We start from the raw sequence: 144179 nt of genomic DNA on the forward strand, positions 1-144179 counted from the left end.
CCAATCAATTCTGAATGTTGCATAGGCCCAATTTTGCATAAGGCCACTGCTAGCTGGCATCACCGTTGGGAGCTCATGTTGACCTTGGCTTAGTTATGTTTGGAAGATGGCATTTCATAGCCCTTCTTTCTATCTTTTGGAGCTAACATACCTTCTACCTCATCTTCCCAAAATATTCCCTTGGCCTAAAGAGTGCCTTTTTCAGTGCTGTTCCCTTAATCACACTTTTATTTTCTCATTTTATTTATTGTATAAGTTTTTTTTTTCATATGATATATTCTGATTATGGTTTCCCCTTCCCCAAGTCCTTGAAGATACTCCCCAGTTTTCCTTTCATCTAAATCCACACCCTTTCTCTGTCTTTCCTTTGAAAACTAAGGTCATCTAAAGAATAAAAATAAAATAAGATAAAACCAAAACAATCAAGTTGGAATAGGATAAAACAAACAAATAGAAGAAAAAGAGACAAAGAAAACCATAAAAATCATATAGACTCAGAGACACACATGTTAGCAACACAAGAATGTCTGAAAAACAAGCAAAAAGAAGCCATAATATAGACACAAAGGACCTGTATGGTTACTAAAAACATAATAAAAGATTATGACAAAATAAGAGAGAAACAACCTTCACTGACACCATTTAGTTCATTTTCTGTTGGCCATTTAGTACTAGGCATGGGGCCAGTAAGTCTCCATCGGAGAAAAATGGTGTTTTGTTTGCAAGTGGGTATCAGCTGAAGGTAGATTCTAGGTTAGAAATGGAGGCATATGTATACTTCATTCAGTACTGGGACCTCATCTGGGGCTGACCTATGAATACATGCTACCTCAGTCCCTGTGAGTTCATATGCATGTTGGTCTTGCTGTATTTAGAAGGCCTTGTTTCCATGGTGTCCTCCATCCCTGCCTGCTCTTACATTTTTTTTTATGTTTCCTTTTCTTCTGTGTTATATAAGCTATGAGGACAGGAATTGGTTAAAGAGATCTTATTTAGGATTGAGTGTTCCTAGTTCTCTCATTTTCTGCACACTGTTTACTTGTAATTTTCTGTATTTGTTCCTATATGCTGCAGGAGGAAGCATCTTTGATGATGGCTGAGACATGCATTGATGCATGACTATAGTTGTATATCAATAAGAATAATTTTATTCTTATGGTCTTTTAGCAGAACAGTGGTATTTGGCTTTGTCCTAGTGCCCTGGGCTATCCAGTCTCAGGTCCTTTGTCATCCAGGCAGTGTTTGGATTGGGTTTCCTCTCATAGAGTGGACATCAAATCCAATCAGATACTGGTTAGTGACTCCCACAAGCTTTGTGCCACTACTGCACTATCACTTCTTACAGGCATGACATTATTGTAGATCAAGGATTTGTAGCTGGCTTGGTGTTTACTTTTTTTCCTTTGGTACTATGTAGAGTACCTTCCAGTACCATAAACACTAGTCCATAGCATTGAAGGGTCAAGAAGGGTACCAGCTCAACTTCTCTGTGTTCAGTGAGCTGTTTAGGTACTATATTAGCAAAAGAGTCCTATCAATTGGTGATAAGCAATCAAAGGCCTTGACAACAGCATGGCTTCTTTCGTGGGTTCCGTATGGCAAACAACTTGTTTGAATATAACCTATTCCTTGAACTGGGATCTTCATTTGGTGATATGAAATTTTCAGCTGAAGTTCTACCTCCCCCATTATTTCGTGATTCCACTCAGATCATCTTCATATGTATGTATTTTAGGAAGCATCTACTATATTAGGTTTCCATATGAACCCTCAGTTTTAGGTGCCCATCTCTGTATTCTCTCTCTTTACCTATTCTTCCTTCTCCCTCCCTATTTGATCCTCCCATTCCAGTCCCTACATTCCCCCATAACAATCTGTTCTATTTACCTTTCCAAGGGAGATGCATCCCTAGCTCCTTATCCCTTAATCTATCCCTAACCTCTGTAATTATAATGACTGTAGGATGCTTATTGAAGACTTAACATCTAACATCTACATATGAGAAAATATATACCATATTTTTCTTTCTGGGTTTGGATTGCCTCACTAATAATGATTTTTTTCCTTGCTCTATCTACTTACCTGCACTTTTCATGATTTTTAACAACTAAATAATACTCCATTGTCTAAAAATATGTAAGATTTAAAATTTCATGAAGTCTTATATATTAATCACTGTTCATAGTGCCTGTGATATTAGTATTCTATTCCTTTGGCGTGGAGTCCAAAATTATTCTCTATTTTCTTTTCTACCAGATTCAATATATTTGGATTTATGCTGTGGTCATCGATGCATTTGGAGTTGAGTTTTGTGAGTGGAGGTAATATGAGTCTATACACATTCTCCTACATACAGGCATCCAGTTTGACAACCACCATTTATTAAAGATGTCTTTTTAAAAGTAAATATCTCTGGCTTCTTTATATAAAAACATCAAGAGTCCATAGGTATATAGACTTATGTTTAGGTCGTCAATTTTGTTCCATTGATCAACATGTCAGTTTTTGTGACAATACTCTGCTGTTTTTTGTACTATAGTTCTGTAGTACTATTTGAGATTGATGATGGTGATTACCTATAGCCATTGATTTATTTTTTTAGTCTTCTTTTAGGTATCCTGGGTTTCGGCTCAGCCTTCAAAGACTAAGTTCACAACAACAACAACAAAAGACAGAAGGTCTGACATCTGAACTGTACTAATCTTTCTAAACCTATCTTAAACCAATATTATTTATTGAATAATCAACATTCTATCCTGCTCCTTACTTTTTGTATATAACAATGTAATTGCATTTTCTTCTCTTCTGTGTCTTCACAGTAGCATTTTATTTTTTATTTTTATTTTTTGGTTTTTCGAGACAGGGTTTCTCTGTGTAGCTTTGCGCCTTTCCTGGAACTCACTCTGTTGCACAGGCTGGCCTTGAACTCACAGAGATCCTCCTGGCTCTGCCTCCTGAGTGCTGGGATTAAAGGCATGTGCCAACACTGCCTGGCGTCACAGTAGCATATTTTTATATTTTTTGTATATAAATGACATTAAGATAGGGTTTCAATGTTTTGCATGTTTTATTTCACTTAACTAAAGTTTACCTCTTTGAGTGGCAGGAAAGAACTTATCACCAGAATTGTTCTCTTTGCTACCATCTTTATTCTTGTCATGATGGCTTTATGAGGGTTTTTCCCATGTTTCACAAATATTTGTATATATTTTCAAAAGTTCAAAATCATATATTTATCTTTTATTATTAAATTAATTGCTCATATAAAATTAATTAATTAATTTTAGTGTAGGTTAAAAGAATTATTTCATATATTCTTTGTGTGAATTTTATTATTTGAATTAGTAAATATAAAGAAAATAGAATACATTGAAGGTAGAGAATTAGTGTACTTTTTTCACTAAAGCCAAGTAAATTCATTTCAAATGTTAAAAAATTATATATATCCATTTTACAAGTAATTCTGTGACCCATTTTTAATTTACTTATAATGAGATAGTGACAACAGAAAAGACAAAATAATAATCTATCATAGAATCCATTGGATCATAGGTTGGAAAAAAGCCTTAATAGATAAGTGTGTTTGCTGCTCTTATAAAAGACCCGAATTTAGTTCCAGAACACACATCAAGCACCTCAGACCTCATAATTACCTGTATCATTAGCTCTAGGAGCTCTAACCATCCTCTTCAGACCTCTAAAGGACTGAATGTACACACATGCACACACACACACACACACACACACACAGAGAGAGAGAGAGAGAGAGAGAGAGAGAGAGAGAGAGAGAGAGATGTACTTTTTAATTATTATTATTATTATTATTATTTACGAAAGGTGTAGTTATGTTAGGCAAAGCTTCTTCTTGTCGAAACACTAGAAAAAAGATGACTATTTATTAGTCAGTATGCTGTCAGGTATTCTACGTTAGTCTGTTGGTCATCCATCCAATGACATTTTTAACTCTATTTTTCATCCCCATACAAATCTTCAATCCATGTCAAATAACTGAATTCTTCCTCTAAACTAGTCATGAAACATGATAAAAAAGGAACCAGGGGGTGGTGGCGCACACCTTTAATCCCAGCACTCAGGAGGCAGAGGCAGGCGGATCTCTATGAGTTTGAGGCCAGCCTGGGCTACATACAGAGCGAGATCCAGGAAAGGCACAAAGCTACACAGAGAAACCCTGTCTCGAAAAACCAAAAAACAAAACAAAAAATAATAAAAAAAGAAGTCTTAAATAATAATAAAATGTAATCTATGATATATTCCTGAAGTTTTACTTAACCCTTCAACATCACTACATTCTGTATGTCATATACAATGGAGAACCAGAATTTATGCCTTTCTCTTTTCTGTTCAATATTGTCAAAATGGTGAAATTACCTTTGGTTTGTTTAATGTTCAGCACTGATACATCTTAGTCATACTACAATTGTATTCTGCCTTCTAGGTTTAAATTCTGCACTATGCTGATTTGTGGTCTGATTTGTATGTATTGGCGATAACTGAGCTTTTGATATAGCATTAGCTGGTAATCTTCACATTAACCTATTTTTCAACTGCTTCTAAAGAATTCCAATCTCCCAACCTTGAAGCCAGGCTGGCAATATTTAATAAGTCAACATGTAAAGAAATTTAATCTAAGTAAACAAGGAAAGTAATGCATACAGAAGCCCAAGAGTTGCATTTCAGAAATTACCTTTGCAATTACAAATTATAGTTTTACATAGCTGTGAATCTTCTTCAAAGCACAAACACGTGATTAGAAAACTAGCATTATTTTTAAGATTATAAAGGTTAATACATCTATAATTAATTAAATTTGATGAGCAATTTACTCTTAGAGATTCTTAATTTTATTCTTTATGAAATAGTGTTTTACAGTTTAACATACTTAATTTTAAGTGATTAAAAATAAAGAAATTCTGATTTACAGTTTTTTCCTGCCCTGGGATTTATTTTGAATCAAGATCAATTGTCTTATATCACAAGCAGATTTCAATGACAGTGCTTATTGAGAAACATTTTTTAACTCTAAGATGGAAAATATTTTCCAAGTTAGTGTGAAAAAATCTATTTTGCAAAGTAAACTTTTGATACAGACTGATTTATGCTGATGTAGGCTATAAATATCCAAAGAGCATATGAACAATGCTTTTATCATGACAACAATTCATAGTTGCTTGTACTACATTATGTGACTTCAGGATTGGTTTAAATTAAGACTTGATAATATATTAAATAAACCTGAAAAGAGAATATTATTCCTTTGGATTAATACAGACTTCATTCTTAGATACATTTTCTATTTGATGTCAATATTACTTAGTATCTCAAAACTCATCTTGTGACATTTCTATTTAGTCAATTTTAAGAAACATTACTCATTTCTAACATAGTAATAATTTAAGAACTATATTTGTTATGATAAATGTGATCACTGATGATTGTTACATCTATATTTACACAACTTGGTGCGAATTTTTGTTTTGCTGTTGCTTGACTAGCTATAGTGTATTTTACAGAAATATTTTCTTTCTAAAAAGAGACACTACAGCCATCAGCTAGAAGTTGTTCCTTATATTTTAATTATTTTCTATGCAGAATAATTGAGACCATCCTCAAAAATAAATATTTTATTATTTGGTAAAAAAAAAAAACAATAAAGAAATTCCAGCTTGAGTCTCTTTTCCTAGCTGTATCTGACACATCTTCTTTAAGGGCTTACCTAGGTAAGTTCACATGACCCTCCCCTCCTTACACACTCCCCAAATCAAAGATCTACCTACAAACTCCAGGCTTGCATCAGCACTCACATCCTGAATGGTAGACCAGTGTCCATGTCCAACTGATCTTATTTTAGCTAAGCCAAATCTAACCTGTAGGCTATACTCCACCCACTCAACCTGTGGTCTGTTTCAACCTCCTCTGACCATATCCAACAAGGAACTAACAAATGGAATCCACATGGCAAGATCTCATTGCAGGTGAAATTTTGGTGCATTCATTTTTTTATATTCACTTATAATATTCACCTTATTTTATTGAAACAGGTTACTCCCTCATATCTGGCAAGGAAGTAAACATATTTATGTGTTCTATGTAACATTAGATAGAGATAAATTTTGGTCTCTTAAAAATTATTTGAATTGTGTTTACCACCTGGCCATATGGAACAGTTATTAATTTTCTAGTTATGCTGAGAATTTCTTGTAATTTCCCCTCACTAGAGCTTTTTATTTTCCATCATTTTGCTATACACCTGTCTTACTAGATAATTGTTAAACTTTAGAAATTATTCTTTTAATACAACATACTAAAAATATAAGTGATATATCATTATTTATGAGACTTTTAAAGAATAGTAATAAAATGAGGTTTAAGCATATGTCATCCTATTATGAAGAAAAAGTTTTATTAGTTTAAATGACTGTATTCTACAGATTTTGGATTAGTTAAGGCACCTTGTACAAGCACTATCTCCAAGTTTTTTAACATCATCCTTTACATTATATATATATATGTATATATATATATATACAAGTGTGTGTTGTGTGTGTGTGTGTGTGTGTGTGTGTGTGTGTGTGTCTGTGTGTGTGTCTGTGTGATGCATGTTCATGCCTTGCTAGGGTGATTGAATGTGTGTGCACTTGTATGTGGAGGCCAGAAGTCAATCTGATGTGTCATGCCTCAGGTCCCCTCACCTTGTATTTTCTTGAGAGAGAATCATTCAGTGGGTTTGGGTAATCAAATAGACCCAATAGATGTTTCTTTAACTCTTACCTCTTTAAAGCTAATTTACATTTATTTATTTCCCTTGAGTGCAAAGGAATGTCTCATCTCTGAATTATCAACAATCCTCTCCCACATTACTCAGAATTGTATCCTTTTGCACAATAGTAATAGTAAGTCACACCAAAGAAGTTGAACAGTTTTACCAGTTAGCTTAGCCAACTTTTCTTCAAGCAGTTAGTAGAATAGCTCAGACAGAGATGCAGTTCCCTTTGCAATGTAACCAGGAAAGCAAAAAATGCCTACTTCCTCTTGAACACCGCTTTTAATTTTGTTACAGTAAAAAGGTTTTGTGCAGTAATATATTTAAGCTTTCTGTCTGCTTCTATATAATCTAATTTTCATATACTATGCACAAATTTTAGTCACTTCATCAATGTCTTATTATGTTTTCTTTTACCAATGCAGTGACAGTGATTAATTTCCAAAGACTGGTAAATGCAAACCTTACCTTGGAGGAGATTAAAATGGTGCAGGGGACTGTGGAGGGCTGACAAATTTACACACATCTTAAGGTGGCACCACCCATAAACATTTAGAGAGCACTGTACAGAAAGAATAGAAAGTTTGCTCACATATTTCACTCCAATTTAATGAATAGTATCTGAGAGCCTACTGCATTTCAGCTATTAAAGCTGATGCTGTTAGCTGAAACATACAAGAACGTATTTTAGTGCATTTTCAAATAATGACTCAATATGAAAAGAAACACAAATATTTTACTCATTGAATTTTTAAATAAAATACATAGTTGTACTTAATTTTAATTCATGATTACCTGGTATGTATATATGATAAAAATTTTACCTCTCCATTAGAGGGAAATAATGTCATGGATGTAAGAAATTGCTGTTCATATTTTTAAGGATATATTTGTTCTTATGTTAGTGTGGCAACATTATTGTGTGCACGTTTTAATTGTTGTGTATATGTGTGTTTGTATGTGTATGTATGAAGTATGTTTGACTGTATGGCATAATCTGCATTCAGAGACCAGAGTACTTTGTGTAGATATGCAAGTAAACTTTGGTTGTGTGGCAAATGGCTATTGCCATTAAGCCATATCACCAGTAACAAAATATCATAATTTTAAAAATATCTGTTAAACAAATATCTAAAATAAAACCGTGTTCCTTATCTGGTGATTTCAAATTGAATACCTAGATCATCTATTATTAGATAATCTAACTGGAGTATACTGAGCTGGAGGATGTTTCATGGCACAACAAAGGAGCACCTTGCTGTCTGTTATGGTGGCGCATGCCTTTAATCTCAATACTTGGGAGGGAAAGGCAGACAGATTTCTTTGAGTTGTGATATTTTGTCATTCTTCCCTCCAGGATTTTTTTCTTGTTCCTCACTCTTCTGTCTTTTGAGGTCATTTCCTCATTCCTCATTTCTATGTTCATGTCACAAAGAAACACATGAGATAAACACACATTATTTAAGTCCAACTTATTTAGTTTAACATTATAATATTCAATTCTATAGCCTTTCAAATTACTTAATTCCATTCCTCTTTATGGATGAATAAAGCTCCAGTATATATTCATAAATTTTCCCAGGTCTCACATGGCCCCTTGGTCCCTCAGCCACTTATAAAATAATCATTTGGAGGTTTAATATTAATTATGAACTGTATGGTCTATGACAGGCCACTTGCTAGCTAGCTCTTATAGTTTAGCTCAATCCATAACTATTAATTTATGTATTGCCATGTGTTCCATGGCTTTACCTGCATTCCATTACATGTTGCTCTTAGAATGGCAGTCTGGCATCTTGCTATAGGCCATAGCAGCTTATTATTAACCAGTGGGAACAAAATATATTGACAGTGTACAGAAAGACATCCCCCAGCACCAGTATACAAATATATCACATTGTCCTTATTTATTCATCTCTTGTTGTCAGTCAGGCCTACTTTCATAGACGGTTTATTTTCAATAATGTAGCAATACCATTGAAAGCACAAATATTTTTGTGGTAATCTGACCTCAAATACTTAGGGAAATACACCCAGAACCAGCTGGATCAGGTATATTGCCAATTTTTTAAAGAATTGACATACTGACTTCATGAGTAAGCTAAAATGAAATTGAGAAAAAAGGATAAAAGTTGTGAAGAGAGACATAGGAAAATACAAAAATAATCTAAAATTTTCTTATTAATAAAATATACTTAAAATTACATGAGTGTATCACTGGGTAATAAATGACTTAGAGGTGAAAGTGACTGCTGTCAAGGACAACTATAGTTCATTTTTCCAGAACTATATTGTAGAAAGATAAAATCAACTCCAGCTCCTCCCAGTTGACCTATAAAGTCAATGTGCACATTGGAATGCATACACACACACACACACACACACACACACACACACACAAGCATGCGTGAATTAATATACTCATAATGAATAAAATGTAATATTAAATAAATTAAAGAAACAAAAAGTAAAAATTAATGCATCAATCACTTAGTTTAAAATTAAATTAAGATTAAAATACTATACAAAGAATGAGAAAAAGAAAAGGGAAATGTTAATAAATGAACAAAAATGAAGAATCTATGGAGCAACTTTCTCTATACATTGTGTGCAAGTGGAGGGATCAAGGATGTCTGAACTTGGAGGCTTGAGTTTTATGTTTCTGTTCAGCCTTTACAAGGCAAATGCTACATGCTTGTCAGCGTGGTCTTAACTTTACTGTCTCCTTTGCATACCAGAAGCCTGTGCTGGACATACTTGACCATGCAATCCATGAAATAGGTATGTTCTCATAACCTCCCAATATTTCCCAATTTTTAACAATTTAATATTTACACTCCTCCACTGTTGGTGGGAGTGCAAACTGGTACAGCTACTTTGGAAATCAGTATGGCTGTTTCTCAGAAAATTGGGAATCAATCTACCTCTAGACCCTTCTATACCACTCTTGGGCATATACCCAAAGATTGCTCAATCATACCAAAGAACACATGTTCAACTCTGTTCATAGCACCATTATTTGTAATAGCCAGAACCTAGAAACAACCTAGATGTCCCTCAACTGAAGAATAGATTAAGGAAATATGGTGCATATACACAATGGAGTACTACTCAGCAGAGAAAAGCAATAACATCATGAATTTTGCAGGCAAATGGATAGAATTGGAAAATATCATCCTAAGTGAGGTAACACAGACTCATAAAGACAAACATGGTATGCACTCACTCATAAGTGGATACTTGATGTAAAGCAAAGGATAATCAGACAACTCATAACTCCTGAGAAGCTAACTAGCAAGGAAGAGCCAAAGAGGGATGCATGGATCACCCTGGGAAGGAGAAATAGATGAGATCTCAATGAGTAAACTGGAGATGAGGGGTGGGCAATGGAAGGTAGGGGATAAGGGATGAGAACTTAAGGGAATGGGATGGTTGAGCTGGAACAGGGATGGAGTGGGGAAGCAATGAAAGAGATACCATTATAGAGGGAGATGTCATGGGGATAGAGAGAAACCGGTGCGAGGGAAGTTGTCAGGAATCCCCAAGGATGACCCCAGCTTGGACTACTGGAGGGGTGCCTGAACTGAACTGGCTTACCCCAGTGATCAGACCGGTGAACAACCTAACTGTCATCACAGAGCTTCTCTCCAGTGACTGATGGAGGCAGATGCAGAGATCCACAGCTAAACACCAGGCAGAGCTCCAGAGTTCAGTCAAAGAGAAGAGGGATTCTATGAGCAAGTGCATCAGAATCATGATGGGGAAACCTGCAGAAACAACCAAACCCAACTAGTGGGAACTCATGAAAGTTGGATCAATGGCTGTGGAGCCTACATGGGACTGGACTAGGCCCTCTGCATGGTGCATGAGCAGGCTTTTTGGAATCCAACACCTATGATGGGACTCCTTGTGCAGCCTTGAGGCAGGGGTAAGGGCTTGGACTTGTCTCTACTGGATGTGCCTCCCCATGGGAGGCCTTACCTTCTTGTGGGGAGGTGGGGGTGGGTCTGGAGGGGGAAGCTGAGGGGTAGGAGGAGGGAAGAGGGGGGTCTTTGATTGGTGTGTAAAATGAATGAAACAATTTTCTTAATAAAAAAATAAAATAAAATAATAACCAAATTGTGTCATGGTTATATTGTGACTGAGGGAAGCAATTACTGCACTAAGACTGTACAAGGAGGCCAGTTTCAAGAGTTTCAGTTCCTGCTTCCCATCAAGAACTTTACTGCATGGACATGGCTGGATATGTCAAATAGTCCACTGGAGCTCTCTGTCTGTGTGGCAGTGAGCCAAAAAGGAGACAACATTTGTAGAGATGGATCTGCCTGCTGCCGCGAAGCTCATGCTATCAGACCCCACAGCTAACTTCAGCTTTCAGGCACTGAGGGTAGGACGTCCAGCAACCACACATTTCTCTACCTGAGCTGAGTATCCTGTTAGCTGAATCTCTATGTGCCCTTTCTGTTCTCTTTGTTTTTCTTAAATGTGTGCGCGCGCGCGCGCGCGCGCGCGCAGCACACACACACACACACACACACACACACACACACATACAAGCTAACCTGTGGAATTAAGTTGCTTTTGGATTTTTTTTCCCATTTGCAGTGAAATTCTGATTAAACTAATATACAAATGAAGATGAGGTATTTTTATATTGCTCACTCTAGGTGTGGCCAAACTTAAGTAATCCTTTATTTTGTATTTATCCACTAAAATTTCAGGTTATATTGGATGGGTGTGCATATTAAATAATATAACTATGAAAACATTCAACAACTTTTGGACTGATAACAGTGAAGCTATGCATCCAGTGCCTAGTATATAATTTGCGTTAGGTACTGTTTTGTATACCTTAATCTGTATTACTCAAGATAAGAGTAGCCAGCCTGTATCTATCTTTCTAAGGTCATCTCTGTCAAACTGCTGATAATTACATAATCACAAAAGTGTTTATTCTGGTTGTCATTCAGGGGAGCAAATAAAGTTTAGAAAATTAGTCATCAAAATACTATAGAGCAAGATCAAAAGTACAAAGCCCAGCAATTAAAAAATAAGTCATATGATGGAGATAGTGTCTGTTTTTTTATAGTCATCACATTGCATTATTTAAAATGCCTATTTCACATCAAAATAACATGAAATGGAGAGTAGAAAATACTATCCATAAAGGAAAATTCAATTTATAGAAATTGCTGAGAAATGCCAGAGATTGGACATAATAAATAAAGGCTATACATCCACTTAAAAGATATAAGACTAACTAAAATAAATACATGTAAAGAACTCAAAACATGAATCGTGAATCTCATTCCACAGTAATATTTACAAAATATTATTTTCAAGTACTAAAACAAGGAAAATAAATGGATGTTCTCAAATTAAAAAAATAGTTTATTTTAATTTTTACGTGCACTGGTGTCTTGTCTGCCTGTATGTCTGTGTGAGGGTGCCAGATTCCCTAGAATTGGAGTTACAGAGAGTTGTGAGCTGCCACGTGTGCACTGGGAATTGAACCCAGGTCTTTTGGAAGAGCAGCCAGTGCTCTTAACTACTGAGCCCAATACCTATGGTGGGACACCTTGCACAATTTTGATGTGTGGGGAGGGGCTTGGACCTGCCTCAATTGAATGTACCAGACTCTGCTGACTCCCTAGGGAAGGCCTTACCTTGTTGAAGAAGGGAGTGAGGAGTTGGGCGGGAGACTAGAGGGTGGGATGACAAAAGAGAGAGGATCTGTGGTTGGCATGTAAAATGAATTTAACCTGTTAGTTGTGCCATAAACCCCATCCAAGGAATGTCTGAGGAATCTGGATGCAGACATCCACGGCTGGGCCCCTGGTGGAGCACTGGGAGTCTAATTAGTGAGAAAGAAGAGGGTTTATATGAGCGAGAATTGTTGAAGCCAAGGTTGGATAAAGCACAGGGACAAATAACCAAAGGAATGGAAGCACAGGATCTATGAACCAAAGGCTGAGGGGACCCCAACTGGATCAGGCCCTCTGAACGGGTGAGACAGTCATTTGGCTTGATCTGTTTGGGAGGCAGCTGTGTGTTGGTGCCGGGTCCTGGGCTAGTTGCATGAGTTGGCTGTTTGAATCCTGGGACCTATGCAGGGATGCTTGGCTCGGTCTGGTAGTGGGGGACTGGACCTGGCTGGACTGAGTCTACCAGGTCGATCCCGGTCCTCGGGGGAGACCTTGATCTGGAGGAGGTGGGAATGGGGGTGGGTGGGGGAGGGGAGGGGGCGAGAGTGGGAGAACAGGAGAATCTGTGGCTATTATGTTGAACTAAATGATGTTGTAAAATAAATTTACTAAAAAAAAAAAAAAATAAAAAAAAATCTTAATAAAAATAGTTAATTTTTTTAAGAAATCTCCGTAGGGGCCATAGAAGATTTGAGCAGACTAAAAACATATATCATCAAAGTAAATGATAGAGAAAATTAGATCATTCAACACAAGAAACAAACAAAACTACCATAAATGAACAAAGTCAGGTATGAATAGTACAGTATGAAAGTGAAAGTTGAAAGATGATAAAGGAACAATAACAACAACAACAACAACAAAATAAATAACACTCAATAAGGGCTCCAATAACCTGAATGTCAGGAAGGACACATGTGTCAAAAATTCTCATTGAACTGTAGTCAAACTAGCCTAGTTCTTCTTTCCATTCACTTTCTACCTCCTGAGTGTGCATGAACATCCATATGAAACTAGGCAGCCTCCTGCTCCAGGTCCCATGCATTCCTGAATGCTGACATGTCTTCTATGTCAAGATAGACTATGCTTCTCTAGAACTGTCAGTTAGAAGAAACATTTTTTTTTCACTTAAGTGGTTTTTTGCTGGGGTATTTTATCACAGCAAGAAAGTAATTTGGTCACACTCCCAGTAGCTCTTGGATGTGGCAGCATTGGCAGCAGTCAGCTTGTTATATTATGATGTCAGAAAAAAAAAATACTGGGTCATGCTCTTGGCCAAGTCATCCTTATAAGCACTGTCTTTACTATTCTCTGTGGCAGGTAGGTTACATATCTACCTATTTCCACAACCTTCCAAAACTGATAACAACTGGAGAATAGTTCATAATATATACCAAACAAGTATGTGTATACGGGAAATCAAACATCTTCTCAATAAGGAAGACACGAATCTACTTGTAGAAATGAAAAAAAAAAAAACTCTGTAAACATATTAGTATATGAAAAGAACAATATGAATGTGGGTTTGTTTTTAACTTTCCTCAGTTATAATATTAAGAGAAAGCATTACATAAACAAAGAAGTAAAAATAAGTAAAGATGAAATTTCTGTGCCAATATATTAAAGCACGAAGGGTAGAAAATTTTGATTATCAGCCACATGAAGTAGAGATTAATAAAACTGAAATTTTAATAAAATATTTATTTTAATCCCTATGGAGCTGAGAGTAAGGTGAGAGAAAAATTAAAGTATTATGAAAGATACTGATAATAGATATTTTTAAAGTGTTAAAAGAAGATAATCATAAATGAGTATGGAACATGAAAGATAAATTCACAAAGAAAATGAGCACAACACTTTCAGATGCAAGCTTTATATAATAATAAATTAATTGGAAGTTAATTTCTCATTCCTATTAAAAGAGAGGAACTAACAGAATGGAAAAATATTAAAATGCATGATCCAATTTGAGGCAGAATAAAAAATACCTATTTTCACTTTTACAACATATTAGATTAAATGTGAAAGGTTTATAATGAAAAAGAGATAAACTATGTAAAAAAAAAAAAAAAAAAAACAAAAACAGCATGCTTTCCTGGAGAACTCTCAGGCCACTGCTGCCAGTGAAGCAGGTGACCTAACTGAAGATTTTCACCTTTCCCTCCTCTCCTCCAAATCCAATCCCCCATTCTTAACTTCATCTCTGTATCAGACCAATTGCTGCACCCTTTTCCACCCCATTTCCACTGGATAACACAGCTCTTCTCTCTAATCTTCCTCCCAGATCATCCTTTTATCCCAGCCTCCAATGCCTGTAGAAAATCTTCAAAAACCCACGAGCCAAGCCTGCCAGAGAAGAAAGTAGGCCATTAAAGCAGGAAGACAAGTTTCATATCTTCATTCCCCCTCCTCTCCTTCATAGGCAATCTCCAAGTTTAATTCCCACATGTTGTGGCTTTTCCTCATCCTCTGTCCCTATTCTCAGGGGACTAATCAGATCCTGGTGAAACGCCCTGTTTTTCTCCCTCCTACAGACCTCATGAAGGTCACCTTTCCTCATTCCTAAGTGTCACCACCCAATACCTAGAAACTTATTTTACCTGGATGCCCTAGTGGCCACATATAGTAGGATCCCAAAAATCCCTACCAGGAAACACACAGGTACCATATAGTCCTAAGAAACAGAGATGGCAACAGAAACCAAGGGAAAAAAAAACTAAGTCAAAAAAAAATTACCAGATATCAGAACACAGAATTATAGTCATCATAAAACCAGATTTCTAGACTCCAGCATAAAAACAAAATCAGTAACAACTATAACTATGTCTCCACTATAACTCAGCAACCTACCATAATAGGTCCCATGAAATGCAACATAACTGAAACAAGACCATAGTGAGTATGACAACAAGGCCTTTATGAGGATGACAGAGGTCCTTACAAGGGAAATGAATCAATCCCTTTAGGGAATCTGTGAAAACACAAATAAATAAACAGTGGAAGGAAATGAATTAAAAAAAAGAGCAATATTTGACAGAGGAAATAAAATCAATAAAGAAAACCCAAACAGTGGAAAATATAGAAATGAAAAATTTGGAAACTCAAACAGGAAATTGAGAGACAAGTTTCATAAACAGAATACAAGAGGTGGAAGAAAGAATTTCAGGCATTGAAGACATAAAAACACTATGAGAGGATCAAATTTAATAATAATTGGACTAAAAGAATAAAAAGATACCCAGGTCAATTGCCCAGACTATGTATTTAACAAAATTATGGAGTAAAACATAATTAACCTAAAGAAGGGGGGTACCTATTAAGGTACAAGAAGCATATAACACAAAATAGAATGTACCAGAAAATAAATTACCCGCAACATATAAGAATCAAATTACTAAACAAACAGAATAAAGAAAGAGTATTAAAGGTTGAAAGGGAGAGAAAAATCAGGTAAAAAATAAATACAGACCTATTAGAATAACACCTGATTTCTTAAGAGGAATTCTAAAAGCCAGAATGGCTTGAACAGATGTTCTATGAATGCTAAGAGACTACAGATACCAACCAAGATTACTATTCCTGGTACAACTTACTTACAATCCCAATAAATAGAGAAAATAATATACTACACAATAAAACCAAATTTAAATAATATCTACCTGTGGAAAGACAGTGGATAGTAGAAAAAGCTACAGGGTTAAATCAGCCTATATACTTTAAGGATGTGCTGACCTCAGAATGGAAACCAGGATATGTGTTACACTGAGGATGATGTTTTGCTTTTGTTTCTACAGGAGAAGAAAAGTTATGGATACCATCAAAATTGATAAAGGTTCGATTTGAACAAGAGAGACCTCTTAACTAGAAGAGGTGACAGTTCAACAACCAGTATGACCATCCAATTTAAACTAACTTATACCACTAATAAATGCTTTTCATTTAATCAGATATAACTTGCCAAATGGGAACCTCCGCAAAATTAAGCTTGGGGAAAGGCTTTTGTTTTTGTTTTTTAGGAGAATGAAGGCTAAGGAATCTGAAGAACACTGGACAAATGAGACATTTGAAGAAAAATGACAAATCATCTAGAAAAAATGTCCCAAGGAAAAGAATAAATTGGCATATTGGTATATCACATATAACATTTCATAAGTCTTCCTAAATGTTTGTTTCTGCTCTTCTCTACATACATTTAACACAAATGTTCTTTTTATAGTCCCAGTTCAATTAAAATTAAAGCTGGCTTTGGGGTTGGAGAATGACTCTCTCCTTCTCTAATCCCAAACATGTTTGTTAAAAGGAAAATGCAAAATCTCTGTATCACATCAGAAGAAAGAGCCATCTGATACGGGACAGAAGAAAATCCAAATTAAGGGACTATTCCATTGCTACTAATCTCAATTCTTTGGTTCTATTTTGATTCTTTAAACTTTTCTTAAGGTATGAATTTTATATCAAAATTTATAAGATTAATATATGTATTTTAAACTTTTGTTATGATATTAATGGTCATATATAGTAATAATTCTAGAATAAAAGCTTCTTTTAGCTGCCTATAGTTGTTTTTGTGTTTGATTCTCTATCAGTTTTCTGCAAGGAATCAATACCAGACCTAACAGTGAATTTAAAGTCTCCAGAAAGATGATGGGGCCCCACAAGGACAATTCCACATGGCCAAAAATAATACCACTAAGCTGACATATATTGCTCAAAGATCAGCTTTGGGCTACAAACTGCTCAGGACAATTACAAGATGGCTAGCTGAGATGATCACAGACTACTTGAACAAAGACTTTCACATTATGCAGAGACTAGACAACAAATGATATAGTTATCTCTCCCAGATCTTGAGAATTATTTTCTTTTCAGGATCCCCTAAAGATGCCTTCACACACAAGCAGGAGGAAGTAATTTTAATAACACTATGTCTACATTCCAAAGAGGCAGAGTGGGTGGTTTATTGTCTTTCAGTGGGTTTTGGGTTTGGGATAGTTGTCATTGTTTAGCATGGTTGGTTACAAGTTGTTATTGTTAATGGTCAGGAAAGAGGCTAAACAAAGGAAATTAGATTTAAGGTTCTTGTTTGAAAAAAAGAAAAGAAAAGAAAAAAATGATATAGATAAGAGGTAGATTATTGAATCTACTCTGAAAAAAAGAGATAGAAATGATAGAATAAAGGGTAGATTATTGAATCTTCTCTGAAAAGAAAAAAAGAGAGGATATAGACATGATATAGATAAAAAGGCAGATTATTGAATCTACTTTTAAAAGGCAACTACCAGTTTTAAATATTTTACATTAGATTGGATTTTTGTATATTGTATACAAATTATATATATTGATACAAATTTGAGATTTTGTGAAAATACTGTATGTATATTTCTAATCTTATTCAAGGTATTGTACCTATACAGTTGATTTAACAATGTAGTGCAATTTACTAATCCTTGAATGTTATCATTACCAACTATTAGGATATAAAGAAATGAATGTTAGTATTTACACATTACAATAGAACTTGCAGTCATACTAGATATGTTCTCAAGGTCAAGCAGAGATATATTTTAGATAGGTCACCTTCAAACCCTTCAGAGATCTACAGAATATGGCATTTAAAATGTTTTATTAGCACAGATTTTTCTTTCTTTTTTTTTTTTTTAATGACTGTGAGACATGTCTGCTTCTGGCAGCACCAATCTACTTCAGAAAAGATGTGGGCATTGAAGAAACTGCATATGGAGTTAACTTTCACTTTGGCAAAAAGTTAGCTACTAGGCCAGAAAGTGCCCTCACATCGACTGCTGACAGTATGCTGTCCAAAATGGACAAACAGGACACAAAACAAAGGACTACCAATCCTTGCCAAGACAAATGTGGTTGCAGCTTTGGCAACAGGCATCCTCTGAGGCCAGGACAATATGGCACCAGCCCTGAAGTGGCTTTGCAATCTGGAAAAGGTACAGTGCCCCTTTCTTCGAAGGCAGCTGAACAGGGAGTGGGTCAGTGGGTCCTGGCGTGCAGTGGAACTCTTGGAGGAGTCGCTAGGCTGAGAGAGTCTAACGTCTCAATGGTAGACTGGCATTTCCTTTCTATCTACATATCCAATCGTACTGAAGATGCTAGAAGAAAAACTCCAACCTAAAGAAGGAAACCACACCCAAGAAACAGAATGAATAAAAATGTAATACCAGCAAATAAAAGTATGTGGACAATCTACATACATCACAGAAACAAAATAACAATAAACAATAAATACTGTTTGTTCATATATCACAACATAAATGGTCTCAATATCCCAATAAAAAGACACAGAATAGATGTGAAAATAATAACCATTATTTTGTTATAGCTAAGAAACATATCTTAGGACCAATAATGGACAACACCTTAGGGCAAAAGGATATAAAAAGATATTCCAAGAAAAAATGACTTATAAAGTTATCTGGTGTATCAATTTCCATGTCTTTCAAGATAAACCAAACCAAAACTAATCAGAAGAGATAGGGGAGGACAGTACATACTTATAAAAGGAAGAATACACCAACAGGACATTGAAATTCTTAACATCTATGCGGCAAACAAAAGGCCTCCAAGTTTATAATAGAAACACTACTACAACATAAATCATATATTAGTCCTCAAACATCAGCTGTGGGGGACTTCTATATCACATGTGTACCAATAGACAGAGCATACTGAAGTCAGTTCTAACAGGCAAGTTCATATAACACTAAGTGCCTACAAAAAATTGAACATATCTCATACTAGTAACTTAATAACAAAGAGGAAAGCTCTAGAATAAAAAGAAGAAATAACACTCTAAAGAAATAGAAAAAAAAGAAATAATAAAACTCAGGGCAGAAATCTATAAAACAGAAACAACTGCAACAAAACAATACACAGAATCAATTAAACTATGAATTTGTTCTTTGAGGAAATCAATTAGATTAACACTAATTTTCCTAATTAACTAAAAACTAAAGAAAGAATATACAAATTAACAAAATTTGAAACTGAGGGAGGGCATCACTGCAGACAATGAGGAAATCTAGGATATCATAAGGGCACACTTTAAAAACCTTGGAAAATCTACAAGAAGCAGATGTTTTCTTCATATGCACCACTTACCAAAGTCAAATCAAGATCAGAGAAACAATTTTAACATATCTATTATCTCTGGCAAACTATAAGCAGTAATGAAAAGTTTCCCAACCAAAATACACACAGAGAGAGAGGCGGGGGAGACATTAAGTTAGTAAGGAAGTTAGGAAGGAAGAAAGGAAGGAAGGGAGGGAGGGAGGGAGGGATGAAGGGAGGAAGGAAGGAAGGAAGGAAGGAAGGAAGGAAGGAAGGAAGGAAGGAAGGAAGGAAGGAAGGAAGGAAGGAAGAGAAAATGAAAGCAAGCAAACCAGGTCCAGATCTTTTTAGCACAGAAATATTCCAAGATTTTTAAAAATACTGAACACAAATCTTAGAAGGTCTAATTAAATAAAAACCCGGAGCCAGATAGAGGGTTGAAAATCTGAATAGAAAAATCCACAAGCAAACTTCACCTTACCAACACCTCAGTATCCAAAGAGACCTATTTCTTGTATACCCACACCTATATGCCTTTCTGTTCTGCTCTCATTTGCTCTCCTGTCTGGCTTCATCCCTTCCTCTTTCTACCCAGCTCTGTCACTTCCTGTCTGTCTATCTAGATTTCCAGGCCTCCATGGTCAACTAGTGTTAGAATTTAAGGTGTGTGCCACTAGGCCTGGATCTGTTCCCAGTGTGACCTTGAACTCACAGTGATCCAGACAGATCCCTGCCTCCCAAGCAATAGGATTAAAGGTATATGCTACCACTGCCTAACTTCTATATCTAATATAGTGACTGAATTTTTCCTCTGATCCTCAGATAAATTTTATTGGGGGACAAAGATAAAATAACACCACAAATTACCATATTAGAAATGATACTTTTCCCCTGTGTTTTCTCTCAGTAAGTTTTCCATTTTTATATGGACAGGCTCCTGATGTTTGTGTTAATTTTACATTATGCTAATTTGCTAAATATGTTTATCAATTGTACTGTAGGAAGCTACTGGAAGATTTTAGGTTCTTTATGTATAAAATCATATATAAAATCATATCTGTAAATGAAGATATTTAGTTTTTCCTTTCCAATGTTGTCCTTTTATTTCTTTACTTTGCCTCATTGCTCAAGTTAATTCTTCAAGAACTATTTTATATAGGAGAGGGGCGGGAACCTCTTGTCTTCTTTCTTATTTTAGTGGAAATATTTATTTTTTCTTCATTGTACAAGATGTTGTCTGTGGGCTTGTTGTATACTGTCATTATTATGTTCAACTGAGTTCCTTGAATTTGTAGAATATCTAGGGCATTCATGGAAAGGGAACACATATTCACTTCTTGCTATTGCAAGTGCAAAATGGTAGAAAATAGTGTGGATATACCTCAAAAAACTGAAATACAGCTACACTATGATCTAGCTGACTCATTCTTGGGCAAATAACCAAAGAGCTCTAATTTTGACTACAGACATACCTGTACATATAGATTTTTTTTTTGCTTTAGTCACAACAGCCAAAAAAAAAAAATAGAAACAGCATTGATGTCTAACTAATGATAAATGGATAATAAAAATGTGGAATATTGGCATACACCTTTAATCTCAACACGTGGAATGCAGAGGTAGATGGATCTCTGAGTCTAAGACAGCCTAGTCCTCAGAGTGAGTTCCAAGATAGCCAGAGCTACACAAAGAAATCCTGACTGGAAAAATCAACAACAGCAACAAAAATGTAGAATATTTACACTGTGAAATATAATTCAGCAATTCAGAAACAGAATTAGGAAAGTTATAAGAAAAGTGGAGAAGTGAAAATAATCAATTTAGTGAGGTAATCCACACACAGCAAAACAAATATCCAATATTTTGCTTCATTTTTGGATGTAAGCTTTGAATTTTAAGACATATCTATTGTATTTGAAATATACTTTAGATACTACTTCATTGAGAGTTGCTGTACAGGGAGGGCTCACAGGTCCCCAAACATGGGCTAATAGCCAATACTCTTGTTTACCATAATTGAGAGTAAGAACATATTGCTAATACATTTTGAGTCATAGAACAAGGAGAAGTCAACTATGTACTCACCTATAAGCTTCACCTCTATTGATGTGTTTTCAATTTGGCAAGGAAAGTAATCAGCAATCTTAGCCAATAATAAATTTTGTAATCTATATTTAAAATCAGCATAGCAAGACATACTCACTGTTGCTAAGTAGAACAGGTGTAATTGGAATAACCAGTCAAATTGTGGCTGGATTTAAGACCTGGTCTACTAGTTGAAAGCCATATCTGGCTATTTTATCAGAGCCAAACACCTGTTCTTAGACATGTCATAGGCCCTAGGAAAGAACTCACTCCAGCTGCTCTGCTAAATTGATATTATATAAAATTGATTCTTAATGATTTACTGGAGAAACTTCTTTTTGCAGTAGATGATGATTGACACAGAGACACACAACTGGTAAAGATGTAGAGAATAAGACTCTACAGAAAGTTTAGCCCCAAACCGGACATTATTTTTTTCTGTTTCCTCTCCCCAAACCCGAGGGGCCACATCAGAATAGCAGGTAGAAATATTGCAAGAGCCAAAGGAAGTGTATGACTACAAAGAAAAAGTGTTTTTCTGAAACAAAGCAGTTATGTATATGGACCCCAAGACATTGCAAAAGAGTGCAAAATCTGTGCACATTGTAGGCAGAAGAAGCTCTGGATAGAGAGTTGGTCATGAAGTCTTACTACTAGGTAAAGATAGATTAAAAACTTAAAACTTTTTGAAGACTGACAGTCAGTGTTCTTCAAGGACATGGCCCTGGTAGGTCAGTTAAGCTTCACTGGATATCTCTCTATCTAAGAGCATGTAAGCAACACAAACCGACAATTATGCATTTTTTAAAAATAAAAAGAAGTCAGGTGGTGGCGGCACATGCCTTTAATCCCAGCACTCAGGAGGAAGAGCCAGGCAGATCTCTATGAGTTCAAGCCCAGCCTGGTCTACAGAGTGAGATCCAGGACAGGCACCAAACAACACAAAGAAACCCTGTGTTGAGAAAAAAAAAAAAAAAAAAGAAGAAAGAAAAGAAAAAAAAAGAAGTCACAAAGTTGATTGTGTAAGGAAGGGAGGTGAATCTGGGAGGTAATGGGGAAGCCATGATCAAAATTCATTGTATGATATTTTCAACTAACACCAAATGAGCAAAAAAAAAAAGTCCCAACCATGTGAAATAAAGGGTATGTTCTTTTAGTAACAATTGAATCTTTAGGAATGTTTTTGAGGTGGCATATAAGTTCTTCAGAAAAAACAAAGTATATAGATGGAATTGACGGATACAATAATTAATTTGAAAAATCTCATGTTCCAAATTTTATAGAGTATCTATTAAAATAAACATGAATCTGAAGGCCAACAGATATCCTGGGGCAGTTGCTAATTAGGTGTAGGAGTAAGTAAGAAGCTTTGTCCTGACTCAAATACAACCAGACGGGAATAATTCCCTCTTATTCATGTGTGAGCCATGTTTTCTTTACTTGGATCTTTTTAGAAATGTATCTTATTATTAACTATATGTGTGTTTGTGCAATTCTGTGTGAGTATTCTCATGCGAGTATATGGTGATTGGGGATGCTTTACCTCTTCCTAGAACCAGAGCTACACATGGTTGTGAGCTGCCAGATGACCCCCGCGTCCTCTCCAAGAGCACTATGTACTCTTGATCACCCTCCAGCCTTGAGAATCAGGCTTCTGTTTACACTGTCTTTAAATGATTGGATGAAGTCTACCTACATTAAACAAGGCAATCTCATCCTTCAAATATAGTTTGGTAAATATTTTTTTAAATTTGCCTTTTTAATGTATTATTTAAAATGTTTATTCATGTATATAATACACATTGACTATATCCACTCCTTACTCCTGTGTCTAAATCTGTCCAGGACTCCCATCATATCCCAACTAAATTTTATGCTCTGCTTTCTTCTTTTTAGTGAATTAATTAATTTTAACTTGCTGCTATCAGTTAGCGTGTTCTTATGAGAAAAGATGTCTGGGTATTGACTGTTGTGTGGGGAACTTATGAGAAGCCACACTTGTAAAGAAAAATGACGTTCTTTTCCCCTAAAGCCTTCAATGACCAAAATTTCTTCTTCTAGGTCTGTGGCCTTGTGAACTCCTTCACTGTGGATTTTAAGCTGGCATGGACCAGTTTGTAGACATTGGTAGGTATTTCTAGGTATTTGTAGGTATTTAAAGTGAGATGAATTCAAGAATTCAAGTGAGGACAGGATTTTACAGCGCTCCTCATCTTATTCAAAGATTTATATTTTTTCAATTTTCTTTTCCTTCTACCCTGAGCATTACAAGAGAGAAATAAATATTAAATGATTCTAAATATCTTCAAAAATATTTACTATCATAATTGACCAAATATCTTATTATATTATGATCTAATCAATTTGACATAAAACTACCATTACTGATAACAATAGAAAATTTCAGTTAGTGTAGAACGCCCCTGTCAAAATACATAACCAAGAATACTTACAAGAGAAAGCTGGGTTGGCAGTGCCTTGGGACAGGCAATTCTACACCCAGAGTGACATAAAATATCATAAAGAGAACTTGTACTGGTATCACCAGTGGTTTAGTAGCTGTGGTTTTATGTTTATTGTTTTTTTGTCTTTTTTAAATTCTTTCACTAAAGCTGAAACAGGAGAAAGTGATAATGTTTGGAGCAGAGATCAGGGTGATAATATATCTGCAGTTTCTGATTCCCAGAAATAGAGAGCTCAGGTACCCAAAGGCACCATGGTGAATAAATTTATTCTTTTGGAAATTATTGAGCCATTCCAAAGTAAATAGAGATGAGAAATACACTTTCCTGGATATGAAATGTCCATATAGAATGTGGTTGTATATGTGAGTGAAAATCTCAATGTGAAATGTTAACAAGACCTAAGGAAACACTTGTAAAATTAGTCATAGAAGAATGAGATTTTGGCCAGGCGGTGGTGGCGCATGCCTTTAATCCCAGCACTGGGGAGGCAGAGGCAGGCGGATCTCTGTGAGTTTGAGGCCAGCTTGGTCTCCAAAGCAGTTCCAGGAATCACACAAAACTACACAGAGAAACCTGTCTCAAAAAAAAAAAAATGAATGAGATTTTGAATAATTATAATATATATGTTAAAGTGCATGAAAAAAATTAGATGAAAAACGGATGGTAGTATCTACCTCAAGTCTTCACACTTACTTTCTAGCATCTTTGGTACAGGAAAACACTCTGCACAAGAACAAAAAAAACCATGGTGTTAGGAGTCTCATAAAAAGACCACATTACACAATCCTAACAGTGAGAGCAGAGGCTGTTTCTGGCTCTTTGGCCTGCGTTTGGGACCTATTACTTCCACAGGATTGCCTCATCCAGCTTTAATAGAAGAATAGGTGCCAAGTCTCATTACAACTTCATATACTGTGGTTGGCTGATATCCATGGGAGGTCCACCCATATCTGAAGAGAAACAAATAATAAGGAGTTTATTATGGGATGGGTTAAAAAAAAAAAAAAGAATATGGAGGCCAAAACAGTGTCTTCCAGAGACAATTACACTGATGCACCTATGAAGTCACAGGGAATCTGGCAGCACACACAAGACACACACAGGTTCAAACCAGGTGAGGTCCCAGTACTGAGAAGGAGAAATGGATCCAAACTTTTATGTATAACCAAGGAATTATCTCTAATTGATATCAATTGGTAAAGGAAAAATCAGTTTTCTCCAATGGAATACTTCTGAGTATATTAATCACACTTCAGGGTAAGCCCAACACCCGGGAGTAGTTGACCAACCTAAAAAGAACTCTATGGTATTTTTGGAGACATTTGTCTCTTTGTTTTTTGTGGGGAGGGGGGATTTTTGTCTTATTGGTTTTTTGCTTGCTTGTTTTGATTTTATTTGTTGTAGGTTTTTTAATGTGTGTTTCTTTTTGTTTGTTTTATGAACAGAGAGAGAGAGAAGTGGGGAGGATCTGGGAGCAATTGGGGGCGGATATGGTCAAAATATATTGAATGGAAAAAATTAATAACAAAAAAAGAATATAGAGGCAAAAAAGATAGTCACTTTTAGTCCCAGAATTACTTATAACTTTCTGCATTTGTGTGCATGCATATGTTATTTTGTATCACTCTTTTTCCAGAGTCCTTCCAGTGTAGTCCTGGCCTATAGCTCTGTGGATCTTTAGCTGACACAAATGGTACTAAATTCTACTCCTAGGCCCTTTTGATTTTTTTCACAAAGTCTATGTATCTTCAAAACTACTATATTTTATTCTTAACCTCAGATGCACAAACTGAATACTATAAATGCCACAATTTTGCATAGTCATATCTAAAATAAAAGAATTACAACTCTGTTTAACTTTTGTTAAAATTAATCATTAAAAGCTGAGGAGGTAAATTAGTACATAAAACAAAAACAGGTATCTCATTTTGATAAAGGAGAGAACAAATGTAAGAGTTATTAGGATGTAGAAAATTTGAATAAAAATGATAACTAAACATATATTATAAGAAATCAAGCAGGGAACACCCAAGCACTGTATAATAAACATTTAATCATTCTTCTAAAGTGTATGACAAATATTCTGTAGGTAAGAATCTGATCCAATGAAATTTTGATGAATTAAAATTATTGAAAGTGTGTTACACAATAAAAATAAGATAAAATTAAAATTTGGTAACAAAGAGGATATGGAAAATCAGGCTATTTCTTCTGATTTAAGGGAACATTCTTGTGCTTTGTTAGCTTTCTATATTTATTTTTTCTTTTGTTTGAAACAATATATTGTCGTCTGGAAACTAATGACAGGACAATTCTTATACACTCTTGACATGAGCACAAACTAATATAGCTATTTTGGAAATAAGTGTATAGTTTTTGTGAAAACTAAAAATAGAACTTACCTATGTCCCATGTATATTTGTGGACATATATCCAATGGACTTTATATCCTACTACAGAGACATTATACAACCATGCTCATAGCTCCTTGATTACAATAGCTAGGAAATGGAAGAAATTCACATGGTAAACAACTTGGGAATCGGTAAGAAAAATAGGGTACATACACACGATGGAATATTAGCTCTAAAGAAAAATAAATTAAATCATGGAATTCTCAAGAAAACTGATGGAACTAAAAATATATATGTAAGGAAGTAGGTAACTCAAGCCCCAAAGACAAACCCATATGCTCTTTCTCAGGTGTCAAATCTACTTAAATTCCTTTGTTTTGTGCAATTAACTTATAAAATAGGTGGAAGCTCAAAAACTGGAAAGGAGGTATGGCAGGGGGAATGTAAAGAGAGTGAGGAATAGATTTTAAGTGAAACAAAATTAGTGTAATAAAATCCTATTATTTTTATTATTGTTGAGGAACAAGGCTATTATCAACTGGCTGCTTTTCTAGAAGACCGATGTACAACTCCCAGCATGCACAGGGAAACTTCCAACCCGCTGTAACTTTAGTTGCAGGGGAGGGGTTTGATTCTTCTGCCCACTATGGGCACCTGATACACATGTGGTGCACAGATATACATGTAGACACAGCACGTATACATATATAATAAAATACATATTTTTTAAAGTGGAAGGGTAGAAGAACAAAAGAGAAAAGAAAAAAGAGTGAGGATTAATGAGGCTTAGTTTGCACTTCAGCGGTGCTCAACCTTCCTAATGCTTCAGTTCCTCATGTTGTGGTGACCCCAACCATAAAATTATTTTGTTACTACTTCAGAACTGTAATTATATACTATTAGGAATTGTGATGTTAATATCTGACATGTAGGATAACTGATGTGTGACCCTCAAAGGGGTTACAACTCACAGTTTGAGAAATGCTGGCTTAAGGGGAAAGTTAAAGGAGTAAGGGGAATGGGGATTGGGGAATGGGGAAGAGGAAGTTGTGTTAGAAGATTGTTTAACCAAATCAGTGATTTCTAAAAAAAGGGGGGGGATGCTATGGAAATCCATTAGTTAGCAAGTTAATTTTGAAATACAAATATAAAGAAAAGAGTTCAAATAAAATACTCTGCATGGGTGGATAATGTGACAAAACAGAACATATGAGTTATTAAAGGAAAATTGTAATACAAGGCATAGGATTTCTCCCACTATGAGTTATTGGTTAGGGAGGCCCAAGAATAGCACAGGATGTTATAAATACCCCTTGTAACCCATTATAACAACATCGTAAGATCCTATTCCTGGAACACCACACACTTTTGCTGATGATCATAGAGCCATAAATCTCCAATTGACCAGGAAATTTCCTCCATGCCTGATAGCTTTCATAATGCCAAAAGGAGCTCTACCAACCACTAGATGAGAAAAAAACCAATAACATCAACAATGGTTTTATTCATCACTGGGCCCTGAACATTGCAAAAGAATCTGCCAGGCAGGATGTGCCCAATGGTACCATTGTGGCACACCTGTTTTGGTGTACATAACCACAGCTGATTAGATTTAAGGCCTGGCCCATAGTGGGTAATTTCATGTATGCTGCTTTTAATGCTGGTCAAAAGTCCATAAATAGTCCCTAGGGTGAAACTTACAGCTGTTATTTTCATATTTGTCAAATTGTCTTCTAAGTATTTAATTTTATACATGTGACCTGAACTTCACTAAATCTGGGTCAAAAAAGCTTCTTTTGCAGAGAACAGTACCCAATGGAGAAATACATGTCACTTTTATAGAAGTGTAAATTTAGGATAGAGAATTTAATAATGTTATTGCTTGTTAACTATTTTCATTAATATATTATAGAAGAATCAAAAAATTATACTGGGATGGGCACTTTTGCTTAATTCTGTCCTGATGTAGGTGTAATGCATGAGAGGAATGATTGATTCAATGGCCAGTGCAGGAAAAAAAAAAGCATGATTTACTTTTGTCTGGTGATATGATACCACAAATGAATCAGCTGAATGTAAAACAAAAGACAAAGAAAATCTCTCATTGATTTAATTAGGCCGATAAGAAAAATGCAGAGGAAATGAAAACATTTTGTGATATAGATAGCTACTTTATACATTCTATGGCAGTTTGAATGTACTTGACCCCCATAATCTCATAAGGAGTGGCACTATTAGGAGATGAGGCTCTGTTGGTGTAGGTATGGCCTTGTTAGAGCAAGTGTGTCACTGTTGGGAGTGGGCTTTGAGGTTTCCTATGCTCAAGGTACCACCCACTGTCTTAATCAAATTTCTATTAACTGCAAAATGTAAGACCCTCATCTATTACTCCATCACCATGTCTGCCTGCATGCTACAATGCTCCTCGCCATGGTGATAATGGATGGAACCTCTGAAGCATTAAGCTAGCCACTCCAAATAAATGTTTTCTTATGGGAGTGGCCTTGGTCATGGTGTCTCTTCACAGCAATAGAACCCTAACTAAGACACATTCTAAAAACTTTATCAATATTGTAATTCATCAGTGGTATATATGATAATCAGTGGCAAGTTTGTAATTAATCAATGGTATTTATGCTGACTGCAAAACCCAAGGAAAGTTTGAAAAGCAATTTGAGATTGATTCTATTAACATTGTTTTTTAATATATTGAACACAGTTTGAATTTGGGTTGGCAATAATGAATTAATGTAGGTGATATTAGGTGTTCTTACTTATGTCAAGTAGCAATGTGATCTTTATTTCTACTATAGAACAAACAATGTAATAAATTATAATATAGATTCAGTTTAAGAGTATTAAATGAAAATAGGAATGAAGATGTGTCTTATGTATAAACTGCCCCTCACATTTTAAAAATTCAATACTATAGAAAATTATTTTACTCATAAATTTATTTCAAATCCATGTGGAAACAGTACTTACATACATTGTTATACATACAATATATTGATAATGCTTCATGCCATTTTTCTTTCCTTTTCAATTTTACCAACTAGAAAGTTCAATATACAAATATATTCTGTAACATGCATCTATTGGGCAGCAGCCATATATAACATGAAGTTTCTTTAGAGGTATTTACACATTATGATGCATATTGTATTCTATGTTCTTGGAATGTATCTACTGCTGTCAGTTGTCCCAGGTATTTACATTGTTACTTTGTTAAATTCATTACTGTATTTGTTAAATACATTACTGGCCACCTAGATCTAAGGATGGATATTATTAAGAATTATTGAAATGTATTACCATTTCTTTCAGAAAATTTAAGCTTCAGTTACCTCACAGTAATGCTTAAATCTATCACTTTAATTATCCTTAGTTGTTCTATCTGATAAATAGTATTTATTGAAAATGAAAGCTGGCAATTTATAGATATTATATGTGTTATAAAATGGCATAAACTGTAATTACATTTTCTGTGAGAACATTAAGTGCAGTTGCTATGACTGTTGTAAGTTTGGTCTACACATCTCCATTTTCAGCTCCTTGATGTCCTTCTCGGACACTGGTACACTTTTAATTGGCTTTCCATCACTTATAATGGCTTTTGGGGGGATCTGCTTTTTTATTTTACTTATGTAGGTTATTAATATCCACTTCACAAAACAGTGTAGCCATTTCAAAGCAATCAAATATATGCAAAAGTTTATTTTAGCTTTGAAGTGTAACCTCAGGTCAGCCAGTAGGAAGTTGCCTTTAAGCAACAATAGGAGCTGTTGGCTAATGACCTACCAGTGTTCTTGTACTCAGGTAATATAAAATTATGTACATTTTATATATTTAGGTCCTATTTTTCCAAAAATCATTTGCTTACCCCAGTCCACCACCATTCCCTTGGAACTCTCCTCTTGGTAAGACCTATGGTTCCCCTGGGTCTTCCTAAACTCCCTTTTCAACTTTTCCTTCTGGCCATTCTCTATTCCTTTGTGACTGCCCACTAATTCAGAGAACAACTGCTGTAACAAGGACTCACAGCCTCAACTTGGCTGTGACTCAAATTGCTCAACCCATATCTGTAGATGTAACCAACCGTCTTATTAAATAAGAAACACAGAACCAATGTAAAAGAGAAAGCTGAGAGGTCAGAGCTCAGAGTTAAAATCTTACCCTTCCTCCTGCGGTGCTCCTAGCTCCCCGAAAGAGACCTACTTCCTGTGTGTATGTCTTTAAATAGTCTTTCTGTTTTGCCTTCTCATTGGTTGTAAACCCAAACACATGACTGCCTCATCACTGCCTGTAAGTACAGCCCTCCAGGTCTTAAAGGCATATGTCTCCAATGTTGACTGTATCCCTGAACACACAGAGATCTACCTAGCTCTGTCTACCAAGCACTGGGATTAAAGGCTTGTGCCACACTGTTGCTATGGCTCTAATAGCTCTGACCCCCAGGCAACTTTATTTATTAACATACAATCAAAATCACATTTCATGACAATTAGAATACCACCACACATATCACAGAAGATTCTTCTTGCAGGAGATAGTAGTTAATACAGAGACTCATAACTGGAGAAGGTGCAGAAATCAAGGACTACAAGCACTCAACCCTAAATGTAATGTCTTCACCAGTGATGTCAGGCACAATGCTGTGCTATCAAGCCTGGATACATACAGCAGAGTGATAAAACAGTTAAACAAACAACTAAGTGGGATTTCTGCATCTTTTCAAAGCAAATATCTAAAAATTTTAAATGTGAAATTGACCCATAAAACCGAAAGCAGACAATTTGAGGAATTGCATCTAAAATAGTCCTATTCTCTGAAGAAAGACTATTTAATGACACTAACTGAAAATACAGCATGTAGAAAAGTAGAGACTTAAGTTCATTACTTCACCGATATTTTCAGTTTTGTATCACACAAATATTAATAGTCAGAATACATAGTGATGGTCAAAGAAGCATTAGAATATTGTAGAAGAAAAATATACTGAGATTCATTAAATTGGGTTTAACAAAAGAGAAACAATATCCTGTAAATGTTAAAACTTCTCAAGTTCTTTAAGCCATGAAATGAAAATTAATTGTACAAAGATCAATACATTACATCCTATAGATATATGTATGGGAAACAGAAATTCTTGCTAAGTCATTGAATTTTGAGTTACATTTTTATTAATTTACTATAGTATAAAGCAAACAACAATTAAGAAAATGGTTACCTAAAATATGATGAATTCAGTTCTCATTTTATAAAAAAATGGAGCTGGGAATCATAATTTAGTATTAATGCCTTGGATATGATATTGTATATCTCTTTTTTTTTGAGAAAGGGTTTCTCTGTGTACTTTTATAGCCTATTCTGGAACTTGCTCTGTAGACCAGGCTGGCCTCAAACTCATAGAGATCTGCCTGGCTCTGCCTCCTGGGTGCTAGGATTAACGGTGTGTGCCACCACCGCCCGGCTGATATTACATGTCTTAGTTAAGATTTCTATTGCTGTGATGAAACACCACGACTAAGAGCAAGTTAGGAAGGAAATGGTTTATTTAGCTTACACTTCTCTTTTTTTTCCTTTTATTTTATTTTACAATACCATTCAGTTCTACATAAAAGCCACGGGATCCCCTGTTCTCCCCCATCCCACCCCCTACTTCCCCCCCAGCCCACCCCCCATTCTCACCTCCTCCAGGGCAAAACCTCCCCTGAGGACTGCGATCAACCTGGTAGACTCAGTCCAGGCAGGTCCAGTCCCCTCCTCCCAGATTGAGCCAAGTGTCCCTGCATAAGCTCCATGTTTCAAACTTGGCTTACACTTCTACATGATAGGCCACCAATGAAGGAATTTGGGCAGAAACTCAAAACAGCCCATGATCCTGAAGGCAAGAGCTGATGTACAGGCCATAGAAGGGTTGGACTTATTAGTTTACACCCATGATTTTGCTTATCCTGCTTTCTTATAGAACCTAAGGCCATCAACCCAGGAAAAGAACCACCTACCATGAGATGCGCCCTCCCACCATTCTTAATTTAAAAACATGCCTAACAGCTGGATTTTATGGAGGAATATTCTCTGTTGAGGTTCTGTTCTTTCACATGACTCTAGCTCATGTCAAGTTGATATAAAACATGCCAGGACAATTGATGCCTTTCAGTGTGGCTCACTGAAATATCATTGTTAAGCCATAACCATTTTTTCCATCCCCAAGAACTCACACTAAGATAAAACATTTTACAAACTTTAAAAGCTCTACAGTCTTTACAAATTCAATCACTTTAAAACTCAGTGACTTTAAAAATCTAAATTCTATTTTAAAACCTAAAATATCTCTTTAAATATTCAGTCTCTCAAATGTGGGCTCCTGTAAAATAAAAAAAAATAAGTTAAATGCTTTCTTCCTTCAAGAGGAAAGAATCATGACACAGTCACAATCTGAACAAAGCAAAAACAAACTCTAAAACTATAAATAATTCAATGTCCAATTATCTGGCATTCACTCATGGTCTTCTGGACTCCTCTAAAGGGCTTGGGTCACTACTCTGGCTTCACCCTCTGCAGCACAAACAGCTTGTCTTCTAGGTCCAATCTTCCTCCACTCCAACCCAGTGCTATTTTTCTGGTCATGCCGTGGTACTTTCATCTTCAAAATGCTGGACTCTTCTGCTGTATCTGGGCGGTGCTTACACTAATAGGCTCTCCCACAAATAACCATTATCCCAGCAAAGCAAAGGTTTTCCTTCAGTGGTTCTACTGTCTTGCTTGTCACAGCCAGTTCTACTGAATCACAGGCAGTTAGCCCCAGCTACCCAGAAACAATGATTGGTAAATCAATGACCTGGTTGAGTCTTTGCTTTCCTCTGCAATGTTACAAACCAGGTCTCCATTGTCTGTACTTCTCTCAATATCCTTTTTTTCATGTTTTATAAAATCTTTCTTGACTCATGTTTATAATATTTACATAATTCAAAATCAAAAAGGGGAAAAATAAAGCCATGCCCTTTCTTTAGACTCATTGTTTTAAATAGCCAATATTGACTATTTTTCATGCAAGTCTAGTGATTTTATAGATGTTATAAATGTAGTACTTTAATTTCTAAAGAACCATGATCATTCTATGCACATGGGCATATGTTGAGAACAGATATTCTCAAAATAACTGTTTTCTGATTCTTAGAACCAGTGGACATGGTACATTGCATGAATAGAGACTCCACAGATAGGATTAAAGTTCTGATCACTTGAACACTTAAAGACAGAGTGCCAGAAGCTGATCAGAGAAACATGTGTACAGGGAGACAATCAGTGATCAGAATGCTGCTGGTTGTGAGAATGTCGGAAGAAAACCATAAACCAACAAAGAAGGGTATCTTTCTTAGGACCTGAAAAGGCTAGGAAATCAACTCCCTCATAGACCTCCTGAAGAGCCACTTTACAAAATATGATATGGGTGTAGATGTAAATTGATTTCATCCCCGTGGATGAATCCCCTCAGTACTGTGAGGATGGATATGTGAAGAGTAACACATGTAGTTTAGGAATCCCTGGGAGGCCAGGCAAGAGCGTTAGTGGTAAGGGAGCCAGTCAGGAGTTGCAGGTACTATCACTAACACCAATTCACTGACCTTCCTCACATGGAAAGTCTTGTGTTTTCATGTCAGCACTTCCACAGGAGTCAGGCTAGAAACTTGTATCACATGAGAAAAATAAAAGGTGAAATCCTGCTTCTTCTATTAGTATCATCTTGTAGAGCCCGAATTGGTAGTGTCTCCAGTTACAAGTAAAAGAACACAGGCAAAACTAGCACAATTCATCTCTTAAAGGTTTTTGAGAATTTTTTCATTTATTATTATTTATTTTGTGTACATACATAGATGTGTGTCGGTACACAATCCCTGGCACACATGTGGAAATCAAAGGATGGCCTTCAGGCTTTGGTTCTCTTCTCCCACCAAGTGAGTCACTGGGGTTAAACTCAGGCTATCAGGCTTGGTGACAAGGACCTTTTCCATCACTAAGCCATGTCTTTGTCCCCACTTTCAAGGTTTTACACCTGAATCTGTGACTCAAGGACACAGATGTCTAGATAGTTGAATGTATACCACTGACTTATAAACAAATGTTTATTTTGAGAATATCTATTTAGCTAAAATGAAGTCTCATCTATCAAATAATTAGCCAAACAGTAAGTAACTGAATATATAATCCATCAAAGATTCCCATATATTCTCTTTATTTCCTATTCTGTGAATTTTACCTCATCTTTCCCTTCCTTCCCATGTTTTTATTCATGCTTATTACTGCAGAATCAGCAAATATTCTTAATGTTCTCTGAATGCTTTTTACTTTAAAAAGAAATACATGCTTTTCCTTTGCCTTGCCTCCTGAATTTCAGTCAAAGAATATTTAAAATAAATTTTAAAATATATGTATATATTTAAAATTTTAAAAAAATCTTTATTGACAAATAATTCATAGTATAAAATTTGCCTGTTTGCACAATTTGATAGACTTTAGTCCAGCATCCTCATAGGCCCATGACATCATTACCACTTTCCATTTTAGAATATCACTGTCTTCAATTTCATATACACATGTAATATATGGTGATTACATTCCACCTTATTTTTTAAATGAACATAATATTTGCAATTGTAACCATTTTTAAGTTCACAATTCAGTGGTGTGAATAGAAGGAAGTTCTTTTACATATTGTACTGGTTACTTTTGTATTGCTGTGATGAAACACCATGACTAACCCAAAGGTTTTATTAGGGGCTTACATTTACGGAGGGATGAGAGCCCATCACCACTGTGGCAGGGAGCATGGCAGCAGAGAGACAAGCATGGCAATGGAGCACCACCTGAGAGCTCACATCCTGGTCCACAAACAGGAAGCAAAGAACACATTGGGGATGGTGGGAAGCTTTTGAATGCTCAAAGCCCTTCCCCTGTGACACACTTCCTCCAAAGAAACCACACCTCCTAATTCTTCTCAAACAGTTCCACCAACTGGGACCAAGTAGTCAAGCATATGAACATATGGGGGTATTCTCATTCAAACCACCAACTCTATTCCCTAAACCCATAGGCTTGTGGCCATATCATAATTCAAAATGCATTTAACCTAGTATCAAATGTCTGTGTAGTTTTTCAGTCTCAAGACGTTTTAAAAGTCCAAGTCTTTTCTGAGACTCAGGCCAATCTCTCTCTCTCTCTCTCTCTCTCTCTCTCTCTCTCTCTCTCTCTCTCTCTCTAAGGCTGAATGCCATTTATTAAAGGAAGGAGGAAGTCTTAAATACAGGCTTACAGCACAATGGGAGAACCCTGGAGGGCAGAAGTTCACTACAGATGCTTAGCACAGTGGAGACCTTGGTAGCAAAAGTAGCTACCACAGTTAATTAATCTTTCATTCTATTGGGCATGATAGATTTAATTCAATAATTATATACATTTTGATTGGCTTTCAAATTTATAATTTTATAAACTCAATTTCCATTTGCCTTTGGGATACCATCTTACAAGGACTCCAATTTGCAGTAAGGCTGGTTAATGAAGAGAATGACTCAGTTGCCTTAAGCCTACTGGCTATGGGTGGGTTAGGACTTCTATTGGTCTTTTCTGTGTCTAACACACATATTGTAAGCCCATCGCCACTTTGAGATCTTTGGCAGCAGTTAACTCTGCAGCTCACACATGATTGAGCCTGTATGATAATGAGTATTCAGAGACGGGTAATGCCTGGGGGGTACTCACCAACTTACGATAGAGCATCTTTGTGGCCTGGGCAGGCATATCCATGATGGGTAAGGTGACCTGCTGATGTCCCATGCAACCTAAGTCAGAAACTCATTTATTAGTTAAAGGGGGACCTGTAAGACCCTGACCCCTGTTTTGGATAACTATTGCCTTGCTTGCTGACCTTGAACTTGATAATCTCCCTATGCTAATTTCCTCCTGGTTTTCACCCTCCTGAATGCTTAAGTTAAGTTCCTTGTCTATGTATTCTCTCAATATTCTTATCTTCCAAGTTCCTACAGAAGAGCTCAGTGAACTCTCAATACTCAATTGCTTTTTCAAGTCAAAGTTCTCAAATATTTCATAATGTCCCTCTTCCCCCTGCAAAAAAAAAAAAAAAAAAAAAAAAAAAAAGCAACAAGAACAAGGGGCAGGTAATTTTTTTTTTTTTTTTTTTTTTTGGTCTTTTAATGCGTTTTGGGTCTGGGATAATTTTCATTGTTTAGGGGGTTAGTTACAAGTTGTTAAGGCTGAGGAAAAGGACAGCAGCGGCAGCAAAGGGTAAGCTCAGCTCCCAGCTACTGCTCTGACCTCTTGGCTTTTTTTTTTTTTTTTTTTTTTTTTTTGGATTTTTGAGACAGGGTTTCTCTGTGTAGCTTTGTGCCTTTCCTGGGACTCACTAGGTAGTCCAGGCTAACCTCAAACTCACAGAGATCTGCCTGTCTCTGCCTCCTGAGTGCTGGGATTAAAGGCATGTGCCACAACCGCCCGGTGACCGCTTGGCTTTTAACTCTGTATTTGGCTCTGTGTTTCTTATTTAAAAGGTGGTTACATCTACATCTGGTACCAACTTTTGTCTAAGTTAGGGTTTCTATTGCTGTGATGAACCCTTGAACAAAAGATGGAGAGAAGAGGATTTAGTGAGCTTACACTTCCACGTCATAGGCCATCTTTGAAGGAAGTCAGGATAAGAATTCAAAGAGGGTAGGATCCTTTAGGTGGAACATGATGCAGAGGTGGAGGCCAGTTCTGCTTACTGACTTGGTACTGACTTGATCTCACAGCTTATCTCAGACTGCTTTCTTGTAGAGTCCAAGTATAACAGTGCCTACCATAAACTGGGCCATTCCCATCAATCACTTACGAGGAAATGCCTTACAGCTAGATCTTATGGAGGAGTTTTCTCAACTTAGCTTCCTTCCTTTCAGATGATTCTAGCTTGTGTCAATTTGACATAAAAATAGCCAGGTTAGTGTTCGAAAGAGGAAATACAAATAGCTGAAAACAAAGAAATGTTCAACATCTTTAGTCACTAGGGAAGCACTAATCAAAATTATTTTGAGATTTCATCTTGTAGCAGTCAGAATGGCCAAGATCAATACAACAATGACAGATAATGCTTGTAATGATGGCGGTAAAGGAAACACTCACCCAATTGTTAGTGGGGTTCAAGCTTCTACAGACACTGCAAATCACCGTGGCAGGTCTTCAGAAGCCAGGAATCAGTTTCTTCCTGACATAGTTATTTCTGACGCACATAGGAACTCAGAGACTGTGGCAGAATGCACAGGACCCACGTCGGTCGAAGCCAAAAGCATTCCATCTCAAAGAAGCTACCACCAATTGTGAACTGCTTGCAAAGGAAACATTAGTTTTTTTCAATGGGATCTCATTGGGTATATAAACCACACCTAACCATAAGCCCCATGTCCAGCAGTAGAAGGTCAGCACAAAAGGAGCTCAGTGTTTATTTGCAGATTTTAGTTTCATATTGCTTTCTTAGAGCATTTTTTACCTTATTTTTCTTTTGGTTGTATACTATTACATTGGTCAGGGTTTTGTAGAGTCACAGAACTTAGAGAATGAATCTCTTCTCTTTCTCTCTCTCTCTCTTTCTCTATATAGTATATATATTATATATAATACATATATAATTTATTTTCTCATTTTTAATTTCAATCATGAAAAGAACTTTGAATAAACATATATATATATATATATATATATATATATATGATACATGTTTGCTTATTAAAGGGTTTAATTTTGTCATTCCTAAATCTAAAACTATCAGCTGTCATATCATTTTTAAAAAAAAGTTTTAGACTGCATTAAGCAAATCTGTGTGCCTTGATTATTGTCCTTGAACACTCCTTTAGGTGTTTTTTGACCTATATACCTGTTCATCATTCACAGCCTTGGGAATATATATCTCATTAATTTCATTTCTTTCTTTGATCAAGACTATACATTTGTCATTCTAACATATTTTTTAAATTTAAATCTTGAAAGGTAATCTATATTAGAAAGTATAAAATCCATCAGTTCAGAATCTGACAGATACATCAGTTACACAAACTGATTCAGTATGCTGTCTTCACTTTTAGAGAATACATTCATTTAAGGAAGGTTCTTAACCTCTTGAAGTCAAGACTACTTTGTCAGTCAAAGTAAACTAATGATATATAAATCAAATCATTAGAAAGATGGTGAAGTAATGTATTTTCCTTTTTTAAATGCTAGAGTTTTAATATTTGAATATATAATTCAGTGTCTGATATTTGGAGGAGTGATCATCAGAAACAATAGTTCAAAATGTTTGTAATAAAAGTGTAATACATACCATTTATGGGCTTGGTTATTGCCATAACAGTAGTACAATATGAGTAGTACTTGTTATGGGTCTTTTTAATTCCAGATATTATTATATTTCACTTTAAGTTTACAGAACTAAAAGGAAAAGTCTTCAAGTTCATGGATCTCTAGATACTGCCCATATGCCTCTGAATTTTCATGTTCGAAAAAGTAATTTCTGTAGTGTAAGAAGTAGCAGGTTGGGTTATAAAACTCATAATGTAACGTTCAGAATAGCTTGGATTCAATGTTTTCAGTGATTAGTGGAAGCACTCCCAGAAGATCTTGAATGTTTTGTGTCTTTGAGAAGCTCCCATTTTTTAAAAAACTTTGGAAATATTCCCTAAATTTAAGAACAGGAGAGAAAAGGTGGTAGAATTGAATTGTAAGCTGAACATCATTTCATATTTCATTCCTCAAGACTGACACATTCTACTTTTTATTTTTTGCATGTGACTATCAAGTATACCTCAACTAAAATTAAGGATCAACAAATTATATATATATATATATAATCTTATTAATTCCTGATTTAGTAGGTTCTGAAGTCAAGAAATATTGGTTTACATATGGATTAAATCCATCTAAAGAATCCAACACAAGAGATCATGGAAGCAACTCTAGCTGGGTTTGTAACCCACCAGCAAAGTACTTGCCCAGAAGGCAAAAGGCTTTAAATCCCAGTTTCAGAATCTCAAAGGCAGTTTAGGGAAGAAACTCTTAAAAGAGGAGACCTAGATCTCTATGAATGGCTCAACATGGAAGTTTGTTGTTCCAATTTTTCTACTGTCATGGGATTCAAAATTGGCTTATGACTCCTGTAATGTCTTATATGTTCATTCTCATTCACCACAAATCTTCTTTCCATTAAATTGATGAATCATTCTGATTCATCTCCAAGTTTAAAAGTGCATAATTTAACATTTTAGTTTTTCTACAATATTTTATACCTAATATGATATATGAAGTTCTGTGTCTCTCAAAATGTGTATGCTGCAATGTAAGTAATATTAAGATTGTGGGTGCTCATTAGAGAAGTGATTAGAAGTAAGTATAAACCATTGTGTGTAGCTAAGAGTTTTCCTGTCTGGCCCATAGTCAGAACAAATCTTTGTCACCTGCCAGTCCCACAGCCACTCAGACCCAACCAAGTAAACACAGAGACTTATTTTGCTTACAAACTGTATGACCGTGGCAGGCTTCTTACTAACTGTTCTTATAGCTTAAATTAATCTATTTCTATAAATCTATACCTTGCCACATGGCTCATGGCTTACTGGCATTTTCACATGCTGCTTGTCCTGGCAAGTGGCTGGCTGTGATTCCTTCTGCCTTCCTTTTCTTTTATTTCTCCTCTCTGTTAGTCCCTCCTATACTTCCTGCCTAGCCACGGCCAATCAGGTTTTATTTATTGACCAATCAGAGCAACTTGACATACAGACCATCCCCTAGCACAGCCAAGTGCAGATCATCTCAGACACCTGCACTCAGGCCCGTGGTCCTAATCATCCTCTATGCGGACCTGCTGGGTAAAGCCATGAGGAACCCAAGAACAGGCTCCCACAGGACATACAGGACATCCCACAGCAATTGTGAATAGGGTTAGTGTCATTTATAAAGAAGACTGAACACTGCTTTCTGTATTCCATGTGAAAAAAGATAACTTGAAAATAGTATTTATGAAGCAGAAGGCAGGTTACCAGCAAATGCTTGATTCTTTTTTTTTTTTTTTTTTGATATTGACCTTTAAAATCTTCAGAACTGTGAGGATTACATTTCAGTTGCACATCTATAACTCAGTGTACAGTATTTCATTATTGTGCCTCATGTGGATAATGTCTTCAGGTTCTTAAAATTTTGTTAAGGACTCATACATTTTTGAACATGGTAATTACCTGTATATTCTACAACAACATCATTTTGAATTTTGCTTCCCTTTTTTACCTGTGTTATTTTTTACATTTATATATATATATATATATATATATATATATATATATATATAAATTAAATGTTGTATATAAGATCATACTGGGACTGAGGATCAAAACATATTATTTTAACACCAATGTCCTTTAGTGATGACAGGAGAATTACCTGTTCTAATATTCTCACCTAGATTCTTGTCATGGAGATAATTTCATTTTTTCAAGGAAATGTTTCTATTTACTATTACTGCTATATTTTTACAAAATTATATTTACAAAAATATCAGAATTCATGTATCATTAAGAAACTATGGCATGACCAACATACTTTATATTTGTAAGACGTTTTAGATTGTACATGAACTGTGGTGTCCAGAAATAATTATAATATAATCCAATGTCTTGATAGCCAAATTGAATCTGCTTCACTGAGAATCTGCTTTACTGCTGAGCATCCTTATGCCAGGGAAAAATTTCAAATCCTTCCATGAGTTTCACTAAAGTTTGGCTCAGACTAAATGCCAACTATCTAGATGAGGATAACATTTCGAATAAACTAAATGCAGAAAAAGAAACAGGAAATAAAAAATATCATTAAAGAAATATGAGAACTCTTCCAACAAGGTTGGGTCCTCAATACATGGATCCTCAAAGGATATCTCAAGTCAAACTACCTGGGAAATCCTTTTCTATTAGCAAGATATTTCACACAACCTTCTCTTTTGTAAACTTGGCAGGAATGTAATTATCATAGCCTTAGGCAGGCCAAACTATCCTCATGTTCTAGGAAATTTGTCAGTTTTATATCTCTGTTTCAAAATCTGCAGGATTTTTAGGGGAATAATCTAGAATATTTTTATGAAAGCAGATGCTCAAATGGTTCAGATTTTAATTTTTAATAAGTTTCCTGATTAAATAGAGATGATATCTCTCCAAAATATAGATTTAAAAATAATTTTACTTTGGCTTTTAGAGTAGACAAGTCCAGTAAACTAGAAGTTCATTAACAAAGAAAACAGGTGAATTCACATGCATGAAAATTATTCAACCTTGAATCATGATCTTTTTGTTTCTATACTATTTTTATTTAAATTTTTAAAAATTCATATATGTATTGAATACATCTTATACATTTACCCCAGAATCTACCCAATCTGTCTTTCTGCATCCCTCATGTCCTTTTTTGTTATTATAATTAATAGTAATATCAGCCTCCTGAGTCCAGTTAGTGCTGATATAAGCCCATGGACGTGAGACCATCAAGTAGGGCATGGCCAACTCTACAAAGAAAAGTGAATCCCCTTTCATCAGCAGTCATCCAGTGCCAATAGTTCTTCCCTTAGGAATGAGATCTAGAAAGCCCCACATCCTTTGTAATATTAAACAAAATTTTCTTAGTAAATCAGTATTGTAGCATGAAGCATACTGTACTAAGCAAGAACAATAATTTCATTTGTCCTCAAGTAGCCTACATAGTATCTTTCAGCAGTATGAAAGCCAGTGACAGGTGACAGAGTTTAATAGTCAGTTTCCATTGATTTAATGATTTCTTGCTACGAGAGTGTCCATATTAAGCAATAGAACCATATCATCTTCTTATGGGGAGCAACCAAGAATGCCAAGATACTATGTTGTTTTGAGAGCCTCTGGAGACCCCATGACCAATAATTTTTAAGGATGTTTTGTAGCATGAACCTAATTAGTCTTTTTTTTTTTTTTTTTGGTTTTTTTTTTCGAGACAGGGTTCCTCTGTGTAGCTTTGCGCCTTTTCCTGGAGCTCACTTGGTAGCCCAGGCTGGCCTCGAACTCACAGAGATCCGCCTGGCTCTGCCTCCCGAGTGCTGGGATTAAAGGCGTGCGCCACCACCGCCCGGCACCTAATTAGTCTTATCAATGAAAACCAGGAGTCAGATATCAGGGTAATAACCTGAAAGATCAGAGAAGATGAGGAGCAGCCACCAGTGACTTCTTACCTCCTGGGATACTCTGACTGAAAGGGGACAGAAAGCCTCTCTGTACCCTGCCTTAACACTTCCTCTCTTTGCCTCCTGAGTGCTGGGATTAAAAGCATGAACCTCCCAAGTGCTGGGATTAAAGATGCAAGTCACCACCTGGCCTCTGTGGGTAACTAGTGCCTAGCTCTGCCCTATGATCTCCAGACAAGCTTTATTTGACAGAACACAAACAAAATATCACACAAAATTTACCATGTTTGGTATTGATCTTTCCATTTAATAATTCATGTCTTCAGTGAACAGTACTGTCCACCAATGAATGGTACCTCTTGTCAAATACCATTTTAAAATACACTTTTAACTATTTTACTAGCCAGTAAATTTCTAAAAGGTTTCTTCATATAGCCTTAGCTATGACTAAGATACTTTCAATTCCATCCTTGTGGTGATATTTTGTTTGTGCTCTAACAAATAAAGCATGCTTAGAGATTAGCGTGGGAGGTAGCCACTAGAGGTCAGGTATTGGCGGCACATACCTTTAATATCAGCATTTGGGAGCAGGAAACAAGAAGTGATATGGCTGGACACAGAGAGGATTTGATAACGCAGGGTGGAGACAGAAGCTCAGCTCTTTCAAACTGAGAATTCCTAGAAGTAAGAAGTCTTTCTGGTGGCTGGCTGCTTTGCTTCTCTATCTTTTAGCTTTTACCCTGATACAACTCTGGATTGTTGTTATTAAGACCAATAAGAATTTGTGTTTAGTGAGAAAGAGGAGGGTTTATTTGAGAGAGAATTGTTGAAACGAAGGTTGGATAAAGCACAGGGACAAATAGCCAAACGAATAGAAACACGTGAACTATGAACCAAAGACTGAGGGGCCCCCAACTGGATCAGGCCCTTTGAATAGGTGAGACACTTGATTGGCTTGATCTGTTTGGGAGGCATCCAGGCAGTGGGACCGGGTCGTGTGCTCATTGCATGAGTTGGCTGTTTGAAACTTGTGGCTTATGCAGGGACGCTTGGCTCAGTCTGGAAGGAGGGGACTAGACCTGCCTGGACTGAGTCTACCAGGTTGATCTCAGTCCTTGGCAGAGGCTTTGCCCTGGAGGAGGTGGGAATGGAGGGTGGGCTGGGGGGAAAGGAGAGGGAGGCAGGAGGGGGGAGAACAAGGAAATCCGTGGCTGATATGTAGAACTGAATGGTATTGTAAAATAAAATAAAAGGAGGGGAAAAAAAAAGAGAATTTGTGCTCCAGCTGGGATCTCCCACTCCCCCAAGCTCTCTTTCCCTCGACCATCGCCCTTCATTACCCCCACTCATGTCCAGGCTGTTCATGTAGATCTCATCCATTTCTCTGTCATTAGGCGATCCCCGTGTCTTTCTTGGGGTCCTGTTTTCCAGGTAGCCTCCCTGGTGATGTGATCAAGAACAGAGAGTGAGAACAAGGAATAGGAGACCATGGTAAATGAAAACCACATGAGAATAGGAAGAAGCAAAGTGCTAGAGAGGCCCACAGAAATCCACAAAGATACCCCCACAGTAGACTGCTGGCAATGGTGGAGAGACAGCCCGAACTGACCTATTCTGGTGATGGGATGGCCAGACACCCTAATTGTCATGCTAGAAACCCCATCCAAGGACTGAGGGATCTGGATGCAGAGATCCTCGGCTAGGCCCCAGGTGGAGCTCTGGGAGTCTAATTAGCGAGAAAGAGGAGGGTTTATATGAGTGAGAATTGTTGAGACCAAGGTTGGCTAAAGCTTAGGGACAAATAGCCAAACGAATAGAAACATATGAACTCTGAACCAATGGCTGAGGGGCCCCCAACTGGATCAGGCCCTCTGAATGGGTGAGACAGTTGATTGGTTTGATCTGTTTGGGAGGCATCCAGGAAGTGGGACCGGGTCCTATGCTCATTGCATGAGTTGGCTGTTTGAACCCTGGGGCTTATGCAGATTCGCTTGGCTTGGCCTGGGAGGAGGGGACTGCACCTGCCTGGACTGAGTCTACCAGGTTGATCTCAGTCCTTGGAGGAGGCTTTGCCCTGGAGGAGGTGGGAATGGGGCATGGGCTGGGGGGAAGGGGAGAAGGGTGGGAGGGGAGAGGAGCTGGAGGTGGGAGAACAAGGGAATCCATGGCTGATATGTAGAACTGAATTGTATTGTAAAATAAAATAAAATAAAATAAAATAAAAAAATAAAGATACTTATGCAATGCTTTTGGCAAAAAAAAAAAAAAAGAATTTTTGCTACACATCCTCTTTTGCATTCTGTTTCTCAAACTTATTAAACATTTAACCTCCTTCATTCTTTTGTGTCATCTGTGCTCAGATATTCTCTCTACTTATATTTTTACTTGTGTTCCAAGATCTGTTTCCAAACAGCATTATTATATACTTCATCTTGTTTAAGCCTTCTCCTATGACTTTGTATTCCATCTTTACTTTCCTTTTTGTTGAACCTTTCTGCCCCAATTGTTCCCCATCTTTACTTTCATTTTACCCATCTCCTGTCCCTTATTTTGTTTGTGCTCTATGATCATTTTCTAATTACCTGGTTTTCACATGCATTATAATTCAACTTACAAAACAAAAGATTGAAAAATAGAATACATACATGAGAAAAGTCATGGTACACTTGTCTTTCTAGGCTTGGATAACTTCATTTAGTATTACTTTTTTTTTAACCAATTCTATCTATTTTGCTAAATATTTCATGATTTCATTTTCTTTATATCTATGTAATATTTCATTGTATATATGTACCAGGTTTTTTTTTTTTTTTTCATTTAGCAGTTGATGGGCATGTCAGTTGACTCCATTTTCTAACTTTTGTCAAAAAATCAATAATGTACAAGTGTCTTTGCAGTACATTGTAAAGTCCTTTGGATATTATCCCAGGGATAGTATAGCTGGGTCATATGATAGAGAACTTATAAAGTTTAAGAAAAATGCAGACTAATTTCCAGTTTGGAAGAAGACTGTAAGAAGTTCTTTTTTGAATAGATTTCTGTTGCCAAAACAAAATACCAGAGACTAGATAATATATAAAACTGACTGTTCTTTAGCATAGTTGTTTTAAAAGGAGTGAGTAGGAGTTGGGAAGATATTTTAGCAGTTAAGAGCACATTGCATTAGCACAGAATCCAAGTTTAACTCCTAGCAATCACCTTAAGTGTTTCACAACTACCAGGAACTCTAGCTTCAATATATCTGGTATACTTTTCTCACCTCCTTAAGTAAACAAAGTGAATTGTTTAAGAAAGAGAGGAACAGAATTAACATGATTCTTCACTGGGAAAAATCACCCTGATTGAGTTTTTAACTGAACATGGATTTTTTTTCATGCAATATATTCTGATTATGATTTCCCTTTCCAGCTCCTATCTCAACATCCATCTATTCCTAAGTATATTCTGTATTTACCTTCCTTGAAAAAATCCTTCCCTGACACCTTGTCTTTTATTCTTTATTTAACATCTGTTCTTATATGGATTTTGGCATGCCAATCAAAGTCTTAAAAGCTAACATTTGCATATAAGTGAATACAGAACATATTTTTCTTTTTGGGTCTGGGTTACCTCACTCAGGATGATTCTTTTCTAGTACCATCAATTAATCTATGAATTTCATTTTTAAACACCTGAATAATTTTCTCCTGTTTAATGTACCATATTTTCATCACTGATTCATCTTTTGACAGACATGTAAGGTGTTTCCAATTCTGGTTATTATGAACAGAGCAGTAATTAAGATAGATGAGCCAGTATCTCTACAGTAGGATGTACAGACCCTTAGGTATATGCCCAAGAGTGGTAGACCTGCACATGGTAGATCTATTCCTGGGTTTCTGAGGAATCATGAAAATGATTTCAATAGTGGCTATACAAATCTGCATGTCCACCAGCAATGGATAAGTGTTCCTTTACCCCACATCATTGCCTGCATGAGTTGTCATTAGTTATATTGATCTTGACCATTCTGACAAGTGTAAGTTCAAATCTCAGATTTCACCCTGATTCTTACAAGATTGTTCTGCTTTAAATGGATAATTCCAGATAACATGGCATAATTTTGTCCATACATATTAAAGTTATAAATCAGTAAGTGAAAAACACATCCTTAAAGATTATATAAAACTATGATTAACAAATGGATGGAAACTATTTTGCATGTGAATTGTCACACACTAAATTTCTTGTTGTCTCATTGAATAAATATTTAACTAAGTAACAGAAAGTTAAACTAATGAACATAAATTGAGGACTACATTTAGAAGGCATTTAAGACTATGTAATTTTCTTATAAATATTTCCTTTGTGTTTGATAGAATATAATATGGTTTTCTTTAAACATATAAAAATCCTAATCCTATGTCCCTGTTTTAAAACATAAATATATATTTCAACACTCAATTATTTTTCAAATATCTTAAAATAGGATACAAAGAAAATCAACAACAATATATTTATTTAAACTACTGAAAAGCCCAGTCAGCTAACACATCTTAAGTATTTAGAGTTATTCTAGAAGTCAGTTCTTTTTCATTACTAGTAGTACCCAGCATCTTTCCATTTTGTTCATCCAAATAATTTCAAGGTATAAATTACTATATTTTCTCCAGAGAGACTGTTTGTTCTTTGGCTGCTCCTGTTTTCTATGGGAATTTCTGTTCAAAAATAGAAGCAACTGCTGGCCTGGAATCTCCAAATGATAGAGGACTTTGACCTTGACTCACAAGATCTATGACAGAAACTGGATTATCTTTGCTGCAGACCCAGATCTTATCCTGAAAATCTGAGGAAGTTATTTGAAAATATAGAATCAATGTCCATCATAGACTTTACAATTCATTCAGTAGGAGATGAGGGCAGAGAATATTGCCTTTTTAAAAATGATTATTTTCAGTTTATAGTAATTTATTTTAAAACATCACTTGAGAATACTAAACTATTTTTCATCTGAACAAAACACTGTTGTTCTATAAATACAGTTGAATTTTTGGAAAATTATTTTTATTAGGTCTACATTGAGTTAATGGGGTAAATAAAAAAATAGAAATTGAAGGATCAATATTTATTTCAGCATGTCTGCCCATTTTCTCATGGGGAGGAGAGAACACATAGATAAAGTTTCTGGATCACCCCCCAGATTAGAATATCAGTCTAAGTATCTACAAGGACATTTCAAACTTTAAATTCTACCTGCTAACCATCTAATCTGTCAATTGTATTAACTTAATGTTTCTTTTACTTCTAATTTGTAGAGCAGTATAGAAAGATCATGTGCTACATCTTGTTACTGGAGATTGTATGACCAGAAACCTCATAATTCACCACAACTTTAAAATGTCAGCAATAATAAATGAAATGATGTAATAACTCAATTCCAGTGGAAAAACATTAGCAAATTATTTAAAATTCTTTTATAGTCTTTCTTAATTATTTACTATTTTATATTGACTTCCTAAGCAGAAACATAGAAAACTTTGTTAATTCCAACATTTCATATAATCATAGGAAAGTTACATGAATCAAACTATGGTTTTATGTTATAAGTAATGAAGTATAAGTGGTGGATAGAAATATATTACATTAAAGAGCTTTTATTAGTTTAAAAGTTGCTTATATAATGCTTACATAATTATTCAATCTGGGAGTTAATGCAAATGTACATGCAAGTAATGTCATAATTAGACAGAATTTCATTCAGGGGAAAGAAAGACGATTCTGAATCAGTGAAGGCATTTGCTGCCAGTACAAATAAGCTGAGATTGATCCCAATGACCCATTCAATGGAAGAAGATAATCGAATCTTAAAAGTTCTTATTAATAAAATCAAACCCGAGGCGAGTTATTGGGGTCCATGCTGGTAGATCAGAGAGACAGAACAAGCCACAGCTATCTCACCTCGCCGGATCCTCAGCTGGTCTTGTCTCCTCAGACTGGAGGCCTCTGAGTCCTCATCTGAATGGGTCCCAGCTGAACTGTGTTGCTCCAAAGCCTGAATGCTTAACCAGCCACATGCTTAACCAGCCAAATGCTTAACCAGCCAAATCCTGAACCAGCCAAATGCCACTAGTTTCTGGTCCTCACGCCTTATATATCTTCCTGTTTCTACCACCACTCCCTGGGATTAAAGGCTGGCTTTCTGGGATTAAAGGCGTGTCACCATGCTTGGCTATTTCCAATGTGGCCTTGAACTCACAGAGATCCAGAGGGATTTCTATCTCTGGAATGCTAGGATTAAAGGTGTGAGTGCCACCATTTTCTAGCCTTTGTATCTAGTGGCTGTCTGTTCTCTGACCCAGATAAATTTATTATAGTACACAATATTTGGGGGAACACAATACCCCCACATCTCCTCTCTTTTTGTCTAAAATTAAAAAAGCTTATAACTAATACAAGAAAAACTATCTAATAAGTATATACAATATATACAGCCAAAACTTACATTAATGATGTCTAGTCCATTAACATGACAAATTCATATGAAAACTCCATTATATATATTAACAATGTCCAGTCCAGTAACATCTGATAAACTCAGACCAAAAAATTTTCATTACTTATCTTATTTAAAACAAGTAGTTCCTTTTTAAAAGTAGATTCCATAATCTCCCTTTTTATCTTATCATATCCATATTCTTTTTTCTTTTCATAATAGATTCAGTAGTCTACCTTTTGTCATTTTTATATCTTCCCCTTTTTCTTCAGTGTAGATTCAATGATCTACCTATTTATCCTATTATTTCTTTATCTTTTTTTCTCAGAGTAGATTCGATGATCTATCTCATATCTATATTCTCTTTTTCTTTTTGCTTTCTAGGGGTGAAGATATCTTTAGGGAATCTTGAAAAGAAAATTTTTGGGTTAATTGTCAAGTCCTGTATCATTTGTCCAGTCTCTGCATAATAGGAAAGTTCAGGGCTTGTTTCAAGTCCTTGTTCAAGTAGTCTGTCAGACTGGATCATCTCAGCTAGTCCTCTAGAAATTGTCCTGACTAGTTTGTAGTCCAAAGTCGATTTTTCCATGGCATTAATCGGCTTAATGGCTTTATCATAGTCCATGTGTAATCATCGTTGTAGGATCCTGTCATCCTTTTGAAGATTTCAAAGTCACTGTTAGGCATGGTCATGGTTTCCTGTAGACTTTTTTTTTTTTTTTTTTTTTGCCTCCTCTGTGGTTTGGAGCAATCACAGTCTGATAAATGTCTGTCTCTTGGAACCATGAACATTCTTCCCTAGAACAGAAAATCTTCACAACAATTTCTCCCCACCATTTGTCTTGCCAAACTTTTCCAAACTGACCTTTGCCGAAGCTTTCTTGTAACACAATGGTCCTGGCAATTCTTCTCTGATCCAGCAGCAGTAAACCCTTCGTCCTAGGTAGCAGCATCACCGCAGTCACCAACACGATGAGAAGGAGCTGGCAACGTGGAGCAGTAGCCACTGCTTCCATGGTCCCACCACTGTTTGTGGTTCAGTCCGGGCCAAAGCTTCTCCCAAGCCTCCTAGGTCGGCCTCAAACTTGGGATCCTCCTGCCCCTGCCTTCTTCAGCAAATCCTACCAGTGTGCGCCACCACAACCGCCTGAGTGTAGCTTGGGCCTGAGCTGGGGCTCACAAGGCCACAGGCAAACAGCTTTTTCATGAATTCGCAACACGAACGTTGGGCGCCAGATGTAGCAGGAATCTTAAAAGTTCTTATTAATAAAATCAAACCCGAGGCAAGTTATTGAGGTCCATGCTGGTAGATCAGAGAGACAGAACGAGTCACAGCTAATCTCACCTGGTCAACTTCTCAGCTGGTCTTGTTTCCTCAGACTGGAAGCTTCTGTATCCTCATCCCAATGGCTCTCAGCTGAACTGCTGCTGGAAAGCCTGAATGCTTAACCAGCCACATGCTTAACCAGCCAAATGCTTAACCAGCCAAATCCTGAACCAGCCAAATGCCACTAGTTTCTGGTCCTCACGCCTTATATATCTTCCTGTTTTCTACCACCACTCCCTGGGATTAAAGGCTGGCTTTCTGGGATTAAAGGCGTGTCACCATGCTTGGCTATTTCCAATGTGGCCTTGAACTCACAGAGATCCAGAGGGATTTCTATCTCTGGAATGCTAGGATTAAAGGTGTGAGTGCCACCATTTTCTAGCCTTTGTATCTAGTGGCTGTCTGTTCTCTGACCCCAGATAAATTTATTATAGTACACAATATTTGGGGGAACACAATACCCCCACAACCTGTCTTGAGACATCCTCTGATATTAACATCAGTACTATGGTATCTGTGTGACAAATAATGCACACAAAATACATATAATAGTAAAATGTATGTATGACTCAAACAAACTCATATAATTATTTGAGAAGAAAACATGGCTACATGGTCTAGCTATTGTGTTTATTGTTTTTTAAGGTAACATTTAAAGATTTGATATTGCTAGTAGGTAGCCATTGGAAATTAGTGAATGGTATTAAAGTTTAGTTATTTGTATGAGTATTCCTATGAGATCCAGAGAGAACAGAGCTGACCAATAAAAAAGTTGCACAGGATTTGGAAGTTCTAAAATTTAACCAGAAGCTGTGGGCTAAGGGAGATGATTCAAGAAGACTGTATAGGTTCCAGGAGTTCCAAAATTCTTGGTGGAAGCAGTGGATCCCAGGAAAGGACAAAGCTAACTTGAGATAAGGTATTCAGGTATGTGTAGTTGCAGTCCTACATATGAGTGCAGCCTCTTACATCAAAGATGTTTCTTTAGCAGCAAATGGAGGTGTGACTGTTGATTTATTTTATTTTTGAGATTATAATATAATTACATTTCTCTCTTCTCCTTCCTCCATCCACCCCCATAACCCTCACCCTATAACCTTCCTTCAAATATATTGCCACTTTATTCATTAGTTGTTATTATATACATATATGTATATGTAAACACAAACACATACACATTCCTAAATATATCCTCTTCAGTCCATATAATGTTACTTGTATGTATATGTTTAAAGGGATGACTGTTTTGTACTGGACAACCAATTGGTGTGTTCTTCAATGGGAAAAGCCACCTCTCCTGTTCCAAGCATTTCTCAATTGCTTTTTAGTACTTTGTGTAGGTTTGAGGCCTCCTGGGTTTGACATTGTCATGGATATTATTCTTGTTCGACTCATATTTGGGCAGCTGTTATTGAGACCTTATAGTGTAGCTTCTGATATCACTAGGATACACAGTCTTACAGCACAATCTCTGATCCTCTGACTCTTACAACCTTTTTTGCCACCTCTTCAAAATGTTCCTTGAGTCTTAGGTACAGGATAATTTTGTAGCTGTATCCATTGGGAATCAGCTCCATTACTCTGTGTTTTGATTGATTATGGTTTTCTGTAGTAGTTACTGTTGATTTTGGTGTCAACTTTCCATGAATTACAATCATATCGGTATAGAGACTTTCACCTGAAGAAATGTCCTGATAGATCTGACTGATAATTGAAACCCACTCTGAATGTAAAGCTTCATTAGTAGCCCAAATAAAGGGCACAACAGATGGAAGACTATTCTCTTCTAAGACAAGTCTTGGCTGCATGGGACTAGACTAGGCCTTCTGCATAGCTAGACAGTTGTGTAGCATGATTTGCTCAAGAGAGCCTCTGACAATAGGATCAGATTCCATCCCTGGTGTTGAGCAAGCCTTTTGGAGCCCACTTCTATGATGAAAAGCCTCGAGCAGCCTTGAGGCAGGGGGAGGGGCTTGGACCTGCCTCTACTAAATGTACCTCCTTCTTGTAAGGAGGGAATGGGGGGGGGTTGAGAGGGGGAAGCTGAATGGCAGGAGGAGGGAAGAGGGGGGTGTTTGTATGTAAAATGAATTTAAAAAAAATTCTTAATTAAAAAAAAAAGACAAGTCTTGGTTTGTTATTAGGCCTTAGTGAAAACTGAAAGTTTGGCATTGAGCCTTGATGCCCACTTTGAGATGGCATTATCTTACACAAATTACTATGAAGTTGGATGAGCATAGCAACATCTATTATCAAGTGGATGCTTTATATGTATTCAGATACATATTTATATATTACATATATATCAAACCATATCCATAATCTTCATATTTAAATATACTTATTAATATATTAAATATATTTAAGATTAATATTTGATATATTAAAATATGTATTAATATATGTATAAAGCTTTTTATCAAGCCATACATAATATATTAACCATATTGCTAAAGTGACTATTACTGGTGGCCTTAGCCTAAACAGTTTGGACAAGATTTTTTGGATTATCATATATGATTTGAATTACTATTCATTGATGTGTGCTATTATTTCTCTTATAGCCAGTAGTCATGGTTCTAGGATTAAAGGAATAAGAATAAGCAATGTACCCCTAATCATTAACTCTCATGACATACTCAGAAACCTTTGCTTCTTGTTCCCTCAAACTCATAATCTTCATGCCTAGAAGTTTTTTTTTGTTGTTGTTGTTTTTTTTTTTTTTTTTTTTTTTTTTTTTTTTTTTTTTTTTTTTTTTTTTGTTTTTCGAGACAGGGTTTCTCTGTGTAGCTTTGCGCCTTTCCTGGGACTCACTTGGTAGCCCAGGCTGGTCTCGAACTCACAGAGATCTGCCTGGCTCTGCCTCCCGAGTGCTGGGATTAAAGGCGTGCGCCACCACTGCCCGGCTCATGCCTAGAAGTTTTATTCCAGAAGGAGAAATAAACCTACCAGAAGGCACAACAGACATTCCATTGAACTTGAAGTTAAGACTTGCTTCTGGCTATTTTGAGCTCCTGACACCCTATGTCAACTGGCTAAGAAAAAGGTAACAATGTTAGGACATGCATTTTATGCAGAATCAGGGAGAAGTTGTGTAATTTCTTCACAATTGAAATAAGGAGAAATATGTTTGTAGTGAATGAGATCTTTTTGTGTGTCTTTGGTTTTGCCATGTTCTTTGATTAAAGTCAGTGGGAATTTTCAACAATCCACTTGAAGTTTGATGGTAAAAGTCTAAACCCTTCAGGGATAAAATTATGTAACATAACAGGTAAAGAACCAAGACCCACTAAAGTGCTTGCTTGAGAGTGAGGGAAATACAGAATGGATCTTTGATCAAGATAGTTCTAAATACCAGCTAAGGCTATGTAAGCAGTTACAGGAACAAGAATTTGAAATTATATAAATATTTCACCCTAACTGTTAATAGTATAATTGTGCATACTCTAAAGAGATACCTGTGATTTTACTGTTATTTATCATGTAATATAATATTACATGAGATAATAGGAGTGGTTAAGTGTTACAAATCTATTTTATGATTTTTAAGTTTGGAGACCTTAAAGACTAAACAATACTCAAAAGACTTTGTTATTCAAACTCTTTGGATACTAAATTAGATTCTAAGCATTGATGGCTGGTAACTATTGCAACTAAATTTGTTATATTCTCTGCTGTTTGGTTTTTCTTTTCTGTATTTGTTTATTTAGTATAGGCTTGGTTTTTGTTTTGTTTTGTTTGTTACTTTTCCCTTTTGGATTAAGAGTGACTTATTGGTACCATGCTGTGGGATGTTCTGTATGTTGTAAATAAATAAAACTCTGATTGGCCAGTAGCCAGGCAAGAAGGATAGGGTAGGCGGGACAAGTTGGAGAAGAATTTTGGGCTGTGGAAGACTGAGGCAGAGAGATACTGCCAGCTACAGCCATGACAAGTAAGATGTAAAGTAACGGTAAACCATGAGCCACATGGCAACTTATAGGCTAATATAAATGGGTTAATTTAAGATAGAAGAACTAGATAACAAGAAGCCTGCCACAGCCATACAGTTTGTAAGCAATATAAGTCTCTGTGTGGTTGGGTTTGAGCTGCTGCCGGACTGGCAGGTAGGTGAAAGAGATTTGTCCTGACTGTGGGCCAGGCAGGACTGGAGAAAATTTCAGCTACAGTACCATAATATATTTGAAATATGTTACTTGTTTTTGATATTTAAAGATTACAGTTAAAGTATTTGAGACTTTTAAAGCATTAAAGTTTCTTATTAATTTGAGCAACCTTTCAAAGTGGACAATATTTTAAAATATGAAATAAATATGAGACTTAGAGGGGAACTTTGTTCTATGTGATTTATTTTGTAAAGTTTACTTACTTATTTTATTTTGCTAAGTGTAGGTTTGTGTGCCTGAATAACGTGGTTTTTACATTGTCATGTTTGTTTATCAAGCTGACCAAGTGTAAATTGTGGTAATTAGTTATAATTTAAAACTTACCCCATGGGTGGGAAGAGCCTTCTGGTAATAGTTGATATGAAAAGAACATGGCAGAAGGACAATCTCACCCTTTGTTCTCGGCTGTCTCTCCTGCTTGCTCCTTTCCTTTTGCTGAAGAGTTGCTTGACCTTCGTTGTTGCTGCTGCTGCTTCCTTCACTGATATCTGAAACAGCTTTTCTGGACAAATATTTTTGACCAAGGACCAGCGGCTCTTCAAGAATCTTCTAGACTTTCTAGCTATATTGAGACTACAGGGGCACCCAGAATTGTGAATGAAAAACTACATGGGTTTCAGTGTCTCAACTATGAGACGATTTTTGTTACCATTTTACACATGAAATGTATTTATAAATTATGTGTATAAATATATTTTAAATATGTACATATATATTCATGTTATCTGTCGTTCCTCTAGAGAAACTTAACTAATACAATATTCATATGTGAAATTCTCAGAAAAATAAAAATTTAAATTTAAAAATAGGAAACAGAAAGAGGAAAAAATACAATATTAACAATTTTCACTTGTAATAAATTAAAATGTTTATTTTTCTGGATCATAACTTGTTCAATATAGAAATACTATTGATATAGTTGGATTAGATATAACAGAAATAACACAATATTATTTCTCATATTTATATTTTGAAGTAAGTATGTTTATTGAACTATTATTGTTTTAGCTGCCAAAACTTCAGTATAGAGCAACTTAAAGAAAATGAAACCAGTCAGGGTCCCCTCCTTTTGTTTGAATTGTTTGCTGTAAACTAGTACTCAAGTTCTAAAATGTGCCACTTATAACCTTTTAGATTCGTACCCTAACCCATGACTACAAGTTTGTATCTTGATATTATGCTTAAAATACTGTATTTCGGTCCTGTCAAATAACTGCTATTCTTCACACCTCATGCTATTTTCTGTCTCCTGTCACATATGTTCTTCCTGAAAATATGAGCCAGACAACATAATGATAAAGTGAAGATGTGTTTGTTTTTATCACTGAGGCGGTGAAAACCCAGCATGACAGATTCGTAGCAGGTCCTCAGTGGGGAAGAGAAATGCTTTTCTGTTTTGGACTCTACTGTAGCACAAGTGCTTCAGTGTGCTTGAATGGAATTAGGTAGAATTTATCATTTAATAGTTCTTCAATGGCAAGAATTGGGAATAAGGGTTTGGAGAGCTGTGGAGAATAACCATTATTTATTCAATGACAAACATTGAAAAACAGAACAAGCTGGTGTTCTTCTAAATATGTTTATTTTTTCATCAACTTCCCCAAACAAAGAGCAAAAACAATTTATAAACTTTTATTTTCTCCAAAAGTTCCAAGTACGTTTAGTCCATTGATTATTTTTTTTTTCTCTGAGAGAGTTCTTGCTGATGCCTTCTGCCTAACTGTACTGGATTCTGCATAGTATAGTTATAGGTTCACAAGTACCTATTTACTAACCAATTAATATTTTGAAGAAAAGATACCATAGCTTGTTTATCATTAGCATTAAAATCTTGCTATGGAAACACAGTGGAGTGGAAACTTCCTAAAATAAATAAAGGTGACGCTAAATAAGTTCTTCTACTAATTGAGGGATATGGGGTCCCAGTTGATAATTCCTTGTCACCAAATTGGGCTTCCAGTACAAGGACTGGTTTTCATTGAATTGGATTTTGGAACAAATAGATTCCAGGGAAATTTCCAAACAACCCAGGCTGTTGCTAAGACAATGGGTTGCTCTCCACAAATTGACGACATGGCTGCATTGTTGTGGACAACACCCACACAACTCATTGAACACAGAGAAGTGAGATTGCTGCCTACATGGAGCATTCACCGCTATGTTTTAGTGTCTGTGATGCAGGAAGATAATCTGCAAGCTACCAAATGAGAAACACAAACACCAACAGACACAAAACCTCTGATCTACAATTTGACCTGCCTGCAAGATGTGCCTGAGCAATGGTGACGCAGAACTTGTGGGAGTATAAACCATTGTCTGATTTGACTTAAGACTCACTCCACAAAAGGAACTGATACCCAACACTGCTTGAGCAGCCAAGAACCAGAGACTAGATAGCTCAGAGATCTAGGGTAAACCAAAATACTACTGGTCTTAAAAAAAAATGTAGCAATAAAAAGACTACTAAGGATATTCTGCTATACTCATAGATCAAGGCCTTGCTCAGCCACCATTAGAGAAGTTTTCTCCTACATCAGATGGCAACAGATGGAGAGACCTGCAAGAAGACATTTTTACAGAGAAAGACTCCTTGGAGCACACAGCTCTAAATGGGATATATTAGGAGGGATACAGAGTGTAAGAGCCAGAGGAGATGGAGGAGACTAGGAGAATAAGGCCCTCTGAATCAATTGAGCAAGGATCATATGAACTCCCAGAGACTAAAGCAACAAACAGGGCCTACATGGGTCTGCATCAAGTCCCCTGCATATATATTATAGCTTTCAGCTTATTATTTTTATGAGACTCCTGAGTGTGTGAACAAGTAGGTCTCTGATTTTTGTGCCTGTTCATGAGACTCTTTTTGTTCGGTTGACTTGCCTTGTCAAACTTCAATATAATGATTTTTCTTTTATCTTAATATATTTTATTTTTTCATATTTGGTTGATATCTCTTAGAAGCCTGGTCTTTTCTAATGAGGGACAGAAAGGAAATAGATTTGGAGGAGAGGGGAGGTAGAGAGGAATTGGAGGAGTAGAGAGAGGGGAAACTGCAATCAGAATAGATTTTATGAGAAAAGAATCCAGGATAAAAAAAAATGTGTTCCTGTATTGCTTGATGTTTATATAACTGGTAAAAAATCCTTTAAATTGTACATTTTACATATTGCATTATGAAAATATATCATGATATATGTAATGAACAAACTTGAATACAAAATTATTTAGGCAATCAAAGAATATACCATATGTTTTATAAATTTTCTTCTAAGGAAGCATCAGTTAGGTTTTGTAACAACTTCAGATTTAGAAATGCTGAAGTGCACACCCCTACATACATTTTTCAACACATATGAGCCTACGGATTTTATCATTTTTTTAAGAAACTTTGTCACATTATACCTTAGGATAATATAAATTATCATTCCTCTTGGATAGGCAGAAAGATGTGTCTTAGATCACCATATTTTTCATGAACATAAATTTTGACACTATACTGTTGCTTTTCTACTTGGAACTTTTCTCACCGATGATGAAAAGTTTCAGGTGGTTTTTGTTCCTTCAGTATATTTATCATATTTATAATTGAGGTTATTTCAATGATAGTATAGTATACCTTATTATGTTTATTTGGAATTTATTCTATAGGAATTTATTTTATATAATAGACATTTGGACAGATGTGATTAGAAAAAATACATAGTGTAAAGCCATGACTACTTTGTTTTTCATTTAAACCAATTGCTATACTTTCCCTACAAATTCTGGTATCACATCTTTCATCTAACATATTCTATATAATGAATGTAACTGTCACAGACTGTTGATTTCTTTTCATTTGTTCAATTCTGTCTTTGTATATGAAGATAATAATGTATTTTTTATCTTACCATTAAAACTTTCTTTTCAGTTCTACCAATTAATCTCTTACATTTCCAGCGCACCCAACACAAGTCTTAATTTTATGAAACATGAGGATTTTAATTGTATTCAACTCTATATATTTTAATTATCTTTGCTGATGCTGTCAAAACAAAACTTAGTTGTCACCAAAAGGAAATACAAGATTATTTATTCTGAATCAAATATAAGTTCTCATGGCACAGAGACACAGATACAGATTGTCCATACATGTTCTAATGTGGAACTGCTTACATGATTTTAATGGTCATAGAACAAAATAAAACATAAATTAAGACATTCTTCAAATGCATTTGTGGGACATTAGCAAGGTGGGTAACATGGTTCAGAAAGCTCTGTTGCAGGTTTAGATGATGTAATGACATTTAAATTTTTTTGTGTCACGGAAGCTAACATCCATTGGAACATCTCAATGTTTTACTTGACAGTTGGAGGATGTTAGAAGTCAGATGCAGGGATGAGGGATGGATGGACATTTAATGAACTCAAATAGTCCAAGATAAATTGGCTCTGGATTTTGCATCATTTAAACTGCCTGTTTGCACATAGTTCTAATTAGTGGATCAACCTTATAGAATCTTGAGAATTTGTAATTCTTTTATCCAAGAACTGCAGGATACAATGCCTCAGAGCATACCATAATATTTTCACTATCTGTCATTTAAACATAGGTATCTTCTCTTTCTCAGTATTACATACACACTTTATTTTATATTTTGAAATATTCTAAAATTTTGAAACTTTCTAATTCTTGTGTATTTTGCAAAAATCTTTTGCAAGTATCAGTTATTTAATTTTGGAATGCCCCATAAGCTTCTATTTTGAATACTGATCTCCATTTGAGGGCCTTGTTTTAAAGATGCATTATGGAATTTTGGGGAAGCTACAAGGGGCAGGACCTTGAAGGTTTGATCCACTGTCAGTTCTGGTCAAGCCATCTGATTCCTGGTTAAATTAAAGGTGAAAAGCTTCTCACCAATAGATGCCTACACCACCCCTACTCCATCGTTATGACTGGAACACTCTGGTTTACCACAGCCTTGGTACCATTAAAACATGGACACATGGAGAATTGTACGCTTTCCCATTATTTAATGGGAATACTTTGTTAAGTTTCACCTTTGCTTCAATGCTATCCTGTGTTAAAAAAAAATCACATATTTTAAAAATATGAATTACAGTCAAGAAGTTGTATAACACAATTCCTAAATCCTTAAATTACCAGTAGTACAAGGATTCAAATCTTAATTATCCCTCTTGCATTTTACTAATTGTTCCATCCCTATTATCTCATTGGTGCAGTGAAGCTAATCATAATGCATGTAAGAATGTTATATACAATACTTAGAACTATACTATACATTGCTAAATAAGTTTTAGCCAAAATCAATATGAGTTACTGTTGTGGAGTATTAGTTTGGGATTTGTTACATTTGTTTATGCTGTAGAACATTTGTTTAATCATGAAAGATATGTTAAATTTATTTATGTTACATTTGCTTAACTCTGTGAAGATGTGTTACTTTGCCTGTCGAAAATACCTGATTGGTCTACTAAAGAGCTGAACACCCAATAATAAGGCAAGAGAAAGGATACATGGGGCTGGCAGGCAGAGAGAATAATAGATGGAGAAAAAGCAAGAAAAGATGAAGGAGTAGAGAATTAGGAGGACTCTGGGGGCCAGCCGTCCAGCTACTCAGCAAGCCACACAGTAAGAAGTAAAGAAAGGGATACAGAAATAGAGAAAGGTAAAAGCCCAGTGGCAAAAGACAGATGGGATAATTTAAGTTAAGAAACACTGGCAAAAAACAAGCCAAGCTAAAGCTGGGGATTGATAAGTAAAAAAAAAGCCTCTGGGTGTTTATTTGGTAGCTGGGTGGTGGGCCTTCAAAAGAGCAAGAATAAAAAGAGTAAAAAATACAACAATGTATTACTTTCACTGTATTTGCTTGTCTTGTTTACCTTCTGAGCTTTTAAAAATTGGTATCATTGGCTTTCCATTATTCAATATTCTTATTTTGTAATTTATTTACTTGATAATGTTATATAAGTTACTCTTACTTTATCAAGAATTTCCTGTTTTCTTATTTAAAATATCGTTTTAAATATAATTTCAATATTTCCCCACTATCCTCCCTCCACCTATTCTCTGCCCCCCACATCCTCCTAAATTCATAGCCGCCTTTCTTTAACTTTGATTATTATTGTTAAGCATGTATGCTCATGGACACACACACAAACACACACACACACACACACCATACATATATAAACACAAACTTCTATCCATTTAGTGGTGTGTGTGTGTGTGTGTGTGTGTGTGTGTGTGTGTGTGTTTAAGGCTGACTATTTGGTATTGGGTTTTGTTTTCTCATCCCTGAGGAAGACTGATTCTCCTTATATATTGATTAATTGCTTGTTGCTTTTCATCAACAGTTGAGGGTCAGAGAGAACTCCACCATTCACAATGTCAGTCACTGATGTTGTCATTTTTCAGGTCTTACTTGGTTAACCATGCCATTGAAATTCCATGCAACTGGAATTCCAAAATGGTTCAACTACTTTACTTTGTGTATCTGTCTTTACATTTAGTCCCTCTTGGAAAAAAATTTTGAGCACATCATGTAATTCTCAGAGGAACTTATTCTAATGCAGATCTCAAACTGGCCACTGACTTCCTTTGCAATTCTGTGTGAAATTTAGTGATTTTTTTTTTCTTTTTGTGAGTGCTTTCTTTGTGACCCTCAACAATACACATTTATCTCAGATCTTCCCCTTGTTTGTAGGTATATGATTCTACCCTCTATGAGATTATGGTGTATGCAATGTGGGTTGGAGATTACTGGGGATTCTGAGTCACTTCAAGATCCTCAAGTTTGAAACTATGATCATTTACGTTTTCATAGGTATTGAAGTTTTGTTTTCTTATTTTCATTATATATAGTATCATAAAGATTGAAAAGAGGAAAGATATGAGTCTAACTATTAACTAGTAATCTAGGAAATAAATAAATCTGAAAACCTTATAAAGAAATGTAAATCAAGTGATTTACATTCTTTTCAAAAATACTGTTTTTCATAAAAATTGTTATCAATGCATTACAAAGGGAGACATCCATTTAAATAATTAGACAAATGAAATTTAAGACCCCATTTTGATTTTAATAGAGTAAATATTATTCTACTTTCTTTCCATAGTTAAAATTTAGAAAAGAACTCCCCTCTCCATTGATGAACCCACTTATTTATTATTCAATGTAGAGGGGTTACCCTTGAAATCATATACACATAATAACAAAAGCAGACCCACCATGTTTTATTTATACACATTTACTCATACATATATACATGTGTGTAATAATAATAATAATCAAATAAAAAGAAACTATCAACTTGAGAGTGAGGTGATGACATGGGATGGCTTCCAGGGAAAGTAGCTGTGAGGGTCCAAAGAAATGAAAGTACAGGAGGTGATCTAAATCTTTTAAACTTGCAATATTAAAAAATAAATGACCTTTGAGATTCTCGTGAATATTTTAAAATTTAAATCATTTTGTAAAACCAGAGTTTAAAGAACCAGTTCTTTGATAAATAGAAGTATACACTGCAGCTGCTCAGGTACACATCTGGTTGTAATTTTAATTCAGTCACCAATGTTTTGTTGTTTCATACATTATTAAGATATTAAAATATCTTACTGTATTTTAGTTCTCACAATTCTTTTTATGTCTATCATTGGAGATTTATTTTTCCTGACTTTGACTTTAGCACTAGAATTTAATAATTTTTATCTTGCAACCAATTGTGTATATGATACAACCAATTGGAGAGAAAAAAAACTGTTCATCACCTCAGTCTGCTAAATTAGGTGACAGTGGACACAGTAATTTGTCTTAATTTTTGCCATCCAACACAGCTTCATCTTGGTTTCCCCATTACTGGCAGTTTTCTACTTCAATCCAATGTGACTGTAAACAAAGCTTAAGGAAACAGAGTAACATTTAAAACTGTGCTTTTATCAATGAAGATATTTCAGAATATCAAGGATTTTATAAATGTATAGAAATTATTTACCGTTACATGAATACTTTGAACTTAAGTAAACATTATGACTAGATGAGTAGGCCAAATTATTTTCAGAAACAAAATTCCTTGGTAATTTGAAGGCCTTTTTCATATTCTCTTTGAAACGCAGTGGGAATTATCATCATACTGATAATGACTGCAGTATAACTGGTGGGCCTCTCTGAGTTTAACTTACTCAGCTCTGCAGACGGGTGGGTACAGGGCTCCAGCCCGGTGTGAGGCACTGATAACTTTCTAACTTTTTCTACTATTGATGTATAGGATCAAGAGTAAGATGAAAGCATTCAATACTGGAATGAAATGCTTTGGAGATCATACAAGATGGTGACAATGGACAGCATGTTTTATGGAGTCAGGTGAAGTCTAGAGTGACGAAGAACCCCAGGTTTCCAGAGTTTGTCACACTATTTGGCATCCATGCTCACAGGAATTTTCTCTGTTAAACTGGAAAAGGACTGGAAATGTACTGTAAAGCTATATCCGTGACTGTCTTTTCATTTATAGCAATACCTCTGTAATTTTATAAATACTTGTTTTTAAATTAACTTATAAAGCATAGGTTTCTACGTAAGGTTTTTCAGACATTTATCATATTCTTGATGCTCTCGCTCTCCACTTCCCATTCAACTTCCTACTTTCCTTCCCCGCTGCAAACTTTCACTCATAGTCCTCCCAAACTCCTCTTGGTGTGACATCTTCCCTATGGCCCTCCCAAAGGGCCTCTTTTCCTCCAAGTCATGTTGGTCATTTTGTATATTCTTGGCCTTTATACATGTTTTCTTCTAAATTACTCTTAATATGAAACAATTAGAAACTAGGATCACCCTATGAGAAATTATATGGCATTCATCTTTTTGATTCTGGGTTTCCTTGCTTGAAATGTTTTCTAGTTCCATTTATTTTCTTGTAAGTTTCATTTTATTTTCAGATGAATAAAATCTTGTTGTGTATATGTACTGCAGTCTCATTATCTCTCTATCTGTTGATGGATATTTAGGCTGCCTGTGTGTCCTTGCTATTGTGAAAATAAGTTCAGTTATCAAGTGTGTCTATTGTATGAATGAAGGTCTTCTGTATATATACTCAGGAATCTGTATATATACTCAGGAAGATTACTGCTGGGTCATGTGGAAGTTCTAATTTTTTTTTTTTTTTTAGTTAGAAGATCACATAACATATGTAATTCTAGCCTATATTTGCTCCACAGTGAATGAGTCTTCTTTCCCAACCATCTTCTCCTGTATTTGATGTTTGTTTTCTTTATTACAATAATTAAAAAAATAAAATTAGATTTTAGTTTATGTGTATAGATGTTTGGCCTGTGTGTATGTGTGTGCCTCAGGTACATAACAACTTATGCCCACAGAAGTCAGACGAGGGCATCAGGATCCATTGGGGACTAGAGTTACAGATGGTTGTGAGCTGCTATGTGGTTACTTTACGTAACACTCACTTCCTCTGGGAGGGCAACTGCTGCTCTCAATCACTATGCCAATTCCTTAGCCCCTCATAATCCTTCTTAACGGTAGGAAATTGAATTTAATTCTCATATTTATGATGGCTAGAACTAGTAAACTTATTTAATGTTTTTTTTAGGCCATTTAAATTTCATTTGAAACACTCAAATTTACTCATTTACTTGATTAACAACTTTGTTTCTTTGGTGTTTATTTTTTGTAGGTATGAACTCTTTTTTCTTTTTCAGTTAAAGCTGGCAAATAATTTATCCCAGTCTGCTACTTATTCCTCTGAATTTTTGCTTGTTTTGCCATGATTAAGCTTTTGTATTTCATGCATTTTTTTCTGTCAGTTCTCAAGGTTGTTTTCTATACTTTGGTTTTATTTTATTTATTTCCTATGCTTGTGTCAAGGTATATTTATCCATAGCAATTTACACTTTTTTCATATTTATTTCCTATGCTTGTGTCAAGGTATATTTATCCATAGCAATTTACACTTTTTCACATTTTAGTTTAGGTCTTTGATCTGATCCATGTTTAGTTGATAATTCTTCAGAGAGAGAGAGAGAGAGAGAGAGAGAGAGAGAGTGTTTCTAATCAGCAAACAGACTGTGATCCAATGAAATGAGCCCTGAAATAGGAAGCTAAAAGGCAGCATATCTTGTCCTGAGAGCCTCAAAGGACACAAGCAGAGAGTCCTTATAGACTCTACAGGGTCTACAGACAATGTAGGTTGTTACACTGTTTCCTGATGGACAATCAGCAACACTATCAGGACTACTGAATGGATTCTGTCAGCAAGCTGTGGCTTTGGAAAAGGATCTGTGGAATAAATTGAGAATCACACACCTAGCTAACATCCCGTTTTGTTGTAAGTTGATAAATTTATGAGATTTTTGTCTATGTCTTGATGTAAATTGCATTATGAAGCCTATGTGATACACATTATACATCCTTTCTTTAATTATGACTCTATTGCTGGCATTCAGAATTGTTCAGCTGTATCTTCATGAGAACTAGCTATTGATATTTATTGGTTAGATTACAGTAATTATATACTATGTTTGGAAAAGTAATCAATTGGAAAAAAAGAGGGAACATAATATGTAATTAGTCACTACATCTGACAAATATGTTAATATTTAATTTTATGGTAACTATTTGTAGGAGAGCTGAAAATGACAGTCACTGGCTTTCAAGAATATTTATCTTAAAGGAAGAATTTCTAATTCTTAAATAAGTCTTAATAAAATAAATGTTAATCCCGCAGATATTTAAAACTTTAGAGGAAAGAGATTAATTTCACACATTCTGTGTAAGAGTTATTTTTATTGTCATCAGTAAGAAATAGACAGTTATGAACCAGCCTTCTGTGGATGTGCTTTAAGGTATGGCATTTGGAACTGTAAAAACAGCCTTGCATACACACAGTTGTTCTGTTGTTTTTTCATCAGCTGGGAAAGAATATCAAATACTTAACCCACCATTTGAATTTCTATTCTGTCACAGTTTTTAAATTGAATATTTATCTCTGTTTTTCCAAAGTAACAACAGAATTATTAACGTGAAAATTATCCTTCATAATATACTACAGTAGAGGGAGATGACAATAATATTTTTATCAGATTTTGCTCTAGCAAAGTTAGTGTCAGTACGTCTTATATTAGTTATGAAATGTTTGTGTGCAATTGTACTTCTGCCCAAAATAAATATATGTCAAATCAGTGAAAAAGATACTATGAAAACTAACTTTAGATGGTGTGTTGTGAAAATTTATTTATTTGATTCCTTTGTTCTACTATAAGAATGTAAAATCCTGGATCAATTTAGCAATAGAAAACAGCTTCATTTGTCTGTCTTTAGTTAAAGCTGCAATCCACAATATCTCTTGGGTGAAATGTGGATTTACTACTCTCTGAGATAACTGAAAGTTGGGTAATGGAAAACGAAGCTTGTCTAAAAAAGAATATTCCAGGTTTTGTAGACAAATACAATTACTTTGACATATGCTCATAATAAAGTTATAACTAGATGACTGTTACTTTAGAGGTTATCAGGGATCACCAAAATGTTCAAGAAATTAAAATACTCCTGCAATAAAAAGTAATGAGAAAAACCATAGTTCAGTCTTATAAAAATACGATTTTAAATCTAGAAAAATTCTTTCTCAAAATATGAGTAGAAACAATTTAGACGAAGTGGAACTCAGGGTGTATAAACTTTAATATACCCCAATTATGTCATGTTATTTTCACTTGCGAAAATGTTTAGTCATAATTGCAATTCCACATACAATTCAAGTGGAAAATAAATACATTTTTATATCTTCTCTTTACTGGATGTCCATTTTTAATTATTAATACTATTTGTAAAAAATATTCCATTCAATATAAATTATAATGGTGAGCACCATTAAAATTCAAATAAACAAATTACTTATTTTTCTTTAAAAGATAATTTAAAGTATATTAATAAAGTGAGATATACTGAAAGATGCAGCTATAAAGGGTTTAAATATGTAGACTATTAATTGATGCTAAACCATGTAAAATACACAAAAATGTAATAGTCCTCTGATTAAACAGATATTGTAACTATTAAAATTCATTCTTGAAGTCTGAAGAATTTTAGAACTTGAATAATGTTAATCTAATGGGAAATAAAATTCTGAATTAAAAATGTTTACCTTCAAAACTTTTAAAAAATATATCATTTTATAACAAGTATTGATTTGAAAATGTTATCTTTCTCAGTCCTATAACTAGACATTAATTCTTGGATTATATTAAAGAAAAAATCTCATTTGAGAAAGAAAATGGAGAATGAAAGACCTTCTACATTTTGTACAGCAACAAGAAAATTGTGGACCAAAATCATTGTATGCTATAGAAATCATCAGAATTACATAAAAAAGAATTGGCATCCTATCATCCTAAACATAAGAGAGTAAGTACTTGAAATACTGTTCTGATGCATAATCTGATGATATTCATTACCTACCTAGCATATAAAACACAGGAACACATTGGTGAAAGTTGCATGTACTGGGGCAGAGGTAGATGAAATGGGAAGACAGAACCGATCCCATGGTTATTGAAAACAACAGTAGTTTAGAGAAATAAGTTTAGAAACAGTAGTTTAGAAATAAGTTTTCCCATTTTGTAATAAAGAATTCCAGCTGTAGACTGTAGATCTTGAAATACCCCTTGGTAAAAAAAAGTTGTATTTTAGGATGCATTATGGTTGTTTGATGGAAATATTGCTTTTAAACCCAAAACGAAGCCATACAAATATTTTCTTGTTTGATTGGAATAATAAAATTTTCATATGATGGTAGTTTAATTCAAATTTTAAGTATGGAATTATATAGTACATCTTTTTGTCAAGTAATGTATAAAAATAATGAGAAAGAAAAAGGAACATGAGTGACAGAATTATAAGCATCAACATCTTGGAAATAATTCTAGCAGAAGAGAAAGGAATAATAATAATAATAATAATAATAATAATAATGTCAGCAAATAGATAAAGGGGGATGTAATTTTTTTCTATGAAGTAGAGAAATCTACTTCACAAAGTAGACAAAGACTACAATTGTCAGAATATAAATGCAGTACAGCCAAATTTAAAGATTTCAGAAACAAAAATGTAAACAATGTAATGAGAAAATAAAATAAATGAGACAAATGAAGCTGTGTATTAAACGTCTTAGAGAAAAAGTTTTTCTTCGTGATTTTTGTAAGATGCCCATTGAGTTCTAAGACTGAGCCACTGAGAACAGACTATCTGGACAATTAACTTGAAGATATCTCATTCTCTTCCACACACAGCATATTAAAAGGAACAGTAAGAGCAGCACAAAGGTGTCTGTGAATGCTGTCCCAGTGCCACCTTTATGGGTGTGCATACTGAGACTAGTCATTATTTCTGAAGGTCAGACTGATTTCAGTTTGGTAAGAGTTCAAAGTCCATTTTAGTGCATTCCCACGTGTTATACTTTCATTATCCTGGCTCTGAGTTCAAATCAAGTGCTCAAAGTTGTTTTATAAAGCTGTATGACTAAGTGGCACACAATTGATTTTAAGTTATAAGCAATCAGAAAATTAAAGCATCTAATACAAGTGACTTATGTATAATTGTTTTTAAAATATTATAAATTAATATTGTTAAAACTGAAAAGTCAGAGGCTAGCAAGAAGGTTCAGTAGGTAATACATTTGTCTGTAACTCAGAAATCTGAATTTAATCTGTGAGAATCACTTGAAGTGAGGAGAAAACAGACTCCACAAGCTGTCTTCAGATCCATCATGTGTGCCATGTTATACCTGTGCCTGCACACACACATACATACACACACACACACACACACACACACACTGATTTTTTAGAAATATATTTTTAAAAAGTAAACAGGACTGGAGATATATTTCAGTGGGTATAGGCACTTGCTGTTCATTCAGAGGACCACAGTTCATTGCCCTATGGATTCCCACAACTGTTTGTAATTCCAGTTCCAGGGGTTTCAAAACCTTCTTCTGTCCTCTACAGGCACCAAGCACACATGAGGTGTGCAAACATACATGAATGTAAAAAGTTGTGACAATAAAATAAATAAAAAATTAAAATAAATAAAAATAAGGTAAGCAATTTTAACATATCTTCAAAAACATGATCACAGCCATTTGTATGTATATCTATTTGTTAGCATTGCATCTTCCTAAGCAAAAGTCTCATCAATAACTAATTGCACATTTATCTAAAAATACAATTGATACATTAAGATTATACACAATTAAGTGTACATTGGAAAACTTATGCATTCATAAAACTACATTGTCATCAAGATACAGAATTTAGCCCTAAATCAAGATATCCTTCTAAATCATGTGGCCAACTATATTTTACAGATTTGTCTATACATAATGTTATGATGCTTCTATGTATAACTTTTATTTGTTTTAGAGAACTTTTTCATGAGTTCTAGAAATAAATCAATAGATGATAGGTACATAGGCAGAATGATAGACAGACAGATTGATAGATAGATGTATGCCTGGACTTTCAAACTGAGCATGGGAATTTTGAGCCTCATCCATATTGTTATATGGGCATGTAGAGCTTGCATAAAGTTCACACACTACTGGTGCATGTAACATTTCAGGAGCAGTTTATTTGATGCGAAGCAAATTGCATTACTAATTCTAGATAATGGTAATGTGCTGTGACAGTCTTTCTACAACCTCGTGTTTTCATTTAAAAGGTAAGAGAAAACCTGTGCTATTCAGATTGAATGAGTTTCAGGCCTTTCCAGGGGGTCATGAGACCTAGATGCACCATTTCTTATCTAGTGTATTTTTCATATTATTCTATGTTGTCTACACCTACTCTTCTATTCGTTAGTGTCCCTGAACTACAACTGCATTATAATTTATCTTTCTCAGAAATATGTTTTAAAATATTTTCTATCATTCTGTGAGAAAATGTTTCATCTTGACACTTGTGCCTCAAACAACATGTGTTAGCATTTTTTCATTTAATTATGTGTATAACTATATTTTCTTTAAGGAATCCATATGTATACAGAAAGCCTAGCATGTCTCAAAATGCAGTGACGTGGCATCTGAGAGGCTTGCTGACTGTCCAGGCCAGGAAATGGTGAGCTCTTATTTGGGTAAATGACTGTGTCCAAACAAGGTGAAGAAGAAATTACAGACAAAGGTACCTGATGTCCAGCTGACCAAAACAGGTGTATATGCACTGATACACATATTTAAATACTCACACAAAGAACACAAAATAGTAAAAAGAGGAATTGAAGTTTAGAACAATGCCAAATTTAATATTTTTCTATTTTTATACCAAACTTAGCAGTCATTTTCACAAATTCGACCTCAAAACCATACAGATTTATTTGGTATCATTTGTATAAAACAAAGAAATGAAGGCTATAAAAGGGGTACATTCTCCCTGCATTTGTTTATGAATATAATTCATATAATGGGACAAAATCATTTAGTCCCAAGGGTGTAAACTAAATGTATTGTACAGTATTTAATTTAATTTTTGAACTAGGCAGAATAACTAAATAAAATACTTACGAAAAATATTACGTTTGTGACATATTATTATATGTCTTGAACAGCAGAAATTATTTTAGTTTAACACCATGACTTTTCATTTACATTTAATCTTCGATCTGAGCAATAAGTCACGAGAAAAGGCAAGGAAAATTATATTACAAAGGAAAGTTATACAACTCTCATTTACTTGCAAAAGATTCCATCTAAATGTTTGTGTGCAATAGAGTTGATAGTTCAGTTATTGCTTCTGGCCAGACTGTGTGACTATCTAGAACATTTCATCTTTATGCGTTAGCTTACTTTCTGAATAGTACAATCTTTGGTGCACAAGTGAGATAACATATATTTCTTAGAATAAATTATAAGCATCTCTGTTACAGAGTATCATTTTCTTTGACTGTTTTTGTCCTGTTTTTCATGATAATGTTGAAAGAATATATCGTGCTTCCTTTCAAATTCTAAAATTCATTCCACTCCAAACCTTTCACATGCTTCTTCATCAAATATTATTTTATGTTTAATCTGAAGTCAACTATAATATATATTTCTTGTATCCTTGAAAGTACTAAATCTCATTCCTAATACAATTGTATCAACTCATTTATTATCTACTTTAGGCTTTGTGTGACTCACTAAAATTAATGTTTATTAATGAAAGTTTATGTGATATATAATTGCATATGTTCTTACAAACACTTAGAAGAGATTTTATATGGAATTTTATTTATGTGTCTTATTGATCACTGGGTCTAGCTTCAATATTAATCTAAGCAAATGTAAATTAATTAGTCAGAACATGTGGAATTGATTCAGAAAGACAGATATGCACCTTTGAGGTGTTTTGAATCATACTGCCGTATACATGGTATTGCAAATCTCTTTAGAACCTAGCTTCATTTGTTTGGCTATAAAATCAGAAATAGGGTTAGCTGAATCAAACAGCTCTATTTGTTTTCATTTAAGGACATTCTAAAATGTTTCCTGGAGTTGGTTTTACAATCCCACCAAGATATTCAAATGTCTCAAGGTTTAATGGTACAATGCCAATTGTGATAAGTGTAAGGTGATAAGTCTTTTTTTTTTTTTTTTTTTTTTGGTTTTTTCGAGACAGGGTTTCTCTGTGTAGCTTTGCGTCTTTCCTGGAACTCACTTGGTAGCCCAGCTGGCCTCGAACTCATAGAGATCCACCTGCCTCTGCCTCCCGAGTGCTGGCATTAAAGGCGTGCACCACCACCACTAGGCTCAGAAATTTCTTTCTATTCCAGACGTTTGCTTTATTTTTGTTTAGAGCAGTGTTTTTTTTTCTTAAATAATGTGTTTATTTTATGTAGATCTCTCTCTCTCTCTCTCTCTCTCTCTCTCTCTCTCTCTCTCTCTCTCTCTCCTCCCTCCCTCCCTCCTCCCTCCCTCTTTGTGTGTGTGTGGTGTGTACCTAAGTGAATTTATGTACATCATGAGAGTTCAGATTTAGAGATGGCCTGGAACTTGAGTTACAGAAAGTTTCGAAGACCAGATGTAGGTAATGGGACAAATCCCAGGTACATGCAGGAGAAGTGCTCTGAAGTTCTGAGCCATCTCTTCAAGCTCCAGAATTAATCTTCTAGCTATTGTGTGATGTAATTTGGATTTTAAGTCAATGTCCCATTCATGGTTTGCAAATGTTTTTTACTTTTAATTATACAATAACTCTATGAATGTTTTGGTATTCAGAATTTCTTTTTTTAATGTATGAAATTAATTTATAAATTGTATTTTATAGGGATACTTATATTAGTCATATGATACGAGAAATTTGATGTTAAAAATATGGTCATCTACAAACAAATTAAAGAATTAATAAATATTATTTAGTTAAACTTATCTATAATAATTATATCACATGTGTCCAAATATCATTATTATTTTTTTTCACATTGTTTGTCTGTAATGCATACGATTATTGACAACTGAGTAACTGAGTCCTGCTTTATCTGGTAATTCTTAAGAGAGCTTTTATATATATATATAATACATATAAATATTTATTTATATTTTTTTATTTGTTGGTTTGTTTATCCTCCAGGCTGACTGCAGTTTCCCCTCTCCACCTCCCCTCTGCCTCACCCACATCCACTTTTCCTCTGTTTCTATTCACAAAACAACAGACTTCCCATGGATATTGACAAAACATGGCATATCAAGTCATAGTAAGACTAAGGACCTCACCTTAATTTAAGGCTAGTCAAGACAACCCAGTAGGAGAAATAGGGTCCCCAAAGCTTTAAAATCATCAAAGACCATACCTGCTCCCACTGTTATGTGTCCCACAAGAAGACCAAATTACACTACTGTCACATATATGCAGAAGGCCTAGGCCAGTCCCACACAAGCTCCCTGTGGTAGTAAAGGCAAAAGAGTATACTGAAGAGGAGGGGATGGACAGTAGATTTAAATAAAATACTTATCCATACTGGCACTTTGGCTGGCTTGTTCTTGTAAAGGTTGTGTTCAAGCAGTCATAGCTGCTTTCAGTTCATTTGTATAATAACTGGGTCGGTCTGGAAAATGTTTCACTACAGATAGCCAGTACCTATGACCCTTACAAACTTTCTGCTCACTATTGTGCCATGATCTCAAAGTTAGAGGGTATGGAATGTGATATTAATATACCATTTGGAGCTGAGCAAACAACCTCTTTTTTAAAAAAGCCATTCATTTATTCATCCATTCATCATTTATTCTGTTTATTCTACATGAGATAAATTTCATGTAGCCCAGGCTGTCCTCCAACTTGTATAGCCGATGTTGATGACCTTGCACTTTTGGCCCCTCTGCTGTAAATCTTCTGAGTGCTGAGATTATAGGGGTACACCACAGTAGGTGTAATTCTGAAAGGTTTTATTAAATAAGAAACACAGAGCCAAATACAGAGTTAAAAGCCCCAGAGGTCAGAAAGTAGAAGCTAAGATCTGAGACCAAGACTGCCTTCTTACCACCCGTTGTGGCTGCCGTCCTTCCCCTGAGAAAGACAGGCAAACAACCTCTTATTTTCTTCATATTGACCAGTTAGGGGTATTTGTATTAATTTTCATTTACTGAAAAAAAGGATATGCTTCTTTGACAGAAGTTAAGAGACACATTAATGTATGGGTTTAAAGACTGAAAACTCAGGGGCAGTTTACTACTATGTCCATTTACCAGATTAATTTTATTAGGTTCTCTCTAGGGCATGTGATATAGCCAGGAATTGATTTGACCAAGCTAGTAATATCAGCTATAGGCTCCATCTTATGCAATACTCCTCAAATACCATGACAATGTGCTTGGTTAGTCCCATAATATTCATGCCACCACTGCATCAGTAGACATATCTGACCATGCTAGTTGTTATTGTAGCTCACAGGTTTGAGAGTTGTAAAAGTCTTCCTGCTTACTTCTCACATTTAGAAATGTGAATAGAATTTCCCAGTGCTATGAAAACTAGCCAGTAGAGATGCAGCTTCTGGATGGATACTAGCTTGATTTTTCCCTATCTTATTGCCCAAGTATGTTATGTCTTCAGCAATTGGGTCTTGTCATCAAGTTTTTAAGGGCAACTAAGAGCAATGGCCCATAGTATCTGACTGGATAGTCTATGAAACCACATTCAATCTCCTTTATTCATTATTATTTGTGTTGATAGTGATTTGGGGTTTGTAGTGGTTTGACATAGAATGGCCCAATAGATAAGTATGTTTGAATAGTTGATCCCCAGTAATGGACTGTTTGGGAAGAATTAGGAGATGTGTGTGGCTTTGTTAGAGGATGGATGTCACAGTGGGCAACTTTGAGGTTCAAAAATCTTCTCCAATTCTCAGTGCTTTTTGTCTCTGTTTTGTGGTTGTGTACCAAGATATGTATTCTCCCTGGTTCTTTTGTTCCACCATGATGTTCACTAACCCTCTGAAACTATAAGTCAAATTAAACATTTTCTTTTATAAGTTCTCTTGGTCCCTTTTTCTCATCACAGCATTAGAAAAACAACTCAGATAGACTTTATATAAAGAAATCACCCCCATATCAATGTTATAAGGATATAACATTATTCACATTATTATATCACATTTTTTTAGCTATTTCACAACTATGTGTCTTACATGTATATTTAAATATATTTGAATTTGAGGTTATGGAATAAGATGATTTTCAGTCATTTCACTTGCACACATAATAAGACTATCATTTCCTTACTTAACAATACCACTATGCATACATATAGGCAAACCACTCATACATATAAAATAATGTTTAAAAACATACTTTTTAATTAGAAGTTTATTAAAAATCTGTACCAAAACAGGAAAATATGTACAAAGTCTGAAGGACTGATGAAGGAAACAAAAGATTGTAAGTAGAAAGAGACTGTGTGTCCATTAATCAAAAAACTTCATATTGCTAGAATATAAACTATGAGAAAAACAAACCACCTCATACAAGTCCAAAACTGTTCCTATCAAAATGTCAATGACCTTTAACAAAATATGTTAACTGAAAAAAATATTAAAAAACACAAAGAGTTTCAACACATAAGCAATTTCCCTTTATTCCCTCACGAACTTAATATATGAAGAGACAACCATTGATTGTGTATCTGATTATATTCAGTACAAATCTATGTATTTCCACAAAATTTTAACATTTATTTCTCAAAAGTTTCAATGATTTTCTCCAGATAATGTGATATCAATTTCATGAAAAGAAAAAAAATGGATTTCATTCTTACATTTGTTTCTATAAACACAAAGAATTGCTGCAATAATATAGTTTTTATTAGAATAACACACATATTATTAAAGTATGATAGTTTACAAACTTTACTTTCATAATAACAGACACTGTCTCTTCTTTTCTAAATTATTAATATTAATATAGAAAGGCAAAATATTTAAATATGTCTTGCAGAGTTAACATTTTTATCTTATCTGTAATGTGGTATGATACAGAATGAATTAATGACAAGTTCTCTTCGTATCCAAGACAGGCCACAATACAGCATTTCTCCTATGTCGGCAAAAAGAGTATAAGCTCTGGGATAACTTATAATTACCGTCATTTAGGACGTTCTAAATTAAGTGGAAATTTGCCACCATTTAGCACTCTAATGGTCAGTCTCACGAGATTTTTCAGGAGCAGTCCAAGGTATCACTACAGCCTGAGATGTTAACACATTGGGATGTTTGGGTAAAATTTGGAGGCTGATAAACTAATGATCAGATTTTCAGAGAAAGAATATGAAATTTGTGTACATAAAAATAAACACTTTAAACCATAAAAACACACAATTTTTAATAGGATTGGAAATGATAATTGAGACAATTACAATTTATGTTCAAAATATCTCGATTCAACAACTGTATTTATACCTACACTTTTTTTCACTCATGAATAATAGTTTGACGATCAACTATTAACACATTAAATTAATATTGGCTATTACAAATATTTCTAAATATTAAGAGAAATTGGCTATTATGTATTTCATGAAATTTATATTAATTTTAATAAAATTTTACTTATTAAAATGATCCCAATATTTAACATCTCTTTATTTATTTCCTCATTCCCACTGATTTAGAATTCTGAATGCTAGGAGTATGGCTTCTGATAGTACTTCAGTTAAACACAAGCATTTTAGATAAAAGGCACAGCTCTGTCAGTGGGCTTTCACATGTCTTTGATCTCTCTGTGGTGTCTGCTCTACATTTTCTACATGTTACTGAAAACTCTTATAATCTTTCAAAGATTATTTTAATACAGCGAATACAGTTTTCTCTTATTCAAGAAAGTTTGTCATATCTTACACATGCTTCATCAATGCAGATTTTGGCATGTGAAAACCATTACATATCAACATTTTCTCTTTGTTCAGAAATTTTATTGAATGTCCATCTCATAAAAATATATAGTCATGAAAGATTATTTAATATGCAAAGAAATGAAATGGTATTTTTTATGGAATTCAAACATAATAACTAAAATTCAAAGTATAACTTAAAACATTTAGAACAATACCCAGAAGCAGGATGGCAATTACTCAATTATGCAAACCATAAGCATTTGTTCTTGGGAATCAATTGTCATTTTCAAGTGTAGACACACTGCTTCAGGGAGAACTGCTCACAAAATAGCTACTTAAAAATTACACTGGAAAATCAGTGCCTACTATTCAGACTATTTACCCTAGTTACTTGGGGTTTCAAAATGGAATTAATCATGTTTTAAATTTCTTTAGATAAATTCATTCATAACTAACAATCAAAATATAAATGTGCTTATATTTGCCTTCTTATGACACTATATACATATAATATTTTATACATGTATACATGTGCAATTTTTAAATCAAGTTATTCATATCAGTCTTGTCCATATTTACTATTTATTTATGGGAAAGTTTCCAACATTACTCATCTCCCTTCTTCAAGTCTTTGAAATGTCTAAGAACTTTGAGAGAAAAATGCAATATTTATTGGTTAATATTTTATATTAATAATTTTGTACTTTGTATATAAAATGTTCTGATTACTCTCCCCTCTGTATCCTCTCTTATTTCAATCCCATCCCAATTAATTATGTCTCTGTCTTCCCTCCTTGTCATTTCCTATTTTCAAAAATTTTGGTTTTGTTCTGTGACCCATTTAGTATCAGCAGAACCATATTTGTTGAAGTGTCCTCTGGAGCCTGGAGGTCATCTGTGATGATAATTTATCTGTGTCCCCCAATAAAATTTATCTGAGGATCAGAGGATAAAGGTCAGCCACTAATAGTAAAAACAGAAGTCATGCGATGTTAGCACATGCCCTTAATTCATCTGGATTTCTGTGTGTTCAAGGCCATACTAGGGAAGAGAGCCAAGTGTGGCGACACATGCTACCGTCTGTTCTTCCTCAACCTCCTCCTAAATTAATGTGACTTTCTTCAATTTGATATAATTCTACAGCATATTTATTTTCTGGAACTTTTATCTTCAGGCACTTAGCTAAACATCTTCTCAGAAACAATTTCTTTCGAATAGACTATCTGACATAGAATATTCATACTGTATTTTGACACATATTTTGTGATTACATGCCCAAAATACAGCTTCAAATCACATTGTCATAAGAATTCCCCTTTCCCTATAGGCAACATTAAAACTATACAGTCTTTTGCAACACAAATCTTAAAAGGTCTTATTAATTAAAAAAAAAAAAAAAAAAAAAAAAAAAAACAGAGCCAGATATTGGGGTCAAAACTAAAAGATGTGAGAAACAAAACAAGTCAGCCACATTCATAGCCCTACGAAATCCTCAGCTTCAGGAGAAAGACTTCCTGTTTACTCATGCCTTATGTACCTTTCTGTGCTCTGCCATCTTTTTTCCTTCCTAATGTTGAGATTAAAGGTGTGTGCCACCACGCCTGGCTCTGTTCCCAGAGTAGCCTTGAACTCAGAGAAATCAAAATGGATCTCTACCTCCAGAATGCTAGGATTAAAGGCATGTGCTACCACTACCTGATATCTATGTTTAATATAGTGGCTGGCTTTGTCTTCTTATTCAGAGGCAAGCTTTATTGGGGTATACAATATATCACCACAGTCTTTAAAAATATCACAATTGTTATCTTTGAAACAGCTGTTTTACCTGGCTTTCAACACCATTTGCAGAATTAATGTTGAATGCTAATATCTACTAAATTTCTTACCTTTTATATTACATAATATCTTTTGTAGTATATGATAATATTTTATTCCTTTTGAGTCATTTGTATTTTATTGAAATAATTTTGTACATTAAACATTATTCTTTATGCAGAATAAAATGTTCTCTAAAATGTTTTTCTTTATAATTTGTGAATTTCTTTATTTATTTTTTATCTATATAATGTTTTTGGTCATGAAATATGCACAAAATATTTCTACAACTTATTTCATTATTCTCTAACTTCCCCACCTAAATATATTTGATTTGTATACTGTTAATAAATTATTGGTATAACAATATTCATATGACTGAAATGCATTTTTGTTAATTGCAAGCTTTTATTCTCTCACTTTATGAACTTTTAGAGCTCTTTAAAACTTCTGTTTTAGAATATGCTTGCCAGAGTAACTAAATTTTGGATGCAATAAATTGCAAATGTGGATGTGTCATGTTGAAAATTTCATGCACCCATGATTTTCACATGCTGTAGTCACACTTCAATTTGTTCCTCATTTATCATGCAATACTTATTAGTTGTATGCACCCAGTTTTAAAAATAAAGCAATAAGTGAAATCAGCAACTATGCATTTGCACTTTACTCTTGCAAGTTTTTTTTTTTTATGCCATCTTTACGGTGTGAAATTTGCCAGTAGCCGGGAGAATATTAGGGTGGATTTTTGAACTTGAAAGGAGATTTTAGATACTGCAGCATTGAAATGTGTAAACCAATAGTTCCTTTGCTTAGATATTTAAGAATATTCTCTATTAACTCTGGTGCCTTATTAAAATAAATTTGCAGAGCTATCTTGAAATATATGATAGAAGAATAGGGATTTATATGACCATCTGCCTTCCACTGACTATTAAAATGAATATATATTTCTATACATCAATTTTACTGGTAACAAAGGGCTTCAATGCAATTGATTATCATTACTTCTATCAATAGAGTGCTTTACATTAGGTAGTAGCATTCAACTTAGAAAAGAAAAAATAGATGGTGTCTACACTACTTTATATCTACCTTTTCAGAACTGCTAGATATGGCTTCATGTATATCACCTCAGTCCTAAACTACTACAATTTAATGATGCTGTCTTTTGCTTTGTCATTCATTTCTGCCTGAAAAATCATTATGTAGTTAACAAAAATAAATCAAAATAAAGATACTTTCATCATCTGCATTACAAAAGTATACTCTTTTATTAAAATTGTGGTTTAGGTAATGTATTTATGTCCAAACAAAATTCATTTTCCAAGTGTATTTATGTTTTTTAAATAAAAATAGTAATATTTCTTTACAAATTTAACTGTATTATGTAACATATATATTTTAAATTTACCTTCTTTATTAATTCTTTGGGAGTTTTACGTCCATTTCCACTCACCTCCCCATCCTCCTATATCCTTCCCTTACCCTTGTAGCACCCTAAAAAGAAAATTTTAAAAATCAAATCAATATAAACCAAGCAAGCACACAAACAAAAACTAGGCAAACAACAATAAACAAAAATTTCTCTTTCCTTCTCTTTCTTTATGCCTCTCCAATGCCTCATTCATCAGTCCTAGTGGCATTGGGAAACTCAGCGTGTCATGTAGTATACTCAAACGTCTAGTCACCTCTATTAGCAAATGTTCTTTTCAATCAATCACTGCCCAGGGTCCTATCTTTATATTTCAACCAGAGACTCTTTAGTCAGGTCACATTTTCCATAATAAATATAATTGATATTTTCCACTTTTTAAATATTTACTTCATTATTTCACTTTTTGCAAAATGTATGCTAAAAGTAGTACAAAATTGTTTTACATATTCTTATTTACCATTTTAATATTCACATGTTCTTTTTTATAGTCTAGCACTAGTAGAATACTGCTGAATAATTTATGGTATAGATGTAATGATCTTAATGTGAAATTTTCAGTATATGGCAATTATAGACATGTTTTTTTCTTAAAAGAATGCTGTATTTCTCTGTATTTTGGGATTTCACTGAACGTGCTCCAAGTAGATGCCATTATTCTAGGGTTAGTAATTTTTGGAGAAATTAGTTATCTTGAATTTATGGTTCCTATTTTTATATTGCTCTATGGAATTTATGCAGTTGGTGCTATATGTTTGCTCTGTTATTGTTTTCAGTTATGTTATTTCAATTTAGTACATGCAATGTTATCTTGTATTGATATGCTAGAGTTCAGAAAGTTGTTCAGAAGATAATGTCTCAGACCAGCAAACAGCTCAGAGTCCTGGTTTATATAAACTCTATGCTTCTATATAATTCTTTGAGTGGGGAATAGCTGTGAGTGCAACCACTTTTATATAGCATATTTTTATCCTTTCCTATCCTTGTAATAAAACATCTGACAAAACAGAATTCATTTTGCCCCAACATTCCAGAAGATAACATCCATGATGTTGGGGAACATGCTGGTGATGATACACATGGAAGTGGCTTGGTGTCTCTGGCAGCAGACCATGATGCAGAAAATTGAAGCAGATGCAGGGTTGAGCTTTGACGTACTTCAAAACTATACCTGGGAAAGGAATCTCTATCAAATAGTTCCCACTTTTTTTTTAAAAATAATGCCACTAGTGTGGTTCTAATTAGTCAAATATGTGATTTTTGTGAGAGCTATTTAAAACTTGCAACATGAAATATTTTCTCTCTGAAATTTATATAAAGAGATAAATGATACACAGTGGTTATAGTCACATTGATAAATGGTAAAGTTACTACAATGACATAAACTGATTTCAAATATACTATAAACCTAAAATAATAAGCACCATGTAGTATTGGAATACAGCTGCTCATAGAAGAATACAAAGACCTGCACTAAGAAAATCTGAAGCCAACTAGTTTTGACAGAGACCACTTATCACTCAGATTCATGAAAAATAAGTAGGTTGTCAATGAAATTATTTAATATATGTGGTATATGCAATGCCAAATTGTGTTGTGCTTGGACCATCATTCATTAAAATATCGTCCTAAATGTTCTAATCAAAAACATTTTAAATATCAAAATATTAACATTTCCTCAATTCTAAAATGCTTAAAGTCTGAAGTTACACAAAGTTAAAATTTCCAAAGCAAGAGTCTGAAAAATAAAATAAATTCCTTTAGAAATTCATTTATGAATTTCTATACATTCAAGCTTGTAGACTAGAACATGCAGTGAAGATATCCATTCTTCTGGGAGCAGAAGCCCTATGGGAACATTAGCTATATGGACTCTCACCTGGTAAAGAAGCACCCAATCATCAGCCTGAGCAGAAACTTCAAATTGTAATAGGAACTGTGGCCCCTGATAGCACAGCCATATCTGAATGGAATGACAGAAGTCATAGAGCCAGCACAGCTGCTTGACAAAGATCCAGCAGAGCTGAGCCACATGATGGCTGCCATGTCACATTTGGTTTTCATTTCCACTTGTTACATACTTGGAGAACTTTTAATATTTGTACAATTTGGGAAAGTTGGATTATGGGAAAATTCCTTATGAATCATTTATGCCTTCTCCCAGGAATGCTGCTTCTAAGCTTATACAGGAAAGTCCTGAACATACTGCTCCCCCCTACCCTGCGCACACACACAAACACACACACACACACACACACACACACACACACACACACACTTTGAGGGAGATATCCTTATCTATTTGAAAGTCTTTCTTACACTTTGGAGATTGTGACACATAAAGAAGCCAGAGGTCTCTTTATGAGGCTATGAGACATTCTTGAAACATCTGTCCCTCTACTCACACAGGAACAAGATATTTTAAAAAAAAGTAAAATTCAAATAGGTCAACAAGATTTGGTGGGCTAGAGGAATTTTCCATAGTTCAGATTACAAGCTCTTCCCACTGTACACTCAGACAATTATGTGGCATACAACTCTGCCCTACATAGAGACATATTGATGAGAAAAGTGTGGAGTGGAAAGATGAAAGTATGAGATGTTAGGACCTCTCTCTCTCTTAGAAGTTAACTCATGTAGAGCCACTATAATGTCATATGACCAAGGAACAACAGAATGCCAGGATTAAACATATAGACAAATTCTATAAGTTTACAAATATGAACACTGATTATATTATGCCAGAATTTAAATAATAAAATAATAACTGCAACAGTTTTAGCCTGAGGATTTTTTTCTGGGCACTCTGACCACTAAGAGTTAATAACATACTGTTTGAGACATGGCAAAATGCCCAGGGTGCTTGAAGATTTTGTTTTGGTCTAGTGTCCTTAAATCAACCAAAGCAACCAGCCTAAGCACAGGCTGACATATGCCTCTAGATTCTCAAAAATTGGGTTATGGGGTTAATGAATAAGAATGATAACTGTTTATTAATGATGTCAAAACTTGAGGGAAAATGATTGGAAATGATATCTCTGTTCTGTCATAATTTATTAATGATGACTAATAGATGAGCAAAAGGAAGTGAAACACATGTCCAAAAATAAAAAATGATATGGTCTATGTTTTGGAACATCAGAAATGTATGTCTGCTAACTAAATTCTGTATAAATAAAGAAACACTCTGGCTGCTAGTCAGTCAGGCTGCAAGATTCTCCTGACCACCATGGCCTGGCTCACTTCCTTCTCCTGCTGACTCCTTACACCCTCTGCAGGACCCATTCACTGGATGGCTCTCCACACTCTGTAATAATTCTAATAGGAATTATAGGTTATGTGTAGCTAGAGTTTTCCTGCCTTGCCCACAGTCAGGACAAATCTTTGTCACCCACCAGTCCCACAGCCGCTCAGACCCAACCAAGTAAACACAGAGACTTATATTGCTTACAAACTGTATGGCCGTGGCAGGCTTCTTGCTAACTGTTCTTATAGCTTAAATTAATCCATTTCCATAAATCTATACCTTTCCACGTGGCTGGTGGCTTACCGGTGTCTTCACATGTTGCTGGTCATGGCGGCAGCTGGCAGTGTCTCTCTGCCTCAGCCTTCTGCTTCCCAGAATTCTCCTCTCTCCTTGTCCCACCTACTTCTTGCCTGGCCACCTACTTCCTGCCTGGTCACTGGCCATCAGTGTTTTATTTATATAGAATGATATCCACAGCAGTTATGTAATTTAGTATAATGATCATAAACTTTATCCCATAAATGTGAACCAAATTGTACCAATAAATATGAGGTTTATCAATTATGATAATTTTTTTTAAAGAACAAAGACAATGCACAATGAATAGTCATTTTTTATAGGTCTTGAGACAGAGGGCCCTAGGAAGCACTTCAAATATATAATGTTGGTAAAGCTTGCCTTAATTGGATAATTATTGAAAAAGATTAAGAAATATTTAGAATATTAAGAAAAAATGGTGAGGAGGAGAAAATATGGTTGTCTAATGTCTTTTGCAAAAAGAAAGAAGGAAAAAGAAATCTGGACCACAGAGTCTGAATAATGAAAATTAAAAAAAATGAGGGATTTCTGAAAATGAAAAAAAATGAGATATTAGAACAGGAATTACAGACATAATGTTCACCAACAGAGGTAGAAGAGGGAATCTCAGGAATTGAAGATACAATAGAAGAAATGGATACATCAGTCAAAGAAAATGTTAAATCTAAAAAGCACATGACAAAAAACATCCAGGATATATGGGATTCCATGAAAAGACCAAACTTAAGAATAATAGGAATAGAAAAGAAAATGAGTCCCATTTTAAAGACCCAGAAAATATTTTCAACAAAATCATAGAAGAAAATTATTTTAATCTAAAGAAGGAGATAACTATAAAGATATAAGAATCAGAGAGAACACTAAATAGATTGAACCATTTGCCACATAATATCAAAACACTAAACATACAAAACAAAGAAAGAATATTTGAAGCTGAAAGAGAAACAGACCAAGCAACATATAAAAGCAGGTATATTATAATTACACCTGACTTCACAGTGGAGATTCTAAAAGCCAGAAGGATCCTATAGAGTCTAAGAGACCAGAGGTACCAGCCCACACTACTATACCCAGCTAAACTTGCAACCACATTAGATGGGAAAAAAATAAGATGTTTCATGGTGAAGTCAAATATAAAGAATATTTAAGAAACCAGCCCTATAGTAGGTGCTAGGAAGAAAACTCCCAGCATAAGGAAGTAAATTACACACATGAAAACATAGGATATAAATAATCTCATGCCAGCAAAAGCCAAAGAAGGAAAACGCGTGTGCGCGCGCGCGCGCCACACACACCCCTCCAACAACAACACCACACTACCAACAACAGCAACAACAAAATAACAGGAATCAACAATCATTGGTCATTGATATCTCCAAATATCAGTGATCTCATGTCCGCAATAAAAAGACACAGACTAACAGAATGGATATGAAAACTGGATCCATCATTCTGCTGTATCCAAGAACACCTACAACATCAAGTATAGCCTTTACCTCGGAGTAAAGTGTGATAAAAGATATTCTAAACAAATGGATCTAAGAAGCAGGCTAATGCAGCCATTTTAATAATGAACAAAATGCACTTCAAAGCAAGATTTATCAAAAGAGATAAGGGAAAACACTACAAATTCTTCAACAGAAAAATCCACCAAGATGACACCTTAATTCTTAATATATATGTCCCAAATGCAAGCGTACCCATGTTTATAAAGGAAACATTACTAAGGTTTAATCACATATTGACTCTCCCACACTAATAGGGGAGACTTCAATACCCAAATCTCACTAATGGACAGGTCATCCAGACAAAAACCATCCCCCCCCAAAAAAAAACTGGAGCTTACAGGAATGATTAAAATATACATAACAAATTGACAAAACATTTCATCCAAATGTAAAAGAATATATATTCTTCTCTACACCTCATGGAAGTTTCTCCAAAATTGCTCACATATTGGGTCACAAAGCAAGTTTCAACAAAAACAAGAAAATTAAAATAACTCCTTACATCCAATCAGCCCACCATGGATTATAGCACAATATCAACAAAAATAGAAACCTTACAACTCATGTAAACTGGTCAACTCTCGACTGAATAAAAAATGTGTTAAGTTTGAAATCAAGAAAGAAATTAAAGACCTCCCAGAACTTAATGAAAATGAATATAGAGCATATGCAAATTTATGGGACACAATGAAAACAATGGTACAAGGAAAGATCATACACTAAGTGTTTACAAAAAAATAATTGAAGAATTTTTATACTAGCAACTTAACATTAACATTCAAGCCTTAAATCTCTAGAGCAAAAAGAAGCAATCAGACCCAAAAGGAGTAGGCATTAAGAAATAATCAAGCTGTGGGCTAAAATAAACAAAACAGAAACAAAGAGAATCATACAAAAAAAAAAATCAAAGAAATAAAGAAATGGTTCTCTGAGAAAAATCAATGATAGGCAAAACCTTATATAAACTAACTAAAAAGAAAAGAGAGAATATCCAAATTAACAAAATCGGAAATGAAAAAGTGGACAAAGCAACAGATCTAGGAAAACTAGAGAATGATAAAGACACACTAAAAAACTGTAGTCCACCAAATTAGAAAATCTAAAGGAAATGGATAATTTTCTCTAGAGGAACCACTTACCAAAGTTAAATTAAGATCAGAAAGCAGTTTAAGTAGACCTATAACAGTTAGTGAAATATTAGCAGTCATTAAAAGAGTTTAGAGGAATTTGAGGGATGGTATGGGAATCTGGTACAGTAGAAACTTCCTAAAATATATGAATGCAATCTTAATAAAATCCTAAAACAATGAAGGAGATGGAATCCCAACTGGAAGAGACTATTCTACCTGTAAGAGGGAGGTAGAACAGATTTTATGGGCAGGTGGGGGGTAGATAAGGACAGTAATGAGGGGATCATGTGGGGGTGAGATGGTGTGGAAGAAGAGGATGTAGGGAGAAACAGCTGCAATGGGGGCATTTGAGGGTTGGTGTGGAATCGTAATGTAGTGGAAACTTCCTGGAATGTATGAAGAATCCTAATGAGGATTCCTGGTAACAGGATAGACAGAGTCTGAACTGCTTAACTCTTGTCACCAGGTAAGGCTTCCAGTGGTGGGAATGGGTTGTGTTCAACTGAGTTTTTGCCTAAGGGGGGCCCATGGAAATCTCCAACAACCAAGAACCAGAGACTAGATAATCCAGAGACCTATGTTAAAAACAAACACTATTGGTCAAAAAGAAAACTTAAAATGATTCAGTACATCTTTCCTAGAGCTGAGAAAAATGGCATCACAATTATTATACTATCATTGTTTTATATTAATTTGAATAATATGACTATTATAAAATTATTACTTTCAATCTATAAACATGGATATCTTTCTATTTATCTATATAATCTATAATCTCTTTTTAAAAACTTTTATAATGTTCAGAATGCTGTTGTTGCACATTCTTGGATTAAGTTACTCCAATTTCAAGACTTTGTTTTGTTTTGTTTTTAATAAATCAAACAGTTCACTTAATTTCCTTTTCCTTTGTTTTTTGCATACTTAACTGATAATTTTTTTTTGTATGATGATTTAATGTCTTACAAGGGTTCTGATTTTTTATTATTGATCCCATAACTTTTTAGGCTAAAAAGTCATTGGGGATTTCTGAACTAAAGCCTGTTCACTAAATTGGAAAAAGTCATTTCTTTTCTTTTTTTTTTTTCTTCCCTTCTTGGTTGCTTTCTCTGCTTCTGTTTTTCTGTTTTGTATATTTATATGTCTCTTGTTTCTTTTTTAACTCAATTATTCTCATTTTACAGAGAATTTCAGTGGTAATTTGAAAAGAAGTTGAGGAAGTGGGTTAATTTTTCTTTTTCTTAATCTCAGAGAGAAATTCTTTACATATTTTGCTATTATTTGTGCTGCTAATTAATGGACTTCTTGTGTTGAGAACATTCATTTTCTATCTAATTTGCTGAAAGTATTTATCAGGAAAATAGATTTGATGAATGCTTTTTATCTACCTATAAAAAGGATGATCTGGGTTTTATACTTCATTCTACTAACAGTGTATAGACAAATTTCTAAACAGTCTTACTAAATAAGAAACACAGAGCCAAATACAGGAGTGAAAGCCATAGTGATCAGAGAAATAGTGAGTATCACCAGCTAACCTTAGCTCACCACACTGCCGTAGCTTCCCAAGAGAGCCTCTTCCTATCTAACCTGCACCTTTATTGCCTTGCTGTTCTGCCTTCTCATTGGCTCTTAGCCCAGCCACCTCACTTCTTCATCACTGCCTGTCTGTACAGACCTCTAGGTGTCTATGGTTGGTACTAGGATTAAAGGCATGTGTCACCAGGTTTGACTGTGTCCTTGAAAACACAGAGACTCTGCCTGCCATGTGATTGGATTAAGGGCATGTGCTACCACCATCTGACTTTTGTTTATGGCTGGCTATCTATGTCCTCTAATCTTCAGCCAAACTTTATTTATTAGCATACAAATAAAATATCACCACAACAATGTGACTGGGACTTACTGATTTCCATTTCCAGAACCCATTTTGCATTCTAGGGATGAGACTTAATAATGGTAAATGAATATTTTTTCAGGTTTTACTTATTTTTCTTTGTATTTGTCTGTATGTATTTTGACTTGTGTGTGTTAAGAGAAAGTACATGTCATTCTTCATGAGCCCATGGATAGTTTTGCAATTCATTTATAGCTCTTTGGTTATAGATTTTTGAGGCAGAATCTCTTCCTGAATATGGGACTCATATTTTTGCACGTGGGCTGGAAAAGGGAAGTGCCAGGGATTCTGCTGTCTCCATCTTCCTCAAAGTTGGGGTTACTGACCTGTGTGACTGCCTAGGTTGTTTACTGTGTGCTTGAATAAAAAAAATCCAGTCCTCAATATTGTGGCACAATCTCTTCTAATCACTTGGCCATCTCTCCAACATGTGTGAATAGGCTTCTAAATTTAGGTTTGGATTGGTTTGCCATTACTTCACTAGTGCTTTAGTTTCTAGCTTCATCCTGTAACTTTCTTGCCTTGGTGTGCTAAAACTCTTTGGCATCACGATAATCACATTCATAAAGTAAATTTGCATGTATTCACTCCTCTAAGTGTTTAGAACAAGTCTGAAAAGGATTGATGTTTATTTTTAATTTTTGAAGAAATCAATCATGAAACCATCTGGTTTGTGACAAAAAAGCATTTGTTAGTACTGACTCAGTCTTATACAATATTTACATGATCAGATTTTTTCAAGTTCTTTATCCATCATTCTTGCTAATTGTCTAGAATGTGCTCATTTCCTCTAATTATTACATTCCTAGAGTTTGATTGTCCATCAAATTTTAGGGTTGGTTCTATGAATTTTTTATCAGTTATAATGAGTGAATTGCTTACATGTGTGCTTCAGCACCACATAGGCACACTACAGAGGGAGAAGATGGAACCCATGACCCTGTAACTGTGAGAGAAATATGTAGCTTCTGAAATCTAACCTTGGTCTTCTAGAAGAGCAGCAATTGCTCTTAATCCCATGAGCCATCTCTCCAAACCCTATCTTTGGTAATTTTAACAGTATTTATTTGGATAATTATAACCACTTGATTAAAATGGCTCTTTATGTGACTATCTTCATTCACCATATTTAATGTCTACTGTGCTTGTTGGTTAAAGAGTTCTATTCTACCCCTAGACTTGAGATGTCTTTCTTCATTATTTTTGTGAATGTGCTATTTTTTGTACTTCTCTTTAATGCTGATATTGCTTAAATTCTCCCTTAACTGTGCCCTAAAATCAGTTTGAAATGTCTTTAATATTATTCTTTTTCCTTTGTTTCACAGATTTGATGACTTTGTGACTGATATAATAGTTTGCTTTACCTATTCTGATACTGAATCATTGTATTAATTTTTAAAATTCAGTACAAATATTCCTTTAAAAATGTATTTAATTTTTTTTCTTACAATGTTCTAGGGTATTCACCAGAGAAGACTGCTCAGCCATGGGTTTAAGCCAATAGATTATCTTTGTTAGCTGGTCAGTGACTACACTGTGTGTTCAGGATCCCAGTGTAGCACTGAGTCTTTCTCAGGGTGAACTTTTAATCACAAAAACATGTTTTGGGGTGACATACTTAAGTTACAGGTAACCAGAAGCTGAGCTACAGAAACAAAAAAGCAAGGTTAGTACATCTAGGGAATTTCAAGAGCTATGGACTTTGATGTATTTAATCTTGTTTTCCTTTCTTCACAGGTGGTGCTGTCTATGTGCAGAGTTTTATAGCATGAATGGCACTTCCATCATTGAGTCAGTTGTGATAAGGTCTGGGGGCCTGGTTACAATAACGTGTTTTGATCCTGTTCTCACCCCTCTCTCAACTCCTCCTCGTGCTTCTTCACTTCACAATCCATTCAACAGCATGTTCTTTTTCTCTCTATTTTAAAAAAAAGTAAAATAAAATCAAAATGGACAAAGTAATCCAAAACAAAAGAAGGAAAAGGAGGAAATGTAAAAGAAAGGGAGAAAGACAAAAAATATAAATAAGGCAAAAAAAGGAACAAAAAAAAGTACACACAAAAATATATAGAAGCAATCTCGTATACTACTCATGGGCATGGTACTTTACCTAGAATATGATTTGTTTTGTTTTCTTTTGTTTTTTGAGACAGAGTTTCTCTGTGTAGTTTTGGTGCCTGTCCTGGATCTCTCTGTAGACCAAGCTAGCCTCGAACTCACAGAGATCTGCCTGGCTCTGCTGCCCAAATGCTGGGATTAAAGACATGTGCCACCACCGCCCAGCTTGGAATGTGATTTTTATACCTGTGACACTCCATTGGAACAAGCTGACATTCCTTTTCCACAAGCATCAATTGCAAATAGCTTCATGGTTAGGGGTGTGATTTAGTGCCCACTTCTTCTCAGTGTTGGGATTTTTTTTCCCATTTGAACTATACAGATCTTGTCTATGCTATCATAGTCTTTGTGATCTCATATGTGTATCAGACCTGTTATGTCTGGAAAACGCTGTTTCCTTAGAGCTATCTGCCACTTCTAGTTCTTACAATCTTTCTCCTTCTCCTTCTCCTTCTCCTTCTCCTTCTCCTTCTCCTTCTCCTTCTCCTCCTCCTCCTCCTCCTCCCCCTCCTCCTCCTCCTCCCCTTTCTCCTTCTCCTTCTTCTGCATAGATCCCTGAGCCTTGTGGAGTGTGTTTCTGGTAAAGGTATCCCTTTTAGGTATCCTAGTTGAAAAGTCTCTCACTTTCTAAATATTGTTACAATGTGTTAATTCCAATCTACTGCAAGATTCTTCTATCAAGAGTAATTCAATGCTCTCATCTATGAGTATACCAGTACATCATTAAGAGTAAATTTATTGTTATTATTGCTATTTTACTTTAGTACAATAATAGGATATTTCTCAGAATCCATGAATAATTTAATGTCTAGTTCTTTGTCACTATACCATCATCATATGCTGCTGGTTGCATCTCTTGTAGTGGGTCTTAAATCCGGTCAAAAACTGGTTGATTACCCCCATAACATTAAACTCTGTAGTATTTAAATTTCATAATTGTGTGCAAAAACACCTGACAACTAAAATTATTTACTCAGTATAGAAAGTAAGGAAGTGGAGAGGAAGGTAGGGCCTAGAGACCATATCTACTTGCTAAGGAACACACTTTTGACCTACCACTCCCTTCAAATGTCTCTTTCTCACAACTGTAGACATTTGTCATGATCTTCCAAAATAACATTACTCCCAGGGTACTAAAGCTTCCACACATAGTTTATGAAAGACATTCCACATGTAAGCAATGACAAACTCTACAAAGTATTTTATTCTTCTCTAAACTTAGCAATTGTGTTGAAATGTAAAATTCTTAATATGTGACTCTTCTAACCTCAGAGAGAAACTTTATTATAATTATTGAGCATCCTCATTGGGTACAGATTACCCTTTCATTATTTCTATTTCCACAGTGTCAACTGTATGTTGATTTTTTTTTATTTAGACGAATTTTCTATGTTTTTTTTTTTTTTTGTGTGTGTGTGTGTATGTGTTCTAGTCTACTTCTTATTGCTGTGGTAAACACCATAACCTAAAGTTACTTAGGAGGGGCAAGGGTTTATTACATTTAATATGTTAGAGTTCCTCATTATGAAAGAGCTCAAACAGGTACTGATGCAGAATCCACAGAGGAATACTGCTTGCTGCCTTCCTTTCTGACTCATGTTCAGCTAGGTTTCTTATCTATCACAGACCAGAAAAATGTGTTTAAACTTTACATTTCTGCATTTTTTTTATATAAGTTGAAAGCCTTTTTAGACTCTCCTATGCCAGGAGGATCCCTGTAGTAGCATTTGCTCCACCCATGACCTTGGGCTATATGGCCAGAAGGAGGTGGTGCTTCTTGCTGTCATATGTGACCTCTTAGAAGAAGAGAAGAAAAGGGTCACAAGGTTCCTTCTCTAGTTCCTGCTTCCTGGTATGAACAGATTGCCAGGTGGATTCACTCCCAGTCAGAACAGAGGATGACTTCAGCTGTTTACTTGGTTCTATATTCATGAGTGTATTTCCTCAATTTATATCCTAATAAATTCCCTATTACTCCTTAAGCTGACTCCTATCTATGATAATCAAATTTATGTTAATTACATTTTCTAGGTATACACAGATATATTTCAACTAGGTTCGTAATCTTTAAACACTCCAAAAACCTACAGAATATGGCATATAAAATGTTTTAAAAACTTAGGCTTTTTTGGATAATGAGACACACCTGTTCCTGGCAGCACCAATTTACTTCAAAGAGAAAGATGGGTATCAAAGAAATGCCATATGGAGTTTACTTTCTTTATGGCAGAAGTTAAGTCATTTAAGCAAAGAAACTGCTCTTGCCTGGACTGCTTGACATTATGTAATATAAACTGGACATGCAGGACCCATAGGAAGATGACCTCCAAACTTTAGAAGGCAAGATGGTCCTTCAAGTTCCTTCTTCACAGAAGAAACAGCCAGACCTTATACAGGACACAGGGAGAAGCAACTGATGAATTTTGCCAGAATAGATGGAACAGTTCTTAAAATTTCCTGCTTCAATGAAAGCTATGCCATAGACTCTAGGTCTGTAGACTGAAGATAGATGCCCCAGTGTTACAGAGGAACTTTGGATGATTGTCCACGCAGCCAGATGTCGCTGTCATTTCTAGAATTATGGAAGTTGCTTACAGTGCACTTCCTGTTTACTCGGGTAATATTATATCCTTCTGGGGTCTTTGATGTAGTTGAAGACTAGATAATTATAATTATAGTTTTCCTTACTCATGATAAAAGGTAAGTTAGATAGAAAATGTTAGGCTGATGAAAATAGGATAGATGATACAATATATTCTTTAATTAAGCCAAATACAAATAGACTAGATATTGTAACTGTAATTCTTGCTTGATAACTGTTTTGATATATGTCATTTTACTATGTTAAAATTAAAACCTTCCTTTTTACTTAGACAGAAAAGGGGAAGTGCTGGGGGATATCTTTCTGTATGCTGTGAATATATGTGGGGCCCACTGGATAATAAATAAAGCTGCATTGGCCAATGGCAGAGCAGGATAAGGTTAGGTAGTACACTCAAACTGAAGACAAGATGAAGGGTGGAGTGAGAAGAAATGGTAGCCACTGCCAAAGGAGTAAAAGATGCCAGCAGTCTGGTAATGCCACAGTCATGTGACAACATATGGATTAATGGGAATAGGTTGGTTTAAGATAAAAGAGCTAGCTAGCAAGAAACTGAGGCCATAAGCCATATAGTTTGTAATTAGTATAGGCCTCTGAGTGATTATTTTATAAACAGGCTGGGCAGGACTGAGAAATTTCCAGTTACAGATCCCTTTCACCAATCCATCCATTCACCCGAGTATTACAAAGTATACTCCAATGAATCTGTTGTATGTTTTAGTAGGACAGCAAGAGAACAAAGCCTTCTGAATCAATTAAGCAAGGAGCATATGAGCTCACAGAAACTGAAGAAGCAAGTACAGGTCCTACACAGGTCTGCACTAAGTCCACTGTGTATGTATTATAGCTTTTTAGCTTAGTATTTTTATGGGACTCTCGAATGTGTGAATGAGTGGGTCTCTGATTCATGTGCCTGCTCTTGGGACTCTTCTACTTCTGCTGGGTTGCCTTCTCCAGCTTCAATATGATGGCTTTCGAGTTATCTTACTAAATTTTATTTTTCTTATCTGGTTGTTATCTCTTAGAATCCTGTTCTTTTCTTTTCTAATGAGTGACAGAAATAGGGTGGATCCAAAAAGAATGGGATGTGGGAAAGAAGTATAAGGAATAGGCATAGGAGAAACTATAATCAGGATGTATTATATGAGAACAAAATCTATTTTCAATAATTGCAAAAGGTGGATAAAAAGAAAACTCAAAAGAACTAATGAACTATATTTTAACCATTGACCACTGAATGAGAAAAATATTTTATATTTTGAGGTTCCCTTGAGCATAGAAAAAAAGAGGGTGCAAATGCAACAGTATACCTCTATCAGCCATTCCTCTACTCAGGACCATAAGAGACAGTATAAATGAACATGTAAGCATTTGCTGTAGATCCTCTTTCTACTTAAGGAAGACAGTAGGATATAGATGTCTGTTTTTAATAATGAAAAGATCAATTGAGCAATGACACTCATTTATCACATTAATATTCCCAGTTGTTTCTCCAGCACCTTGCTTATACGTCACCTGTCTCAGAATACTGAAAGACCAGCTTACAATAATAGTGTAGAAGGAACAAAAAGCAGACAACAGAAATATAGGAGTAGAACTTTGTAATACTTGGATAAAGGAATGGATTAGTAGCAGTGATCCTTCTACATGACACAAGTCTAATAAGAGCTGCAGTTTATATAAACAATGCAGAAATCCATGGTTTAAACAAACTGTGCTGGTCTTTAAGAATTTCATACAATGTATTTTGGTCAAACTTCACCCTCATCCAAATTCTTATAGATTCAACTTCTTCACTATTTATCCAATTTTTATATTTTCTTTTTTAATTAAAAAACATGACAAAAGAGCATACATCACCTGCATTGATTGCACAAAGTGGTAAGTGACTGGTCTCCCACCTGGACACCCCTCCAGGCCCCTCCCCCATCTGTTGCAACCCCACTAGCCTGCCAGCACATATGGCATCTACATGCAGGACTCTCTTTTAGGCTTTTAGCAGCAGTTCAGCTGAGATTTATTCGGACACAGAGACTTCAGTCTGAGGAAACAGGATCAGCTTAGGAATTGGCAAAGTGAAGTGGCTATGGCTTGTTCCATTTCTCTGATCACCCAGCATTCACCCCAATACCTGGCACCAGGTTTGTTTTTATTAATAAGACCTTTTAAGATTTGTGCTACAGACACAATTCTCTAATAAAAGGAAACAGGCTAACAGAATGGATATGAAAACAGGGACTGATCTCCTGCTCTATACAGGAAATACACCTCAACTTCAAAGACAGATATTACCTCAGAGAAAAGGGTTGAGAAAAAAGTTCCTAATCAAATGGGTCTAAAAGGCAAGCTGGTATAGCTATTCAAATATTTAACAACATAGACTTCAAACCAAAATTAATTGACAGAGATGGAGAAGGACATTTTATAGTGACCACAGGGGGAAAAATACACCAAAATGAAGTCTCAATTCTGAACATTTGTGCCCCAAATAAAAAGGCCACCACATATATAAAAGAAACATTACTGATTCTTAAATCACATATCAAACAACACACTAGTAGTTGGAGACTTCAACACCTACTCTTACCAATGGACAGGTCTGTCAGACAGAAACTAACAAATGTTATGACTCAAATGGGCCTACCAGACATCTATAGAACATTCTGCTCAAATACAAAAGAATATACCTCCTTTTTATCACCTCATGGAACTTTTTCTAAAATTGACCACAAAGAAAATCTCAACAAATACCAAAAAAAAATGGAATAATCCCCTGTATCTTAGCAGATCACCATGGCCTAAAGTTAGAATTCAAAAGCAATACAAATTACAGAAAGCCTACAAATTCATGGAAACTGAATAATGTTCAACTGAATCACCACTGGGTCAAGAAAGAAAGAAATAAAGAAACTAAAGACTTCCTAGAATTCAATAAAAATGAATGTACAACATACTCAAACCTATGGGACACTATGAGAGCGTGCTAAGAGGAAACTTCACAGCACTAAGTGCCCACATAAAGAATTTGGAGAAATCTCATACTAGCTAAACTTAAGAGCACACCTGAAAGCTCTAGATCAAAAAGAAGCAAACTCACTCAGGAGAAGTAGATGACAGAAAATAATCAAATTGACAGCTGAAATTAATAAAATAGAAACAAAAAGAACAATACAAAAATATCAATGAAACAGAGTTGGTTCTTCACGAAAATCAACAAGATACACAACCCCTTTCCAAACTAAGCAAAAGGCAGAGAGAGAATATACAAATTACAAAATTAAAAAAGAAAAGTGGGACATAACGACAGACACTGAGGAAATCCTGAGAATCATCAGGTCATACTTCAAAAACCTGTACTCTACAAAATTGGAAAATTTAAAAGAAATGGACAATTTTCTGGAGAAGTACCACATACCAAAATTAACTCAAGACCAGTTAAATAACTTAAATGTACCTATAATCCTTAAGAAAACAGAAGCAGTCATTAAAAGTCTGCCAACCAAAAAATGCCCAAGGCCAGGTGACTTCAGGGCTGAATTCTACCAGAATTTCAAAGAAGAGCTAATACCAATACTCCTCAAAGTGTTCCATACAAGAGAATCAGAATGAACATTGCCAAACTCATTTTATGAGGCTACAGTTACCCTGATACCCAAACTACACAAAGATGCAACAAAGAAAGAGAATTACAGACCAATCTCTCTCATGGACATTGATGCAAAAATACTCAATAAAATACTGGCAAACCAAATCTAAGAACATATAAAAAAAAATCATCCACCATGATCAAATAAGCTTTGTCTCAGAGATGCAAGGATTGTTCAACATATGAAAATATGTCAATGTAATCTATCATATAAACATACTGAAAGAAAAAAGCCCCATGATCATCTCATTAGATGCTGAAAAAGCCTTTGACAAAATCCAACACCCCTTCACGAAAAAAGGTCTTGGAGAGTTTAGGGATACAGGAAACATACCTGAACATAATAAAGGCAATTTACAGCGAACCAACAGCCAACATCAAATTAAATGGAGAGAAACTCAATGTGATTCCACTAATATCAGGAATAAGACAAGGCTATCTACTCTCTCCATAACTATTAAATATAGTACTCAAAGTTCTAGCTAGAACATTAAGACAACAAAAGAAAATCAAGAGGATGTAAATTGGAAAGGAAGAAGTTAAACTTTGGCTATTTGAAGACGATATGATAGTATACATAACTGACCCCAAGAATTCTACCAGGGAATTCCAACAGCTGATAAATACATTTAGTAATCTTCAGATACAAGATTAACTAAAAAAAAATTCAGTAGCCTTCATATATACAAATGATAAACAGGTCAAGAAAGAAAGCAGAGAAACACCAATATAGCCACAAACTACATAGAGTATCTTGAGATAACTCTAACCAAACAAGTAAAAGACCTGTATGACAAGAAATTTAAGTCTTTGAAGAAAGAAATTGAAGAAGATATCAGAAAAAGGAAAGATCTCCCATGCTCTTGGATAGGCAGGATCAACATAATAAAATGTAAATCTTACCAAAAGTAATCTACAGTTTCAATGCAATCCCCATCAAAATACCAACACAATGCTTCATAGACCTCAAAATGACAATACTCAACTTCATATGGAAAAACAAACAAACAAAAAAAAAACAGTATAGCTAAAATAATCCTGTACAATAAAGGAACTTCTGGAGGCATCACAATCCCTGACTTTAAGCTCTACTATAGAGTCATAGTCATAAAAACAGCTTAGTATTCACACAAAAAACAGACACATGGACCAATGGAATCGAAGTGAAGGCCCTGGCATTAACCCTTCTTTGGGGATAAAGAAGCCAAAACTGTACAATGGATAAGAGAAAGCATCGTCAGCAAATGATGCTGGCATAACTTGATGTCAACCTGTAGAAGATTGCAAATAGATCCATATCTATTGCCATCCACAAAACTCAAGTCCAAATGGATTAAAGATCTCAACATAAATCTAGGTACACTGAGAGAAGAGAAAGTGGGAGGTAGCCTTGAATGCATTGACACAGGAGACCATTCCTAAATATAACACCAACAGCACATACACTGAGAGCAACAATCAATAAATGGGTCCTCTTGAAACAGAAAAGCTGAAGGCAAAGGACACCAAAAATAAGACAAAATGACAGCTTACATAATGGAAAAAGATCTTCACCAACCTCACATCTGACAGAGGGCTGATCTCCAAAATCTATAAAAAACACAAGAAACTAGACATCAAAATACCAAATAATCCAATTAAAATGTGGGGTGCAGATGTAAGCAGAGAATTCTCAACAGAAGAATAAAAAATGGCTGAGACATTTAAGTAATTGCTCAACATCCTTATTCATCAGGGAAACACATATCAAAATGACTCTGAGACACCATCTTACACCTGTCAGAATAGCTAAGATCAAACCCAATGACAACAGCCTATGTTGGAGAGGATGTGGAGTAAGGGGAACACTTCTCCACTGCTGGTGGGAGTGCAAACTTGTACAGCAGCTTGGGAATCACTATGGCAGATTCTTAGATAATTGGTAATCAGTCTACATCAAGACCAAACACTACTACTCATGGGCATAAACCCAGAGGATGCTCAATCATACCACAAGGACACTTGCTCAACTCTGTTCATAGCAGCATTATTTGTAACAGCCAGAACCTGGAAACAACCTAGATGATGCTCAACCAAAGGATGGATAAAGAAAATGTGGTATATTTACACAATAGAGTTTTACTCAATGAAAACAAACATTGACATCGTGAAATTTGCAGGCAAATGGATGGAACTGGAAAAAAATCATCCTGTGTGAGGTAACCCAAATCCAGAAAGACAAATATAGTTTATATTCACTCATAAGTGGATACTAGATGTAAATCAAAGGATAACCAGACCACAATCCACAACTCCAGAGAGGCTAGATAACAAGCAGGACCCTAAGAGGGATCCATAGATCACTCTAGGAAGTGGAAAGAGATGAGAACTTCTGGGCAAACTGGGAGTGTGGGGAGGGTAAAGGAGAAGACATGGGAAAGGAGAACATGAGGGAATGGGATGATCATGTTGGGGGAGGGATGGAGTAGGGGAGCAATGAAAGAGATATCTTTATAGAGGGAGCCATTATGGGACTAGGGAGAAAACTGATGATAGATAAATTCCCAAGAATCCACAAGGATGACCCCAGCAAAGATTCCCAGCAATAGTGGAGCAGGTACCTGAACTGGCCTTCCCTTGCACTCAAACTGGAAACTATCCTAACTATCATCATATAAACTTTATCCAGTGATTGGTAGAAGCAGATTCAGAGATCCACATTCAAGCATCAGGCTGAACTACAAGAGTCCAGCAGAAGAGAGGGAAGAGAGATTATAGAGCAAGTGCAGTGGGGGTGGGGTCAAGATCATGACAGGAAAACCAACAGACACTGATGAGTCAAACTTGTGGGAGCTAAGGGACACTAGACTGACTGCTGGGAGCTTGCATGGGACCGAATTAGGACCTCTGCATGTGGGTGACAGTTTTGTAGCCTGGTCTGTTTGTGGAAGCCCTGGCAGTGTGACCAGAATCTATCTCTCGTGCATGAGCTGACTTTTTGAAGGGCATTCCATATGGTGAGATGCCTTGCTAAGCCTTGATACGGGAGGGTGGTGGCTTGGTCCTGCCTCAGCTGAACGTGATAGGCACTGTTGACTCCCCATGGAAAGCCCCATTTCTGAGGATTGGATGGGGAAGGATTGAGGGAGGTGAGGGGAGATAGGAGGAGGGAAGGGAGAGGGAACTGTGGTTGGTATGTAAAATGAATAAAAATAAATTAATTAAAAAAACATGACAAAGAAAGCAATTATTTGAGTAGAAGCTATAGAATTTGAGATACTGGATGATTTATTAGTTGTTGGAAATCTGGGGCGGAGTGGGAGAATGCTGGGAAAGAATATGAAGATGAAAGCAGGTAGCAAAGAAGGCTCAGAAAGTGCTAAGCACTCATTCATTCCCCCAGATGTTATTGCTCTTGGCCTAGTTACTTCCTGGTTCAGAAAGTTAGAAGTTTTATTGTTCATAGCCGAGTATATTGGAAAATGATTTTTAGAAAGTTGAATCATTGACTGCTAGAACTTTCTCAGTCTTCATACCAATAGTTGAAACCACTGAAAGAGGATTTCACATCTAGAGAGAAAGGTAGTAATATTTTGATATGAATTGTTTTTTTGTTTTATATTTCAGGGCTATGTGAAATAACCATAAGGGTATAAAAAATTAAGGTATAATTTATCTTCTCTAATTTCTTCCCTCAGAGTTTGATTAGTGGTGAGGAATCTCTTTTTGTCAGGGTATAGATTAATACCCTAATGTGCCTCAACTCTTATAACATATATATATATATATATATATATATATAATATATATATATATATAGAGAGAGAGAGAGAGAGAGAGATAATTATGTATATACATATACATATACATATATATATATAATTCCAATACTTAATATAATATATTCTAATGCTAACATTCTTTTAATACAGCCACACATATATTTCTCAATTGTCTCAATTGGATTTTGACGTTTTTTCAATGAGAATGGATTGGAGTTTATAATCAATCTGTTGACCTGAATAATAGAGATGAATTCAACTACTCCACAGTATTGCCATTTTCCAGGAATTTATTTTCTTTATTTTTAGCTTTACTTATCTAGGGATAATTTGCTTTTTTTTCGACAACCCTAATTTTAACAATGATATTTATATATGGATGTGTTTATTTTAGTCGGTTCTATTATGCCTGTGTAATTTCTGTTAAATTTGACTACACTTCTTTTCATGACTATGATACTTTAATTGGCTTTCAACAAAACTCATAAACTCTTGATGTTGGGGTTGAAGCTATTTTTCCTTAAGTAATATGTGTCTTACAATAAGTATAATTGTATAATTCTAATTTATTTTGGTTAGCAAAATATCACAATCAATATAATGGTTATCTTGCATTCATATGGACTTGAATTTACTTTCCAGAACATGCGAAAAAAATTCCATTGTGGCACAATTCTCTGTTGATCTCTATATTGGGGAGATGTAGACACCAAGATCCTCCTAGATTCAGTGGTTAGCTAGCCTAGTCTACAGAGTGAACTACATGGTGAGTGAGAGTCACCAATAAAAACATGTGAATGGTGTGATAGAAAGATGCCTTCTACTAGCACATGTACACTTTTGAAGACCTACAAGTCTTTACCCCCATCTATATGAACACACACACACACACACACACAGGGGTGGGGGGGGGAGAGAGACTGACAGAGACAGAGACAGAGAGAATGGTCTAGGGCATCAAGTTTTCTGCATGATTAGTTCTATTACTATTTTAAAATATTTCATTGTCTAATTTTTTACCAATAATTTTTTGTCTTTTCCCTATAAATTATCATTTCATTAAAAATCATGAAATTTGGGTTTCATTTCATTTTACCCAGGTGCCACATTTCATGGAGAAAATAGTGAGAGATTAAAGAACCTTTATCTTTTCATTTCTTTATTCATCAAAGCATTTTCAGAACTACATTGAATATTAAAATTTTTAAGCTGAATCAAGTCCTTGTCTGATACACAAATATAAAATGAGCATAGACAAAAGTTTTCTTTAACTCATAACTTTACTTGGAAGAAGCAGTTACATATTAAAATCTACTTTATGTGCCTGGAGAGATGACTCAGTGGTTAAACGTACTGGTTGCTCATGCACAGGACTCAGGTTAAGTATCCATCATTCACATGGTGGCTCATAACCATCTATAACTATAATTCTGGGGATGCAATGGCTTCTCCTGAACTATATGGGTATCAGTCACACACAGTGCATATATTTTTATGTAGGTAAAACATGCATATACATAAAAGATATAATTCTAAAAATTAATTAAAAACAATTTTACCAAAAGTCCAAAAACCAGACATACATATAATTAAAATAATGAGCTACAACAGATCCAATGTTTCCAACAAGATAGATCCTTAACATAATTCTCAGAGTTTATCTCATGTGTCTGTCTGATCATCTCCTTCATGTAATATCACAAACCAACCAGAAACAGCCCAGATTCCAGAACCAGTACACCAAACTTGTCGGGCATTCTCTGCATTAATTACTCTTTAGAATTCTACCAGGACACAACCTGATTGTTCTGACCCAAAGGCCCATGTCAAACCATATTCAACCTTTTCTCTTAGAGACACCTGCTGTGTTTTTGCCTGGGGTTTAGCTTAGTGAGTCACTTGACTGTCTCATACATTCACTCTCCCTACTCAGAAGGATCTAGGCCAGATTCTGTATCCAGTGCACCAGACTATTTGGAACACCCCTGTGTATACCTCACCAAACTTCAAGCCTTCTACCATGATCCATTATACCCACTCTTCCAAACTACAGGCCCCATATCATTTCTAACCCCAGACAGATCTAGCCTCACTGTGGGCTGATGCCAAGTCAAACATCTTGTCCTCCAACTCTGTCCCCAATGTGTACCTGATTTCATTCCACCTAAGCCATCTCTAAGTTCTCAGATTGATATTCTTCCATATTTTCTCTTCTCCTCCAACCTGCTCTATCCATTTTAAAGTTAGAAGAGCATGTCAAGATCTCATCACAAAAATATGAAAAATTGCAAACAAGATGAAAGTTCTAGCCAATAACTCACACCAAAATCTCAGTTGTATTAAAATGTTTGCAAATGATTATTTCCTAGATCAACCCCAGGACACAGTTTTTTTTAATGAACTTTTAATTCTGTCAAGATATAAAAAGCAAATAAAGTATTGAGAATATATGTTAGCTTATAACTTTATTTTTAGATTTCTTCTGCTTCATTTTTTCTGTATTGAAAATAGATATTTCTCACACGATATTTTCTGATTAAGGTCCCCTCACCCTCCTCTAAGATCCACACCCAGGTCCTGTCCCATCTGAACTGTGAACCCACCCTTTTTGTCTCTACTTTGAGGACAAAGAAAAATGAGGAGGAGGAGGAGGAGGAGGAGGAGAGAAGAAGAAGAAGGAGAAGAAGAAGAAGAAGAAGAAGAAGAAGAAGAAGAAGAAGAAGAAACAAGCATTTAAAAAGAGTAAAATAAAATAAGATAAAATAAAACAAAAGAAAGAAATCAGCAATAAGGCCTTACTGTCAGTCAACTTGTGAAGATCAACCAATAACTTTGACAAAAGCTTGGATTACTTAGTAGTTCCCATTGTGGCCCTGTCATGAGCTATTGCAGGCAATGATGCAAATATAGCTTATAGGAATTGATAAATCAGATGTCAACCCACTGGTGGAATGACCTCTGATGGAGAAGACTCCCATTCAGGCAAGGTTAACAGGACCACTGACTCTGGAAACTGTTGCACCTGTCTGTAATTTCACATGTGCAGAAAAAGCTGTGGGAGCTCCCCAGTACTTACACTAATTTCATATGATATGTATATGTAATCTCATGATTGCATCTCAATCTTCTGAGCACATGTATCTATGGATGGTCAGTAAAATGATTTCTCAATAAGCTGTATAATTTTGATATATAAAAATATAGTAGAATATGTTTCATAGCTAGACCTATTGCTCCATATGGACTGTAAAACACTTAAAGCCTGTTTTTTTGTTTTTGTTTACTCAGTCTAACATAAGAAAAATCACAATTTCTCCCAAGTCTAAGACTTTTTGTAGACAATTGGCTTATTCATAACTTTAGAGCAATTTTAAACCAAACTAAACACTTCCCTAAAGGTCTCACTAGGTTGACCTCCACAAAAAATACACAAAAACATTTTCTCAGAGGTCTACTGTAGAACCAAGGTTATTAACATGAAGCAACCTAAGATACAACCCCAGTACTTTGCTTGCTAAAATCAGGCTGATAACTCAGACCAGAGGCCACTGCCCGTAAAAGTGCCAAGCACCATGTCCCTGCCTATGTGTTGCCATGGTAAATGACTTCACTCCTTATAGTCTATTCCATGAATGTACTTTGACATTCAGAGGGCTTTGTAACTTTTCTTATATTTGCAAAGAGTCTCCTGTAAGAAGTGTGTAGATAGCCAGATAGAGAGAGAGGAGCTCAGATTATTAGAGCTGAGAAAATTAAAACTAGAGTAAAGAAATTCAGCCTCAGAATATGTATGACTCTTTTTTTCCCCAGATAGATAGAAACTTATTTGTAAAGACCCTCAGACAAAAAAGTTTGATTCTCAAGACATACCCTTCAGATAAAAGAGTATTAAATTAGATTTCACCATGCTATGGTATATTCTACGAACCCTGTCTGTAGGCTTGGAGCAGAACTCCTCGGTATACAATATGGCCGCTTTGGCAAACAACTCCATTAGATGTAACCTGTTTCTGGCACTGGAACCTTCATTTTGTGACAATGAGATATCCAGCTGAATGTGCCTCTCCCCTATTTGGCAATGCCATTTAGATCGTGTTCATACATGTATATATTTTATGAAGCTGCTACTGTATTAGGTTCCATATGAAACTTCAAATGACTTGGTTTTAGCTGTTCCCCCACATATTACCTCACTCACCCCCATCTCCTTCACCCTCTTTGATCATTCCATTCGCTCTACTCCCTCATCCATTCGTAACTATCTACTCTATTTCCCTTTCCTAGGAAGGTCCATCCCTCCACACTGGTTCTAACCTCTGTGGTATTATAAATTGCTTATTAAAGACAATGAATATAACAAAATAATATAATACATACCATATTTTTCTTTTGGAGACTGAGTTTACTAACTTGAGATGACTTTTTGCTGACAATATTCTTTTACCTGTGAATTTCATTATTTCATTATTTTCAGAAGTTTAGTAAAAACCTTTGTGTAAATGTGGTTCATGACACAAGTGAAACCTCCAGTGCCAGGAATGGGTTACTTCTAGTTGATTAAATTGTCAAATGTATATCATGGACACTTCAAACATCGCAAGGCTATTGCCAATGGTAATAATTTCTTTCCACAAATGGGTGGTAAAGCCATATTGACAAATACAGCAATTACACGTATCATTTTATATGGGGAAATCAAGCTGGTGCCTAACTAGAGCCTTCACTCCTCTTGAATACTGTTCATGGTATTGGGAGGTACTCTGCATTCTGACAGAGGAGAAAGATAACCACCAACACAGTTGCAAACACTGAAACCTGCGAAGCTGATTTGTCTGAAACCTGATATGCTGGTACAATAGCATCTCAAACAATGCTGGAGCAACCAACCACTATCTGATTGGATCTAAGGACATCTCCATGAGATGGAACCCATTAATGACCTGAGACTTCTCAGGTGGGCAAGAATATGAGAATGAATACATCATGGGCATAGGGGAAAGTCAAGTCTTATTATTCTGCTAAAGGAATGCAGTTATAAAGTGACTCCTAATGACATTCTGCTATAGTCATAGATGGAACTGATAAAGTCTCAAAATGGACAATGTGTAGAGACTAAGAGATGTTGGAGAACTCAGTCCTAAATTGGATGTCTTCATCAAATCCTACCCTTAGGGTTCAGATTCCTTTTCAGAAGAGGAAATGGAAAGATTTTAAGAGCCAGAGGAACAGATGGTACCAAGGAATGTCCTTCAGACACAATAAGAATGATGCATATATAAACTCATAAAGATTGAGAAGCATACATAGGGCCTAGACAGGTACAAACTAAATGAAGACCCAGTACTAAGAGGGTAATTTGAACAAAGTGTCCACCTATAACCAAGAAGCTGTATGCATTTGGTATCTGATTGTAAAGAAAAGTTAATTTTCTTCAATCTGGAGTCTCATTGGATATATTTACAACATGTCAGTGAAACTGTGTTTGGACATATTTTGTCTTTCTGGCATTTTGCTTGTACATTTTGGTTTTGAAATTTTTTGAGATTTTTTTTAATATGTGAGTTTCTTGTTTTGTTTATTTGCTTGTGTTTTATTTCTTTGTTTTTTAAAGAGATAAAGATAGGAAGTTGGTTGAGTAACGATTTTGGGGAGATATGAGAGAAGTTTGGAGAGGGAGAAAGTATGATAAGAATAGATTATATGAAAATATTTTTGTTTTATATAAATATTTTTTTAATTTAATTTAATTTTATTTTACAATACCATTCAGTTCTACATAACAGCCACAGATTCCCTTGTTCTCCCCCTTCCTGCCCCCTCCTCTTCCCCCCAGCCCACCCTCCATTCCCACCTCCTCCAGGGCAAAGCCTCCCCCGAGGACTGAGATCAACTTGGTAGACCCAGTCCAGGCAGGTCCAGTCCCCTCCTCCCAGATTGAGCCAAGCATCCCTGCATAAGTCCCAGGCCTCAAACAGGCAACTCATGCAATGAGCCCAGGATCTGGTACCACTGCCTAGCTGCCTCCTAAACAGATCAAGACAATCAACTGTCTCACCTATTCAGAGGGCCTGATCCAGTTGGGGGCCCCTCAGCCTTTGGTTCATAGTTCATGTGTTTCCATTCGTTTGGCTATTTGTCCCTGTGCTTTATCCAACCTTGGTTTCAGCAATTCTTGCTCATATAAACCCTCCTCTTTCTCGCTAATTAGACTCCTGGTGCTCCACTCGGGGCCTAGCCATGGATGTCTGCATTCAGATTCCTCAGTCCTTGGATTTTTTTATAAATAAAATTTTAAGGAAGAAGAAAGAAACTGATAAGTGTAGTTGGTGAGGGTAGATCAGAGATCTAACCCTGTTCAGAGAAAACTTTATTATTTTTTCTTTTTTTAATTTTATTTCCAAGACATGGTTTCTCTGTGTCGTCCTGGCATTCCTGGAACTCACTCTGTAGACCAAGCTGGCCTGGAACTCAGAGATTCACCCACCTCTGCCTCCCAAGTGCTGGTATTAAACGTGTGTGCCACCCCTGGCCAGCAACATTTTTTAAAATAAAATATTAAGAAAAAAAGAAACATGACTGTAGTTGGTGAGGATGGATCACAAATCTAACCCTGGTCCTCTAGCTAAATAAGTTTCAATACTGGAGAGTAAAACTTAGGACTCTGTGTGAATTGCAGAAGTAGGCAGTGCTGGGTGAATTGGTGATGTCTGAGAAGTTGATATAAAACATGTGGCATGACTTCCAAGGATAGAAGAGACTGTTTTCTTGTGGGCAAAAGCTACTGAGACATGTAGACCATGAGAGGAACAGATGCAAATAAATTAGCTCTTCGCAATCAGCTTGGAAGTCCCTTCTCAAGCAAAGGAACAGGAAATTTAAGGGCTTCTGTTTCTTAGGAGAAGACAGTCACCTCATTCAGCCTCACCAGTCTGCTGATCAGACTTAACATCTTAAACATATTTTCTTTTAACTATGTATGTGTCTACACTAGCACATGAAATACAGAAACCCACCTTCTGTGCAGAGCCTATTACACTGCCCAGTGGCTCCCCGATAGCTCTGACAGCTTTGGCTGTCTCAGAGAACCACCTTAAGGATGTAAAATTTAGAAACTGCAACACATTGTCATGACATCTTACCTGGTTCTCATCACCTGGGACTGCTTAAAGGAATCCCCAGTCATTTGTGCTACATGCACAATGATGCTGTTAGAATGGTACTCTTGTACTTTGAAGAAGATAACTAAATCTAGGCTCCATATGCCAAATATAGCCTGGCACCAGCTGGTTGTAAATCTGTTCTCATCTCTCCAAGGGAGTTCTTTTTAAAATTCATGACTTGAAAGAATTCCTTGTGCAGTAAGCATGGTAGCATAGCTTTATGCAGTTGTGCTAGAAAGAAACAGTATTTATTTCTGTAATTTAATACTCCATTTTGAAAAACTAAAAAAAAAAATTAGCATAGATGTATACATGAGCTCTCATTGTGTTATTTAAACTTAGAGGTGGCTAGAGGAGGTAATGGAAATATCACAGGTATGGATGTCACACTCCACCCTGAAAATGTACATATAAGTAACCTTATACAAACAGAGCAGGCTACACTTAGGGGTATATGTATATATGACTGCAATTAATGAAAAATGAGGCCATGAATTTAAAAGAAAGCAGGAATGTTTCAAAATTCAGGGGGAAATGGGAATGAGGAGTTACTTTATTATATTATCATCTTAAAAATAAAAGAGCAAAAGTATTGAGCCTTTTCTAGAACTGTGTTTCTGTTCTGAGTCCATGATGACTTGTCTGACCTTTTTTGAAAAACTCTACATTTAGCAGACGTACTTCCTACAACATTTATTAAAAAGTATACAAAAAGTAAAGAGAACATTGTATCAAAATAAAACCTTTGCTAAATATTGAAAAATAAGTAGGGCTGCTTTGAAAGCTAAGCAGGAATGGAGGATATATAATCAGGACACTGAGGGACTATCTTTTTATTATTTTCCATGAAAAATGAAAGAGAAATGACAATAGAACGTGAGTGACAGTACACGTCATGAGGATGAGGGGTGGGACCCACAGATAGAACATGGTCAGGAGTGTCAGCCAATTTACAGAACAGTAGGAGGGCCTCAGAAAGTGCAGAAATGTGCACCAGGACCTGCAAAGAGAACTACTATAAAACACAGCCCCCAGTACCCTGTAGCTGAGCTCTTTGTGAGACACATGTATTTAGTGGAAAACCAGGAAGGTCTAATATATTGGGTCCCAGATGTAGTAGGTCTAAGCATAAATAACAACCCATTAGGCAAAGTTCTTTTAAAAAATTAAGCCAAATCTATTAAACCATGGCACAAGTAAAAATATGACAAAAGAATTTTTGTTTGTTTGTTTTCTGGTTTTTTCAAGACAGGGTTTCTCTTTGTTGTTTGGTGCCTGTCCTGGATCTCGCTCTGGCCTCAAACTCACAGGGATCTGCCTGCCTCTGCCTCCCAAGGGCTGGAATTAAAGACGTGCCACCACTGCCCTACTGAAAAATTTATAATTAAGATATCACTGAGAGTCAGATATAGTTACAACTTATTTTATTATACTTGTTTATTGAGTTTATATCATATTTTAGTACTTTGGAAATACAGTTATTAATTTATAATTTCTTGGAATTTAATACAAACACGCACTTTTCAAATAATATTTTAAACTTTATATTTCTAAAATATAGGTAGGCTTATTATTTTTAATCTCAACTCTTCTTTTAAATCTAGTGACTTGTAAAAAAACATTTCATATGTCTCAATTGAATTACTTTGTCTTAAAAATGAGTATCTATTAGTGTGTTCTCACCACCACAAAATACCTAAGGGTAAAAAGCAAACTAAAAATGATTTATTTGGCTCACAATTGTAGACATCTCATTCTGTGGTTGCATGACCCATAGATGTGAGCCTGTGGCAAATAAAAATATCACAGAGGAGAGGATATGTTGGAATAAAGAAACTCCCTTCTTGCCGTGAGAAGAGGGCTTAGGGACAAGATATATCCTACATATCCATGTGTCCAGTGACCTACAATCTCTAATTAGGTCCCATCAGAATAGATTCCATTTAGAAGTGGACTCATCAATGTACTCATTCAATGAATAATGTTTTTATGCTTAATAATCTGTCACCATCAAAGGCACTACCACCTTGGGAGTCAATTCATCAACCTAAGAGTTGTAATTCAGAAGAATGCCTCCTCATGGCCAACTACAATGCTGGGGAAAATTCTCCAACTCCTGAGCTTGTTTCTGCCTCATCAAATATGATTCTGAACCACTGAAACAATTATCTGAAATTTAATATGAATACTACTCTAATAATTAGTTATTAAATTTAGGAAAATGCTAGGGGAACTTTGGTTAAATTAAATATTTAAAAGTTTAGAAGAAAGGACAAAAAGAGAGTTGGCTCAGTGATTAAGGTAACTTGTTGCATTGAAGAAAATCCCAATTTTCAGCATCCACATGATTGCTCAACTACTCCATACTCCATACTCCATACTCAACTACTCCATACTCAAGGGAAACTGACACCCTCTTTTTACCTCCCTCAGCATCAGGAGTGCACATGGTACACATACATACATGAGACATTCATATGGTGAACATACATGCATGCAGTAAAACACTTTTATACACATAGAAAAATAAATCTTTGATGTAAAGCTAAGGTTTAGAAGTAGAATTTTTTGAGAATTGGGCAAATAATGAGTTTAAAAAAAACATAAATTTTTAATAGCAGGTAGCATACTTCAGCTAAGGTTTTTATAACTTAATTCTAAAAATAGTTAATAAATTAATGTTGATTGCATTGCATGTATTTATTCTGACTATAAGCCTAATTCTAAAACTTTACCTATTTGTAAAATTTACCCCCATCCCCCAAGAAACGTAAGTTCATTTATTTTTGTCCCAAGAAGATAATTTAGCTTGAGCTCTTATGGTTAACTTCCAGAGAATATGAAATGGCTATTTAAGCTAGGTTATTCTCTTGCTTCCCAGTTTATTTCCCAATGTTTATGAAAATGAACACTAACATATTTTACCCTTTTGACTATATTAACATGTTATTCTTAATCAAAATAGGGCTAAGCCAGAGAAATGATGTGTACATAGGTTAGAACAAGTTCTAATTATTAGCACCTCCTTGGGGCCTTTGGTTGGTGTACACATCATTTATGATGTTAAGGATTTGTAACTCACCACTGACCAGTCTGAGAATACACACAATGCACTGTCCTTACAATGTGACCATTATAACCTGTGGTTCCCAAAACAATCCAAAAATCTTTTTCCCATCTCTCCTGTAAAATTATAATCTTTTCAGTTTCCAGTTAAATACTATGTATCAGAGTCAGTTCTTTTTCTATTGTTATACGTTAAAATCTTTTATTTTCAGTTACATGTGTTTGTATGTGCACAGGTACACATGATTGTAGGTGTTGGTGGAGGCTGAGGATGTTGGAGCCCTTAGAAGAGGAGTTAAAGACTGCTGTGAGCAGCTAATGTGGTTGCTGAGCACCAAACATGGGTCCTGTGAATAAACAGTAAAGTCTCTTAACTGCTGAGTCATCTCTCCAGACCTCATTACAATTTTTACTAAATTTCTGTACAAAGCTCATAAGCCAGAAATACATCACCAAGAAAAGTCCTTAATGACAGATAAAAACAAATATCTTTTAGCTTCAATCTTCATACTATTTTTAAAATTCTCCCAGGCCTAATTCTAAAAGCAGGAGAGAATACTAATCATAATCTTTTTTCAGAATATTGTTATTAATATTTACATAAATATATATTTCCCTTTTGGAATAAATTGCAGAATAATTTTAACATACAAGTCAGGAATAAGTATGATTAGAAAAAATCAGTAATTAAAGATAGATTTTGTGAAAAGATCCACTTTAAACATTTGATTTCCCAATCTCTTGACTTGTATTATTTTATCTTAAATGTTACCTGACCCTCATATAATTTCTTCATGCCCATACTTCTCATGATTCTTAGTATTCCTAGGGTATAGTGGTAAATGTCATACTTGTGCTATAAAAATTAGTTATGCAGTAATCTATTCTTTCAAATGATCTTTGTAGAATCTATATTGATAAAAATGAAAAGGAAATCATGGCCGTTGACTAAAGAATATTGGGGAAAATAGTTACGAAAATAAAGAATTGTAATAAAACTACAAATTCATTCATCTCAATATATAAGGATGGTTTGCTCAATAATAATGCAGCAAATGATTACAAAACTTTGAGTACAATATAATGGACCAATGTCAAGCCCCTAGAGAAGGAAATACAGGTCATTTGTGTATCCTATCCTGTGAAAGCATAATATTTCCAAGGTAATGGCTTTTTTTTTTTTTTTTTTTTTTTTTTTTTTTTTTGGTTTTTCGAGACAGGGTTTCTCTGTGTAGCTTTGCGCCTTTCCTGGAGCTCACTTGGTAGCCCAGGCTGGCCTCGAACTCACAGAGATCCGCCTGGCTCTGCTTCCCGAGTGCTGGGATTAAAGGCGTGCGCCACCAACGCCCGGCTAAAGAGCTTTTTTTTTTTTTTTTTTTTTTTTGGTTTTTCGAGACAGGGTTTCTCTGTGTAGCTTTGCGCCTTTCCTGGAGCTCGCTCACTTGGTAGCCCAGGCTGGCCTCGAACTCACAGAGATCCACCTGGCTCTGCCTCCCGAGTGCTGGGATTAAAGGCGTGCGCCACCACGCTGGGCTCGGTAATGGCTTTAAAAAGAATCAATTTACTTTCAACAATAACGAACCTCAACTTATATATTTATAAATAGCTTAACATTGGAAAAAATCAAATTGTAAAATAAATTTTGAACTAGAGGGAAGTGATAATCATTTAAATACATGCATATGCTTGTGTTCATGTGCATGTTGTTGTTTTGTAATCCTATACACACTAAACATGACTGTGCATATTTCGCAAATATGAGCACTCAATTGTTCTCCCAACATTTGTGAATATGTTTTGCAAATATGAGCACTCAATTGTTTTCCCAACACTTGTGAATATGTATTAAAAATGAGGAATGCATTGGGAGATCTATCAGTTTGTGGGGCAATTATTTGGCAGTTTCTTGATTTGAAACAATGCAGCAACTTTTCTGGTTTGATTGACTTGATACATTGAAATTCACTAGTAAGGACATGACCCCTGATCAAAACAGGACTAAAAAAATGTATGTCATACACTGAAAAATGAAATGTTAAATCTAGAAATTTTGGATATATTAAAAAATCTTAAATACTGCCTTAGCATGACAGTTCATGGCTTTTTATATCCTTTCAAAATAATATGCAAGATAGTATTTAGTATTTGTGTGTGTGTGTGTGTGTGTGTGTGTGTGAGAGAGAGAGAGAGAGAGAGAGAGAGAGAGAGAGAGAGAGAGAGAGAGAGAGAGAGAGAGAGAGATCGACAACTTGGTTTTTAGATTCCTTGCATAATCTAGAAAATTAGTGTAGCATTTATATCTATTTACTGTTAATGAGGGCCTGATAAAATGGTTACCTTTTGTGGACTTCTACTTTACTTGTTTATTAAAAATGTGATGCAGGCTGATGGGGAGAATTTTGACTTTAAATCTTTATTGATTATAGTCAGATATGAGGTCAAGCATTGTTCATGCAGCTTTCCCAACAAATCACAATGAAGCAGTGCTTACATGGTATGTTAAATGGAAACCTATGGGAGAAAGGGATTCATGGAAGGCATCCTCAGGAAAGCTCTCTAGATATTCAACAATATTGAACTGGATTCGTGCATGAATGCAATGAATGGAGAAATATTGAAATGGTAAATAATAACAGGTGATATTAGTCCAAGAATGTTCATTGTTCTTTGTTGTTGTTGTTGTTGTTTTGTTTTGTTTGAGACAGGGTTTCTTTGTGTAGTTTTGATGCCTGTCCTTGATCTCACTGTGTAGACCAGGCTGGCCTCATTATTCTTTAGAAAGATTTCTAAAGAATCTGCCTGACTCTGCCTCCTGAGTGCTGGGATTAAAGGCATGCACCACTGTTGCCTGGCCTTATTATTCTTTAGAAAGATTTGCTTTTGTGAGAATCAAAAAAATAGCCATTTAAGTCACAAAATAAGTTTGTGAACATGAATAAGTGAACATCTCATTTAATTTCTTCCAGAGTCAGGATTATCCCTACTTTAATTTTTAGATGTTAAAGATAAAGAGAAATAGAGGTTAACTGAGAATTGATAAATATTTAAGTAATAATTGATCAATATATTTTTGAAAATTATAATTTGTTGTCTGTAATATTTTATAATCATTCACTGGTCTGATAACATAAATTCAAACATTTTGAGTCAAATATCTATGGCATAAATATTATACACTCCGAAAAATACAAATACCACCTTAGTCTCATTCCAGTAAAATAGAGGTTACAAGGATAATTTCTGTGGATATGAGGAAGCATACCCATTGTGAAGCCTTGAATAAAAGGAGGCGATAAGAACAACCATGGTGGCTTCAGATGGTGCTGTGACCCAGTGGTCTTCATTCTTCTCCAGAAGTCTTACCATGTCTCTTCCCTCTACTGGCCTCCTTATATCTCCTGCAACTCTTCCTTTTATCCACCACCAACTCTACGGATTCCACAGCTTTCTTCTGATCTTGTTGATTTCCATGTCTGTATCACCTCTTCAAGAGGTGACAATCACAATAAAAATTACATCTCCTATACTAAACATGATTTTTTATGAGAGATCATCTCCACAATATTATTTAATAATTTAATTTTTAACAACGCAGTGACTCACAACATATTGAGGAGTTCAGAAGTGTTGATGGAGATCAGTGAATAGGCAGCACTACTAGAATTGCCTGCAAAAGCATGGGTGTGAGCACGGAGGGATCCCTGCATTGTGTGAACTTCAGGATGGGCATATACAGTGGTTTAATCTGTGAATATCAACAGCAGGGGGTATCTGCCACACACATCCGCCATCGCGAAATTCCTTGAAGCATAGAAAGAGTCTTTAAATAATGCTAGGGGCTTAAATTCTCACATCTTGTGTAATTTTCAAAATCACAAGCTCCGTATATTTCCTAAGATACACAGACTGTCTTGTTATTTAGTTCCTGGTCTTCTGTTCCTTTGCTAGAGGTAAAGCTAACTGCATAAAATAGCCAAGTAAGCTGATGTAGAGATCCACTTGTAGCTATTTCTCAAGAGGAAAGTAAACGCTTATAGATGGTTTGAAAATTTACACTTATCTCCAATAAAATAGGGTTAGTGTTTTTGCAGTTCAGTGTGAATAATAAGTACTTTTTTGTTATTCTGAAGGGATATATAGTGAACAAACAAATATAAAGATAGAAAGGAGTAAAAGATGGAAGCATAAATAGCTCATGAATACAAAGTCTAAACATGGGATTAAGGTAAAAACAATCCTCTTAACATTTTGCTATATTTGACTTAAAAAGCAGTAGTTCTCACTTTTAATCCCAGCATTTGAGAGCAGAGACAGGAAGATATCTAGGAGTTACAGGCCACTCAGATCTACATAGTGAGACCCTGTCTCAATTAAAAAAAAAGATTCTGGATATGGGCATTCTATATGGCAGCAAAAAGGAACGTTGACAAAACACATTTTAAGTAACGCTCATGAAGCCATATTTTAAAAATAATAAAACTATTTATACAAAATTCATGTAATGCAAGTAAATCAGTAATTTCTGTGTAAAAAAATATTTTTAAAAATATGCAGCAGTAGTAATATAACAATATATAATAAATGTTCCCTGAATACAACTTTCCAGTATGTTTTAAATAAATTAATAGGGTTTGCCCAAGCAGAAATTTATTTAAAAAAAATCCTAAAGATTTTTCACATTCTCTAGAGGAAGCTAGATTATTACAGAAAAAAAGTGATTCAACAAAATAAATGTTGGCATGTAATCAAGGCCCATTAAATCAGAAAATGAACAGGCATTGTAAAAGTGGAGAGACATGGCTCTGAGTGAGTGATAGACACACATTCCTCTAAATCTTCTCTTAGATTTGGCAGATGTTAACCAGAAAGAAATTCTGGATAGCATTCTGGAAATTCTTTGGAGCAAAAAATATGACCTGGGTAAATTCTTTACCAACTACCTGAACTTATCATAGCTTCCTAGGTTATGTTATATAACAAAGGAATCTAAATATGCATTTTCCATTGAATGTACAACAGCAAACTATTGTTATTTTATTTAGTTCAAAGTAAATGGCAGAAATAGTTACTAATTTAAGGATGGATAAGGATAATAATTTATTTTTTTAATGTTCTAAGAACATATAATAAGTTGTTTCAAAGTAACAACTGAGGCAGCTTGATGGTAGATCAACAATGTGGAGAACATTTAATGGTCTATCAAATGAAGATTTTAGAGGAGAAATTGCACTCAACTCTTAAAAGGTTATAGAACGCTCCTGATGTTACCTCAGACTACAGGTCAGAACATTGAGCTGTCAGAAGGACGGGGACAGAGTAGATGTGGTTCTTATATGGCCAAGCAGAAAAGTCCAAAGATTGAGATGTATCTGAGCCAGCTGTGGGTGAACCTGCCAAGGGCTATTTTTGGAAAGGGACATCATTGATATTTTTTATGAGGCACAGATGGCTAAGGAGGAAGAAAGCACACTTGTACTTGCTATTCCTGGTCATAGAACTGAGCCACAAAGATGAACAATCTCAAAAGAGGGAGGAATTGGAAACCCTGGACACCAGCTGTCAGCAAGAAGGTTAGAAACAGCAGGAGCAGCAAACAGTCTCATCAGAGACATTAATAGAAAAATTCCCAAACCTAAACATTCCTAAAAACAAAACCTAAGTAGCTACTATGAAATTTGATCAGTTTACATATGCATAAGGAACAGAAACCAGATAACTAGGTTTCTAATGAAGACAAATAGCTTGATGAAATTTGAGTTTTGTTTTACTCTCTCCTTTATAAGATTGGAGAAAGATTTCAGGTGCAAAAAATAAATAAATAAATAAATAAATAAATAAATAAATAAATAAATAAAAGGCCAGGGTGTTTCCTGATACATTGGGATATCTTGCTTCCTGACTTCAAAGGCCTTTGGAAGATAGAGAAAATAAGTTGAATTTGAATTTAACCGGAAATATTTATTATATAGATGTGATCATTTTAATTTTTTTTCTGGTCTTTGTGTGATTTAAATGATCAAAATACCTTTACAATACATAATATGAATACAAAACTAAACGATCTACAAGAATTATCATTTAGGACAGGGCAATGGCCCACAGTAAATATTAAGAGGCAACTGGAATCAACACAGTTTCATTTTAACTGTATTCTACCAATCAGGCTTTCTAACTTGCCATATGTGTATGCAAAAGGACAGGAGAAGGACATTTTTCCAATAATGGGTTCAAAGTACTGTTCATTGTGTCAAGATAATTTAGACATTTAATTTCTTTCTCCAGAAAAGCAACTACTGTCAACTCCATTCATAGTAAATTATCAAATTAGTTAAAAAAAAAAACATGATATTTGCTGTTTATTATGAGCTGACCAACATGTAACACCCACAATATTTATAACTAAATGCAGAAATTAAGCTGCATTAGTCTTTTTCTCCCACTTCCCAGGAACAGAAGAATTCACTGATCATCATGAAATCATGGGCATTTGATCTTGTTCAGATTCTATACTGCAGACTGATGTGGTGGCTCTGTGGGTTCTAGAAGATGGAAGTCTTGTCTCAGTCCATGGAAAAAGGTATGTGGGCAAAGGACTTGCAGCATAAGCCTGAGGACCATAACTGGACAGGTGTGTAGCCTGACATCTGTATCACAAAGATTCCATGAGCACATGCAAGATAGAGATAGAAGAATGCCTAGAAGCTCTGGGCTAACTAGCCTGGTGTACATATGATAAAACAAAAGAGACCTTGCCTCGAACATGGAGGAACAGGAGAAACAACAAAGGAGCATATCCTCTGACCTCCAAAGGAGTGTCATGTTATGTATACACCAATATGCACTCACAAATATAAACACACAGACATGGAGAGACAGAGACAGAGACAGAGAGACAGAGGGACTGAGGAGAGGAGTCTTAGGAATTGGTTCATTTCTGCCACCCACAGCAATAAAGGAACTGAATCCATGTGGTCAGGCCTGCATAGAAAGGGCCTCTACTTGCTATTCTATCTATCTCATCATTCCAAATGTTTATTTCTTTAATTTTATTTATTGTATATTTGATAATACTTTTATTTTACTAAATCATAAAACTGTGTTATACCGCCGGGCGGTGGTGGCACACGCCTTTAATCCCAGCACTCGGGAGGCAGAGCCAGGCGGATCTCTGTGAGTTCAAGGCCAGCCTGGGCTACCAAGTGAGTTCCAGGAAAGGCACAAACCTAAACAGAGAAACCCTGTCTCGAAAAACCAAAATAAATAAATAAATAAAAAATAAAACTGTGTTATACCTAAGACCAAGCCAGTATTTTAAAAGCTTTACTTAGCAAGACTGTATATTAATTAGACTATAAAGTATACTCCTTCTTAGATGTCATATGTAAATCAATACCTGAAGCATTCATAAATATCTATATTATCTAAGTAGGGCAACATTTAGAAACACACATATTTTGGAATTTTTTTTTAATCTGTGTCTGTATTACTAATTCTCTCTTATCACTTCTAATGTCAATAGTTTCAATGAAACAAGCCCAGGAATGAAACTTGTTATAAAAGTGGACTTTGGGGTGCATTAAAAATGATTGTGTGTAGACATCAGCACATTAAACCAGGGTTTGTAGAAACATATGCCAGCTGGCAGGGACTAAAGCCCTTTATTGAGTTTTGTGAGCAGGACAGCTTATATGTGCCCAACAAATACAATATTACACAAAAGATAAATTATTGCCATACTGCAATGGAAACAATTTAAAACTGTGTGTGTGTGTGTGTGTGTGTGTGTGTGTGTGTGTGTGTGTGTGTGTGTAGACATAGTCTTTTTTTATATTTTTCTTTTGTTTATAGTCAGGAAAGTCTGTTTCAGCATATTTGTAATAGAATAGAAATTCTTAGTAGAGATGAAAGTAGGTTTGCTTGTACTGAAGGCAAAAAAGTAGAAAAAGAAATATCCATTGCTGGCTGTCAGGCAAAAGATGTGTGTGACACACAGGCAGAGGGGACTCATAGGATCATGGAAATGTAGCTCATGCTATTAATAATTAGGCACAATTTGTGTTCTGTGTGTTCTAGAAGATGGAAGTCTTGTCTCAGTCCATGAAAAGGGTATGTGACATGATCCTAAAAGTAGTCAGATAGTACAACTGAGGAAAGGTGTGCAAACCTGGGAACAGGGTGTGTCACTGTTTTTAAATCCCCCTTTTAATAGTTTAAAGTTAATAGACCCTTTAGTTCTTATCTAGTAAGCTTTACTAAAAAGGCCAAAATATTCTCTGAAGCCTGTATGCTTGCAACCCATTTCCAGGCACCACAGTGTGCCTGCTCCTAGAGAAGAGCTGGCTTGGAATTCCTAGTTCCCCATCTCTCCTTGATCCATAGGACATGATGATTAGTATGTGCCAGCAGACTTCAATTTTCTCAAGTGGGAGAAGTACAGATTCTGCAGTCTTTCTAATTAAGAAGAAAAGAACTACAAAGAGAAGAAAACGTTCTACTTGAAAATACTGGATAAAATATTTTTAACTGGCTTTAAAGATGGATCTATAAGTTTATAGGAAAGTAAGTAAACTCAGCAGGGGCCAAAGAGGGCCAGGACAGAACGTTAAAAACAAAGTCCTTGCAAGACTGCAGGTGTCCCGAGGCTTGGAGCCACATTTTTTTTTTTTTTTTTTTTTTGTGCTGAGTCTTGCATGCAAAGCAATACATGCCAAGCTGCTATGATGAAGCAGATATTTTTTTTTTCAGTGCCTTAGAAAAGCGGTGCTGGTGTTTGCACACATTGTACTCAGATATTTTCAGTCTCAGAACTGGGTTATACTGTAAAGATTGGACTTCTATTTAGATAAGTTAATTTCCAAAATAGGCATTCATCCTTGTTTAATAAGATGTAAAGATTCTTTTGATGGGAGGATACAGCTATGCCATTTGAATAAATGAAGGCTAGTCTTTTTGTTTCTTATAACTCAGAAGGAATTAAGGTAGAAACTGAGGGCCACATAAGAAAGCTACAAATAGGGGCAATGTAAAGTTATAGCTGTAAGGGAAACCTGTGTGCCAAGGGAGGTAAATATATCTAGGCTTAAACTGATTTGTTTGGACTGGTCAACTTGCACAGATTTTTAAAAAATTGTGACACTGTCCCTAGATTCCTGGTATCTAGCCCTTGGATGTTTGGTACATACTGACCTGGAGTATCAAAGCCTCAAATAAGTACAGGTGGTATATGGGTTGTTCCAATCATTTATTGACTGATTGATGTGGCCCATGTTCTTATGTATGCTAAACAAGCATGTTATTAGTGATTTACACTCCCAGTTATGAAAGTATGGGATTCTTCACATGATCAGGAAAGGGAATAGACAAGCCTTTAGGTATAATCCAATACTAGGTAAAGACGTTAGTAAGAAGTCTATTTGTCTCCCTCCATATACTAAACACATGCATATACAAAGGTATACTATCCATTCAACAGGATATTAAAGGGAACAATTGTGAGTAATGATGGAATTAGGCAGTTTGGGAAATACATACATGTAGCTTCAGAATAGCGGCTTCTCTTTTGTCCACAAATGAAAAATTGGGTAAATCTTTTTTGAGTGCGCAGAGTTCCAGCATCACAATGCCAGACTCATGTTCACAGGTAGTAGGGAATAGGCCCAGAAAAAGTCAGACTGCAGGAGCCTCTGAGTAGAGATGAGACCATTTTTAAGACATTATACATGTCTGACTCTGCAAGCAGATTTTCTACAGCCATCCAAAGTGCTCTTACACTTCCTCTGGCTCCAAGCTACTCAAAATCCCCACAATTGTGATGAAACAGTCATGTGAACTGACAGAATCTTCCCACACAACATTTTTTTTTTTACAAGAAATGCCCTTGTTTGATGGGTTTTCTTTTAGAATTATGGCCTTACCTGAGCATGGGCATTATTATGCATGTTAAATTTAATATGCTTAGGATGTACCCAAGTAGAAATGACTCCCTTATATGAATATATATGGGTTTTAGCAATTAATTCTCAAGCCATACTTTAGGGGAGGCACTCCATTTTTAGAAATATACTCCATTCTCTCTCTGTCTCCTCTCTCTCTCTCTCTCTCTCTCTCTCTCTCTCTCTCTCTCTCTCTCTCTCTCTCTCTCTCTCTCTTCTCTTCACTAAAATAAGAAATGTCTCCCAAATACTGAGGATTAGTGTTTAAGGAAGTGGTCCAGGATTACTGGAAGAAGCAGGAACCACATTACTAAGGTCAGGTTTTGCAAGTTCATTGCCCTGTTTTACATCTATTTCTCTCTTTCTTATTTTCAGCTGAAGATATGACATGTCATATTCCTGTTCTTGATCCTGGCTGTCACACTTCCCTCATCATTATAAACTCTTCCTCTGTACTTTAAGCTAAAATATAATTTCTTCTTTAAATTTCTTTTGGTCATGATATTTATTGCAGACACAGAAAAGTAACTAATATAATTCTCTACCTGAAAATATACTTTCTATACAGTGAATATCCTTCTTCATTTTTTCCTGTCTTGACTGTCGCTCTTATATATCTTTTCTTGACTCCATAAAAATACTGGAGACAACCATTTAAAGAGAGGGAATGTTTACTTGGACATACCATTCAGAATTTTGTGGTAATGTCCTGTAGGTGACTTTATGTCAGTAAGGAACAGATGATTATGGTAGGAGAGCATCTGTAGAGTAAAATTTCAATCAAGTATCAGACAGTTTTGTTTGCTTTTGTTTATATTTTCGCTTTAAAAAATTAAGATTGTAATTTAATTTAAAAAATTTCTCTTTTCCTTTCCCACTCTCAATCCTTCCCACATTCACCTCCTGATCCTCCTCCACCATCATGGCATCTTTGTTCAATAATAGTCATTACATGCATATGCATATACATTTATTTTGCTAAATCTAACCTGTTCTGTCCTTATAATGCTAGCTGCCATGTGTGTTTCTAAGACTGATCATTTGTCACTGGACAACAAATTAGTGTTCACTTCCCTTGAGAAGACTGCCTCTTCTCTTCCCAGCTTTCCTCAGTTACTTACAGTTCTATATGTAGGGTTGAGGCCTGCTGTGGAATATTGTTCTGTATGCTGTGAATGTGTGTTATTCTGATTGGTTGATAAATAAAATATTGATTGGCCAGTAGCCAGGAAGGAAGTATAGATGGGATAAGCAGACAAGGAAGAGGAAGGCTGAGTCTGGAGTCATTAGCCAGACACAGAGGAAGCAAGATGAAAAGGCAGATCTGAGAAAAGGTATCAAGCCACATAGCTAAACATAAATAAGAATTATGGGTTACTTTAAGTGTAACAGCTAGTCAGTAATAATTGAGCTAATGAATGAGCAGTTATAATTAATATAAGCTTTTGTGTGTTTATTTGGGTCTGAGCAGCTGTGGACCAGGTAGGACCCAGAAAAACTTGTAGCTACAAATGACATCAAAATGTGGACAAGAGTTTCCACTTAAACCTGAGAACACTTTGAGAGAGAGAGAGAGAGAGAGAGAGAGAGAGAGAGAGAGAGAGAGAGAGAGAGAGAGATTCAAAAACAGAGCTAAAAACAGCTTCCTAGTTGTCTCTCTCAGACCAGTCGCAGCCTTTGGGCTTGAGCTACTCTATGGCAGGTTTGCAGCATATGGGCTGGACCTGCAACATGGTGTTTTCCTTTAGTGGTACACAGAGGCATCTCTAAGCTGCACAGTACACTGTGTGGTGGAATTAGCTTTTGCTAGTACAGACAAAAAAACAAAAAGGTTTCAGGGCTACATGCTGCTTTGATGGAAGCATATACCCACTGCCTCCCAGAGTCAGTGGACAGCTTGGCTCAAAGAGCTGGTGGTGAATTATCTCCATCTGAAAAGCAGAGATGGGCAGAGTCAGCAGCCAAGGCTGCTGCTTCAGTACTAGCCAATGCAGTTTAAAGCAATAGATTCACAATAAGGTGGTTTCAGATGGGATAAGACTTTAAATGGTTTATAATGTGTGTAAAAATGTAGGGTTGGAAGAAAGAAGAAAATGAATATAAACAGTTATATAAAAATTGTTTTAAAAAATAAAGTCTTGAGACAGAAAAGGTAATATAAAAGTATGCCACATAAAGATGGCCATTACACAGAGAGTCTTGATTATATTATCTTTGATATTTTTAACTGCAGAAACATTTGACTGTAAAAGCTGATGAGTTAAATCAGTATGTGTATTTTAAAGGTATCTTTATTTCAAAATTTATATCTAAGGATGTGATGCTTTGGAAAGGAGGCTTTTTTTGTTTCCACAGGAAACAGGAGGCTATGGAGTTGTTCCAGATTAAGATGGATCAAATTTGATCAAGCCAGGCCACCTGAACCTTAACAGATAGTACTTATCAACAAAGGTTATAGCCAGTCTTTCCAGGACTTGACCATTATCTTGAATTTTCTCAGGATCCCCATGAAACTACCATCATCTACAATTAACAGGAAGTAGCCTAGAAAACTATGCCCACACTCCCCAAAACTGGATTATGGATATTTGTCTTTGTTTAGAGATTGTTTACAAATTGATATTGGTCATAGTCAATATTTTTCTAAAAGAAAAAGGAGAATAGAATATAGATATGATAGGATGAAAGGGTAGATTATTGAGTCTACTTTTAAAGGACAACAACTTGTGTAAAATGTTTTAAATTGATATAGATTTTATTTGATTTCAAATTTAAAGTGAATTTTGTTATCCTATATGCATATTTCTACTCTTTAAGGTATTATGTTTGTACAGATCATTTGAAATTGTAATGTATAATTAAGAAATACAGATTAATAAATACAGATTAATAATTAGTCTTCTATGATAGTAAAACTTATAGTCATGTTAATTAAGTTTTCTAGGTATACATAGATGTATTTAAATTAGATAAGCAATCTTCAAACACTTCAAAGACCTACAGAATATGGCATTTAAAATGTTTTTAAAAACTTAGACTTTCCTGGACAATGAGACACATCTGTTCCTGGCAGCACCAATGTACTTCAAAGGGAAAGATAGATGTTGAAGACACTCCATATGGAGTTTATCTTCTTCTTGGCAAAATTAGCCATTTGGACAAGAAACTGTTTGTACCTGGACTGCTTAACAAAATGTTGTATCAAGTGAACTTGTAGGACCCATACAAAGGTGACCACTGAACTTATCAAGCAGAGAACATCCTTCAGCTTCCTGCTTTGCAGAGAAAACTGCCAGACATTCACGGAACACAGAGAAAAGTGACTGAGGGATTCTAGGCCTGTGGGCTAAAGATAGATGCCCCAACATTACAGAGGAACTTTGGATGACTATCCAGGTAGGCCGCTGTCTCTGTCATTCTAAAGTTTTGGAAGTTGCTTGCAATGCTCTTCATGTTTACTTAGGTAATATTATATCCTTCTGAGGTCTTTGATGTAGTTTGAGACTAAATTGTTGTAATTTTGCCTAGTTATGATAAAAGATAATTTAGATATGAAACTTAGACTCATGAATATTAAGTAAAATGTTTCCTTTGAATTTGCCAAATATAAATGACTAGATATTGTAACTGTAATTCTTGCTTGATAACTTTTGTTATATATAATTTTACTATGTTAGAGTTAAAACTTTCCTTTATAATTAGACAGAAAAGTGGAAGTTCTATGGGATATCATTCTGTATGCTGTGAATGTGTGTTGCTCTTATTGGTTGAGAAATAAAAATACTGATTATTCAGTAGCCAGGCAGGAAGTATAGGTGGGATAAGCAGACAAGGAGAATTCTGGGAAAAGGAAGGTTGAGTCAGGAGTCACTAGCCAGACACAGAGGAAGCAAGATGTCAAGGCAGAACTGAGAAAAGTTACCAAGCCACATGGCTAAACATAAATAAGAACTATTGGTTAATTTAAGTGTAAGACTAGTTGTAATAAATCTGAGCTAATGGTTGAGCAGTTGTAATTAATATAAGCCCCTGTGTGTTTATTTGGATCTGAGCAGCTGTGGACCAGGCAGGACACAGGAAAACTTCTAGCTACAGATGTCTTATGGGCTTTTCTCTCTTCTGTTTGGTATGTTCATTGATGTTATCCATGTTCAGTTCATGGTTGATCAGTAACATCAGTGAGACTTTACTGGTATAGCTTTTGATAATACAAGGAGACACAAATTCATGGCAAACTCCTTAATGTTTTGTGTCTTACAATCTTTTTGCCCCCTCTTTAATCATGTTTCTTGAGCCTTAGGTGGAGAAGTTGTTTTGTAGATGTATCTTTTGGGACTAGGATCTGCCACTCTGCATGTTGATTGGTTGTGTCTTTCTATAATGGTCTCTGCCTGCTGCAAAGATAGGTTTATGATGAGAGCTAAACTCGTGTTTAGGCAACACTCATATGCAGGTATAAAGGCAAATATTTATAGATTATTATTAGGGATTTTGCTGGTTAAGTTAATCAGTGGTTATATAATCTTTCCCAGTGAACATAGTTACACTAGCATGTAACCAGAGGCAGAGCCTTTCTGTCACAATCACCTGATCACAAATAAATGCACAGAAGCTTATATTAATTATAAATGTTTGGCCAATGGCTCAGTCTTATTGCTAGCTAGCTCTTACATTTAAGTTAACCCAATTCTATTACTCTTTGTATCACCACATGGCCAATGGCTTACCAGTTGTTTTACATCTTACTTCTTAGGTGGCTTGCAGCATCTTCTCCAAGTCTTCATTTCTTCTTCCTATATCTCCATTTGGCTTTCCTGCCAGCCTCATTACTCCTGGCTATAGGACAAAACAACTTTATTATCAAGCAATGAGAGAAGCACATATTCACAGCATATAGAAGGACATCCTACAGCACTATCACTGATTAGTTAGCTATGTTTACAGCTCCAGGAATGATTTCCTTCTTGTTGAGAGGGTCTTAAATACAATCAGGGAGTTATTGGTTACCACTAAGGTATGCATGCTACTACTATACTTTTAGGGTTATCATGCCACGCTGGTCATCTATGTGTTTCATAGGTGTCACAGCTGGATAGGACTATTGGTTACCTTCCTCTTTTGGAAGCTAGCATGCTGCCTCCTGTTACTATGAAAGCTAATCTTAAGGGAGGAAGCTTTCATGTAATTTCCAGGTCGTGGGGTCTCTGGGTCCTAATTTTGAAGTACATGTTATCTTCAGAAATAAATACTAACCTTGTTCCTATGGAGAGTAATGAAGGGTAAGAGCCATAGGCTATAGCTGGAAGATTTCCTATGTGCCGGCTGGTGGGCAGTCAGAACAAATCTCTCCTACATGTGTCCCCCTAGTAAATACACAGAGGCTTATATTAATTATGAACTGAATGGCCTATGGCTTAAGATTCTTGCTAGCTAGTTTTTATATCTTAAATTAGCCCAAAACTATTAATCTATATATTGCCACGTGTTCTGTGGCTTTACCTGCATTCCATTACACGTTGCTCCTTGAATGGTGGGATGGTGTCTCCTCTGCCTCTGCCTTTCTTCTTCCTGTCTATCTCCTGGATTTCCCATCTGCCTCTAAGCTGCCTTGCCATAGACCAAATAGCTTTACTTATCAACCAATCAGAGCAACACATATTCACAGCATACAGAAAGATATCTTGCCAAGTGGTGGTGGCACATGCCTTTAATCCCAGCACTTGGGAGGCAGAGCCAGGCAGATCTCTATTGATGTAACCAACCGTCTTATTAAATAAGAAACACAGAAACAATGTAAAAGAGAAAGCCGAGAGGTCAGAGCTCAGAGCTAAAATCTCACCCTTCCTCCTGCTGTCCCAGCTTCGCGAAAAGAGACCTACTTCCTGTCGGTTCGTTTTTTTATAGTATGTTGTTCTGCCTTCTCATTGGTTGTAAACCCAAACACATGACTGCCTCGTCACTGTCTGAATGTACAGCCCCCTAGGTCTTAAAGGCATATGTCTCCAATGCTGACTGTATCCCTGAACACACAGAGATCTTATGGGATTAAAGGCGTGTGCCACCACCGCCACACTCTTGCTATGGCTCTAATAGCTCTGACCCCCAGACAACTTTATTTATTAACATACAATCAAAATAATAATTCAGTACAATTAGATTACCACCACAGATCTCTGTGAGTTAAAGGCCAGCCTGGTCTACAAAGTGAGTTCCAGGAAAGGCACAAAGCTACAAAGCTACACAGAGAAACCCTGTTTCGAAAAAACAAACAAAAGAAAGAAAGAAAGAAAGGAAGGAAGGAAGAAAGAAAGAAAGAAATCTCACAGCAATTGGCTGTATGTTTGGGCTCTTATATAGTATAGCCCTAGCCAACAACTCAGAAGACGACATCTTATGTCTCATATAGGAGTGTTTTGTCTTTGACTCTTGGTGGAAGCACCATCAGGTCATATGAGAAAAGTTCATTATAACTAAATGTATGTACTCATACAGAGAATTACATGTATGCATGGTATTTTTAGTAAATAATAATAGTGTGATTACTTGTGGGCTTTTCATGCATCATTATTTTATCTATCTCCCCTAAAGAAGACAGGAAACTGAACATTATAAAATGTCACCTGGAGCATTTACATGTGTTTTTGGGAGACATATAAGCAGATTTAAAATCAAATATTAAGTAAATACTTTAAAATATATGAAAATAGAAAGAAGGCCATATAAAAATTAGAAAATAAAATATATATATATATATATATATATATATATATATATATATTTCTTTATTGAATCTATGGGAATTTATTCAGTGTATTTGGATCTTATTCAATTTCCTCCTCAGGATCACATCCCCTTCCAAACATTTCACTAATTTGTTTTGTTCATGTATGCTTGGAAGTATGCTAACCACTGGAGCAAGGTTGACCTACAAATGACAATACCCACAAAAAATATTTCTTCCTCTCCCAATAGCTATCAGTTACCAATAGCTCCTCATCTAGGGCAGGACTTTATGTCCACCTCCCTGCTCCCTGCTGTAATTTTGTCTGATTCGTGCTTGTTAAGGTATTGTGCATGCTATTACAACCTTGCTGTCACAGCACTGCTGTCACATGCGCATTTTCCCTGTGGTGTGTGGTAACTTTTTCTTTACTCTCATCTTCAATCCTTTAAGCTAGAGTATGACCATCCTGGCAAGATGCTAGTGCAATAGTAATAAGAATGTCATGGATATATCAACCATTTTCTCATTGTATTTTAGTTTTGCTCTACAAGATGGAACTCACACTTGCTACTCTTACTGAGGCCAAGAACTAGTGTCTTCATAAGTCATAGCCTCTAGAGAGGAACACACTCCTAATACTCCCCTAAATGAATTTAATAATGAATCACTGCCAAATAATTTATTGTTACAGTCGTAGATTAGTGCAGTTCTCAATTCTTATCAAAGAAACTTCCTTTTTCCAGTACATGGTTATTAACATAGAAAACTATAACTGGTAAAAATATAGATAATACAGGACTTTTTAGTGTTTTGTCTTAAACAGGAGATTTGTACCACATCCCCTCTTGCCAAAACTCAGAAATCATAGAAAAAAAAGTTTTGATAAGTAATATTTTAATAGAAGGGCTTTGTACAACATAGGGAAGTACTTTACTCTCAAGTTAAACACTAAGACCCAGAAAACTATTAATTCTGTTTGTCAAATAAAGACTTAAAAGTAACAATTAAGAATATGCTAAATAAGCATGGCGGTGGTGGCGCACGCCTTTAATCCCAGCACTCGGAGCAGAGCAGGCGGATTTGTGAGTTCGAGGCAGCCTGGCTACAAGTGAGTTCCAGGAAAGGCACAAAGCTACACAGAGAAACCCTGTCTCAAAAAACCAAAAAAAAAAAAAAAAGAATATGCTAAATAAAAGAATTAGAAGTATCGTCAAAATAGATCATATGGAGAAAATTGAATAAATAGGAAATAATGAATGTTAGAATATAAAATCAAAACTTAGAGAATTTGCTGGAAAATATATAACAGGCTTGTAACTTCAGTTGACAGGACAGATGAATTCAAAAGCTAGCTAAAAGAATATATAGAAAGTGAAATAAAAGTCACAGGACACTGAAAGAAAGGGTAGAATATGTTATGTAAACAGACTTAGCATATGTGAAATTGCATCCCAGAATAGTGAGGGTTATCAGACAGATTAACATATTTGATATAAACACATAAGGCCTAAGCATCTCTCAATCTGAAAAAAAAAATACACATTGTGCAACAGCTATGAGAAAGGTGAAGAAACCCAAACTGAATGAATACAAAAATATAAGTAAATGAAGTTCCACATACTTTTGGATATCACCAAACTGCTGAAAAACAAGGAAAAAGAGGCTGGTAGAATGCAAATTAAAACAGCAGAAACAGATAATAAAACACTGTCAAAAGTGTATTTGAACAGCAAGACTTGTATGCAGTATTCCATAAGAAATCTGAACTAGTTTGTTCAAAAATTCTAAAACCACAAGTACTTAATTTAGACTATGCAAAATAATTTCAGATAAATGACAAATGAGAAAATGTTATAATTATTCCAGCTAAAGAAAAGAAATCACAGGAGGAAATATGCATTTGTAGAAGAGAAAACACAAACACAGAAGATGGATGAATATGTTAGGTAATACAAAACAGTGTTGACTCAAAGAAAAATAACAATTACCTTCCAATGTATAACATAAACAGAAGTGATATTTGTGATCATTATAAAATGGGGACATAAGGTCACATTAAAATAAATCCTTCAGAGTTGAAGTGACATTAGTTATAGTACACATGAGTTACCACATGTAACATTAACTATTAAAACAAACATGTGCTATAGTGTAATATTAATCATCAAAAAGTACATGGAGGATGTATAGTTAGATGTTAACAAAGGACAAAATGTTGCATCAAATTCTATTAAGTTAAAACATAAAAATGGAAGACGAATATATGAGTAACAGATGGTAAAAAAATAACTAATAGCAATATTGAAAAGTTCAACTACGTTAGTAACTCATTTAAGTAAGTGGTGATTAATATTAAGAATGAAGAGCATCATATGAGGTCTTTACAGGCTACTTGAAAGGAGAATATTAAACATAAGCATGGGAGGACAAGATAAAAGATAACATCTATTGCCAGGTAGTGGTGGTACATGCCTTTAATCCTAGCACTCAGGAGGCAGAGCCAGGCAGATCTCTATGAGTTCAAGGCCAGCCTAGTCTAGAGAGTGGGATACAGGAGAGGCACCAAAGCTACACACAAAAACCCTGTCTCAGAAAAAAAAAAGATAGCAAGATAGCATCTATGATTCTATGACCCAAAATAAAGGCTATTTGCATGACTATATTATTAGACAATTAAATCTTAAAATATATTTCTACAGTAAAAAGTAGAAAACAATACATAAAAATTATGATAGGAACTGATGATATTATGAAGTGATCACTAATCACTCACTTCATCTAACCTACCAAGGATCTTATAACATCCTAGCTTATTTTGCTTAGTCTCAGAATATTCGCAAATTCTTCTACTGGGCAAATGTCTCCAATATAATGTTACTTCAAAACAAGTGAACACTCCATATAAATATCTCCACAAATATTCTAACTCATGGACTCCCAAACCAATTATCTTCATAGAAATGCATACGTGGAGTATGTCAGAACACAGCTTATGAATGAAGCTGTGTGAGCAGATTTCTGAGACTTTGTGAGAAAACTCCAAGTAAACAAGATAAGACCTCCATTCCTCCATAATGTAGGTTGTTCTTGAAATGTGCTTTTATGCACCTCCCAAGCATAATAGTAGGAGTGGATTGTATTATAGAATATCCACTCATTATTATTCAGAAGGATGTTTTCAAGTAGGGTTGTCCTACTTACTGTATACAACCTAAATAAATTATGTGACCTTGTTTCTGACTGTATACAACTTGAACCCAAGTGAATTTTTCTCATATAACTTTGCTTAACCCTCGGAATATAAATTGTTTGATATCCCAAAATGTTGGTTATTGCGTGAGACTTTAGTCTGCTTTATTTTTAGAGAAACTCTCCCTGGATCTTGTTAATCCCAATGGCTATAATAAGACCACTGTGGGAGGCCTGCCCCCAGCTTATGAAGGGTTCTTATGAGAGAGAGATAAGAAAATATCAGATAGAGAGACCTAATTGATGAGAAGGAAAGACAAAAACACAGGATAGCTTCTAGAGTGCCTGGATCACTACCCAATTGGCCTCAAAGGTTTATTAAAAAGGCTTTTTATAACATGCCAAGGGGAGAGGCAAAAGAGCTCCCCCTTATAAGACCAAAGCATACTGTACAAGCAAGTGTACACCCTTCCAAACACCTGGTAACCATGTCGGTGGTCAAATCATTCCTTTATATAGCCCTGCTGGGTAAAGCAAGCTCAGATTTTCTGACTCTGAGTAGTTTGGGTCTCCACAAATTCCCCCTTTGTAACAATATAAAGTGAGGATACAGAGCTTAACTCTATTCACCTCTGAATTAGCTTTTCTACTAAGAGCTTACAAGTAGCTAGAATTACCATAGCAATACTCTTGCTCTCTTTAGCTGCCACATCTCCCATCTCCTAGTAAAGGAGTAGAGGATAATAAAAATAGAATGGCCTTTGTGAATGTGTCTAATATGTCTGTAGCAGTTTTAGCTGCACTAAGCCTTTTTTTTAAAATCAATAAACTCTTGATGCAACTGCATCAAATATATTGGTAAACTCCTGATGCAACCAGATCAAACCTAAAGACTCACTTAGTTTCACAAAACCATGGTTCATTAATATCAACAGGTTAACATAATTCTAACATAAATATTACTATACATATTTACAGTTCTTATAAACTTACTTACACTTTATAAACTTTAGCAAACATCCAAAAGAACATTTTGCATTTCTTGCTAACAAAACCTAAGGTACATTAACATAAATTAACATTAATCCACTCAAGGGACCTAAAACAATTCCTAAGCTACCACAGTTGATAGAATATATAGGTGAAATCAAAATTTTCCCACTGCAATTGAATCACTCCTGTCTAACCCATTTCTTAAGCCTGAAAAGTTAAAAAAGTTAGTTCTGATACCAGTTTTAAAGTTCCATTGAAAGCTTTCTGATACCAGTCTTAAATTTCCAAATATGAAGAAACTGAGAGAGATTTTTTGCGGCTCCCTTGAATGCAATAGCTCAGTTCAAACTGTCTCTGAAACTTATTCTCAGCTCTCAGCTGTGCTTTGCAGTCTGTAGCCTTCCCCTAAGGCAAATTTCCTCCAGGGCAAAAGCTATTAGCTCCCACAATATCTGGCTGGTGTAGAGTTCTCCCAAAAGAGACCTTCTTACAGCCAGCAAACAGAAATTGCATCTTTGGCTGTTGTCTCTCACAGCTTTCACAGTTCTGGTCTGTCTATGTCTCTTGTAACTGCCCTATCTGCCCAGGACCCCTCTGTCCTGTGGCTCCCAAGGGCTCTCTCATACCTTGATCTGAATGGCTGAATGCTGACCACTGCTATGAGCTATGATTCTCAAGCAGCTCTTCTGGTTCCGGGAGGAAACCCAGCCAAGGCCAGTCATGGCATGGCCAGTCATGGTGCTGCTCCCCGGGTTCTGTTACCTGCTCTGCCAGTGGTCATTTCATGCCGTACTCAGAGTCCAGGAAGCCTCTGTGGGCTGCCCTGCTTGCAGAGATGATTGCTGCCCTCAGTGCAGCTCCACTTTACTCTGCTGCTGGGAGCTCAGACTGGTGTTAATTTCAGCTATCTCAGCCATTCAGCCTGGAACACCATTGCTGCACTCTGCTGCTGAGGACTCAGACCCTGTACATTACATTGCAGGGAGGATTTTAAAACTCCCCCTGCTCTCTACACACCAGGGCTCATCCCATGCTGGGTGTCCTATCAGTCACCAGCTTCCCTCTGGTCCCACACTGCCTCTGTTGCAGTTCCACCATTAGGGATGCTGCCTGGCCTCAGCAGGGCATCCACTGCTCATAGCTGCTCACAGTAGACAGGCCTACTCCAGTGTCACTGAATGCACACAGTCTCCCTGGCAGTCCTGGTGTGTGCCCTGCAGAAATCTTTCTCTGGAGGCTTTCTCTCTCATGCAGCTACCACAGCAGTCTACACTCTCACTCTCCAGCTGCCCCATTGGCTCTCTGCCTCTCCTGAAGCATCTCTGCTGGGCACTTGCTGCCAAGGACTCTGGCTCTTGGTATTCCATCCAAGCCACCATCACCACTGCCCACCATTTGCCTCCTCACAGTGTGGTGTCTCTGCTTGGCTCCTTACCACAGCTTCTTCCTTAGCAGAAAACTTGCAGACCTTCAATGCTCACACTGTTGCTGGGCATCTGCCACCTTCACTGTGCTGATGTCCCACGGGTCTCAGCTGCTGATGCCTGGCTGGGCAGTTGCTCATGCTCTGCTGCTGCTGCTTCTAAAGCTTCTGAAGCCTCTTGGACTGCTAAGTTCACAGTGGCTGGTAGGTCTTCAATGCTGTTTTGTCTGTCCCAGGTCCTGTCTGTGCTTGGGGGAAAAACTACTCTACCATAAATTACTGTATATTAAACCTTCACCATATTCCTAGACCTAATGTCTGTATTCTCCCCTAATATATCTAAGCCTATACTTCCCAAACTAAACTTCACCAAACTTTTTTACAACTTTAGAGAGAGAGAGAAACTAGACACAGACAGATACAGATAGAGATCCTTGATGCAGCATTACTTTTATTACTTGCTTCAGCTTAACCTTTAGTCATTCTGCCTTATCTATATACAGTTTTTGTTCTGGAAGAATAAAATAGCACCACCTTAACCTTAACTCATAACGAACATGCCCAGCTGCTTCTGCGGTGCTCGCTACTCTCTCTTATTTCCTCCACAGCCAAGTCCCAAGTTCTGGTGCCATCTGTGGGAGTCCTTTGCCAGGGTTCCTATGAGGAGGAGAGAGAGAGATAAGAAAATATTAGACAGAAAGATAGCAAAGAGGAGACAGACAGAAACACTGGATAGCTTTGGGAGGACCTGGGTCAGACCACTACTACAATTTGAGCCAAATTTGAAGCAAGTTTGATTTTTATTAGAGTGCACCCAAGAGCTGGCCAGCAACTACCTCCTATGTCGGTTAAAGAGGGTCACCCCGAATCCATCTCTTCTGCTCCTTTCAAGGAGCAAAATCAAGAGTAGTTTTACAGAATAGAGACAAGGAGGAAATAAAGAAATACAAAAAAAAGGAAAACTTAAAAAAATCATGTGGTCACCCAATGAGTGATTAGGGAAGGATCAGGAAGGGTAAGGGTATTCTCAAAAACAAATCATGGTCATGGGCTGGGGAAGGTCAGCTTCCAGAAAACAGAGAGCAACTAAACTCTCACAGCAAATAGAAACTTATTTTAGAAAATACAGCATAATGGTTCGTCTTCAAAATGGAGTCAGGCAGGTCCCTCATTCATACCTTCAAATGGAGCAGTACCAGTAAAAATTTTAAATCTTGAGAAAAATATCATACTATAAAATGTAAGATGTAAACATTTAATGTTATTTCCACTGTACATATTTAATGAATTATACAGCAAAATTAAGTAGTTCTAGTGTGACATTTTGGTTTGATGAGATATTATCTAACATTTAAATTTTTTGATATAAAAAGAGTTATAAAAATATAAAATAATCTTACTTCACCATTAATAAAAAAAAATATTAAACAAATGACACAAACATCCGTTGAAATATATATTTTTTTCTCTCTACTATTTTTTTTTTTTTTTTTTTTTTTTTTTTTTTTTTATTTTAAATATATTTTATAATTAAAGATTATATTAAAATGCAATAGTAATAATAATAAATAAACACAAGAAATTGAGCAGCAAAAACCTCTCTGTTGTGAAAATCAGTATATCCTCCCTGTTATCTCAACTCTCTACCTATATCTTATTTCTGGCTATAAGGTTCAATCTGTCTATATTTTTTCATAAGATCCGCTCCAGTAGTTGATGTTCTATCTCGGATTTGAACTAAAGAGATGAAACTGTGTTCCTTTTTTTCTAGTTAAATAAAAATCTTAGTACTTTAGAACAACAACTCACCAAACAATGAGAACTTTAAAATTTTGAGCAATCATTGTACATTGAGTAAAGCCCGTCACTAACACTACACAATTTCATAGCACTCGTTGCACTGTGTGAAGTTTTTCATTTTCCCTGATGGTTGTTATCAGTTTTGTATTACAGCATGTGATCTGCTGCTAAAGTGCTCTTTTATGAGCATTTCTGAGGATTCCAGAGGTAGCTGATTTGGGGGTTGATTCAGTTTCAAGACTCATTGACAAGGTTAAGCACACCAGCAGTCAGGAGGTCCCTAGCCACATCCTCTCCAGCATAGTGTTTCGTTTTTTGATCTTAGCCATTCTGACAGGTCTAATTTTCAGTTGTTTTGATTTCATTTTTGACTAGATTTGAGCATTTTATTTTTCCATTTATTTTTTTTTTTTTTTTTTTTTTTTTTTTTTTTTTTTTTTTTTTTTTTTATTTTATATTTTGTTTTTTTTTTTTTTTTGTAGCTGTCTTTGCTTTTCTTTCCTTTCTCTACAAAAGCCCATTTCAGAGTCCATTGTTGATTTTTGTCTCAGTGTCTGTGCTACTTTTATTTAGAGTGATCTCTATCTGATTCAAGTTCTACTTTTTCTGCAGTTGAGTACTAGATAGTGAGTCGTTACCACTGATTTGTGCGTGACAGATATGTCTATTGCAGCTTCTGCACATGATACCAGTATGACACACATTGTTGAATTTTCTTTTTTCTTGTACCTTTTATTCTTGTAAAATTATTTTATGTTGTTTGTCAATTCAATTTGATTCTTGTCCATTGTTTTTTTTAAAGCTTTTTTATTATGTACCATAGTGACTAATAGTGTGAAATATTTACAATTAAAAAGCTTCGTTAAATGCTAATATAAATGAGAATATAAATATATTTTGGAATTTAAGATTTTAAGGCACTCAATGATTAAAAGTTAATCCTAATTGAAATTACTAAGATATCTGAGTGAATAAATTTATTAGAATGGTATGATAGAGGTAGAAAGATTGTATGAATAATTGATAGATTGAAAATTCTGTGTACTATATAAGTTGGAAAATTATTTCTTGCCTATTGTTATTGGATGTGATTTAAAATTTAACAATTATGGTTTAATTAACTTCTTTTGTAAATTTTATATTTATTTATTAAATTATTGTATATTTCCTCTGTTATTATCTATGCTATCTTCCTGTGTGAACTATACTCACGTCATGTGTAAGTATCTAGTGTGCGATTTTCAGAGTTCAGATGGCATGTGTGTTGAATTTCCTCTAGCAATGCTTTGAGTTAGAGTGCAGATGTATGAGCTGTCCTGCATTCATTGAGTTCTCTGAGAAGTCAAATCTTTAACATTGGGATCACTTCATTGCATTTATGAACATTTAGGTTTCTGTAGTTTTTAGCTTCTGAACTATCTCTCTACAGCCCTCCAATACTCTTTTAAATCAATAAAATTGCCTTAGTATTTGTGCTCAAAAAGAAACTAATTTATCATAAAAAGTAAGGGTTAAGAAGATGTAGTTACTCTATCAAATTTAAAGATACAGCCCAAATGTTCTTAATCCATTCCACTCCTGTGTCTCTGTCTCCCAGTGAAACCTTTGAAACATGCATGGGGAATTTTAATGCAGAACAAAATCAGAGTCCAAATCATTGCTGCATTGCTGCATCCTTAGAAATCAATCAGGCAAATGGTTGATAAAGAGTAACACAAAGCATTATGTATCTAGTATTAAATGTCACATATGAAAGATAATGTTAGAGCCTTGGAATTTATCCCAGTGACACTACACTTTCCCTGTTCGTGCAAGACCTTGAATTCTGTTTCAAGCAACACACACACACACACACACACACACACACACACACACACACACACAAAGAAGAAAAGAAGGAAGAAGGGGGAGGGAGGTAAGAAGGGAGAGAGGAAAGGAGGAAAGGGAGGAAGGAAGGAAGGAATGAAAGAAGGAAGAATCACATTATCAGGACAATTCTAAAAAATGTTAGCTAAAAATAATGAAAATATAATGTTGCACTTATGCAAAAAACATATGAATAAAGCAAATCCATGTCTTGTCTCCACCCTATGCACACACACAGAGAACACACACACACACACACACACACACACACACACACATCAAGATGGTTAATAAATACATTAAAATAGTTGGATATGAATGCATGATGGGCTGGAGTAGAAATACAGTGACCTGATTCATGTGCAAAATGGTGTCCAAAAAGAGGAAGAAGAAGGTTGGTAGTGGGAAGTGAAGATGACAGAACAATTGAATAATATGAAAAGTAAAGAAAGGAAGAAGGCCTTTTGAGCTTTTTGTTATGAGATGACTCTATACATGAAAAGCATATTATTATGAAATATGATAAAAATAATGAAAAATGGTTGAAGTGTATTTTGTTTTATGCCCTCAATTGATAGATAATAGACAATTATTCAGTCATGTACCTTAGTTAATTTTTAAAGTTCAAAGAAGACTTTTGGAAAATTTCTCTTACTTAAATGACTATTATTTTTCTAAATAGTTATATACATTGCATGTTTTTCTTTAAAAAAAAAACCGAGATATTGCTATATTGTCATGGCTAGCCTTAAACTCATATCCCCCTGCATCAATCTGAGGACCAGGGATTAGTCATGTACCACCATGTGTGGTTTTATCATTTATTTTTATTTTTATTTTTTATTTATTTATTTATTTATTTATTCATTTATTCATTCATTCATTCATTTATTTATTTATTTGTTTATTTATTTTTTGGTTTTTTGAGACAGGGTTTCTCTGTGTAGCTTTGCGCCTTTCCTGGAGCTCACTTGGTAGCCCAGGCTGGCCTCGAACTCACAGAGATCCACCTGGCTCTGCCTCCCGAGTGATGGGATTAATGGCATGTGCCACCAACACCCAGCAGTTTTATCATTTTTTAATAAAGAAAAAATCACTAAAATGTATAGAAATTCAAAAAAATATTTACTATTTTAACTGAAAATAGCTCATTTTCTTAAATCATCACTTCTGACTGAGTCTACTTCTTTAAATTACTTAAAGATGTAGTGTCTTTTGAGACTTGTGTTTCTTCCTCAGCATGTGGGCATTTCCTGTTTTTCTATTCTTTTTATGTAAAGATGACTTACAAAGATAGTCATCATCCCTGAGTAGTCCCCTCAAATCGAAGAGATCTCTGGAGGACAATGATCAGTCAGGTTCTCATCATTGTAAGCCATTCATTTAAAGAGATACAGTGTAGTTAAGTCACGGAGAATGGCAAAATTATTTGCCAACACTGTTAATAGGCGAGTCTTTTTCAATAGAGTTCACTTCTAATGATTGACAGCATAGAATGAAGAGGTTTTCTTCAAACAAATATAATGCTTGATAACCTTTCATATCCTTGTAGGATATCTGTCTACACAAAACTAATCATAATGCTATTGTGCTAAAATGTCAGAAAGGTGTACTTAAAAGTAAGAATATTGTTGATATTGTTTTTATTTATAACTATATTCTTTTGTTGCAATTAAGCCTGTTTACATACAACATACAATGTGCATATACATAATAAAATAAATTGAGTTATATTAGCTGTATATTTCTGTGACAAAATGCCTGAGGTAACTAAAAAAGCAGCCAAAACACTGTGGTGATATTGTATCCCCCAATATATTGTGCACCCTAATAAACTTATTTGTGGTCAGGAAATAGAACAGCCACTAGACAGACATAGAGGGCAGAAAATGGTGGCACGCACACCTTTAATCCTAAAGCAGAAAGGTATATAAGGCATGAGGACCAGGAACTAGAGGCTTTTTAAGCTTTTAGCTTTCAACATCAGTTCAGTTGAGATCCATTTGGATGAAGACTCAGAGACTTTCAGTCTTAGGAAACAAGATCAACTGAGGAATTGGTAAGTTGAGGTTGGCTGTAGTTTGTTCTCTCTCTCTCTGATCTTTCAGAATTTATCCCAATACCTGGCTCTGGTTATTTCTTTTATAAGGCCATTTAGCAATTTCTCTTAAGAAACACCTTGACTTGACATCTACATTTAGAGATATTAGTCCATTGTTATTTTTCCTCTTTGCTTTGGGGATTATAGCAAGACAGTATATCACAGTGGAACTGTGTATGTCAGCGAATCCTTGCTCACCTTGTGTTGAGTTGGAATCATAAAATGCATAAAGAAAAGAAGAAAGATTCTGGGGTTTCAATGTCCTCACCATTAAACTGATTCCAATAACCCAGTCTATTCTACTGAAATCTGCATCATGTCCATTAGTGCCAAGGCTGGTGCCCTTCTAGGGACATGGGGGGAATGTATGATTCTGGGGCCTTGGGGAACATGTGTGATATAAGAGTATCTGATTGGATAAATCAAGAAAATTCTTAATTACATTTTAGAATATATATATGTATATATATGTATATATATATATATATATATATATATATATATAAATAACTTTAGCTTAATTTTGACAAAGAGAATTGTCTGAGCTATTGTCTTTAAAATAACTTTATACTTGTACGGCCTTGAATTCTTAGGGTGTTGTTGATCTATATATTCACTTTCAGCACCAATTATAATTATATATTATTTGTTATTTGCTGTGCATATCACTCTGTATAAATAAAATGCTGATTGGCCAGTAGCCAGACAGGAAGTATAGGCGGGACAAGCTGAGAAGAGAATTCTGGGAACAGGAAGGCTGAGTCAGGAGACGCTGCCAGCCTCTGCCATGAGTACCAACATGTAAGATACTGGTAAGCCATGAGCCATGTGGCAAGGTATAGATTTATAGAAATTGGTTAATTTAAGATGTAAAACTAGATAGTTAGAAGCCTGAGCCATTAGGCCAAACAGTTTAAATAAGATAAGAGTCTGCGTGTTTATTTTATAAGTGGGCTGCAGGACAGCCAGGGCTTGGCCTGAGCTGGAGAGAAGGTCTCCAGCCAGTTATTTTAGCTTTTCTTCTGAAGAGTGTAATATCTTAGATTGTACATGCTACTGAGAACATCTTTTACTTCCATTGCTAAAATGCATATTGTGTTCACCCACATGGTGATAATGTAAGTACACAGCTGATATACCCAAACATGGCCACTGAGAACATGGCCTTGAAAAAATGGCTCATCAGCTACTTGCAAACTTTTAGAAGATGTCACCATCTTTTATCAATACAGAAAATACAGTTTCACATTTTGAAATCACATTGGAATCACAAAATATTAGAGTCATAGAGGACAGTATGGACTACAGTGCTTTAGTATTGGGATAATTAGCTGAGCCAGTAAATGACATTCATTGAAGTCTAATGGCATAGAAATAACCATTTCAGCAAATATTAAGCCTATGTCATTAGGCACTAAATGTAATATGATGTACAATATGTGAAACATGTAATTTTGATTTCATAATGTTACCAAAATCCATATCCAAGACATATGCTTTCCTAAAACACAATATAAAACAAATATATTAATTAGCTGAAAAATAAATGTAACTGAATTTAGTAGCACTTCAAATGTTTAAAAGGACTTTTTGATCTTGTACTTGAAGGGCCTTATTTGTAAAAAGAAAACTCTCTTTGCACTTTATGAGTGTGATCTGCTCTGAAGTTTTGAACACCTCAAAGAATGCTCTTGATTGATGTGCAGAATAAGCAACTGCCACAGAATTGGAAGTTAGAATCACAAGTGCCCAAATAGCCCCCATATATTTCTCTTACAGTCAACAGAGGCTGTACTTTTGTTTCTCAGACACAAATGTGGGTTAAAATTCTACTTTAAGAAACCATATGAAAATAAAAATGTTTATAAGAAGGACAATGCTTTCAATCCAAATGAAAGTCCTTGAGTCTGCTTCACCCACAGGCATACTGCTCCAGCATACCATAGACCAGGTGGGCATCACTAAATAAGCTAGCTGAATAAATGCATGTACAAGTATCTTTTGGTAAAGAATAAGATATTGGAAGTCGAAGACTTAGTGAAATTATAATTTCATTAGGCTTATTTAACTATAAGAAATATTCAATTTCTCTACATGTTAAAAATTTAAATTATAAAAATTGAGCTTATTTTTCACTGTTCACAAATCTGTTTCCAGGATAAAGGGAAATTTAGGCTGTATGGTGGGCGGTGCTGTTGTCTAAGAATAGTACGGCAATGATATTGAATTTGTATATTAAAAAGTTCTCCTTTTTAATATGATGGGAAACTGAAATAATAGCTACAAAACTACACCAAAAGACATGCAAAACAAAGTTAATCTGTCTTAACTCCTAACTTACCTCAAAACTAAGATGACAATATTGTCTTTCACCACTCTAATATTTTGATACAGCATCAGGATAACTAAGTCCTTTTTGTTGGGGGAAGGGTTGGATAGAAAAAAATAAGTAAGTAATTCAGAAGCAATAATTGAGCAAGTTCTAAAGAGAACCTTGGCTCAAACAAGAGCCATAAAACAGCTGCCCTCCTTCTAGGGTCCTTGTTCCTTGTCACCCATTCTGTCCACTCTTTATTGTGCCCTTTTGATCGTCATCAAAAAGTCATGCTTTGGAAGCTATCCTTTGCTTTATCACATCAAGACTTCCAAGTATTTAAAACATCTTGGCATTACTGTACACAAAGAAAGTTTGTTTGAAATTTATGTCTGCTGTGGGGGTGGCATTTCAAATAAAGATATTTAGATTTTAAATAGATATTCACAATTGCTTTACTTCCTCCAGTCATTTGTAATTCAATTTAATATGAAGTGCTGGTGCTGAAGTGCAGAATAAGAGAGTTTTGATTTTCTTAATTAAAAATAAAATCGAAATTAAGTTTGCCCTGCTTGGCAATGGATGTTTTATCACTCGGAATACTACCCAATCTTAACAGCAAGTTACTTAAAATGGCCTTAGGTTGTAACAAAGTACCCTTCCATTATCACAGTAGGAATATACACTGCTCCAAAAATTTCATGTAGCAGGGATCATAACTGTGGAGCGAGGTTGGGGGGCGCCCAAAACAATTTGACCACACAACTGCCATGACAGGCTTAGGGGCCCAGACACAGCTTCTGTGACAGACTTACTGGCAGGTAATACTCAGAACAAGGAAAAGCCATAAGCTAACACCACCCAAGGCTCCTCCCGAGGATGTGCCAGCATATAAGGGGAAAGTACTAGACATCCCAAAACGTTCCAAACCTTCGATAAGATCACCAGATATCCCTGAGCCTGTCATACACCTATTTCCCTTTTACATATACACCTAGACAAATGTCAACCAATCAGAGTCCTGAACCCTGGAAATCCCCTCACCCAACTTCTGTCATGAATAAAAATCCCACTCTGCCTAGGTACAGGGCTCTTTACTCTCACCACTATATCAGACAAAGAGTCCAAGCTCTGAGCTTGAAAATAAAAAATCTTTGCTTTTACATATTGGGATTCAGTCTATGTGGTGGTCTTTTGAGGGTCCCCATGATCCAGGCATAACAATAGCCATGTAATAATAAAAACAGTTAAGTTCCAGGAGGAAGCAAGCACAGGGGATTTGACTGTCACATGCATTCACTCTGTGTGGAAAAATTAGGTGGTAGTCTTTGCTTATGTGAGCTAGAATTATCAAATTCATTTAGAAAATCTACAGTGCATATAGTGCTGTCATTTATATATTATATGTAGTACATGCATGGTATTGTATGCTATATTATGTAAATATTTTCCATATGTATAAACACATATATTTGAGGTTAAAATGTGTTACTGGGTTAAATCTTTCTCTTTTTGGAAGTTTATGAATTGTTTTTCCCATTTAACTCCCATAATCCATTTGTTTAGTGCTAATAAATATTCAATAAAAATGTTAATTGAATGACCAGTCTAAGCTCTTTTGTGTGATCACAAGCAGTGAGCCATTATCTTGTTCGTTGGCAATATGCTATTCCTGTCCACTGTCATGGATATTTGCAATAAATGGCCAAATAAACAAGAATAGAATGGTGTCTATTGAATTTTTTATTTCATTAAGAAAATAAGCAAGAAGAACAGAAATAACATCCCCAAAATTCATTTCCTCTTGATGAGTACAGAAAGAAGGTAGTGTTACAGTAGGAAGAAATGAGGCAGTGGAGCTTCTGTGAAAAATGTCATCAGTTCTGCAATATAAAAAAAGCCAATAAAACTAATCTACAAGGGGCTTTTAGATTTTGATTAGATTGTAGATTGCAAGCATTTTGTGAAGTTTTGTAAAAATAGCAATTGATTTCTCCTCTAACCAAGCAATTTAATCTATGGTACAAGTCACAAAGCCAGCTGTGGGATAGTGTGTTTCCCTGCAGGATCTGTAAGCTAGAAGCAATACACCTGCCAATAGGCTTCTAAAATAATCATTTGGAAAAGATAATTTTATTGGGCAGGAATAAATGTTAACAGTCTTTGTTAAGGCTCTCCAGAGCCAGAATGACTCAAGTGCCACATTCATCCCACCATTCTGTTCCCTTTCATTTCCGTCCCTTTCAGTACTGAGCAGTAAAACTGAGGTGAGCAGCTTCAGTTATATGCATCATCTTGCTGCTTCAAATATGCATGTACTTGTGTAGAATATTAACTGTGTGGTATGCTAGAAGTCGGGATGTGAATATGAGAAATAGAGGCTCTTATGCTAGTGTTTATCCAAAAAGGCCAAACAAATCTGAATTGTTTTAAAATATTCAGAGAGAGTGCAGAAACACTGACTCACAAGTTTTATTTTTGTTGTTGCTGTTGTGAATGTGAAAATAGTGAGTGCTCAGAAAGCACCCTAAACTAGCCCAGCGGACTTTCTCCTCAGGAAAACTTAGTTCCAAGACATTGTCATAAAGTTTGCTGTGTCTGGAGCCTGAGTCTTTTGTCAGAGGGTATTTAAAAATAGGTTCCAAGGGCTAATAAACAGACATGAAAACAGACTACAAGAGAACATTACTGGTGGGAGCCAGAGTGACAGGAGAAGCCATCTATGCAATATAATGGGAAATTTTGAAAGCACAGCAACCTTACCACAATAGGTTACCTTCAGAGTTGTCCCTGGTGGAGTGTGAACCTACATTTCTGGTTCACTATGGAAATTAGTACAGTGTTGTGTTAAAACACTTTTCATATGGTATATGGAAATCAAAGCTCCATGATGTGGGTAGAAGACTTCTGTGAAATATGAGCACTCATCATCAGTTCTGGTTTAGAAATTGAGAATGGCTTAGAATTTTTAGATGCCTGAAGGGGTTTCTTTATAAAAAATGAAGAAATAAGCTTTGTTTTCTGTATGCTGAATGATCATGTATTAGACACAAAATATTATAGTCATGATTTCAGTCATTTTTACCTGAGTATCATAACATACCATAACACAGCTATAAAGTAGATTATAAGTGGCAAAAAGATTTGGTTGTGCTTTTACTCTCTTTTCTCTTCCCATAATATTAAATTCTCTATAATTAAAATAAAAACCTTATGGAACTCAGCATATGCAGATTCAGAAAAGGGAAATTAGTCCATATTCTCACTATACTAACACCAATTTCATATTCAGATATATAACTATTCATTGCATTGAAAATTGTTTTATACTGAGTAAGAGTTCCAGTATAAGTCAGATATTCAGACATGCTGCATTATTAAGATATTGAAACTCAGATAGTAGTTAATGAGCCAGACAGATATCAACATGAAGTGTCTGAACTTATCTACTTGTTTGTTCTGGAAATAAGACTAAAGAGACAAGTTTGCTGTCCTCTTGCCTTTACTATAGCTTAACAATTCATCAGTGAGCAGTGAGGATGATTGCCTCTATGTTATTGGTCTTACCCATATCTCTTTTCATAAAACTGGAATTTATTGTTAATTTTAACTCTGCATAATAACAATTCAGATAATACAGAGATGTGACTTTATGAATGTAGCGGTAACGCCTGCATTACCGATAACCGTTCACCATGTGCGAGCGAAGGGCTGCGGATTAAAAATAGAGACAAAAGACAGCAGGTCATCCGTACGATTGGATGTCGAATGCCGTTTATTGAAAGAGGGAAGAAACCTTAAATACGTACAGGCTTACAGCACAAATGGAGGAACCCCCCGAGGGCAGAAGTTCGCTGTCAATGGTCCACATTCTAGACCCAATGTTCTATATTCTTGCATCTAAGTAGTTAACGCCCAAAATGCAGGATACACAACAAGGAACTTCCCTTAAGCATTCAGAAGGGTGGATACCGGCAGGGAATCTGAATAGGGAGGACACAAGGAACTTCCCTTAAGCATTCAGAAGGGTGGATATTGGCAGGGAATCTGAATAGGGAGGACATCTGATCGAGGTCAAGCAAGCAAGGCCGCAGCCACTCCCAGTCGGGGGCC

Source organism: Peromyscus leucopus, chromosome 2 (genome assembly GCF_004664715.2).
Source record: "Peromyscus leucopus breed LL Stock chromosome 2, UCI_PerLeu_2.1, whole genome shotgun sequence".
Taxonomy (NCBI): domain Eukaryota; kingdom Metazoa; phylum Chordata; class Mammalia; order Rodentia; family Cricetidae; genus Peromyscus; species Peromyscus leucopus.